This window comes from Oncorhynchus mykiss, chromosome 25 (assembly GCF_013265735.2).
Source record: "Oncorhynchus mykiss isolate Arlee chromosome 25, USDA_OmykA_1.1, whole genome shotgun sequence".
In the NCBI taxonomy this organism is placed as follows: Eukaryota; Metazoa; Chordata; class Actinopteri; order Salmoniformes; family Salmonidae; genus Oncorhynchus; species Oncorhynchus mykiss.
In genome coordinates this window covers 46,409,138-46,535,776 of record NC_048589.1, presented here as the reverse complement: position 1 = coordinate 46,535,776, position 126,639 = coordinate 46,409,138, and the positions used below count along the sequence as shown (strand labels likewise).

Sequence of the window (126,639 nt, the reverse complement as noted above, 5' to 3'; positions counted from 1 at the left end):
ACCATACATCCTGTCACCTCCACTATACCATACATCCTGTCACCTCCACTATACCATATATCCTGTCACCTCCACTATACCATACATCCTGTCACCTCCACTATCCCATACATCCTGTCACCTCCACTATACCATACATCCTGTCACCTCCACTATACCATATATCCTGTCACCTCCACTATACCATACATCCTGTCACCTCCACTATACCATACATCCTGTCACCTCCACTATACCATACATCCTGTCACCTTCACTATACCATACATCCTGTCACCTCCACTATACCATACATCCTGTCACCTCCACTATACCATACATCCTGTCATCTCCACTATACCATACATCCTGTCACCTCCACTATACCATACATCCTGTCACCTCCACTATACCATACATCCTGTCACCTCCACTATACCATACATCCTGTCACCTCCACTATACCATACATCCTGTCACCTCCACTATACCATACATCCTGTCACCTCCACTATACCATACATCCTGTCACCTCCACTATACCATACATCCTGTCACCATACATATAGGGGTGATAAACATAACTGAATCCAGACATTATTATGGTGAGAGAGCACAAGCTTTCTGTCCAGATAAGAGGTTCAACTTTACATTGTCAGTCAGTATCATCCTAGGGAGGTTTCTAATAGGCCAGTAGAATTGGTTCTATTTGTAGCCTGGCTGTTGGCATTATTAAAACACTCCTTTCTCGTCTCCTTTCCTGACCTGTCATACGATGCACAGCCCACCTGTTAGTTAGCTGCTTTCAGTTTCACGCTGTGTAGCTGTTCTCACTGGCTCTACTGTGCTAATAGCTTGTATCAGTGTCAGACTTGGTGAGAGGAAGTGGACGCAGAGCTGTGAACTTTGAATAGACAGCCTGTAGCTGTCAATCCCTGGTGTGGTGATAGAAACTGTCTCCTGTTGTAAATACTAGCTAGACCGTCACCCAGCTCTAGTCAGCATAGCAACGTGGTCCTCAGTAACATAATGTCATGGTGATAAAACATCCACAATAACATTACTCCTCCCCTTTCACACGACCACCTAACATGCTGTGGGTGGGATACTGGTTGGAATGGGGATGGTCTGAAATCAATTAGTCTAGTTTAGGCCAGTTTGGGCTGGTTTAGGCCACTTTGGGTTAGGAGGGTTTGTGCTGATTTAGGCCACTTTGGTCTGGATTAGGAGGGTTTGTGCTGATTTAGGCCACTTTGGTCTGGATTAGGAGGGTTTGTGCTGGTTTAGGCCACTTTGGTCTGGATTAGGAGGGTTTGGGCTGATTTAGGCCACTTTGGTCTGGATTAGGAGGGTTTGGGTTGAGGGTGTTTGAGGGATGGGGAGGATAGGACTGGTGTTGGCCAGATAAGGGCTGAGGAATGAGTTAGTAGTGGTGTATTACAGGGATGGGTAGGGTCAGGGGTCAGAGTTAGTGTTGTTGACCACATGCAGTTCCTTGATGTGGGACTTAAGCTGTGTCCATTACCTGTTAGATAGATGGGTGTTGGAAGTAGCTTACATGTTCTCTCAGGACTACCTGTCGTGACGTTCCTGGAGATGGGACTTAAGCTGTGTCCATTACCTGTTAGATAGATGGGTGTTGGAGGTAGCTTACATGTTCTCTCAGGACTACCTGTCGTGATGTTCCTGGAGATGGGACTTAATCTGTGTCCACTACCTGTTAGATAGATGGGATTTAAGATGCGTCCACTACCTGTTAGATAGATGGGATATAAGATGCGTCCACTACCTGTTAGATAGATGGGATTTAAGATGCGTCCACTACCTGTTAGATAGATGGGATTTAAGATGCGTCCACTACCTGTTAAATAGAACGGATTTAAGATGCGTCCACTACCTGTTAGATAGATGGGATTTAAGATGCGTCCAGTACCTGTTAGGTACATGGGATTTAAGCTACAATACTAGTACTACACTACTACAATACTAGTACCACACTACTACAATACGAGTACTACACTACTACAATACTAGTACCACACTTCTACAATACTAGTACCACACTACTACAATACTAGTACTACACTACCACAATACTAGTACTACACTACTACAATACTAGTACCACACTACTACAAATACTAGTACTACACTACTACAATACTAGTACTACACTACTACAATACTAGTACCACACTACTACAATACTAGTACTACACTACTACAATACTAGTACTACACTACCACAATACTAGTACTACACTACTACAATACTAGTACCACACTACTACAATACGAGTACTACACTACTACAATACTAGTACCACACTACTACAATACTAGTACTACACTACTACAATACTAGTACTACACTACTGCAGTACTAGTACTACACTACTGGTACTGCACTACTAGTACTACACTACTACAGTACTGCAATACTATTACTACAGTACTACAGTACTGCAATACTATTACTACAGTACTGGTACTACAATACTATTACTACAGTACTACAGTACTGCAATACTATTACTACAGTACTACAGTACTGCAATACTATTACTACAGTACTACAGTACTGCAATACTATTACTACAGTACTACAGTACTGCAATACTATTACTACACTACTACAGTACTGCAATACTATTACTACAGTACTGGTACTGCAATACTATTACTACAGTACTACAGTACTGCAATACTATTACTACAGTACTACAGTACTGCAATACTATTACTACAGTACTACAGTACTGCAATACTATTACTACAGTACTGGTACTACAATACTATTACTACAGTACTACAGAACTGCAATACTATTACTACAGTACTACAGTACTGCAATACTATTACTACAGTACTGGTACTACAGCTGCTTTTTCTGATCTGATCTATGCATGTTTCCTCATCTCAATTAACAGCCTTAGAGGCTTAATCAGAAAGGGGGCAGCAGTGTCAACATAATCTAGCTATCTGGGAATATGGTCCAATACTTTGTCTTCATGTGGAATGGACTGGTAATGTTCAGTAGACAACAATGGTGTCTTTGTACACAAATAACTGTGTAGGCTACCTGCTGCTACATCTCTGTACTGAATTTCATATTGGACCAATTCTGGAACAGTGGTTTGTGGCTGAACCTCAACTTTAGAAAATAACAGAATATTTGACAATAACAGTTACGGTCTGCTAATTTAGCTCCACTCACCTGGATAACAGTTACGGTCTGCTAATTTAGCTCCACTCACCTGGAGAACAGTTACGGTCTGCTAATTTAGCTCCACTCACCTGGATAACAGTTACAGTCTGCTAATTTATCTCCACTCACCAGGAGAACAGTTACGGTCTGCTAATTTAGCTCCACTCACCTGGATAACAGTTACAGTCTGCTAATTTAGCTCCACTCACCAGGAGAACAGTTACGGTCTGCTAATTTAGCTCCACTCACCAGGAGAACAGTTACGGTCTGCTAATTTAGCTCCACTCACCAGGAGAACAGTTACGGTCTGCTAATTTAGCTCCACTCACCTGGATAACAGTTACGGTCTGCTAATTTAGCTCCACTCACCTGGAGAACAGTTACGGTCTGCTAATTTAGCTCCACTCACCAGGAGAACAGTTACGGTCTGCTAATTTAGCTCCACTCACCAGGAGAACAGTTACGGTCTGCTAATTTAGCTCCACTCACCAGGAGAACAGTTACGGTCTGCTAATTTAGCTCCACTCACCAGGAGAACAGTTACGGTCTGCTAATTTAGCTCCACTCACCAGGAGAACAGTTACGGTCTGCTAATTTAGCTCCACTCACCAGGAGAACAGTTACGGTCTGCTAATTTAGCTCCACTCACCAGGAGAACAGTTACGGTCTGCTAATTTAGCTCCACTCACCGGGAGAACAGTTACAGTCTGCTAATTTAGCTCCACTCACCAGGAGAACAGTTACGGTCTGCTAATTTAGCTCCACTCACCTGGAGAACAGTTACGGTCTGCTAATTTAGCTCCACTCACCAGGAGAACAGTTACAGTCTGCTAATTTAGCTCCACTCACCAGGAGAACAGTTACGGTCTGCTAATTTAGCTCCACTCACCAGGAGAACAGTTACGGTCTGCTAATTTAGCTCCACTCACCAGGAGAACAGTTACGGTCTGCTAATTTAGCTCCACTCACCAGGAGAACAGTTACGGTCTGCTAATTTAGCTCCACTCACCAGGAGAACAGTTACGGTCTGCTAATTTAGCTCCACTCACCAGGAGAACAGTTACGGTCTGCTAATTTAGCTCCACTCACCAGGAGAACAGTTACGGTCTGCTAATTTAGCTCCACTCACCGGGAGAACAGTTACGGTCTGCTAATTTAGCTCCACTCACCGGGAGAACAGTTACAGTCTGCTAATTTAGCTCCACTCACCAGGAGAACAGTTACGGTCTGCTAATTTAGCTCCACTCACCTGGAGAACAGTTACGGTCTGCTAATTTAGCTCCACTCACCAGGAGAACAGTTACAGTCTGCTAATTTAGCTCCACTCACCAGGAGAACAGTTACGGTCTGCTAATTTAGCTCCACTCACCAGGAGAACAGTTACGGTCTGCTAATTTAGCTCCACTCACCAGGAGAACAGTTACGGTCTGCTAATTTAGCTCCACTCACCTGGAGAACAGTTACGTCTGCTAATTTAGCTCCACTCACCTGGATAACAGTTACGGTCTGCTAATTTAGCTCCACTCACCTGGATAACAGTTACAGTCTGCTAATTTAGCTCCACTCACCTGGAGAACAGTTACGTCTGCTAATTTAGCTCCACTCACCTGGATAACAGTTACGGTCTGCTAATTTAGCTCCACTCACCAGGAGAACAGTTACGGTCTGCTAATTTAGCTCCACTCACCTGGAGAACAGTTACGGTCTGCTAATTTAGCTCCACTCACCTGGAGAACAGTTACGGTCTGCTAATTTAGCTCCACTCACCAGGAGAACAGTTACGGTCTGCTAATTTAGCTCCACTCACCAGTCCATCTATACCAAGCCTGTCATCATACAGTCCATCTATACCAAGCCTGTCCATTCACAGTGCCTCCCATGCTAGACGTGTTACTGTCTGAATAGAGAATGACCCAGTCCTCTGCTAGACGTGTTACTGTCTGAATAGAGAATGATCCCTAGCCAGTAAGTTAGTTTCTTCAGGGTCCAGGCCTGTTCCAGTCAGATACACACCCAGTCAATCAGTCAGCTAGAAAGACTCTATCTAGAAAGGAAGACAGACTACATCACAATCCTCCTGACCCATGTTACTATTCATTCTCTTAGCTTACAATCCCTCCCTCTCCTTAACTTTATCAAGTGCAATTGTACTCTGTTTTTATATGTATTCTAACTACCTTCACAGAACTATTTTAAGGACTAGCTGATTAAATAAGGACCGCGTTCTCAGTCTCAACATTGGAGTGAGTTGAGATTTGCTTAAAGTTTAGTACCATGCTGACCTAATCCACAGCACTGGAGACTAACGCTCTGTGTCTGTCTCCGTATGACTGGAGTCTCTTCTTGTCTGCTTAGAGCAAAAAAATGTTTTCATTCGCAATACCACAGAGACCTGTCTTAGTTGAGTCAGAGACACAGAGCCATAACTGAGGGTGATTGATATCCTACAGCATAAGACTGAAGATGCCATAACTACAGGTCTTAATGGGCGGTGTTTGGAAGCAGACACTGATTGGTCTACGGTGTAGCTATCAGTCCTTAAAGGGTTCTAGAGGGTTATTATTGAACATGTTTGTGATATTAACTTAGTAGCACATAAGATGCCACACTATCTGCATGTGTTAGGATGTCCTTTTAATATATATATATATATATATATATCTATGATATATTCTGATACTATTGCCTTTCACCAAACTGGTATAACCAAGAGAAAATTATCACATTTATTTTACAAAACTGGTGAGAATTGAAGTACCTCAGACACCACTAGAGTATTTTTGTAATGCTGTGAATTGAACAGAGAAAAAGCTAAGAGTCAATCTTTTTCTCACACAATTGAATAAATAAGCAAAACAGAGAAATGTTGTGAGACGTGATGTTTCTCTGGTCCAGCAGTGCCTTGGCCCATTACTATACGGCTAAGAAATAATCCTGTTCAGAGCTCCAGCCCCCTCTAGTCTACATTCTACTGCTACTGTACATGACGGGGCTGGAGGCTGAGGAACCATCCTGAAACGGTATTTGGTGAAAGGAACCGTCCTGAAACAGCCTGGGTACCAGTCTATTTGTGCCATCATGCCACTCCTTGCCGGTTTGGCATGACAAGGAGTTGAGATGATGACAAACAGATCTGGGACCAGCTATTTTAAACAGTGTTGGTGAAAGGACTGAATCAATGGAATTGTTCTTTAAGCAATGTGTTACTCAGCCAAAGGGGGCAGTAAGCCCCGGGGGAAGGGGAGGTCACTCGAGGGCTCACACCGTTTCAACTAGTAAATAAATGATACAAAGCCACAATGATTCTGAATGGAAACCGGGTCCTCGTGGTTCTGGTTTCAAAGCTGTTGTCAAAAATGAGGATGATGAGTTAGTGGTTAAAGTAGAGCAGCCTACCCTGTCCTAATGGTTAACTTAGTGGTTAAAGTAGAGCAGCCTACCCTGTCCTAGTGGTTAACTTAGTGGTTAAAGTAGAGCAGCCTACCCTGTCCTAATGGTTAAAGTAGAGCAGCCTACCCTGTCCTAATGGTTAATTTAGTGGTTAAAGTAGAGCAGCCTACCCTGTCCTAGTGGTTAACTTAGTGGTTAAAGTAGAGCAGCCAACCCTGTCCTAGTGGTTAACTTAGTGGTTAAAGTAGAGCAGCCTACCCTGTCCTAGTGGTTAACTTAGTGGTTAAAGTAGAGCAGCCTACCCTGTCCTAGTGGTTAACTTAGTGGTTAAAGTAGAGCAGCCTACCCTGTCCTAGTGGTTAACTTAGTGGTTAAAGTAGAGCAGCCAACCCTGTCCTAGTGGTTAACTTAGTGGTTAAAGTAGAGCAGCCTACCCTGTCCTAGTGGTTAACTTAGTGGTTAAAGTAGAGCAGCCTACCCTGTCCTAGTGGTTAACTTAGTGGTTAAAGTAGAGCAGCCTACCCTGTCCTAGTGGTTAAAGTAGAGCAGCTTCCCTGTCCTAGTGGTTAACTTAGTTGTTAAAGTAGAGCAGCCTACCCTGTCCTATTTAGGGTATTGGTCAGCTGATTGGTTAGGTGACCCACCTTATTGCTCAGTGGGCCCCAGAGAAAAAGCCCTCTAGAGGTTCTCCCCTGTAACTCAGAGATAAATCTATGCTTCTGATGTAACTCTTCTTACTCAACCCTCTGGCTATGTTGTATTCATGCTGTATGTGGAGGCTAGCGGCTTGTAGCTGAAGTTATAGGACAAAAACAAAGTTTAGTGTTCATTGGTTTTTTAATGAGGGAAATGTGATGAGTATGTTCTAAACTAAATGAAATGTTGTGAAGATTGGCTCCAAGGTTCCAGAGAGCCAACATTTGGAATTCATGCACTTTGATGAAAACTCATATTTGAATTCATTGTATTTTTATGTTTTGTAATGGAGTAATTATCTCACCTGTAGTCAAAGTGACCTTTCACATGCCTACAGTAACCTACCTATACAGTACCCTGACTTCAACAGTCTTTAGGTGTTAAAAGGAATCACAAGTTTCAGTGGGAGTAATAACTCAGGTATATAGGTCTATAGGAAGGTTATAGGTCAGGGCCCAGATTCACAAAACCTTCTTAAGAAGATATTTCTTCTTAACTGCCATCTATTCCTTAACTATAGACTACAGACGAAAGTTCAGCAAAGTTGGTATTCCTCAAAAAGCTTATTGGACATGTTCTTGTGTTATTTCATGTTTCTCTTCAAGTAAAAATATAAGAAGAAATTAGATTTTTGAAAATATAGTTTGTTCCTGGACATTTTCTTAATTCCAAGATAGCTAAACCCTTGTCTTAAACTCAGAGCAGTGAGATAATAAGCTAATTAAATCAATTGAACATATTTCATTCACTCAAACTTCATCTGAAAGTTTCAGGATTGATTATTTGAAACTCCAAAACATGTTTTAGAACAGTCATCTCAGTATGAAATATGCTAACATGATTGTCATTGCTAGCTAGATACTATAGCTAGCTAAAACAGTTTGCCTAGTGACAATCATTTTAAGAAGATAGTTAAGTTTGTAAGAACATTTTTAAAATCTTAACATATTGTTGAATAATTGCACTTGTGAACTATCTTATGAACTTATTCTTTTTTTCTTAAGAAGGTTCTTAAGTTTTTGCGTAAGAATGTTTTATAAATCTGGGCCCAGGTTTCCACACCTGTAACAGTGGGTTACACCCTGTCAAACACTACGGATGGTTCAGTAGTGGTTAGTCTGCCAATCCTAATCAGAAGCTGATAGCCCATAGTTTTTCCCCCCCATACGATCTTATGACAACTACATTTATATGTTTGGAAAAGTATTGATTTAAGTTGGAGGTAGTTTATGGCATGAACATGGAGGTAAACTAAAGACTCTTTTCACCTCTACAACCAAGTTATTACATCTGTAACGTAACTATATTAATACAATTTATTAATATATTGCCTCAAAAAAGGATTTCCGATGTGGAATCCAATAAGCTGAAATAAGGAATTTGGTGAAGTGAACTTAAAGTGCCAAAATGTTTTTGAGGATGATTAATTGAATCGCATTTGCACAAAACTACTGTAACTTGAGTTTTTTCCTGTGACTGATGCTTTTATAATCTTATTGTGTTATTTATTGCACCAAGTAATCCATTAAAATATTGATATGGTTAAATAGTCTCATTATTTTTGTCATTGTCAGATATGAGTGTATTTACTGCACCTTAAAGTATTCAGACCCCTGGATTTCTTCAGAAGTTTCGTTAGTGGTATTATATGGATTTAATTGTCATTTATTCAACAAAATACTCTGTGAAAGTGGAAGAAATGTTTTACTTTTTTAAAGATGAATAACAAATAATTTACTAAAATATAGTCTTTACATAAGCCCCTTTGTTTGGGCAAGCCTACGTTAGTTCAGTAAGATGTGGCTTAACAAGTCACATAAGTTACATGGACTCACTTTGTGTGTAATAATAGTGTTTAGCATGATTTATGACTAACCCTTTATCTGTCCCACATACATACATACATCTATCTGTAAGGTCCCTCTGTCAAGTGTTGAATTCCAGCACAGATTCAACTACAAAGATCAGGGAGCTTTTTGAAAGCCTCAAAGGGCAGTGATTGAATCCTACTGCTCTGATGCTCGTCGGATGTGGCAGGGTTTGCAAACTATTATGGACTACAAAGACAAAAACAACTGCGAGCTGCCCAGTGACACGAGCCTACCAGATGAACTAAATGACTTCTATGCGCGCTTCAAGGCAAGCAACACTGAAGCATGCATGGGAGCTCCAGCTGTTCCGGACGACTGTGTGATCACGCTCTCCGTAGCCGATGTGAGTAAGAACTTTTAACAGGTCACCATTCACACGGGTTACCAGGACGTGTACTCCGAGCATGCGCTGACCAACTGGCAAGTGTCTTCACTGACATTTTCAACCTGTCCCTGACCGAGTCTGTAATACCAACATGTTTCAAGCAGACCACCATAGTTCCTGCGCCCAAGAACACCAAGGTAACCTGCCTAAATGACTACCGACCTGTAGCACACATCTGTAGCCATAAAGTGCTTTGAAAGGCTGGTCATGGCTCACATCAACACCATTATCCCAGAAACACTAGACCCACTCCAATTTGCATACCGCCCCAACAGATCCACGGATTACGCAACCTCTACTGCACTCCACACTGCCCTTTCCCACCTGGACAAGAGGAACACCTATGTGAGAATGCTATACATTGACTACAGCTCAGCGTTCAACACTATAGTGCCCTCAAAGCTCATCACTAAATCAAATCTAATTTTATTGGTCACATGGTTAGCAGATGTTAATAATGCGAGTGTAGCGAAATGCTTGTGCTTCTAGTTCCGACCGTGCAGGATTTTAATGGTGATGGTGTAGAGATGGCAGGATAAAAGCCTGATATAGACAGTGATGGTGTAGAGATGACAGGAGCAGGTTAAAAGCCTGATATAGACAGTGATGGTGTAGAGATGACAGGTTAAAGCCTGATATGGACAGTGATGGTGTAGAGATGACAGGATAAAAGCCTGATATAGACAGTGATGGTGTAGAGATGACAGGAGCAGGTTAAAAGCCTGATATAGACAGTGATGGTGTAGAGATGACAGGTTAAAGCCTGATATGGACAGTGATGGTGTAGAGATGACAGGTTAAAAGCCTGATATAGACAGTGATGGTGTAGAGATGACAGGAGCAGGTTAAAGCCTGATATGGACAGTGATGGTGTAGAGATGACAGGTTAAAAGCCTGATATAGACAGTGATGGTGTAGAGATGACAGGAGCAGGTTAAAAGCCTGATATAGACAGTGATGGTGTAGAGATGGCAGGATAAAAGCCTGATATAGACAGTGATGGTGTAGAGATGACAGGAGCAGGTTAAAAGCGTGATATAGACAGTGATGGTGTAGAGATGACAGGAGCAGGTTAAAGCCTGATATGGACAGTGATGGTGTAGAGATGACAGGTTAAAGCCTGATATAGACAGTGATGGTGTAGAGATGACAGGTTAAAAGCCTGATATAGACAGTGATGGTGTAGAGATGACAGGTTAAAAGCCTGATATAGACAGTGATGGTGTAGAGATGACAGGAGCAGGTTAATAGCCTGATATAGACAGTGATGGTGTAGAGATGACAGGAGCAGGTTAAAAGCCTGATATGGACAGTGATGGTGTAGAGATGACAGGAGCAGGTTAAAGCCTGATATAGACAGTGATGGTGTAGAGATGACAGGTTAAAAGCCTGATATAGACAGTGATGGTGTAGAGATGACAGGTTAAAAGCCTGATATGGACAGTGATGGTGTAGAGATGACAGGTTAATAGCCTGATATAGACAGTGATGGTGTAGAGATGACAGGTTAAAAGCCTGATATAGACAGTGATGGTGTAGAGATGACAGGTTAAAAGCCTGATATAGACAGTGATGGTGTAGAGATGACAGGAGCAGGTTAAAAGCCTGATATAGACAGTGATGGTGTAGAGATGACAGGAGCAGGTTAAAGCCTGATATGGACAGTGATGGTGTAGAGATGACAGGTTAAAGCCTGATATAGACAGTGATGGTGTAGAGATGACAGGTTAAAAGCCTGATATAGACAGTGATGGTGTAGAGATGACAGGTTAAAAGCCTGATATAGACAGTGATGGTGTAGAGATGACAGGTTAAAAGCCTGATATAGACAGTGATGGTGTAGAGATGACAGGTTAAAAGCCTGATATAGACAGTGATGGTGTAGAGATGACAGGTTAAAAGCCTGATATAGACAGTGATGGTGTAGAGATGACAGGAGCAGGTTAAAAGCCTGATATAGACAGTGATGGTGTAGAGATGACAGGAGCAGGTTAAAGCCTGATATGGACAGTGATGGTGTAGAGATGACAGGTTAAAGCCTGATATAGACAGTGATGGTGTAGAGATGACAGGTTAAAGCCTGATATAGACAGTGATGGTGTAGAGATGACAGGTTAAAAGCCTGATATAGACAGTGATGGTGTAGAGATGACAGGAGCAGGTTAATAGCCTGATATAGACAGTGATGGTGTAGAGATGACAGGAGCAGTGGAATAGAGATACTACTCTAGAAGGTGAGACGCGGACCTCCCGGTCGCGGCCGGTTACGACAGAGCCTGGCATTTATTTCAGGTACAGAGGAAAATTGGTGAGCGGAGGACGGCAGGAAGGGACAGAAGAGAGGAGTCTATTTTTACAAGATGAAGGGTGGAACACAGCTGGTTGAATAAGTCCTTAATGTGATAAGAAAGGATCCAACAGGTAAGTGTGATTATTGCCAGGAAACAGAGACCGTGGATCATGTATTGATACTGTGTGGGCAGTATTGTAGAGAAAGAGAGAGGCTGAGATCTAGTATGAGGGGAAGGGGATACAATAAATGAATTTAAAGAGTATATTGAGTAGAACGTAATTTAGATATAGTCTCAATATGTCATCGTTTTAATTAAAGATCAACGGGGCTGGCAGGTAGGATGTCGTTCCTCCATGTCTCTGGCCCACACTCCAGTACAGTAGGTGGCGGTCATGCACCATAACGTTGGATGCCAACCGCCGATAAACCCTACTGAAGTAGAAGTTTTTACCACGTTGGTCAAGTGGCAGAAGACTCCTGCGAAGTCATCAACACACTACGTTTCTTTTACGGCACATTGTGCATTTTCTGAAGGAGGTTGTTTCAGCAGGACAGTTCTGCAGGAGGCTTTAGGATCACAGAGGCGTCATGGCAGAAGAGGCCAAGAAACTAGCAGGCTACGCTGCGGTGGATAACCATGTCCAGGTCATAACATTTGGTATTGCATTGACGATACATTAATATAGCGAGTTACCTACAGGGGTTTGCTTTAGGGTGCATACTATGTTTACAACCTGACTGTCAAGTCATGTGCAAGTTACTGATGCCGAACAACAGCTATAGGATCTGGCTAGTTAGCTACTAGTAGCTAGCAAACATATGAATTGTGTACTTTTTAGCTAGACATATGACTATTTTCCTAATAGTAATGACTGCACAAAGGAAGTTATTTGTTTCTAAGCCAGCCAGGTAGCATGGTCAACTTTGGCACCACGTGGTTAGCTGTGCAACATGAAGTAATACTGTCTCACCTTCTAGAGTTGCAAATTGTTACCAGATAATGTGAATAAACTACATCTTTTTTTATAACCGTTACTGGGGGTTACAGGAGCATAGATCATTTTCGACCATACTTAACTTGGTATCGACTCGACCAAACATCTATCTTCTAACATGTCTGTGTGCAGGTGGCGCTTTTGAATAGAGAAAATACTCCGTTATTAAAACAAAATCAATTCCGAGAGTTAAATCCAGCAATGTGTAAATCGCCATGTTCTCTCATTGATCGAGACACGTGGATTTCTTCTATGGTATGTTGGCGATCCCACAATGTAATGTGCATCCTGCCACCTACTATGCGGGATGGAAACAAGATTTCCCCCCAAACTGAACTTCCAATAAATCAAAACAAACTTACCTGTTAAAATGGATCTGATCCCTATACAGGCTCAAGAGGAACCTGGGAGGGGGGCTCTTCAGGCGCCAGTACCCCTTGCATGTCATCCAATGTAAAATCTTTTGATTCCCCAAAACTTTTCTGCTGCAGCCACCATGTCTACTGGTAATTTCGACTTCTTTGAGACTTGTGCTGTACAGGTTGTAACTGTGGCAATGAATGCAACAAAGTCCACCTTTTCAACACAGAGCGTGTCTTTTGTCTGTCAGCAAACATTTACTACAGAGATGGAATCCACCATCTCTTCACGGGAAACCCTTCTTATTTCTGATCACCTCAATCCCCACCACCCTCACAGGGCACTCCAGGAACTCGGGATCATGATCCCCACCACCCTGACAGGGCACTCCAGGAACTCAGGATCATGATCCCCACCACCCTGACAGGGCACTCCAGGAACTCAGGATCATGATCCCCACCACCCTGACAGGGCACTCCAGGAACTCAGGATCATGATCCCCACCACCCTGACAGGGCACTCCAGGAACTCAGGATCATGATCCCCACCACCCTGACAGGGCACTCCAGGAACTCAGGATCATAATCCCCACCACAATTGCAACACTGTCATCCTTCTACACTGTCGTTCTTCAGTATACTCTGCACACACTTGAAACATGGCCAAATCCTTGACATTTTGTTACACTGCAGTGGTTTGTGGGTGAAAGCTTGTATGGGGTATCTTACACAAACAATGTAATTGCTAAAAACAGGCCCGACAGGCTTCTTTTTCTGCTTTCACCCAGAGGGTCAGACGCCGGGCACCAACCACACCAGGAATTCTCTTCAGGTGTTCAACCTGAACATCCGTCGTCACCCCTGAGATGACTCCTTTGATTGGTGTTCTACTCCGAAGTTCAAAACACAAGACTCCTGTTGTCCGGATTCTTTTGAGGCCTACTGCAATCTTCCTCTGCTCTTCAGAAATGCAATGAATCAAAAATAAGACCACTCCTGGTCTCTCTGACAGACTCCACTTTCCCAAGCGCGTACTTCACCATTTGACACCTCGAACGGGTTTCCCACATGCATCCTTTAGACAAGTCCGTTTTTGTTCCCGTTTTTGAAACTACTGTCCACTCAGAACGCTCAGTACAAAACACTACCACTCAACACCCCCTGCAACTGTTCTGCAGTAAATCCTCCAAATCCCAAGTTCTTCCCGGCCACCACAACCTCTATTTTCTCTGACTTCCGATCCATTTCTGCTGTACAATTGACAACACATACAGTGCCTTCGGGGAAAGTATTCAGACCCCTTGACTTTTTCCACATTTGTTACATTAAAGCCTTATTCTAAAATGGATTGAATAAAAAATCCTCAGCAATCAACACACAACACACCGGAATGACAAAGCGAAAACAGATTTATACATTTTTACAAATTTATAATAACATACATTTTATTTGCATAAGTATTCAGACCCTTTGCTATGAGACTTGAAATTGAGCTTGGGTTCATCATACTATTTCCATTGATCATCCTTTATGTTTCTACAACTTGACGGGAGTCCACCTGTGGTTGGACATGATTTGGGAAGGCACACAGCTGTCTGTATAAGGTCTCACAGTTGACTGTGCATGTCAGAGTAAAAACCAAGCCATGAGGTCGAAGGAATAGAGCTCAAACAGGATTTTGTCGAGCCACAGATTTGGGGAAGGGTACCAAAAAAAGTCTGCAGCATTGAAGGTCCAAGAACACAGTGGCCTCCATCATTCTTAAATGGAAGAAGTTTGGAACCACCAAGACTCTTCCTAGAGCTGGCCGCCCGTCAAAACTGAGCAAACGTGGGAGAAGGGCCTTGGTCAGGGAGGTGACCAAGAACCTGATGGTTACTCTGACAGAGCTCCAGAGTTCCTCTGTGGAGATGGGAGAACCTTCCAGAAGGACAACCATCTCGGCAGCACTCCACCAATCAGGCCTTTATGGTAGAGTGACCAGGCGGCAACCTCTCCTCAGTAAAAGGCACATGACAGCTCGCTTAGTTTGCCAAAAGGTACCTAAAAAGTCTCACCATGAGAAACAAGATTCTCTGGTCTGATGAAACCAAGATTGAACTCTTTGGCCTGAATGTCAAGCGTCACATCTGGAGGTAACCTGGCACCATCCCTACGGTGAAGCATGGTGGCGGCAGCATCATGCTGTGGGGATGTTCTCCGCAGCAGGGACTGGGAGACTAGTCAGGATCGAGGAAATGACGAATGGAGCAAAGTACAGAGCTCCTTGATGACCCGCTCCAGAGCGCTCAGGACCCCCGACTGGGGTGAAGGTTCACCTTCCAACAGAACAACGACCCTAAGCACACAGCCAAGACAACGCAGGAGTGGCTTCGGGACAAGTCTCTGAATGTCCTTGAGTGGTCCAACCAGAGCCCGGACTTGAACCCTATCAAACATCTTTGGAAGGACTTGAAAATAGCTGTGCAGCGACGCTCCCCATCCAACCTGACAACTTGAGAGGATCTGCAGAGAATGGGAGAAACTCCTAAAATACAGATGTGCCGAGCTTGTAGGGTCAGACCCAAGAAGCCTCGAGGCTGTAATCGCTGCCAAAGGTGCTTCAAGTACTGAGTAAAGGGTCTGAATACTTATGTAACTGTGATATTTCTGTTTTTATTTTATTAATTAGCAAACATTTCTAAACCTCTTTTTTTTGTCATTATGGGGTATTGTTTGAGGGGGGGGGGGACAATTTTAATCAATCTACACTGTTAGAATAAGGCTGTAACCTAACAAAATTTTGAAAAAAGTCAAGGGGTCTGAATACTTTCCAAAGGCACTGTATTCTTCCCATCTCTTGGTCTCTGCCTGTCCACGGGAATCCTATCTGTGTCCGTCACCCTGTCCACGGGAATCCTATCTGTGTCCGTCACCCTGTCCACGGGAATCTTATCTGTGTCCGTCACCCTGTCCACGGGAATCCTATCTGTGTCCGTCACCCTGTCCACGGGAATCCTATCTGTGTCCGTCACCCTGTCCACGGGAATCCTATCTGTGTCCGTCACCCTGTCCACGGGAATCCTATCTGTGTCCGTCACCCTGTCCACGGGAATCCTATCTGTGTCCGTCACCCCGTCCACGGGAATCCTATCTGTGTCCGTCACCCCGTCCACGGGAATCCTATCTGTGTCCGTCACCCCGTCCACGGGAATCCTATCGGTGTCCGTCACCCTGTTAGCTACACAATCCTTACTAACCACATAGCATTACAGCACTATGTACCACCGGTATGTTAGCTAGTTACCTAATGTTAGTTGGCTACTAATACATTGAACTAACTACTCAATATTTATTGACTGGATTATTTGCATAATTCTTAGCCATTGACCCACAACTATACTACTTAGCTATCTGCTCTGATTTCAGAGAGCTCTCGCACAGAATAACACAGAATAACTTTACGAAAGCTCAGCACCCGTTAATTAAATTGTTGCCAGCAGCACAGTTAGTCACCAACGCTCTGGATAATGTGGAAACAACCTAACCAGCTCTGACCATTTTAGTTGTCCTGGCAGAGCTGGTATTCTGTCTCATTTGTGTCTGGAAGAAGCTAGCCAACGTTAGCCAGTTAGCTTGGGTGTTTAACTGCCGTTGAACGATTGGCTCAACCCTAATCCTCGTCCAGAGTGCACTCTGAATTTACCAACTCCCAGAGTGCACTCTGAATTTACCAACTCCCAGAGTGCACTCTGAATTTACGACTGGACAGTCTGACAACGCTCTGGATTGACCAACTCCCAGAGTGCACTCTCGCACCTCTGATTGAATTGACGAACACACCCGAAATCATAAAATGTTATTTTTTTTTGTTAACCTCTTGGATCTCTAGGGGCGCTATTTCATTTTTGGATAAAAAACGTTCCCGTTTTAAGCGCAATATTTTGTCACGAAAAGATGCTCGACTATGCATATTTGAAAGAAAACACTCTGAAGTTTCAGAATCTGCAAAGATATTGTCTGTAAGTGCCCCAGAACTCTTTCTACAGGCGAAACCAAGATGATGCGTCAAGCAGGAAATTAGCAGACTCTCTGAAGCTCTGTTTTCCATTGTCTCCTTATATGGCTGTGATTGCGCAAGGAATGAGCCTACACTTTCTGTCGTTCCCCCAAGGTCTTAGCAGCATTGTGACGTATTTGTAGGCATATCATTGGAAGATTGACCATAAGAGACTACATTTTCCAAGTGTCCGCCTGGTGTCCTGCGTGGAATTCGGTGCGCAAACGCCAGCTGCTTGTACTTTTCCATTTGATTGAGGGGAGAAACCATGCTTCCACAAACGATATATCATTGAAGAGATGTGAAAAACACCTTGAGGATTGATTCTAAACAACGTTTGCCATGTTTTCAGTCGATATTATGGAGTTAATTTGGAAAAAAGTTTGCGTTTTGAGGACTGAATTTTCATTTTTTTTTTGGTAGCCAAATGTGATGCAGAAAACGGAGCTATTTCGAATTCACAAAGAATCTTTTTTGGAAAAACTGAGCATCTGCTATCTAACTGAGAGTCTCCTCATTGAAAACATCTGAAGTTCTTCAAAGGTAAATTATTTTATTTGAAGGCTTTTATGTTTTTGTTGAAATCTTGCGTGCTGGATGCTAACGCTAATGCTAACGCTAAATGCTACGCTAGCTAGCCACTTTTACACAAATGATTGTTTTCCTATGGTTGAGAAGCATATTTTCAAAATCTGAGATGACAGTGTTGTTTACAAAAGGCTAAGCTTGAGAGATGGCATATTTATTTAATTTCATTTGCGATTTTCATGAATAGTTAACGTTGCGTTATGGTAATGAGCTTAGGTCTGTAAATAGAAACCCGGATCCGGGTTTGGTAGACGCAACAGGTTAAACTAAGAAGCTAGCAAGAGGTTGCATAGCAAAAGCGTCAAGTTCCGGTAGACAAGCAACGCTCTAGTACGCTCAACTGAAACAATACTGTTCATTTACAGTATACTAAAATTAACTAGTAGTGTATATACTCATTAAGTATGTAGTATGGGTATTCGAACACAGCTGTCTTCTCCGTTTCCCCCCGCTCTCCACCGGATCTCCGTCACACCAAACAGCAGGAGTCACATCAGGATCTCCGTCACACCAAACGGCAGGAGTCACATCAGGATCCTCCGTCACACCAAACGGCAGGAGTCACATCAGGATCTCCGTCACACCAAACGGCAGGAGTCACATCAGGATCTCCGTCACACCAAACGGCAGGAGTCACATCAGGATCCTCCGTCACACCAAACGGCAGGAGTCACATCAGGATCTCCGTCACACCAAACGGCAGGAGTCACATCAGGATCCTCCGTCACACCAAACGGCAGGAGTCACATCAGGATCTCCGTCACACCAAACGGCAGGAGTCACATCAGGATCCTCCGTCACACCAAACGGCAGGAGTCACATCAGGATCCTCCGTCACACCAAACGGCAGGAGTCACATCAGGATCTCCGTCACACCAAACGGCAGGAGTCACATCAGGATCCTCCGTCACACCAAACGGCAGGAGTCACATCAGGATCCTCCGTCACACCAAACGGCAGGAGTCACATCAGGATCGCCGTCACACCAAACTGCAGGAGTCACATCAGGATCCTCCATGCCATCTGATCCTCCTCAACACAATGCCTCCCTTGACGGCAGGAGTCACATCAGGATCCTCCATGCCATCTGATCCTCCTCAACACAATGCCTCCCTTGATGGCAGGAGTCACATCAGGATCCTCCATGCCATCTGATCCTCCTCAACACAATGCCTCCCTTGATGGCAGGAGTCACATCAGGATCCTCCATGCCATCTGATCCTCCTCAACACAAGGCCTCCCTTGTTATCACTCCTTTCAACGGCACCCTGCTCACATCACACTTGTCCCTAATCTCATCCTTCTCTGTAACGAACCTAGAGACCGTAATGGGCTATTAGCTGGAATCAATGCATTCCTAACACAAAGGAAAGATCCATTTTGTGACGGTTTTCCTTTCATTGTACGTTGTAGCCAACCAGGGTACAAGTCATGTTCAAGACCAGCCACTCGTGCTTTGGTGTTTTTTTTTTAGCTAAGGGCAGTTCTTTCATAGTTTAGACATTATCTACCAGCATGTGCCAAGGTAATGTGTTATATTATATAAAATGTGCTGACTGTTGTCTTTCCTTCCATCACAGAACAACCAGGTAGTTGGAGTGGGCAGTGGATCCACCATTGTGTATGCTGTAGACAGACTGGGTGAGGAGACTAGTATCCCAGCGGTTGATTATAGAGCAAGCCAAGCTAGTACTTTATTCATCCACAAACGGGATTCGTGAATAATGTAGGCTGGTCGATGAGCCTTTTTCAAATGTTGTGTTCTCTCTCATTAAGATGCCTTGGAAATGTGATCTAACGTGTGTGTGTGTGTGTGTGTTCCAGCGGAGAGGGTTCGTCAGGAGAAACTCAACATCGTGTGTGTCCCCACCTCCTTCCAGGTGAAGTTGTCACTCTGTGGTGTAACAAAAACATAGACAACATTCCAGCTGAAGTTCCTTTGTGCCTTATCCTCTCCCTCCTCAACTCCAGGCTCGTCAGTTGATTCTGCAGCATGGTCTAACCCTATCGGATCTGGACAGACACCCAGAGGTACAGTCTTACTTCAGCTAGAAACAACTTTACCAGCTTTTCATGTGTTCCAATGCTGTTTTCAATGTTTCCTCTAGTCATTATCAGCAGTAATGTATCAGGGGTCGTGGTGTTCTTATCGGCAGTAATGTATCAGAGGTCATGGTGTTCTTATCGGCAGTAATGTATCAGGGGTCATGGTGTTCTTATCGGCAGTAATGTATCAGGGGTCATGGTGTTCTTATCGGCAGTAATGTATCAGGGGTCATGGTGTTCTTATCGGCAGTAATGTATCAGGGGTCATGGTGTTCTTATCGGCAGTAATGTATCAGGGGTCATGGTGTTATCGGCAGTAATGTATCAGGGGTCATGGTGTTCTTATCGGCAGTAATGTATCAGGGGTCATGGTGTTCTTATCGGCAGTAATGTATCAGGGGTCATGGTGTTCTTATCGGCAGTAATGTATCAGGGGTCATGGTGTTCTTATCGGCAGTAATGTATCAGGGGTCATGGTGTTATCGGCAGTAATGTATCAGGGGTCGTGGTGTTCTTATCGGCAGTAATGTATCAGGGGTCATGGTGTTCTTATCGGCAGTAATGTATCAGGGGTCATGGTCTTATCGGCAGTAATGTATCAGGGGTCATGGTGTTCTTATCGGCAGTAATGTATCAGGGGTCATGTTAATGCAGAATTCTTCCCTTTTCACACAAAAAAAAAGATTAAATGCATAAGAGATCTTGCTGCTTTTTATAAACCCATTTCTAAAATGCTTCTTATTGTAATTTCTGCTCGGCATCAGACTAATTTTGTGCTTCCAGTTGCACTTCTCAATTCAATTCAGGACCAGGCCTTCTATCAGCAGGCAGCGCTCTGACTGATACCTTCTATCGGCAGGCAGCGCTCTGACTGATACCTTCTATCAGCAGGCAGCGCTCTGACTGATACCTTCTATCGGCAGTTAGCGCTCTGAGTGATACCTTCTATCGGCAGGCAGCGCTCTGACTGATACCTTCTATCGGCAGTTAGCGCTCTGAGTGATACCTTCTATCGGCAGGCAGCGCTCTGACTGATACCTTCTATCGGCAGTTAGCGCTCTGAGTGATACCTTCTATCGGCAGGCAGCGCTCTGACTGATACCTTCTATCGGCAGGCAGCGCTCTGACTGATACCTTCTATCAGCAGGCAGCGCTCTGACTGATACCTTCTATCAGCAGGCAGCGCTCTGACTGATACCTTCTATCGGCAGGCAGCGCTCTGACTGATACCTTCTATCAGCAGGCAGCGCTCTGACTGATACCTTCTATCAGCAGGCAGCGCTCTGACTGATACCTTCTATCAGCAGGCAGCGCTCTGACTGATACCTTCTATCAGCAGGCAGCGCTCTGACTGATACCTTCTATCAGCAGGCAGCGCTCTGACTGATACCTTCTATCAGCAGGCAGCGCTCTGACTGATACCTTCTATCGGCAGGCAGCGCTCTGACTGATACCTTCTATCGGCAGGCAGCGCTCTGACTGATATGGAGCTACTTTTCGCTCTACTCTTCTCGGTGTAGCCAGACTATTTTTCTCCTGTTGAATGCAAGTTTAACTTAAAGCAAAACATTAGGAAATGTAGCTGCCTACATTCTTCCTACGGTAGGCCTAAACATTAGAAATATGTTGGCTCGTTTTTGCAAAAAAAAATCCTTGCTCTTGTAAGCTCACTTACATGGCTACCAGCCAAAAAGCTTTCTGTTGTCATCTGATGAACTGAAGCTGTTTCCTGCCTAATGTGTTGCACTAATGTATTTTCTGAAGGAAAAGTGTAGTTGTCCTGATCACTCTATTTGAACCAAAAAACACTCAATATAAAGAGCAGGTTTATAACATATTTCTGAACTGTAACGTGGCCCCTGTTTATGCTGTTTGACCTCTAACCCCTCCCAGCTGGATGTGGCCATCGACGGGGCGGACGAGGTGGATGCAGCTCTCACACTCATCAAGGGAGGAGGGTAAGAAGCTTCTGTCTTATTCACCAGACTAGTCAGGTTACTATCCAATGCTGTCAGGCTCCCAGACTACAGTCAGGTTCTAGGCTAGCCCGTTACTATCCAATGCTGTCAGGCTCCCAGACTACAGTCAGGTTCTAGGCTAGCCCGTTACTATCCAATGCTGTCAGGCTCCCAGACTACAGTCAGGTTCTAGGCTAGCCCGTTACTATCCAATGCTGTCAGGCTCCCAGACTACAGTCAGGTTCTAGGCTAGCCCGTTACTATCCGTGCAGTCAGGTTCTAGGCTAGCCTGTTACTATCCAATGCTGTCAGGCTCCCAGACTACAGTCAGGTTCTAGGCTAGCCTGTTACTATCCAATGCTGTCAGGCTCCCAGACTACAGTCAGGTTCTAGGCTAGCCTGTTACTATCCAATGCTGTCAGGCCCCCAGACTACAGTCAGGTTCTAGGCTAGCCCGTTACTATCCATGCTGTCAGGCTCCCAGACTACAGTCAGGTTCTAGGCTAGCCCGTTACTATCCAATGCTGTCAGGCTCCCAGACTACAGTCAGGTTCTAGGCTAGCCCGTTACTATCCGTGCAGTCAGGTTCTAGGCTAGCCCGTTACTATCCAATGCTGTCAGGCTCCCAGACTACAGTCAGGTTCTAGGCTAGCCCGTTACTATCCGTGCAGTCAGGTTCTAGGCTAGCCTGTTACTATCCAATGCTGTCAGGCTCCCAGACTACAGTCAGGTTCTAGGCTAGCCTGTTACTATCCAATGCTGTCAGGCTCCCAGACTACAGTCAGGTTCTAGGCTAGCCTGTTACTATCCAATGCTGTCAGGCTCCCAGACTACAGTCAGGTTCTAGGCTAGCCTGTTACTATCCAATGCTGTCAGGCTCCCAGACTACAGTCAGGTTCTAGGCTAGCCTGTTACTATCCAATGCTGTCAGGCCCCCAGACTACAGTCAGGTTCTAGGCTAGCCCGTTACTATCCATGCTGTCAGGCTCCCAGACTACAGTCAGGTTCTAGGCTAGCCCGTTACTATCCAATGCTGTCAGGCTCCCAGACTACAGTCAGGTTCTAGGCTAGCCCGTTACTATCCGTGCAGTCAGGTTCTAGGCTAGCCCGTTACTATCCAATGCTGTCAGGCTCCCAGACTACAGTCAGGTTCTAGGCTAGCCTGTTACTATCCAATGCTGTCAGGCTCCCAGACTACAGTCAGGTTCTAGGCTAGCCCGTTACTATCCGTGCTGTCAGGCTCCCAGACTACAGTCAGGTTCTAGGCTAGCCCGTTACTATCCGTGCTGTCAGGTTCTAGGCTAGCCCGTTACTATCCATGCTGTCAGGCTCCCAGACTACAGTCAGGTTCTAGGCTAGCCTGTTACTATCCAATGCTGTCAGGCTCCCAGACTACAGTCAGGTTCTAGGCTAGCCCGTTACTATCCATGCTGTCAGGCTCCCAGACTACAGTCAGGTTCTAGGCTAGCCTGTTACTATCCAATGCTGTCAGGCTCCCAGACTACAGTCAGGTTCTAGGCTAGCCCGTTACTATCCGTGCTGTCAGGCTCCCAGACTACAGTCAGGTTCTAGGCTAGCCCGTTACTATCCGTGCTGTCAGGTTCTAGGCTAGCCCGTTACTATCCATGCTGTCAGGTTCTAGGCTAGCCCGTTACTATCCATGCTGTCAGGCTCCCAGACTACAGTCAGGTTCTAGGCTAGCCTGTTACTATCCAATGCTGTCAGGCTCCCAGACTACAGTCAGGTTCTAGGCTAGCCCGTTACTATCCATGCTGTCAGGCTCCCAGACTACAGTCAGGTTCTAGGCTAGCCCGTTACTATCCGTGCTGTCAGGTTCTAGGCTAGCCCGTTACTATCCATGCTGTCAGGTTCTAGGCTAGCCCGTTACTATCCGTGCAGTCGGGTTCTAGGCTAGCCTGTTACTATCCGTGCTGTCAGGCTCCCAGACTACAGTCAGGTTCTAGGCTAGCCCGTTACTATCCGTGCTGTCAGGTTCTAGGCTAGCCCGTTACTATCCGTGCTGTCAGGTTCTAGGCTAGCCCGTTACTATCCGTGCTGTCAGGTTCTAGGCTAGCCCGTTACTATCCGTGCTGTCAGGTTCTAGGCTAGCCCGTTACTATCCGGGCTGTCAGGTTCTAGGCTAGCCCGTTACTATCCGGGCTGTCAGGTTCTAGGCTAGCCCGTTACTATCCGGGCTGTCAGGTTCTAGGCTAGCCCGTTACTATCCGGGCTGTCAGGTTCTAGGCTAGCCCGTTACTATCCGGGCTGTCAGGTTCTAGGCTAGCCCGTTACTATCCGGGCTGTCAGGTTCTAGGCTAGCCCGTTACTATCCGGGCTGTCAGGTTCTAGGCTAGCCCGTTACTATCTGGGCTGTCAGGTTCTAGGCTAGCCCGTTACTATCCGGGCTGTCAGGTTCTAGGCTAGCCCGTTACTATCCGGGCTGTCAGGTTCTAGGCTAGCCCGTTACTATCCGTGCTGTCAGGTTCTAGGCTAGCCCGTTACTATCCGTGCTGTCAGGTTCTAGGCTAGCCCGTTACTATCCGTGCTGTCAGGTTCTAGGCTAGCCCTTTACTATCCGTGCTGTCAGGTTCTAGGCTAGCCCGTTACTATCCGTGCTGTCAGGTTCTAGGCTAGCCCGTTACTATCCATGCTGTCAGGCTCCCAGACTACAGTCAGGTTCTAGGCTAGCCTGTTACTATCCGTGCTGTCAGGTTCTAGGCTAGCCCGTTACTATCCATGCTACAAGCATACCCATAACATGATGCAGCCATCACTATGGTTGAAAATATAGTGGTACTCAGTATTGTATTGGATTTGCCCCAATGTGTTCAGGACAAAGTGAATTGCTTTGCCACATTTTTTCCAGTGTTACGTTAGTGTCTTGATGCATGTTTTGAATTATTTTTACTCTGTACTGGCTTCCTTTTCTGTCATTTAGGTTAGTATTGTGGAGTAACTACAATGCTGTTGATCCATCCTCAGTTTTCTCCCATTAAACTCTAAATGTTTTAGTCACCGTTGGCCTCATGGTGAAACCCCTCAGTGGTTTCCTTCCTCTCCGGTAACTGAGTTAGGAAGGACGTATGTAGTGACTGGGTGTATTAATACACCATCCAGAGTGTAATAATAGATTCACCCTGCTCAAAGGGATATTGTCTGATTTTATTTTATCCATCAACCAATAGGTGCCCTTTGCGAGGCATTGAAAAGCGTCTTTGTGGTTGAATCTGTGTTTGAGATTCACTGATGGACTGAGGGAACTTAAATGATTGTGCGTGTGTGGGGTACAGAGATGGAGTCATTATTGCACCGTGAGTCTATGCAACCTGTGACTTGTTAAGCACGTTTTTACTCCTGAACTTATTTAGACTTAAAGTAACAAAGAGGTTGAGTACTTATTGAGTCAAGACATTTTAGCTTTTAATTTTTAATAATTTTAATACAACATTATTCCACTTGTCATTTATGGGGTATTGTATGTATGCTAGTGACCCTAAACATCTCAACTGAATCCATGTTAAATTCCGGTGTGAAGGCTCTGCTATCCATTCTCCTCCCTGACTAGTTCTCTCTCTCCGGCTCATAGAGGCTGTCTGACTCAGGAGAAGATCGTAGCCGGCTGTGCCAAACACTTCATCGTCATCGCTGACTTCAGGTGGGTCTGTGTGTTGAAATGAAGTTGTATTTGTCACATGCATCGTAAAGGACGTGTAGACTAACATTGAAATGCTTACTTACGGGCAGAGATAAAGATACAATAGACACAGTGACAAGGAATAAATAGTGAATAACAAAAAATACGTGTCAAAATATCACTGTCAATGACTTATTTTACATGATGATACCTAGCTATGTAGCTAGCTAGCTAACTACAGCTACTGAAACAGGTGTCTCTGGGGAAGAACATACGTAGCGCCGTGGAGCTAGCTGCTTCTCAATGACCAGGTGACGCGCGAGACAACTTTCCCAGCATCATAGCATACATATCGCCGTGGAGCTAGCTGCTTCTTAATGACCAGGTGACGCGCGAGACAACTTTCCCAGCATCGTAGCATACGTATCGCCGTGGAGCTAGCTGCTTCTTAATGACCAGGTGACTTGCGAGACAACTTTCCCAGCATCATAGCATACGTAGCGCCGTGGAGCTAGCTGCTTCTTAATGACCAGGTGACGCGCGAGACAACTTTCCCAGCATCGTAGCGCCGTGGAGCTAGCTGCTTCTTAATGACCAGGTGACGCGCGAGACAACTTTCCCAGCATCGTAGCATACGTATCGCCGTGGAGCTAGCTGCTTCTTAATGACCAGGTGACGCGCGAGACAACTTTCCCAGCATCGTAGCATACGTATCGCCGTGGAGCTAGCTGCTTCTTAATGACCAGGTGACGCGCGAGACAACTTTCCCAGCATCGTAGCATACGTAGCGTTGTGACGTATGAAATACGAGTGACAGTGTAACCAATGTGTAATAACTACGTAAAAAATGTATGAATGCGTTAAATTATGTGACGCACAGTCTTATTCAGGTCCTGATTGGTCAACAAGCTTATTGGACACACGCCAGAGACCCTAAAGGCGTTCCGTAGTCTCCTGTAATTGCGGATGGTCTTTAACATTGTCGATTTATTGACTTGTTTACTTTGGCTAAGTATCATATATATACAGGTTTAAAATACAAAGAAACATGCACTTGCCTAAAAGGTTGAAGTTCACAAGCCCCTGACCCCCCTCCCCCTCTATAGGAAGGACTCCTCGGTCCTGGGCCAGCAGTGGAAGAAGGGTGTTCCTATTGAGGTGATCCCTATGGCCTACGTCCCCGTCTCCAGGACTATAGCCAAGCGCTTCGGAGGGGAGGCAGTACTCCGCATGGCCGTCAGTAAAGCTGTGAGTCACCATACGTCTCACGTTACACCATCTTCCTGTTGTCCTGCTTTCAATAGCGATCGAAACCGAATGCAATTCATTATGGTCTGTTGTAGTTACTGCATGGATTGGTTACATTTCTGGAGTTGACCTAAGTGAACCACTGCACTAACGGAGGTTGAGATGGTTACACTTACTCTATGTAAGTGAGAGGCAGAGGGTTTTGATTGGTCTTCCTGTCCACTAGCAGCTGTTCTGATTCGTCTCTCTCTGAGGATTTAGTGTTGTGGTAGAGCATGGTGCTTGTAACCCCGAGGTTGTGGGTTCGATTCCCAGACCAGCATGTAGAAATACATAAACTTAAGTCTCTCTGGATAAGAGTGTCTGCTAAATGACTGACATGTCATTGTAACTAATGTGATTGGTCCGTCTCCCCATCTCAGGGTCCGGTGGTAACAGACAACAGTAACTTCATTCTGGACTGGAAGTTTGAACATGCTCAGAACTGGAAGGAGGTCAATACCGCTATTAAGATGATACCAGGTACACTGTCTACAAAACACACACAGCTCTGTTTCTATCATAATAGACAGTGTGGCTGGTCAACTTCCTGTTTCTTCAGTGAATATGGTTTTCTCTCTTCCTCCCTCTTCTTCTCTCTAGGTGTGGTAGAGACAGGTCTGTTTGTGGGGATGGCTGAGAGGGTGTACTTTGGGATGGAGGATGGTAGTGTTCGTGTGAGAGACCCTCCAGTCATCTGACCTGTCTGGGAGCTGACACCTTCCACCAAGCTCCCTGTCTGGGAGCCAACACCATCCACCAACCTCCCTGTCTGGAAGCCGACACCTTCCACCAACCTCCCTGTCTGGAAGCCGACACCTTCCACCAACCTCCCTGTCTGGGAGCTGACACCTTCCACCAACCTCCCTGTCTGGGAGCTGACACCTTCCACCAACCTCCCTGTCTGGGAGCCAACACCTTCCACCAACCTCCCTGTCTGGGAGCCGACACCTTCCACCAACCTCCCTGTCTGGGAGCTGACACCTTCCACCAACCTCCCTGTCTGGGACCCGACACCTTCCACCAACCTCCCTTTCTGGGAGCCGACACCTTCCACCAACCTCCCTGTCTGGAAGCCAACACCTTCCACCAACCTCCCTGTCTGGGAGCCGACACCTTCTACCAACCTCCCTGTCTGGGAGCCGACACCTTCCACCAACCTCCCTGTCTGGGAGCTGACACCTTCCACCAACCTCCCTGTCTGGGAGCTGACACCTTCCACCAACCTCCCTGTCTGGGAGCCAACACCATCCACCAACCTCCCTGTCTGGGAGCCAACACCATCCACCAACCTCCCTGTCTGGGAGCCAACACCTTCCACCAACCTCCCTGTCTGGGAGCCAACACCATCCACCAACCTCCCTGTCTGGGACCACCATCTAAACCACAGTGCCTTCTATTCTGGGACCACCATCTAAACCACAGTGCCTTCTATTCTGGGACCACCATCTAAACCACAGTGCCTTCTATTCTGGGACCACCATCTAAACCACAGTACCTTCTATTCTGGGACCACCATCTAAACCACAGTACCTTCTATTCTGGGACCACCATCTAAACCACAGTACCTTCTATTCTGGGACCACCATCTAAACCACAGTGCCTTCTATTCTGGGACCACCATCTAAACCACAGTGCCTTCTATTCTGGGACCACCATCTAAACCACAGTGCCTTCTATTCTGGGACCACCATCTAAACCACAGTGCCTTCTATTCTGGGACCACCATCTAAACCACAGTACCTTCTATTCTGGGACCACCATCTAAACCACAGTACCTTATATATTGGGTCCCAAATGGCACCCTATCCTTTACAAAGTGCACTACTTTTGATCAGCCCTATGGGTTATGATGAGGGTAGGGGTCCTATGTAGCGGATAGGGCGCCATTGGGGAAACCGCCAATATTCTATCACCTATGGACTCTGCCTGATCTGACAGATGGTGTATACAGGTTGTCTGGGAGGTCAACTACAGGTTGACCTCACAACATCTACCATGACATGTGCAGGCTCTACTTGTTGTATATGTTTATAAGTTGAAAAATGCATTAACACATTAAAGTGCACGATGAAAAACGAGGTTATACATTCTTGCCTGCACTGGTGCTTCTAAATAAATGCGAGGTAGAACAGCAATATATTTAGGTGCCTATGTATGGCACACCGTGTTTAAACATATACATGTAGCCTAGTGGTTAGAGTGTAGAGGAGGCAGGGTAGCCTAGTGGTTAGAGTGTAGAGGAGGCAGGGTAGCCTAGTGGTTAGAGTGTAGAGGTGGCAGGGTAGCCTAGTGGTTAGAGTGTAGAGGAGGCAGGGTAGCCTAGTGGTTAGAGTGTAGAGGAGGCAGGGTAGCCTAGTGGTTAGAGTGTAGAGGTGGCAGGGTAGCCTAGTGGTTAGAGTGTAGAGGAGGCAGGGTAGCCTAGTGGTTAGAGTGTAGAGGAGGCAGGGTAGCCTAGTGGTTAGAGTGTAGAGGAGGCAGGGTAGTCTAGTGGTTAGAGTGTAGAGGAGGCAGGGTAGCCTAGTGGTTAGAGTGTAGAGGGTGGCAGGGTAGCCTAGTGGTTAGAGTGTAGAGGAGGCAGGGTAGCCTAGTGGTTAGAGTGTAGAGGAGGCAGGGTAGCCTAGTGGTTAGAGTGTAGAGGCGGCAGGGTAGCCTAGTGGTTAGAGTGTAGAGGCGGCAGGGTAGCCTAGTGGTTAGAGTGTAGAGGAGGCAGGGTATCCTAGTGGTTAGAGTGTAGAGGAGGCAGGGTAGCCTAGTGGTTAGAGTGTAGAGGAGGCAGGGTAGCCTAGTGGTTAGAGCGTTGGACTAGTAACCGGAAGGTTGCAAGTTCAAACCCCCCCCATCTGACAAGGTACAAATCTGTCGTTCTGCTGTTCCTAGGCCGTCATTGAAAATAAGAATTTGTTCTTAACTGACTTGCCTAGTTAAATGGAGGTCAAATAAAAATGTAAAAAATTATAGATGCTGAATGTGCACATTTTAGTTAAGCTCCACCACTACCATCAGTAGTAATGTATTAAAAACAATTGTCTACAAACAAGCACACACCAGCCACTAACGATGTCTTTACAATACCGCGTTGGTAATAAGGCATTATGTTGTTCGACCCAATGGGCCACTAACGATGTCTTTACAATACCGCGTTGGTAATAAGGCATTGTTTTGTTCGACCCAATGGGCCACTAACGATGTCTTTACAATACCGCGTTGGTAATAAGGCATTATTTTGTTCGACCCAATGGGGAAAACGTCCGCGTGAGTATTTTTATTTTATTTGACCTTTATTTAACCAGGCAATTCAGTTAAGAACAAATTCTTATTTTCAATGACGGCCTAGGAACAGTGGGTTAACTGCCTGTTCAGGGGCAGAACGACAGATGCCAATATCGTTAATGTTATTAGCAACTTCTGGGGAAGCTAGCGCCAATACAACCAGCCTGAAACTGCAGTCATTTTCAATATGCTTAGCAAAGATTTAGGAATCCTTGTGAGTAAGTATTAGCTAGGTAGCCACTTGTTGTTCACCTATTGAAGCTGAGCTTCAGTTCATGAAAATAACTAGCTAGCCAGCTACTTAACAGGGCTAACGTTATAAGCAGCCAGCCAGCTTCATCTGGCTAGTGAGGTTGAGTCAATGTGGAGGCTATATACAGGGGGTACCGGTACAGAGTCAATGTGGAGGCTATATACAGGGTATTACGGTACAGAGTCAATGTGGAGGTTATATACAGGGTATTACGGTACAGAGTCAATGTGGAGGTTATATACAGGGTATTACGGTACAGAGTCAATGTGGAGGCTATATACAGGGGGTACCGGTACAGAGTCAATGTGGAGGCTATATACAGGGGGTACCGGTACAGAGTCAATGTGGAGGTTATATACAGGGTATTACGGTACAGAGTCAATGTGGAGGCTATATACAGGGGGTACCGGTACAGAGTCAATGTGGAGGCTATATACAGGGGGTACCGGTACAGAGTCAATGTGGAGGCTATATACAGGGGGTACCGGTACAGAGTCAATGTGGAGGCTATATACAGGGGGTACCGGTACAGAGTCAATGTGGAGGCTATATACAGGGGGTACCAGCACAGAGTCAATGTGGAGGCTATATACAGGGGGTACCAGTACAGAGTCAATGTGGGGGGGGGGTACTGGTACAGAGTCAATGTGGAGGCTATATACAGGGTGTTACGATACAGAGTCAATGTGGAGGCTATATACAGGGTGTTACGGTACGGAGTCGATGTGGAGGCTATATACAGGGTGTTACGGTACAGAGTCAATGTGGAGGCTATATACAGGGTGTTACAGTACGGAGTCAATGTGGAGGCTATATACAGGGTATTACGGTACAGAGTCAATGTGGAGGCTATATACAGGGTGTTAGGGTACGGAGTCAATGTGGAGGCTATATACAGGGTGTTACGGTACAGAGTCAATATAAAGGGGGAACCAGTACAGAGTTAACAGAGAGTAGCAGCGCAAATAGTCCGGGTAGCCATTTGATTAGATGTTCAGGAGTCTTATGGCTTGGGGGTAAAAACTGTTGAGAAGCCTTTTGGTCCTTGACTTGGCACTCCGGTACCGCTTGCCGGGGTTAGGATGCTCTCAATGGTGCAGCTGTAGAAAGTTGAGGACCCATGCCAAACCTTTTCAGTCTCCTGAGGGGGAAATAGGTTTTTGTTGTGCCCTCTTCACAATCAATTAATCAAATGTATTTATAAAGCACTTCTTACACATCAGTTGATGTCACAAAGTGCTGTACAGAAACCCAGCCAAACAGCAAGCGATGCAGTGCTTCTACAGTGCCTTGCGAAAGTATTCGGCCCCCTTGAACTTTGCGACCTTTTGCCACATTTCAGGCTTCAAACATAAAGATATAAAACTGTATTTTTTTGTGAAGAATCAACAAGTGGGACACAATCATGAAGTGGAACGACATTTATTAGATATTTCAAACTTTTTTAACAAATCAAAAACTGAAGAATTGGGCGTGCAAAATTATTCAGCCCCTTTACTTTCAGTGCAGCAAACTCTCTCCAGAAGTTCAGTGAGGATCTCTGAATGATCCAATGTTGACCTATATAGTGCACTAAATTAGACCAGGGATTATAGGGGTGACGTTTATGCACTTTTTATGCACTTTTCTCACTCTGCGAATTCTGACCTTGAACTGAAGCATGAGAATATACACCTGTTATTCACCTGCTATACACCTGTTATACACCTGTTATTCACCTGCTATACACCTATTATACACCTGCTATACACCTGTTATTCACCTGCTATTCACCTGTTATACACCTGTTATTCACCTGTTATTCACCTGCTATACACCTGTTATTCACCTGCTATACACCTGTTATTCACCTGCTATTCACCTGTTATACACCTGTTATTCACCTGCTATACACCTGTTATTCACCTGGTATTCACCTGCTATACACCTGTTATACACCTGTTATTCACCTGCTATACACCTGTTATTCACCTGTTATTCACCTGCTGCTATACACCTGTTATTCACCTGCTATACACCTGTTATACACCTGTTATTCACCTGCTATACACCTGCTATACACCTGTTATTCACCTGGTATTCATCTGCTATACACCTGTTATACACCTGCTATTCACCTGTTATACACCTGCTATTCACCTGTTATACACCTGTTATTCACCTGCTATACACCTGCTATACACCTGTTATTCACCTGGTATACACCTGTTATTCACCTGGTATTCACCTGCTATACACCTGCTATACACCTGCTATTCACCTGTTATACACCTGTTATTCACCTGGTATTCATCTGCAGTGGAGGTAAACCTAGGCATTGAGTGACGATGAGAGAGGTTTTGCCTCTAGAGACATCATTTAGACCAGGTGAGGTCACCGCATGTGTGGGAGGTGGAACTAAAGGGCTAGCTAAGGCATATTGAGCAGAGCTGGAGGCTCTACAGTGAAATAAGACAAATCACTAACCAAAACAGCAATGGACAAGACATATTGACGTTAGGGAGAGGCATGCGTAGCCAAGTGATCATAGGGACCAGTAGGAAGCTCGGCGAGCTGGAGACACGGTGATTCAGACAGCTAGCGGGCTCGGGCTAGCAGAAGGGCCTTAGGGGGACATCGCGACGGAAGAAGGTTCTCCCATCTCCGCAGAGAAACTCTGGAGCTCTGTTAGAGTGACCATCAACTTCTTGGTCACCTCCCTGACCAAGGCCCTTCTCCCTCGATTGTTCAGTTTGGCCAAGCGGCCAGCTTCCAAACTTCTTTCATTTCAGAATGATAGAGGCCTCTGTCTTCTTTGGGAAATTCAAAGCTGCTGAAATGTTTTGGTACCCTTCCCAAGATCTGTGCCTCGACACAATCCTTTTTCAGAGCTCTACGGACAATTCCTTTCGACATCATGGCTTGGGTTTTGCTGTGAAATGCACTGTCAACTATGATACCTTGTGTAGACAGGTGTGTGCCTTTCCAAATCATGTCCAATCAATTGAATTTACCCCAGGTGGACTCCAATTAAGTTGTAGAAACATCTCAAGGATGATCAATGGAAACAGGATGCACCTGAGCTCAATTTCTAGTCTCATAGCAAAGGGTCTGAATACTTATGTAAATGTAAATAAGGTATTTTGTTTTTTTAAATAAAAATAAAAAAAGGTTTTCACTTTGTCATTATTGTGGGTAGATTGACTAGGTTTTTATTTAAGGGGTCTGAATACTTTCCGAATGAACTGTAAATTACACTGAGCAAAAGAGAATGTTTTTGGATTTTCACCCTCCAGACATTATTCCCTAAAGGTCTTGATGAGATAAAATGCCCAAGCATGTTATGTTGTAAATGTGAACATCAATTAATGCCACCACTTCAGCCAACTCTGGTGGTTTTTCCTGTACTGTACCCATTGATTTATGAAAACGTACTTGATAGGTTGATGTCCTCATTGTGTTTTTACAGTCTTTTTTAATACGTTTAGAATACTTATTAAATACATTTGGTAACACTTGGTTATTTTCTTAATAAAGAGCAGCGAAACTAGTAAGAGCAGTGTGTGGGTTTCTTTTTTCTCTGAACAAAATGTGGAATAAGTCAAGGGCTATGAATACTTTCTGAAGGCACTGTACACACTACATAACCACACGCACTACATAACCATACACTACATAACCATACACTACATAACCATACACTACATAACCATACACTACATAACCCCACGCACTACATAACCCCACGCACTACATAACCATACACTACATAACCACACGCAGTACAAAACCACACGCACTACATAACCACACACTACATAACCACACACGCACTACATAACCACATGCACCACATAACCACACGCACTACATAACCATACACTACATAACCACACGCACTACATAACCATACACTACATAACCTACACTACATAACCACGCGCACTACATAACCACACGCACTACAAAACCATACACTACATAACCCCACACGCACTACATAACCGCATGCTACATAACCACACGCACTACATAACCACATGCACCACATAACCACACGCACTACATAACCATACACTACATAACCACACGCACTACATAACCATACACTACATAACCACACGCACTACACAACCACACGCACCACATAACCACACACACTACATAACCATACACTACATAACCCCACACGCACTACAAAACCACACACTACAGAACACCCACACACTACATAACCACACACTACATACGCTCACACACACACATGCATTTTGACTACCTCGTACTCCTGCATATCGACTACCTCGTACCCCTGCATATTGACTACCTCGTACCCCTGCATATTGACTACCTCATACTCCTGCATATCGACTACCTCGTACCCCTGCATATTGGCTACCTCGTACCCCTGCATATTGACTACCTCGTACCCCTGCATATTGACTACCTCATACTCCTGCATATCGACTACCTCGTACCCCTGCATATTGGCTACCTCGTACCCCTGCATATTGACTACCTCGTACCCCTGCATATTGACTACCTCATACTCCTGCATATCGACTACCTCGTACCCCTGCATATTGACTACCTCGTACCCCTGCATATTGACTACCTCATACTCCTGCATATCGACTACCTCGTACCCCTGCATATTGGCTACCTCGTACTCCTGCATATCGACTACCTCGTACCCCTGCATATTGACTACCTCGTACCCCTGCATATTGACTACCTCATACTCCTGCATATCGACTACCTCGTACCCCTGCATATTGACTACCTCGTACCCCTGCATATTGACTACCTCATACTCCTGCATATCGACTACCTCGTACCCCTGCATATTGACTACCTCGTACCCCTGCATATTGACTACCTCGTACCCCTGCATATTGACTACCTCGTACCCCTGCATATTGACTACCTCGTACCCCTGCATATTGGCTACCTCGTACCCCTGCATATCGACTACCTCGTACCCCTGCATGTTGACTACCTCATACCCCTGCATATTGACTTGGTACCGCTACCCATTATATAATCTCCTTATTGTGGTACTATTTCCTTTTTTATTTTTTGCCAAATTGTTTTTACTTTTTAACTCTGCATTGTTGGTTAAGGGCTTGTAAGTAAGTGTTTCACCTGATGTATTCGGCGCATGTGACAAATTACATTTTACTTGAGATTGTTAATCTCTACCAGGTATCTTCATGTAATTGACTGAAATATTGTGAATATTTTCCTCCAGTATTAAATGAGACATTGGGAGTTAATACATCTGTTGTTTGTCTTAAAACAGAGTTACAGTGGGGCAAAAAAGTATTTAGTCAGCCACCAATTGTGCAAGTTCTCCCACTTAAAAAGATGAGAGAGGCCTGTAGTTTTCATCATAGGTACACTTCAACGATGACAGACAAAATGAGGGGAAAAAAATCCAGAAAATCACATTGTAGGATTTTTAATTAATTAATTTGCTAATTATGGTGGAAAATAAGTATTTGGTCACATACAAACAATCAAGATTTCTGGCTCTCATAGACCTGTAACTTCTTCTTTGAGGCTCCTCTGTCCTCCACTCGTTACCTGTATTAATGGCACCTGTTTGAACTTGTTATCAGTATAAAAGACACCTGTCCACAACCTCAAACAGTCACACTCCAAACTCCACTATGGCCAAGACCAATGAGCTGTCAAAGGACACCAGAAACAAAATTGTAGACCTGCACCAGGCTGGGAAGACTGAATCTGCAATAGGTAAGCAGCTTGGTTTGAAGAAATCAACTGTGGGAGCAATTATTAGGAAATGGAAGACATACAAGACCACTGATAATCTCCCTCGATCTGGGGCTCCATGCAAGATCTCACCCCGTGGGGTCAAAATGATCACAAGAACGGTGAGCAAAAATCCCAGGGGGACCTAGTGAATGACCTGCAGAGAGCTGGGACCAAAGTAACAAAGCCTACCATCAGCAAGGGCATTGAAGATTAAACGTGGCTGGGTCTTTCAGCATGACAATGATCCCAAACACAAGAAGTATTTCAAGGTCCTGGAGTGGCCTAGCCAGTCTCCAGATCTCAACCCCATAGAAAATCTTTGGAGGGAGTTGAAAGTCCGTGTTGCCCAGCAACAGCCCCAAAATATCACTGCTCTAGAGGAGATCTGCATTGAGGAATGGGCCAAAATACCAGCAACAGAGTGTGAAAACCTTGTGAAGACTTACAGAAAACATTTGACCTCTGTCATTGCCAACAAAGGGTATATAACAAAGTATTGAGAAACTTTTGTTATTGACCAAATACTTATTTTCCACCATAATTTGCAAATAAATTCATTAAAAATCCTACAATGTGATTTTTATTTATTTTGTCTGTCATAGTTGAAGTGTACCTATAATGAAAATTACAGGCCTCTCTCATATTTTTAAGTGGGAGAACTTGCACAATTGGTGGCTGACTAAATACTTTTTTGCCCCACTGTATGTATTTTCTCCACAAGGGGGTGACAAGTCTGTTAGAAATGTAGAATGTTCACACTTTGTAACAACGATGCATAGGATTTATTTTGTCATTTAACATTTATAGCACATTTGAGCATGACGTTTATGACCCAGGGCTATGACCCATGTATCTGTTTGTTAGATTGCCAATGTATAAACCATCTGTAATAACCATCTGTAATGACCATCTGTATGCGGTTGTCATCTGTTTGTTAGATTGCCACTGTATGAACCATCTGTATTAACCATCTGTATGAGGTTGTCATCTGTTTGTTAGATTGCCACTGTATTAACCATCTGTATGAGGTTGTCATCTGTTTGTTAGATTGCCACTGTATTAACCATCTGTATGAGGTTGTCATTTGTTTGTTTGTTTGTCTTTCCTGGATAAATTGGATCACCTCAAAGATGATGTTGACAAGACAGACATGGGACCCACCCTAACAATGGAAATACACACATGCAGGCATCTCAACCTGACCCTGTGCCAAAGAACTCCAAGGTAACCTGTCTAAATGACTGCCACTCACATCTGCAGCCATGAAATGCTTTGAAAGGCTCAAAAACACCATCATCCCATAAACCCTAGACCCACTCCAATTCATCATCCCGACAACCTATAGGGAGGAGGTCATTGACCGGACAGTGTGGTGCCAGGACAACAACCTCTCCCCCAACGTCAGCAAGACAAAGGAGCTGATCGTGGACTACAGGGTAAAGGAGGGCTGAACACGCCCCCATTCACATCGACGGGGCTGCAGTGGAACTTGTCGAGAGTTTCAAGTTCCTTGGTGTTCACATCACCAACAAACAATCATGGTCCAAACACACCAAGACAGTTGTGAACATGACACGACTAACGCCTCTTCCCCCTCAGGAGACTGAACAGATTTGTCATGGGCCCTCATACCTTCAAAAGGTTATACAGCTGCACCATTGAGAGCATCTTGACTGTCTGCATCACCGCCTGGTATGGCAACTGCTCAGCATCTGACTGACTGTAAGGCGCTACAGGGGGTAGTGCGTACAGTCCACTACATCACTGGGGCCAAGCTTTTTTAATTTTTAATTTTCAAATTGAACCTTTTTTTAACTTGGCAAGTCAGTTAAGGAAAAATTCTTATTTACGACGACGGCCTACCAAAAGTCCTCCTGCGGGGACAGGGCTGGGATTAAAATGTATTAATTTTAATATAGGACAAAACACACATCACGACAAGAGAGACCTAAGACAGCAACATAGCATGGTAGCAACACAACATGACAACAACATGGTAGCAACACAACATGACAACAACATGGTAGCAACACAACATGACAACAACATGGTAGCAACACAACATGACAACAACATGGTAGAAACACAACATGGCAGAAGCACAACATGGTAGCAACACAACATGACAACAACATGGTAGCAGCACAACATGACAACAACATGGTAGCAGCACAACATGACAACAACATGGTAGAAACACAACATGACAACAACATGGTAGAAACACAACATGACAACAACATGGTAGCAGCACAACATGACAACAACATGGTAGAAACACAACATGACAACAACATGGTAGAAACACAACATGACAACAACATGGTAGAAACACAACATGACAACAACATGGTAGAAACACAACATGACAACAACATGGTAGAAACACAACATGACAACAACATGGTAGCAGCACAACATGACAACAACATGGTAGCAACACAACATGACAACAACATGGTAGAAAGACAACATGACAACAACATGGTAGCAGCACAACATGACAACAACATGGTAGAAACACAACATGACAACAACATGGTAGAAACACAACATGACAACAACATGGTAGAAACACAACATGACAACAACATGGTAGAAACACAACATGACAACAACATGGTAGAAACACAACATGACAACAACATGGTAGAAACACAACATGACAACAACATGGTAGCAACACAACATGACAACAACATGGTAGAAAGACAACATGACAACAACATGGTAGCAGCACAACATGACAACAACATGGTAGAAACACAACATGACAACAACATGGTAGAAACACAACATGACAACAACATGGTAGAAACACAACATGACAACAACATGGTAGAAACACAACATGACAACAACATGGTAGAAACACAACATGACAACAACATGGTAGAAACACAACATGACAACAACATGGTAGCAACACAACATGACAACAACATGGTAGTAACACAACATGACAACAACATGGTAGAAACACAACATGACAACAACATGGTAGTAACACAACATGGTAGAAACACAACATGACAACAACATGGTAGCAACACAACATGGCAGAAGCACAACATGGTAGCAACACAACATGACAACAACATGGTAGCAGCAAAACATGACAACAACATGGTAGCAGCACAACATGACAACAACATGGTAGAAACACAACATGACAACAACATGGTAGAAACACAACATGACAACAACATGGTAGCAGCACAACATGACAACAACATGGTAGAAACACAACATGACAACAACATGGTAGAAACACAACATGACAACAACATGGTAGAAACACATGACAACAACATGGTAGAAACACAACATGACAACAACATGGTAGAAACACAACATGACAACAACATGGTAGAAACACAACACACCATGACAACAACATGGTAGAAACACAACATGACAACAACATGGTAGAAACACAACATAACAACAACATGGTAGCAACACAACATGACAACAACATGATAGAAACACAACATGACAACAACATGGTAGCAGCACAACATGACAACAACATGGTAGAAACACAACATGGTAGAAACACAACATGACAACAACATGGTAGCAACACAACATGACAACAACATGTTAGAAACCCAACATGACAACAACATGGTAGCAACACAACATGACAACAACATGGTAGTAACACAACATGGTAGAAACACAACATGACAACAACATGGTAGCAACACAACATGACAACAACATGGTAGTAACACAACATGACAACAACATGGTAGAAACACAACATGGTAGAAACACAACATGACAACAACATGGTAGTAACACAACATGGTAGTAACACAACATGGTAGAAACACAACATGACAACAACATGGTAGAAACACAACATGACAACAACATGGTAGAAACACAACATGACAACAACATGGTAGTAACACAACATGGTAGAAACACAACATGACAACAACATGGTAGCAACACAACATGACAACAACATGGTAGTAACACAACATGACAACAACATGGTAGAAACACAACATGACAACAACATGGTAGAAACACAACATGACAACAACATGGTAGAAACACAACATGACAACAACATGGTAGCAACACAACATGATAGAAACACAACATGGTAGCAACACAACATGGTAGAAACACAACATGACAACAACATGGTAGAAACACAACATGACAACAACATGGTAGAAACACACCATGACAACAACATGGTAGCAACACAACATGACAACAACATGGTAGCAACACAACATGACAACAACATGGTAGAAACACAACATGACAACAACATGATAGAAACACAACATGGCAGCAACACAAAACATGGTACAAACATTATTGGTCACAGACAACAGCACAAAGGCCAAGAAGGTAGAGACAACAATACATCACGCGAAGCAGACACAACTGTCAGTAAGTGTCCATGATTGAGTCTTTGAATGAAGAGATTGGGATAAAATTGTCCAGTTTGAGTGTTTGTTGCAGCTAGTTCCAGGCGCTAGCTGCAGCGAACTGAAAAGACGAGCGACGCAGGGATGTGTGTGCTTTGGGGACCTTTAACAGAATGTGACTGGCAGAACGGGTGTTGTATGTGGAGGATGAGGGCTGCAGTAGGTATCTCAGATAGGGAGGGGCGGGTGACGCCTGACAGGGAGCTTCCTGCCATCCAGGGCCTCTATACCAGGTGGTGTCACAGGGCCCCCATAAAATGTCAAAGACTCCAGTCACCATAGTCGTAGACTGTTCTCTCTGCTACCGCACGGCAAGCGGTACCGGAGCACCAAGTCTGGGTCCAAGAGGCTCCTTAATAATAAAAACAATAAGTTGTACTTTTATTTAACCAGGCAAGTCAATTAAGAACAAATTATATTTACAATGATGGCCTACCCAGGCCAAACCCAGACGACACTGGGCCAATTGTGCGCCACCCAATCACAGCTGGATGTGATGCAGCCTGGATTTGAACCAGGTACTGCAGTGTTTTAGACCACTGCGCCAATCCAGAAGTGAACAGCTTCTACCCCCAAGCCATAAGACTGCTGAACAACGAATCAAATGACGCTCCTCCCCTTTGTTTTTACACTGCTGCTACTCTGTTTATCTATGCACTGTCACTTTAGCCCTACCTACATATTACCTCGACTAACCTGTACATAGCCTCGTTATTGTTATTGCATTTGTTTTTAAATGTAGTTTATTTACTAAATATTTTCTTAACTCTATTTCTTTGACTGTATTGTTTGTTAAGGGCCTGTTAGTAAGCATTACACGGTAAAGTCGACACCTGTTGTTTTCGACGAATGTGACAATTAAAATGTGATTTGATTTATAAAGCGTCACGTAGCAAAATAGCAATTCAAGTTTTTGTTGACCGAATTCGACACTCAATAGCTACGTTTCCATGAAACGTGTCCAGTGATTTTTTTTGTCGAGATTTATAAAGTTTGCATAGAAAATAGACGCGGACAATTGCCCGCTAGGGTGCGTTTCCATTGAACAATCTTGAAAAAATTGCTGGACGTAATGACATACACCTAAAACGGAAAACCAAGCGTGAAGAAAGTGAAGTTAGTGGTTGAAGTGTTTTCATTGCCTATTTAGGAAAATTGCGTAAAAATAAATGCGTGACAGCCTGTATGCCTTCCCACCTACCGGTTTCATGTCTCCGGTAGCCGGTGAAAGACAGCATGGATACAATACAATACTTGACTAATATTTACCATATTCTAATCATTCTCATGTGCCGACGCATCGCCACGGTCCCTGTCATGCTGTAATTTACACTCCAGTAGATCTGATATAATTGGATGGTGAAACTTGCCAGCAACTAGAAATTCAGGCGTTCTTGAAATCGTCAGGACAATCCTTGTCCATCAAATAAAGATGATTTTTATAGTTGTAAAAATGTATTTTGCGGTAGGCATTTAGAATTAAATGTGGAGTGGAGTTTCTAGTTACGTGATAACCTTCATACTGTACTTTCAAACATTTTCGGCAATCATAATTTATTAGAAAAACACCGTTTGTCATTTGTCTCAAAGTTTGACTAAATACAAATCCACTCCTGTCAAATGGATACACATACAGGTCTCCTATCTGCCGTTTCCATTACACATGCCGCAATGTTTATTTAGCGACATTGACCCATATGTATTCGACAAAAACAATGGAAACCTGCCTAATGACCTCCACACAAAAAAAATCCTAACTTAGTGGGTTTATTTTCGCCTCTTCCTCTCTGATCATTTTGTAGAGTTCAGAAGACTGCGGTGGCTGCAGTAACTCGTGATAAAACCGGAAGAGGAAACGTAGCGTTTTACAGTCCGGCCACGTTGATCTTTCCATCTCGTCCCAGTTTCACTGCTCGTTCGCTGCCTTCTAATCCGCCTATTTAAATGCCACCGTAGCAACGACGGTGATTGACAGCTGGACATACCCACTTGGGGACCTCACTATCTTTCGCGGTCGTGTAAACCAACCAATAGCTTTCTCCTGACTTCACAGAGCATTTATATTGGTCCAGCGATTACTATTTTAACCAATGATGTTTTAACCAGAGGACGCGCCACTAGAAACCTTCTGACGTCACCCGGTGCTTTCCCTTGTGGTGGCCGTGACGGCGCATGCGTAGACTCTACCTTGATTTTGACGGATAGGCGCTTGTCCAATCAGGTTCAGTGTTTGGGGGGGGCCGGTCCGGACCACGGAAATGTTTTTTGAGCGACAAAGGTTTCGTGCAATCGGGTTCTGCTTAGTACACGACTTGTGCAGATTGATGGTACAGGTGTGCAATCGGCTTTCTATGCTTGTCATTTTCTGTTTAGTTGCCACTTGTCTGTCCTATTGCTGTGTGGAGACGGGGAGGGAGCAGCGTTACTAAGGCCAGTCTTGTGTCAGGTATAAGGGAATAACAGTATGGTGCCTTAACGGTGGTTTGTTTACCTAGTGAAGGAAATGACTTCGAAGAAAGAACAACTCTTATCTACATTTACTTGTACAAAACCTACTCTGCTATTTTTTTATTTTTACTCTGGGCTTGGCATGTAAATAGTCTATGTACTGATGTGCCATTGTTACAAATGGAAAGGGAGTTTCACTTTGGGAACGTGAGCATATCCCTAGTGCTCATGTTGTTTTTGAGGGCTCTGACTGGGACGTCTCCAACTCTAAGCTTTACCTCCGGGAGAGAGCCTCAAACCGCAGCCGCTCTGGGGTCACACAGAGCCGGGGAAGATGGAAACGAAGGGGTGTTGGTGGAACGGGGCTTGGAAAGTATCGGCGGTCCTCTTCCGGGTGTTATCGGAGACGTGACCGTGGAGGATCATGATGATGAGAGCGGGGCGACCGGGAACGGAGAGGAGTCGTACGGAGAAAGTGACGGAAACAGACCGAAACGGTGAGAACCATGTTTAGTACTTAACAACTTATAGCGGTTTGTGGTGAGACCACTGCAACTGGCAAACTGTTGAAACCACAATGATTTCCCAACGAGGTGGTTCATCAACTCAGACAGTTATTGTCTTGTTCTGTTGCAATGGTCGCCTGCTCCCAGTTTGAGAGGAGGGGGAGACAATTGGTGCGCAAACAATGTAACTAAACAGTTCTTTACTCCCAAGTTTATTTTTCTTTCTTTCTGTTGGATGTAATAGCTACGAACTCGTTCTCAGTAATCTTTGGTACATTGTTCTCTTAATAGTGATCACTCATAACGTTTATGTGGCAAATGTATTTGAAAATGAAGTGATTTGTTGCTTTGCATCTGCTGATTCTGCTGAGTGCAGCATCAGAGCGAGAGCTGTCATCAAACCCAAAGTGTCACATGCTCCGTTATTCTCCAAACCTCTTCCATCATTAAAGTGCATCTGGCTGGCACCCTGACAAACCACTGGGCAAGAACTGGTTGAATCACGTTGTTTCCACGTAATTTCAACCCCTCCAAATCTATGTGAGGACTTTGAATCAATGTGGAAAACTAATTGTATTTACAAAAAGGGCATTTTGTATTGTTTTCACCCCAAAACATTGTTTACCCTTTTTTCTCCCCAATGTCGTGGTATCCAATTGGTAGTTACAGTCTTGTCCCATCGCTGCAACTCCCGTAGGGACTCAGGAGAGGCGAAGGTCGAGAGCCATGCCTCCTCTGAAACACGACCCGGCCAAGGCGCACTGCTTCTTGACACACCAAAAACACCTTCCAGCTGGTGACCGAAGTCAGCTAGCCGGCGCCCGGCCGCCACGTGTCGCTAGAGTGCGATGGGACAAGGAAATCCTGGCCGGCCAAACCCTCCCTTAACCTGAAACGACGCTGGGCCAATTGTGCGCCGCCTCTTGGGTCTCCCAATCATGTGACACAGCCTGGGATCGAACCCGGGTCTGTAGTGATGCCTTAGACCGCTGCGCCACTTGGGAGTTTTCACCCAACTTTTAACCTTAATCCAATGACATAGTGAAATGTTTTGTTGAATGCACGTTAGTTGACAACACAACCCAAATGTAAATCCAAACTAGACATTGAACCTGAATCTGCCCAGTGGGAAGCGACAGTCACTTTACAGAATGGACTGTTCTTTGGTTAATGTATAGCTTGAACCAGTATCTGGGCAGAGGAGAGGATATCATGAGATCTCATCTATACACAGTTAGCTACAATACATTGTCCCATTAGGGCGGCGCACAATTGGCCCAGCTTCGTACATATTAGGGGAGGGTTTGGCCGCAGTAGGTCGTCATTGTGAATTAAGAATTTGTTCTTAACTGACTTGCCTAGAGAAATAAATGAAATAACACTTGCAGTGCTGTCAAATTTTTATGTCAAAATACCTTTGTTAGATTACTCACTAAATATGGAGTTTCGCTGGGCAATAAATAATTTACTGCCCTTACATCCAGTATTTACTACCAAAAAACATCTAAATAAAAATGTACATGTCCACTAGGTCAATATGTCCACTAGGTCAATGTCGTGGACATGGCAGGAGGATTTGGTGAAAAACAATACATACAGTACATTCTTATTTAGATGTTTTTGGGAAGTACAGTACTGATCAAAAGGTACCTCCTCCTACCTCCTCCCTCCTCCTCCTCCCACCTCCTCCTACCTCCTCCCTCCTCCTCCTCCCACCTCCTCCTACCTCCTCCTCCCACCTCCTCCTTCCTCCTCCCTCCTCCTCCCTCCTCCCACCTCCTCCTCCCTCCTCCCACCTCCTCCTTCCTCCTCCCACCTCCTCCTACCTCCTCCCACCTCCTCCTACCTCCTCCTCCCTCCTCCCACCTCCTCCCTCCTCCTCCTCCCACCTCCTCCTCCCACCTCCTCCTTCCTCCTCCTCCCACCTCCTCCTTCCTCCTCCCACCTCCTCCTACCTCCTCATTCCACGGTTCTTTATTTGGACTGTTTTCTACATTGTAGAATAATAGTGAAGACTTCAAAACTATAAAATGACACATATGGAATCATGTAGTAACCCAAAAAAGTGTTAAACAAATCAAAATATATTTCATATTTGAGATTCTTCAAAGTAGCCTTGATGACAGGTTTTGCACTCTTGGTATTCTCTAAACCAGCTTCATGAGGTAGTCACCTGGAATGCATTTCAATTAACAGGTGTGCCTTGTTAAAAGTTAATATGTGGAATTTCTTTCCTTCTTAATTTGTTTGAGCCAATCAGAACACTCTTGGCATATATATATATATATATATATATATATATATATATATATATATATATATATATATATATATATATATATATATATATATACACTGAGTGTATGCATTAGGAACAGCTGCTCTTTCCATGACATAGACTGACCAGGTGAATCCAGGTGAAAGCTATGATCCCATATTGATGTCACTTGTTAAAGCCACATCAATCAGTGTAGATGAAAGGGGAGCAGACAGGTTAAAGAAGGACTTTTAAGCCTTGAGACAAATGAGACATGGATTGTGTATGTGTGTGCCATTCAGAGGGTGAATGGGCAAGACAGAATATTTAAGTGCCTTTGAACGGGGTATGGTAGTAGGTGCCAGGAGCACCGGTTTGAGTGTGTGAATAACTGCAACACTGCTGGGTTTTTCACACTCAACAGTTTCCTGTGTGTATCAAGAATGGTCCACCACCCAAAGGACATCCAGCCAACTTGACAAAACTGCGGGAAGCATTGGAGTCAACATGGGCCAGCATCCTATTGGAACACTTTCGACACCTTGTAGAGTCCATGACCCAATGAATTGAGGCTGTTCTGAGGGCAAAAGGGGGTTTAACCTCAATATTAGGAAGGTGTTCCTAATGTTTTGTGCACTCAGTGTCTAATCTGGACTCTGACATTTCTATTTTAATTTGGGGATTATGTGTCTATTGTTTTGTATTGTTTTCTAGGTATTATTATCACTGTTGGAAACACAAGCATTTCACTGCACCTGTGATAACATCTACAAATCTGTGTGCATCCTAAAGAACACAGTTGATAGGCTATACACCCTAAAGAACACAGTTGATAGGCTACACACCCTAAAGAACACAGTTGATAGGCTACACACCCTAAAGAACACAGTTGATAGGCTATACACCCTAAAGAACACAGTTGATAGGCTATACACCCTAAAGAACACAGTTGATAGGCTACACACCCTAAAGAACACAGTTGATAGGCTATACACCCTAAAGAACACAGTTGATAGGCGCTCACCGTCTGGTCTGTCCGTCTGCTCACCGTCAGGTCTGTCCGTGTGCTCACCGTCAGGTCTGTCCGTCTGCTCACCGTCAGGTCTGTCCGTGTGCTCACCGTCAGGTCTGTCCGTCTGCTCACTGTCAGGTCTGTCCGTGTGCTCACCGTCAGGTCTGTCCGTCTGCTCACCGTCAGGTCTATCCATAGCCTACCAAGGCCTACATAATGTCTACGTGACATCATTGCTTCAGTCCTTGTTTATGCCACAGGGCTAAATAGTTTAAATAGTTTTAATGTTTCCAAATAGTAGGAACCACTTTGTGGGGTAAGCTGTTTCCACTGGGGCAGCTTTCTGTGATGCACCTTTCTTCTCCACAATGGATAATCACTTTTAAAACAAACAACTCTTGGTGTTCCATAAACAACTGGATCTAAAATCCCTTGAAACACTTTACCCATCTCCCTCTTAATAAATATAAATAGTCCCTCTGTTGAGTAAACAACAAGCTACACACCATACTGTAGATGGTGAGTGGACTGAACCTACTGTAGACGCTGAGTGGACTGAACGTACTGTAGACGCTGAGTGGACTGAACGTACTGTAGACGCTGAGTGGACTGAACGTACTGTAGACGCTGAGTGGACTGAACCTACTGTAGACGCTGAGTGGACTGAACCTACTGTAGACGCTGAGTGGACTGAACCTACTGTAGACGCTGAGTGGACTGAACCTACTGTAGACGCTGAGTGGACTGAACCTACTGTAGACGCTGAGTGGACTGAACCTACTGTAGACGCTGAGTGGACTGAACCTACTGTAGACGCTGAGTGGACTGAACCTACTGTAGACGCTGAGTGGACTGAACCTACTGTAGACGCTGAGTGGACTGAACCTACTGTAGACGCTGAGTGGACTGAACCTACTGTAGACGCTGAGTGGACTGAACCTACTGTAGACGCTGAGTGGACTGAACCTACTGTAGACGCTGAGTGGACTGAACCTACTGTAGACGCTGAGTGGACTGAACCTACTGTAGACGCTGAGTGGACTGAACCTACTGTAGACGCTGAGTGGACTGAACCTACTGTAGACGCTGAGTGGACTGAACCTACTGTAGACGCTGAGTGGACTGAACCTACTGTAGACGCTGAGTGGACTGAACCTACTGTAGACGCTGAGTGGACTGAACCTACTGTAGACGCTGAGTGGACTGAACCTACTGTAGACGCTGAGTGGACTGAACCTACTGTAGACGCTGAGTGGACTGAACCTACTGTAGACGCTGAGTGGACTGAACCTACTGTAGACGCTGAGTGGACTGGACGTACTGTAGACGCTGAGTGGACTGAACCCGCTGTAGACGCTGAGTGGACTGAACCCGCTGTAGACGCTGAGTGGACTGAACCCGCTGTAGACGCTGAGTGGACTGAACCCGCTGTAGACGCTGAGTGGACTGAACCCGCTGTAGACGCTGAGTGGACTGAACCCGCTGTAGACGCTGAGTGGACTGAACCCGCTGTAGACGCTGAATGGACTGAACCCGCTGTAGGCGCTGAATGGACTGAACCCGCTGTAGGCGCTGAGTGGACTGAACCCGCTGTAGGCGCTGAGTGGACTGAACCCGCTGTAGGCGCTGAGTGGACTGAACCCGCTGTAGACGCTGAGTGGACTGAACCCGCTGTAGACGCTGAGTGGACTGAACCCGCTGTAGACGCTGAGTGGACTGAACCCGCTGTAGACGCTGAGTGGACTGAACCCGCTGTAGACGCTGAGTGGACTGAACCCGCTGTAGACGCTGAGTGGACTGAACCCGCTGTAGACGCTGAGTGGACTGAACCCGCTGTGGACGCTGAGTGGACTGAACCCGCTGTAGACGCTGAGTGGACTGAACCCGCTGTGGACGCTGAGTGGACTGAACCCGCTGTAGACGCTGAGTGGACTGAACCCGCTGTAGACGCTGAGTGGACTGAACCCGCTGTAGAGGCTGAGTGGACTGAACCTACTGTAGATGCTGAGTGGACTGAACCCGCTGTAGACGCTGAGTGGACTGAACGTACTGTGGACTGAACCTACTGTAGACGCTGAGTGGACTGAACCTACTGTAGACGCTGAGTGGACTGAACCTACTGTAGACGCTGAGTGGACTGAACCTACTGTAGACGCTGAGTGGACTGAACCTACTGTAGACGCTGAGTGGACTGAACCTACTGTAGACGCTGAGTGGACTGAACCTACTGTAGACGCTGAGTGGACTGAACCTACTGTAGACGCTGAGTGGACTAAACCTACTGTAGAAACTGAGTGGACTAAACCTACTGTGGAGTGAACCCACTGTAGACGCTGAGTGGACTGAACCCGCTGTAGACTCCGAGTGGACTGAACCCGCTGTAGACTCCGAGTGGACTGAACCCGCTGTAGACGCTGAGTGGACTGAACCCGCTGTAGATGCCGAGTGGACTGAACCCGCTGTAGACGCCGAGTGGACTGAACCCGCTGTAGACGCCGAGTGGACTGAACCCGCTGTAGACGCCGAGTGGACTGAACCCGCTGTAGACGCCGAGTGGACTGAACCCGCTGTAGACGCCGAGTGGACTGAACCCGCTGTAGACGCCGAGTGGACTGAACCCGCTGTAGACGCCGAGTGGACTGAACCCGCTGTAGACGCCGAGTGGACTGAACCCGCTGTAGACGCCGAGTGGACTGAACCCGCTGTAGACGCCGAGTGGACTGAACCCGCTGTAGACGCCGAGTGGACTGAACCCGCTGTAGACGCCGAGTGGACTGAACCCGCTGTAGACGCCGAGTGGACTGAACCCGCTGTAGACGCCGAGTGGACTGAACCCGCTGTAGACGCCGAGTGGACTGAACCCGCTGTAGACGCCGAGTGGACTGAACCCGCTGTAGACGCCGAGTGGACTGAACCCGCTGTAGACGCCGAGTGGACTGAACCCGCTGTAGACGCCGAGTGGACTGAACCCGCTGTAGACGCCGAGTGGACTGAACCCGCTGTAGACTCCGAGTGGACTGAACCAGCTGTAGACGCTGAGTGGACTGAACCCGCTGTAGACGCTGAGTGGACTGAACCCGCTGTAGACGCTGAGTGGACTGAACCCGCTGTAGACGCTGAGTGGACTGAACCCGCTGTAGACGCTGAGTGGACTGAACCCGCTGTAGACGCTGAGTGGACTGAACCCGCTGTAGACGCTGAGTGGACTGAACCCGCTGTAGACGCTGAGTGGACTGAACCCGCTGTGGACGCTGAGTGGACTGAACCCGCTGTAGACGCTGAGTGGACTGAACCCGCTGTGGACGCTGAGTGGACTGAACCCGCTGTAGACGCTGAGTGGACTGAACCCGCTGTGGACGCTGAGTGGACTGAACCCGCTGTAGACGCTGAGTGGACTGAACCCGCTGTAGACGCTGAGTGGACTGAACCCGCTGTAGAGGCTGAGTGGACTGAACCTACTGTAGATGCTGAGTGGACTGAACCCGCTGTAGACGCTGAGTGGACTGAACGTACTGTGGACTGAACCTACTGTAGACACTGAGTGGACTGAACCTACTGTAGACGCTGAGTGGACTGAACCTACTGTAGACGCTGAGTGGACTGAACCTACTGTAAACGCTGAGTGGACTGAACCTACTGTAAACGCTGAGTGGACTGAACCTACTGTAGACGCTGAGTGGACTGAACCTACTGTAGACGCTGAGTGGACTGAACCTACTGTAGACGCTGAGTGGACTAAACCTACTGTAGAAACTGAGTGGACTAAACCTACTGTGGAGTGAACCCACTGTAGACGCTGAGTGGACTGAACCCGCTGTAGACTCCGAGTGGACTGAACCCGCTGTAGACTCCGAGTGGACTGAACCCGCTGTAGACTCCGAGTGGACTGAACCCGCTGTAGATGCCGAGTGGACTGAACCCGCTGTAGACGCCGAGTGGACTGAACCCGCTGTAGACGCCGAGTGGACTGAACCCGCTGTAGACGCCGAGTGGACTGAACCCGCTGTAGACGCCGAGTGGACTGAACCCGCTGTAGACGCCGAGTGGACTGAACCCGCTGTAGACGCCGAGTGGACTGAACCCGCTGTAGACGCCGAGTGGACTGAACCCGCTGTAGACGCCGAGTGGACTGAACCCGCTGTAGACGCCGAGTGGACTGAACCCGCTGTAGACGCCGAGTGGACTGAACCCGCTGTAGACGCCGAGTGGACTGAACCCGCTGTAGACGCCGAGTGGACTGAACCCGCTGTAGACGCCGAGTGGACTGAACCCGCTGTAGACGCCGAGTGGACTGAACCCGCTGTAGACGCCGAGTGGACTGAACCCGCTGTAGACGCCGAGTGGACTGAACCCGCTGTAGACGCCGAGTGGACTGAACCCGCTGTAGACGCCGAGTGGACTGAACCCGCTGTAGACGCCGAGTGGACTGAACCAGCTGTAGACGCCGAGTGGACTGAACCCGCTGTAGACGCTGAGTGGACTGAACCCGCTGTAGACGCTGAGTGGACTGAACGTACTGTAGACGCTGAGTGGACTGAATGTACTGTAGACGCTGAGTGGACTGAACGTACTGTGGACTGAACCTACTGTAGACGCTGAGTGGACTGAACCTACTGTAGACGCTGAGTGGACTGAACCTACTGTAGAAACTGAGTGGACTAAACCTACTGTGGAGTGAACCCACTGTAGACGCTGAGTGGACTGAACCCGCTGTAGACGCTGAGTGGACTGAACCTACTGTAAACGCTGAGTGGACTGAACCCGCTGTAGACGCTTAGTGGACTGAACCTACTGTAGACGCTGAGTGGACTGAACCTACTGTAGACGCTGAGTGGACTAAACCTACTGTGGAGTGAACCCACTGTAGACGCTGAGTGGATTGAACCTACTGTAGACGCTGAGTGGACTGAACCCGCTGTAGACTCCGAGTGGACTGAACCCGCTGTAGACTCCGAGTGGACTGAACCTACTGTAGACGCTGAGTGGACTGAACCTACTGTAGACGCTGAGTGGACTGAACCTACTGTAGACGCTGAGTGGACTAAACCTACTGTAGAAACTGAGTGGACTAAACCTACTGTGGAGTGAACCCACTGTAGACGCTGAGTGGATTGAACCTACTGTAGACGTTGAGTGGACTGAACCCGCTGTAGACTCCGAGTGGACTGAACCCGCTGTAGACTCCGAGTGGACTGAAACCGCTGTAGACGCTGAGTGGACTGAACCCGCTGTAGATGCCGAGTGGACTGAACCCGCTGTAGACGCCGAGTGGACTGAACCCGCTGTAGACGCCGAGTGGACTGAACCCGCTGTAGACGCCGAGTGGACTGAACCCGCTGTAGACGCCGAGTGGACTGAACCCGCTGTAGACGCCGAGTGGACTGAACCCGCTGTAGACGCCGAGTGGACTGAACCCGCTGTAGACGCCGAGTGGACTGAACCCGCTGTAGACGCCGAGTGGACTGAACCCGCTGTAGACGCCGAGTGGACTGAACCCGCTGTAGACGCCGAGTGGACTGAACCCGCTGTAGACGCCGAGTGGACTGAACCCGCTGTAGACGCCGAGTGGACTGAACCCGCTGTAGACGCCGAGTGGACTGAACCCGCTGTAGACGCCGAGTGGACTGAACCCGCTGTAGACGCCGAGTGGACTGAACCCGCTGTAGACGCCGAGTGGACTGAACCCGCTGTAGACGCCGAGTGGACTGAACCCGCTGTAGACGCTGAGTGGACTGAACCTACTGTAGATGCTGAGTGGACTGAACCCGCTGTAGACGCTGAGTGGACTGAACCCGCTGTAGACGCTGAGTGGACTGAACCCACTGTAGACGCTGAGTGGACTGAACCTACTGTAGACGCTGAGTGGACTGAACCTACTGTAGACGCTGAGTGGACTGAACCTACTGTAGACGCTGAGTGGACTGAACCTACTGTAGACGCTGAGTGGACTGAAGCTACTGTAGACGCTGAGTGGGCTGAACCTACTGTAGACGCTGAGTGGGCTGAACCTACTGTAGACGCTGAGTTGACTAAATCTACTTTAGATGTTGAGTGGACTAAACCTACTGTGGACTGAACCTACTGGAGACGCTGAGTGGACTGAACCTACAGTAGACGCTGAGTGGACTGAACCTACAGTAGACGCTGAGTGGACTGAACCTACAGTAGACGCTGAGTGGACTGAACCTACTGTAGACGCTGAGTGGACTGAACCTACTGTAGACGCTGAGTGGACTGAACCTACTGTAGACGCTGAGTGGACTGAACCTACTGTAGACGCTGAGTGGACTGAAGCTACTGTAGACGCTGAGTGGACTAAATCTACTTTAGATGTTGAGTGGACTAAACCTACTGTGGGCTGAACCTACTGTAGACGCTGAGTGGACTAAATCTACTTTAGATGTTGAGTGGACTAAACCTACTGTGGACTGAACCTACTGTAGACGCTGAGTGGACTGAACCTACAGTAGACGCTGAGTGGACTGAACCTACAGTAGACGCTGAGTGGACTGAACCTACTGTAGACGCTGAGTGGACTGAACCTACTGTAGACGCTGAGTGGACTGAACCTACTGTAGACGCTGAGTGGACTGAACCTACTGTAGACGCTGAGTTTACTGAACGTACTGTAGACGCTGAGTGGACTAAATCTACTTTAGATGTTGAGTGGACTAAACCTACTGTGGACTGAACCTACTGTAGACGCTGAGTGGACTAAATCTACTTTAGATGTTGAGTGGACTAAACCTACTGTGGACTGAACCTACTGTAGACGCTGAGTGGACTGAACGTACTGTAGACGCTGAGTGGACTGAACGTACTGTAGACGCTGAGTGTACTGAACGTACTGTAGACGCTGAGTGGACTGAACGTACTGTAGACGCTGAGTGGACTGAACCTACTGTAGACGCTGAGTGGACTGAACGTACTGTAGACGCTGAGTGGACTGAACGTACTGTAGACGCTGAGTGGACTGAACCTACTGTAGACGCTGAGTGGACTGAACCTACTGTAGATGCTGAGTGGACTGAACCTACTGTAGATGCTGAGTGGACTGAACGTACTGTAGACGCTGAGTGGACTGAACGTACTGTAGACGCTGAGTGGACTGAACGTACTGTAGACGCTGAGTGGACTGAACCTACTGTAGACGCTGAGTGGACTGGACGTACTGTAGACGCTGAGTGGACTGAACCCACTGTAGACGCTGAGTGGACTGAACCTACTGTAGACGCTGAATGGACTGAACCTACTGTAGACGCTGAGTGGACTGAACCTACTGTAGACGCTGAGTGGACTGAACCTACTGTAGACGCTGAGTGGACTGAACCTACTGTAGACGCTGAGTGGACTGAACCTACTGTAGACGCTGAGTGGACTGAACCTACAGTAGACGCTGAGTGGACTGAACCTACTGTAGACGCTGAGTGGACTGAACGTACTGTAGACGCTGAGTGGACTGAACGTACTGTAGACGCTGAGTGGACTGAACGTACTGTAGACGCTGAGTGGACTGAACGTACTGTAGACGCTGAGTGGACTGAACGTACTGTAGACGCTGAGTGGACTGAACGTACTGTAGACGCTGAGTGGACTGAACGTACTGTAGACGCTGAGTGGACTGAACGTACTGTAGACGCTGAGTGGACTGAACGTACTGTAGACGCTGAGTGGACTGAACGTACTGTAGACGCTGAGTGGACTGAACGTACTGTAGACGCTGAGTGGACTGAACGTACTGTAGACGCTGAGTGGACTGAACGTACTGTAGACGCTGAGTGGACTGAACGTACTGTAGACGCTGAGTGGACTGAACCTACAGTAGACGCTGAGTGGACTGAACCTACTGTAGACGCTGAATGGACTGAACCTACTGTAGACGCTGAGTGGACTGAACCTACTGTAGACGCTGAGTGGACTGAACCTACTGTAGACGCTGAGTGGACTGAACCTACTGTAGACGTTGAGTTTACTGAACGTACTGTAGACGCTGAGTGGACTAAATCTACTTTAGATGTTGAGTGGACTAAACCTACTGTGGACTGAACCTACTGTAGACGCTGAGTGGACTGAACGTACTGTAGACGCTGAGTGGACTAAATCTACTTTAGATGTTGAGTGGACTAAACCTACTGTGGACTGAACGTACTGTAGACGCTGAGTGTACTGAACGTACTGTAGACGCTGAGTGGACTGAACGTACTGTAGACGCTGAGTGGACTGAACCTACAGTAGACGCTGAGTGGACTGAACCTACTGTAGACGCTGAGTGTACTGAACGTACTGTAGACGCTGAGTGGACTGAACCTACTGTAGACGCTGAGTGGACTGAACCTACTGTAGATGCTGAGTGGACTGAACGTACTGTAGACGCTGAGTGGACTGAACGTACTGTAGACGCTGAGTGGACTGAACGTACTGTAGACGCTGAGTGGACTGAACCTACTGTAGACGCTGAGTGGACTGAACCTACTGTAGACGCTGAGTGGATTAAATCTACTTGAGATGTTGAGTGGACTAAACCTACTGTGGACTGAACGTACTGTAGACGCTGAGTGGACTAAATCTACTTTAGATGTTGAGTGGACTAAACCTACTGTGGACTGAACGTACTGTAGACGCTGAGTGGACTGAACGTACTGTAGACGCTGAGTGGACTGAACCTACTGTAGACGCTGAGTGGACTGAACCTACTGTAGACGCTGAGTGGACTGAACCTACTGTAGACGCTGAGTGGACTGAACGTACTGTAGACGCTGAGTGGACTGAACCTACTGTAGACGCTGAGTGGACTGAACCTACTGTAGACGCTGAGTGGACTGAACCTACTGTAGACGCTGAGTGGACTGAACCTACAGTAGACGCTGAGTGGGCTGAACCTACTGTAGACGCTGAGTGGACTGAACCTACTGTAGACGCTGAGTGGACTGAACCTACTGTAGACGCTGAGTGGACTGAACGTACTGTAGACGCTGAGTGGACTGAACGTACTGTAGACGCTGAGTGGACTGAACCTACAGTAGACGCTGAGTGGACTGAACCTACTGTAGACGCTGAGTGGACTGAACCTACTGTAGACGCTGAGTGGACTGAACCTACTGTAGACGCTGAGTGGACTGAACCTACTGTAGACGCTGAGTGGACTGAACGTACTGTAGACGCTGAGTGTACTGAACGTACTGTAGACGCTGAGTGGACTGAACGTACTGTAGACGCTGAGTGGACTGAACCTACTGTAGACGCTGAGTGGACTGAACCTACTGTAGACGCTGAGTGGACTGAACCTACTGTAGACGCTGAGTGGACTGAACCTACTGTAGACGCTGAGTGGACTGAACCTACTGTAGACGCTGAGTGGACTGAACCTACAGTAGACGCTGAGTGGACTGAACCTACTGTAGACGCTGAGTGGATTAAATCTACTTGAGATGTTGAGTGGACTAAACCTTACTGTGGACTGAACGTACTGTAGACGCTGAGTGGACTGAACCTACTGTAGACGCTGGGTGGACTGAACCCACTGTAGACGCTGAGTGGACTGAACCCACTGTAGACGCTGATTGGACTGTATTTTACCCCTTTTTTCTCCCCAATTTCGACCTTCTCTCTTCACTGCTACTCCCCAACGGGCTGGGGAGGAAAAGGTCGAAACATGACCCGCCAAATCGCGCCTCACCACCCACTTAACCCGGAAGCCAGCCACACCAATGATGTCGGAGGAAACCAAGTTAAACTGACGACCGAGGTCAGCCTGCAGGCGCCCGGCCCGCCAGAGCATGATGATGATGGCCAAACCCTCCCCTCACCCGGACAAACCCTCCCCTCACCTGGACAAACCCTCCCCTCACCTGGACAAACCCTCCCCTCACCCGGCCAAACTCTCCCCTCACCCGGCCAAACCCTCCCCTCACCCGGCCAAACCCTCCCCTCACCCGGACAAACCCTCCCCTCACCCGGACAAACCCTCCCCTCACCCGGACAACGCTGGGCCAAACCCTCCCCTCACCCGGCCAAACCCTCCCCTCACCCGGCCAAACCCTCCCCTCACCCGGCCAAACCCTCCCCTCACCCGGACAAACCCTCCCCTCACCCGGACAACGCTGGGCCAAACCCTCCCCTCACCCGGACAAACCCTCCCCTCACCCGGCCAAACCCTCCCCTCACCCGGACAAACCCTCCCCTCACCCGGACAACGCTGGGCCAAACCCTCCCCTCACCCGGCCAAACCCTCCCCTCACCCGGACAAACCCTCCCCTCACCCGGACAAAACCTCCCCTCACCCGGACAACGCTGGGCCAAACCCTCCCCTCACCCGGCCAAACCCTCCCATCACCCGGCCAAACCCTCTAAGGTGTGGGCTTGGCTGTATAGTCATACTGGACCGGCTATATAAACAGTTTGACTTGCTAGTAGGTCTACCTGGCAACTGTAGGTCAAACACACCGTGTGGGCAGGAGAGACCGTTGTGGTAGCAACACTGTTCAAAAGGCACTTTTGTAGAAACGTCCTGACAGAATCAGTCTGGCTGGGAGGATTGTTGTTTTTCATTCTGCTTTTTAATATTTGTATTGTCTGATATCTCTTTGCTCTTGAAGTCTCTTTCACAGGCTGTCCTAAGTAGGACCCTATTCCCTATATAGTGCCATTTGGGACCTACACTGTTCTGTCTATCAGATCTATAAATAGCGTCAGCCCTCTATGGCGATCTCACTATGATCTGCAGTTTCTGGGCAGCTTACAGTTCTCAGAAGACTGAGAAAAGAAAGTCACCTCACTGGGCTGTGTTGCCATAGTTAAGGGGGTTGATTAGACTGGGCTGTGTTGCCATAGTTAAGGGGGTTGACTGGGCTGTGTTGCCATAGACTGGGCTGTGTTGCCATAGTTAAGGGGGTTGACTAGACTGGGCTGTGTTGTCATAGTTAAGGGGGTTGATTAGACTGGGCTGTGTTGCCATAGACTGGGCTGTGTTGCCATAGTTAAGGGGGTTGATTAGACTGGGCTGTGTTGCCATAGTTAAGGGGGTTGACTAGACTGGGCTGTGTTGCCATAGTTAAGGGGGTTGACTAGACTGGGCTGTGTTGCCATAGACTGGGCTGTGTTGCCATAGTTAAGGGGGTTGATTAGACTGGGCTGTGTTGCCATAGACTGGGCTGTGTTGCCATAGTTAAGGGGGTTGATTAGACTGGGCTGTGTTGCCATAGACTGGGCTGTGTTGTCATAGTTAAGGGGGTTGACTAGACTGGGCTGTGTTGCCATAGTTAAGGGGGTTGATTAGACTGGGCTGTGTTGCCATAGACTGGGATGTGTTGCCATAGTTAAGGGGGTTGATTAGACTGGGCTGTGTTGCCATAGTTAAGGGGGTTGACTAGACTGGGCTGTGTTGTCATAGTTAAGGGGGTTGATTAGACTGGGCTGTGTTGCCATAGACTGGGCTGTGTTGCCATAGTTAAGGGGGTTGATTAGACTGGGCTGTGTTGCCATAGTTAAGGGGGTTGACTAGACTGGGCTGTGTTGCCATAGTTAAGGGGGTTGACTAGACTGGGCTGTGTTGCCATAGACTGGGCTGTGTTGCCATAGTTAAGGGGGTTGATTAGACTGGGCTGTGTTGCCATAGACTGGGCTGTGTTGCCATAGTTAAGGGGGTTGATTAGACTGGGCTGTGTTGCCATAGACTGGGCTGTGTTGTCATAGTTAAGGGGGTTGACTAGACTGGGCTGTGTTGCCATAGTTAAGGGGGTTGACTAGACTGGGCTGTGTTGTCATAGTTAAGGGGGTTGATTAGACTGGGCTGTGTTGTCATAGTTAAGGGGGTTGATTAGACTGGGCTGTGTTGCCATAGACTGGGATGTGTTGCCATAGTTAAGGGGGTTGATTAGACTGGGCTGTGTTGCCATAGTTAAGGGGGTAGACTAGACTGGGCTGTGTTGTCATAGTTAAGGGGGTTGATTAGCCTGGGCTGTGTTGCCATAGTTAAGGGGGTTGATTAGACTGGGCTGTGTTGCCATAGTTAAGGGGGTTGATTAGACTGGGCTGTGTTGCCATAGACTGGGCTGTGTTGTCATAGTTAAGGGGGTTGATTAGACTGGGCTGTGTTGTCATAGTTAAGGGGGTTGATTAGACTGGGCTGTGTTGTCATAGTTAAGGGGGTTGATTAGACTGGGCTGTGTTGCCATAGTTAAGGGGGTTGATTAGACTGGGCTGTGTTGCCATAGACTGGGCTGTGTTGTCATAGTTAAGGGGGTTGACTAGACTGGGCTGTGTTGTCATAGTTAAGGGGGTTGATTAGACTGGGCTGTGTTGCCATAGTTAAGGGGGTTGATTAGACTGGGCTGTGTTGCCATAGACTGGGCTGTGTTGCCATAGTTAAGGGGGTTGACTAGACTGGGCTGTGTTGCCATAGTTAAGGGGGTTGATTAGACTGAGCTGTTTTAGAGCTGTGGTGGCAGGATGACCCTGCTCCATAGGACTGTCAGGAGGTGTTGTTTTAGAGCTGTGGTGGTAGGATGACCCTGCTCCATAGGACTGTCAGGAGGTGTTGGTTTAGAGTTGTGGTGGCAGGATGACCCTGCTCCATAGGACTGTCAGGAGGTGTTGGTTTAGAGTTGTGGTGGTAGGATGACCCTGCTCCATAGGACTGTCAGGAGGTGTTGTTTTAGAGCTGTGGTGGTAGGATGACCCTGCTCCATAGGACTGTCAGGAGGTGTTGTTTTAGAGCTGTGGTGGTAGGATGACCCTGCTCCATAGGACTGTCAGGAGGTGTTGTTTTAGAGCTGTGGTGGTAGGATGACCCTGCTCCATAGGACTGTCAGGTGTTGTTTTAGAGTTGTGGTGGTAGGATGACCCTGCTCCATAGGACTGTCAGGAGGTGTTGGTTTAGAGGAACTCTGAGCCGCTGCCAGTAGCTGGCCGGCTCCTACAGCTTACTGCTTAGCAACAGCCAATCAGCCGGTCTGAGTTGGGGAAACTTGTTGGCCAATTACGTCGAAGGACGGGGATAGTGCTTGAGTTGAGGAAGAACAGTAGGCAAGTGAAGGGGGTTGAGGAGAGAGGGGAGGAGGTGTGAGAGGAGGGGAGGAGGTTTGAGAGGAGAGGGGGTTTGAGAGGGGAGGAGGAGAGAGGGGGTTTGAGAGGAGAGGGGGTTGAGGAGAGAGGGGAGGAGAGGGAGAGCTGGTTTAAGAGAAGATTGGGAGGAGAAGAGTGGGAAGGAGGTTTGGGAGCAGAGGGGGTAAGGAGTTGAGGAGGGGAGATTTCATGTCATTGTTTTCTTTGTCTCACTAGATTGTTCTGTAACCGGGGAAATTGTTCTGTAACCGGGGAAATTGTTCTGTAACCGGGGAAATAGTTCTGTATCCGGGACGATTGTTGGTGTATAAATACAACTTCTGACCAAAATGAAGGTCCTGTCATTGAGTAAATGTGTGGCTCGCTGTCTTCTCTCTCCCAACTCCTCCGTGAGGAGGCTCGCTGTCTTCTCTCTCCCAACTCCTCCGCGAGGAGGCTCGCTGTCTTCTCTCTCCCAACTCCTCCGTGAGGAGGCTCGCTGTCTTCTCTCTCCCAACTCCTCTGCGAGGAGACTCGCTGTCTTCTCTCTCCCAACTCCTCTGCGAGGAGGCTCGCTGTCTTCTCTCTCCCAACTCCTCCGTGAGGAGGCTCGCTGTCTTCTCTCTCCCAACTCCTCTGCGAGGAGACTCGCTGTCTTCTCTCTCCCAACTCCTCCGCGAGGAGGCTCGCTGTCTTCTCTCTCCCAACTCCTCCGTGAGGAGGCTCGCTGTCTTCTCTCTCCCAACTCCTCTGCGAGGAGGCTCGCTGTCTTCTCTCTCCCAACTCCTCTGCGAGGAGACTCGCTGTCTTCTCTCTCCCAACTCCTCTGCGAGGAGGCTCGCTGTCTTCTCTCTCCCAACTCCTCCACGATGAGGCTTCTCTTAAGAAATAGTAGCATACTCAGCTGAGGAGAAAATATTGTTTTAAGTTGTAACTAAATTGTCATCTATAGTCATTGAATAGTTGTTTTCAGTAGTTTAGTTGTCAAGTTTATACTGTGACACATGAAGTAGCAGTCCTTGACATGGTTCTAAAACACACCCTAAAACAGACTGTTCCAGTAGAACCATCACACCCTAAAACAGACTGTTCCAGTAGAACCATCACACCCTAAAACAGACTGTTCCAGTAGAACCATCACACCCTAAAACAGACTGTTCCAGTAGAACCATCACACCCTAAACAGACTGTTCCAGTAGAACCATCACACCCTAAAACAGACTGTTCCAGTAGAACCATCACACCCTAAAACAGACTGTTCCAGTAGAACCATCACACCCTAAACAGACTGTTCCAGTAGAACCATCACACCCTAAAACAGACTGTTCCAGTAGAACCATCACACCCTAAAACAGACTGTTCCAGTAGAACCATCACACCCTAAAACAGACTACTCCAGTTGAACTAGTGCCAGTAATATCCTTATAACAGGTTGGACTGATGAATAATTCATGATCAATGACGGTGTTATTAAACTCTGCTGTTGAAGTACATTATTTCATTAATATATTAGTCGCTGTGGACCCATCCTGCACCACTGCAGTATTGGGTGGGGTAGAGGGGAAAGGTGGGGTAGGGGGAAAGGTGGGGTAGGCGATGGATGGAGGGAGGGAGGTAGACAACAGGAGGGAGGGAAACAGAGGGAGGGAGGGAGGTAGACAGTCGTTAGGACCATGATGCCATGTTGTTCTGTACATCGCTCCTCACTGCTTAGCAACAACCAATCAGCACCACAGACCAAGACCAGGTACTGACAAATCAGTGGGCTGGAGCATGGTGCTACAGAGTTTGGATTTCACCACATGTGAGGAGAGTAGTGAAGAGAACAGGGGAGGAGAGAGATGGAGAGAGGAGAGGAGAGAGATGGAGAGAGGACAGGAGATGAGAGTGATGGCGAGAAGAGAAGAGAGGAGAGTGATAAAGAGGACAGGGGAGGAGAGTGATGGAGAGGACGGGAGGAGAGTGATGGAGAGGACAGGGGAGGAGAGTGATTGAGAGGACAGGGGAGGAGAGTGATTGAGAGGACAGGGGAGGAGAGTGATGGAGAGGACAGGGGAGGAGAGTGATGGAGAGAGGAGAGGAGAGTTCTCTCCTATCCTCTCTCGATCCCGCAGGTCAAGAAGCCGGATGTGGAGGTTCTGGGCTGGCGTGGTTACACATGGTCTGTGGTTGTGAGGCCGGTTGGACGTTCTACCAAATTATCTAAAACAACTTTGGAGGTGGCTTATGGTAGAGAAATGAACATTATATTATCTGGCAACAGATCCAGTGAACATTCCTGCAGTCAGCATGACAATTGCACACTCCCTCAAAACTTGAGACATCTGTGGTATTGTGTTGTGTGACAAAACTGCACATTTTAGAGTGGCCTTTCATTGCCCCCCGCACAAGGTGCACCTACCTGTGTAATGATCATGCTGTTTACTCGGCAGGTAGCCTAGTGGTTAGAGCGTTGGGCCAGTAACTAAAAGGTTCAGATCAAATCCCCGTTCTGCCCCTGAACAGGCAGTTAACCCACTGTTCCTAGGCCGTCATTGTAAATAAGAATTCTTTAATAACTGACTTGCCTGGTTAAATAAAGGTGAAATAAATCAGCTTCTTGATATGGCACACCTGTCAAGTGGATGGATTATCTTTCGAAGGTGAAATGCTCACTAACAGGGATATAAACACATTTGTGCAAAACATTATAGAGAAATGAGCTTTTTGTGTGTATGGAACATTTCTGGGGTATTTTATTTCAGCTCATGAACATGGGACCAACACTTTACATGTTGCATTTTATATATTTGTTCAGTGTAGTTTTAGTGGAGCTCTTTTTTTCTGCATTCTCTCTCTGTCTCTCTGTCTCTGTCTCTCTCTCTCTCTCTCTCTGTCTCTGTCTCTCTGTCTCTCTGTCTCTCTCTCTGTCTCTCTCTGCAGCCATAACTTTCTCCAGGTGCTCCCCATGTTGCTATATTTTCATTGTGCAGGGCGCGGCTCTCCTCTTCTGCTGTCTGTCTGGTCGGGGAGGGCAGAGGAGGGAATGGAGCAGAACAGCAACACACCAGCATGTAACCAGGGCTACTTGCTGTTGCATGGTTACAACCAGACACTCTCTCTCATTTGCTCAGAACCTGAAGAGGTGCTCCTTGATTGGCTAAGTGAGGAGCGGAGTTGTGGTGTGATTGGTTGTGGCTGGAGGCAGGCTGCTGTGATTGGTCTAGATGAATGATAGGGGCTCCTTGGAGACTGTGCCAGTGTAAACATCCTGGGTACTATTCTTCAATGGAGCTGAAGACTGTTCAGCCCGAGCTCTCATGAACTGCTCTCTCTGCGTTCCTGTTAAACAGCGAGCCCTAGCTCTCATGAACTGCTCTCTCTGTGTGTGTCTCTGTTTACCAGCTCTGGTCTGTCTGTGTGGACACTTGACGTCTCTCTGAGGACCTCTGTTCTGTGTTTCTGTGGAGAGGAGCGTGGCTAATTGGCTGTGTTGGCACAGACGGCACTATTGTGAAACTTGGGAAATAGTACTGTGAGGGGCAGTTCTCATTCAATACTGTATGTAGTGACCAATATTATTAGTTCCTCCTGACGTTGTGCCCCCCCCACGGGCCCTAGTCAAAGGGGCAGTTCTCATTCAATACTGTATGTAGTGACCAATATTATTAGTTCATCCTGACGTTGTGCCCCCCCCACGGGCCCTAGTCAAAGGGGCAGTTCTCATTCAATACTGTATGTAGTGACCAATATTATTAGTTCATCCTGACGTTGTGCCCCCCCCCACGGGCCCTAGTCAAAGGGGCAGTTCTCATTCAATACTGTATGTAGTGACCAATATTATTAGTTCATCCTGACGTTGTGCCCCCCCCACGGGCCCTAGTCAAAGGGGCAGTTCTCATTCAATACTGTATGTAGTGACCAATATTATTAGTTCATCCTGACGTTGTGCCCCCCCCCACGGGCCCTAGTCAAAGGGGCAGTTCTCATTCAATACTGTATGTAGTGACTAATATTATTAGTTCATCCTGATGTTGTGTCCCCCCCCCCACGGGCCCTAGTCAAAGGGGCAGTTCTCATTCAATACTGTATGTAGTGACCAATATTATTAGTTCATCCTGACGTTGTGTCCCCCCCCCCCACGGGCCCTAGTCAAAGGGGCAGTTCTCATTCAATACTGTATGTAGTGACCAATATTATTAGTTCATCCTGATGTTGTGCCCCCCCCCACGGGCCCTAGTCAAAGGGGCAGTAGGTAGGCTAGCTGTTAAGAGCATTGGGACAGTATAGGGCCAGTAGTGGCGCAGCGGTCTAAGGCACTGCATATCAGTGCTAGATGCGTCACTACAGACCCTGGTTCGATTCCAGGCTGTATCACAGCCGGCCGTGAATGGAAGTCCCATAGGGACGTCGTTAGGGTTTGGCCGTTCGTAGGCCGTCATTGTAAATAATTTGTTCCTAACTGACTTGCCTAGTTAAATAAAGGTTCAATAAAATAAATACTAATTTAAAAAAGTAACAGAAAGTTTGCTGGTTCAAATCCCAGAGCCGACAAGGTGAAAAACCTATTGATGTGCCTTTTGAGCAAGACTCTTTTTGAGCGTCTGCTAAATGACTTCCATGTAAATATCAACAGTAGGTCACTCACTATATAGGGACATTTGGGACACGGTCTTCTTCTCTGTTCTATATTCAGTGTCTAAGGGGGGCGTGGCCTGCACAGTCACCCCGTCCAGCTTCCTGTGTCTCAGAATGCCTACTGCTTAGCAACAACCAATCAGCCTAATATTTTTGGCAGCGTTGTGCAGCCAATCGTGCACGTGAAAGCAAGCTTGTTTGGTGCTGGAGCGTTATGATTGGCTGAGAAGAAAACTGTTGATCTGCTGCTCTAGACAGCGTGGTGGTGGTATAAATGAAAACAGATTGTGAGAGTTGATTAAAAAGAAAACATGTGTTAGCCTAATTATGTAAAGCAGTCCTGTGTCAGCTTTGTGGATAATAATGTCTTATCAGCACCAGATTGGTTCAATGTACATGTTCAAGGGGAATCACTGTATGCTGTTGAAAAATGTAAACAGTGTGCTGAGTGGATAGGGCTGTTTCCTACTTCACTTAAATGTCTCCTCTCCTAGCTGTCTGTAGAGCAGGCGTTTGTATACAAATATATATAAATAAAGCAGATCAATAAGAACGGCCACTGGACAGTTGTCCGGGAGAAGAAACAAATCCCATTATGAAATAAATATTTTTTGCCTATTAATTAATAACACCCCAATGGATGGAAATACATTTGACCATGCTTATTGGTCTATAGGTCATTTGCATAATTTAGTGGAATTAAATTGCGTGTGTAGTTTCCTTAGTCATTAAGACTCTTATTGATCACAAGTCACAGGATATACAGCCTAGTTTGAGTGGTTAATCTGTCAGACTGCTACTGCTCCTGCTGCTGAGAGAGAGCTGGCTCTACGGCTCTTCCTGCTGAGAGAGAGCTGGCTCTACGGCTCTTCCTGCTGAGAGAGAGCTGGCTCTACGGCTCTTCCTGCTGACAGAGAGCTGGCTCTACGGCTCTTCCTGCTGAGAGAGAGCTGCTGCTACCGCTCCTCCTGCTGAGAGAGAGCTGACGCTACGGCTCCTCCTGCTGACAGAGAGCTGCTACTACGGCTCCTCCTGCTGACAGAGAGCTGCTACTACGGCTCCTCCTGCTGACAGAGAGCTGCTACTACGGCTCCTCCTGCTGACAGAGAGCTACCTCTACTGCTCCTCCTGCTGACAGAGAGCTGCCTCTACGGCTCCTCCTGCTGACAGAGAGCTGCTACTACGGCTCCTCCTGCTGACAGAGAGCTGCTACTACGGCTCCTCCTGCTGAGAGAGAGCTGCTACTACGGCTCCTCCTGCTGACAGAGAGCTGCTACTACGGCTCCTCCTGCTGACAGAGAGCTGCCTCTACTGCTCCTCCTGCTGACAGAGAGCTGCCTCTACTGATCCTCCTGCTGACAGAGAGCTGCCTCTACTGCTCCTCCTGCTGAGAGAGAGCTGCCTCTACGGCTCCTCCTGCTGAGAGAGAGCTGCCTCTACGGCTCCTCCTGCTGAGAGAGAGCTGCTGCTACGGCTCCTCCAATCATTGCGCAACAATTCTAAATGCAATCTTATATTTAAAACCATTTTGATGGCCACGATTTAAAAATAGCTACTATTTTTATTTCTCAACTGGTTATCGAAGCTTGTTCCCCATTAGCCTTTCAAGTGCCTAGCCTGCCTACCGTTGCCTATCAGCATGGCAAACACCACTTTGAAATGAGCTGAAGGCAGTATGCATTTTGAAAACATGCTTAACTGGTTGAAATCTTAATATGTTACTTCATATTATGACGCATGTCTTAACTTGCTTCAAAGTTGCAAAGCCAAAATGTATTTCTAGAAACGCGGTGGCAATTATTTTATAAAGACTTGCCTTTGAAACCATTTGCTTTTTTCTCTCATTTTCTATTGGTTTTCAACTTTCTTTCATTGTCCAGCAGCCAAAGGCACAATCCTAGTCATATTAGCATCCCATGCTAGTTGTTGATAATTCTAGTCATATTAGCATCCCATGCTAGTTGTTGATAATCCTAGTCATATTAGCATCTCTTGCTAGTTGTTGATAATTCTAGTCATATTAGCATCCCATGCTAGTTGTTGATAATCCTAGTCATATTAGCATATCTTGCTAGTTGTTGATAATCCTAGTCATATTAGCATCCCATGCTAGTTGTTGATAATCCTAGTCATATTAGCATCTCTTGCTAGTTGTTGATAATTCTAGTCATATTAGCATCCCATGCTAGTTGTTGATAATCCTAGTCAAATTAGCATCTCTTGCTAGTTGTTGATAATCCTAGTCATATTAGCATCCCATGCTAGTTGTTGATAATCCTAGTCATATTAGCATCTCTTGCTAGTTGTTGATAATTCTAGTCATATTAGCATCCCATGCTAGTTGTTGATAATCCTAGTCATATTAGCATCTCTTGCTAGTTGTTGATAATCCTAGTCATATTAGCATCCCATGCTAGTTGTTGATAATCCTAGTCATATTAGCATCTCTTGCTAGTTGTTGATAATCCTAGTCATATTAGCATCGCTTGCTAGTTGTTGATAATCCTAGTCATATTAGCATCCCATGCTAGTTGTTGATAATTCTAGTCATATTAGCATCTCTTGCTAGTTGTTGATAATTCTAGTCATATTAGCATCTCTTGCTAGTTGTTGATAATTCTAGTCATATTAGCATCTCTTGCTAGTTGTTGATAATCCTAGTCATATTAGCATCTCTTGCTAGTTGTTGATAATCCTAGTCATATTAGCAACCCATGCTAGTTGATGATAATCCTAGTCATATTAGCATCTCTTGCTAGTTGTTGATAATTCTAGTCATATTAGCATCTCTTGCTAGTTGATGATAATCCTAGTCATATTAGCATCGCTTGCTAGTTGTTGATAATCCTAGTCATATTAGCATCTCTTGCTAGTTAATGATAATCCTAGTCATATCAGCATCCCATGCTAGTTGTTGATAATCCTAGTCATATTAGCATCTCTTGCTAGTTGATGATAATCCTAGTCATATTAGCATCTCTTGCTAGTTGATGATAATCCTAGTCATATTAGCATCTCTTGCTAGTTAATGATAATCCTAGTCATATCAACATCCCATGCTAGTTGTTGATAATCCTAGTCATATTAGCATCTCTTGCTAGTTAATGATAATCCTAGTCATATTAGCATCTCTTGCTAGTTGATGATAATCCTTGTCATATTAGCATGCCATGCTAGTTGATAATAATCCTAGTCATATTAGCAACCCATGCTAGTTGATGATAATCCTAGTCATATTAGCATCTCTTGCTAGTTGATTATAATCCTAGTCATATTAGCATCCCATGCTAGTTGATGATAATCCTAGTCATATCAGCATCCCATGCTAGTTGATGATAATCCTAGTCATATCAGCATCCCATGCTAGTTGTTCCATCTTTCAATCTTCCATCTTTCATCTTTCTAATGGATATTGTCATCTGTCACATGAGACCGCCACCATGTGCCGTGTGCTTTTTATAACTGCGTTGTCCTGCTAATTGCATTATGGAACTAACGTGTTTAAGCTAAACTTTCTGATCTGTTGCATCAGCCTCAATGCTTTTTAAAAGTTATTTTATTGTACTGGTTGTATGAATTTGGGATCTATCGTCTTGTTTGGAATAGGCTATTTCTTAGGTGAACTTTTCTACCATGGTGGGATGGTAATTGACACAGGCTAGTGATGTTGCTGTTCTTTCCTCATCTTGTCGGCTGAGGAAAAGTAAATGCGGACAGTGATTCTAACATCTTCATAGTGCTCATCATAATTCAGTCAGAAGGACGGACGCCGTTGCATCCTCGACTTGGATGTTCTGTTATTCTGAGCACCGTGGGTGGACGCCCTAATCAGGTTATTCTGAGCACCGTGGGTGGACGCCCTAATCAGGTTACTCTGAGCACCGTGGGTGGACGCCCTAATCAGGTTACTCTGAGCACCGTGGGTGGACGCCCTAATCAGGTTACTCTGAGCACTGTGGGTGGACGCCCTAATCAGGTTATTCTGAGCACCGTGGGTGGACGCCCCTAATCAGGTTACTCTGAGCACCGTGGGTGGACACCCTAATCAGGTTACTCTGAGCACCGTGGGTGGACGCCCTAATCAGGTTACTCTGAGCACCGTGGGTGGATGCCCTAATCAGGTTACCCTGAGCACCGTGGGTGGACACCCTAATCAGGTTACTCTGAGCACCATGGGTGGACGCCCTAATCAGGTTACTCTGAGCACCGTGGGTGGACGCCCTAATCAGGTTACTCTGAGCACCGTGGGTGGACGCCCTAATCAGGTTACTCTGAGCACCGTGGGTGGACGCCCTAATCAGGTTATTCTGAGCACCGTGGGTGGACGCCCCTAATCAGGTTACTCTGAGCACCGTGGGTGGACACCCTAATCAGGTTACTCTGAGCACCGTGGGTGGACGCCCTAATCAGGTTACTCTGAGCACCGTGGGTGGATGCCCTAATCAGGTTACCCTGAGCACCGTGGGTGGACACCCTAATCAGGTTACTCTGAGCACCATGGGTGGACGCCCTAATCAGGTTACTCTGAGCACCGTGGGTGGACGCCCTAATCAGGTTACTCTGAGCACCGTGGGTGGACGCCCTAATCAGGTTACTCTGAGCACCGTGGGTGGACGCCCTAATCAGGTTACTCTGAGCACCATGGGTGGACGCCCTAATCAGGTTATTCTGAGCACCGTGGGTGGACGCCCTAATCAGGTTATTCTGAGCACCGTGGGTGGACGCCCTAATCAGGTTACCCTGAGCACCGTGGGTGGACGCCCTAATCAGGTTACCCTGAGCACCGTGGGTGGACGCCCTAATCAGGTTATTCTGAGCACCGTGGGTGGACGCCCTAATCAGGTTATTCTGAGCACCGTGGGTGGACGCCCTAATCAGGTTATTCTGAGCACCGTGGGTGGACGCCCTAATCAGGTTACTCTGAGCACCGTGGGTGGACGCCCTAATCAGGTTACCCTGAGCACCGTGGGTGGACGCCCTAATCAGGTTATTCTGAGCACCGTGGGTGGACGCCCTAATCAGGTTACTCTGAGCACCGTGGGTGGACGCCCTAATCAGGTTACACACCCAATGCATATGGGTCCGGTACATTTTTTTCAAATGTCCGTTAAATGAAAATGCTGCCGGTCAAATGCCCTGTACCACATTTTAATGAACTAATGAAACCCTGCTGTAGAGTACCAGAAGTAGACCAGGGAACTAATGAAACCCTGCTGTGTGTTTTTAAACAGACAGCCTTACCCAGAGGGTGTGTTTTAAACAGACAGCCTTACCCAGAGAGGGTGCACTGGTCTAGCTGCAGGCTACTCTTCATGCTATGTGTGTGTGTGTGTGTGTGTGTGTGTGTGTGTGTGTGTGTGTGTGTGTGTGTGGTAAGGGAGGGCTGTATCTGCAGAGACCCATTGACTCACACTTATCTGACTTATAGGTGGATAAATCCCCTGCTCCGCTGATCTAATAGGTGGATAAATCCCCTGCTCCGCTGATCTAATAGGTGGATAAGCCCCTGCTCCGCTGATCTCTGACTAATAGGTGGATAAATCCCCTGCTCCACTGATCTAATAGGTGGATAAATCCCCTGCTCCGCTGATCTAATAGGTGGATAAGCCCCTGCTCCGCTGATCTCTGACTAATAGGTGGATAAATCCCCTGCTCCACTGATCTAATAGGTGGATAAATCCCCTGCTCCGCTGATCTAATAGGTGGATAAGCCCCTGCTCCGCTGATCTCTGACTAATAGGTGGATAAATCCCCTGCTCCACTGATCTAATAGGTGGATAAATCCCCTGCTTCACTGATCTAATAGGTGGATAAATCCCCTGCTCCACTGATCTAATAGGTGGATAAATCCCCTGCTCCGCTGATCTAATAGGTGGATAAATCCCCTGCTCCGCTGATCTAATAGGTGGATAAATCCCCTGCTCCGCTGATCTAATAGGTGGCTAAATCCCCTGCTCTGTTGATGCTGTGTGACTACAGGCGGCGTAGGTATTAACCCCACGGTCTTCCCTTTTTCCCCAGCTCTCTGGTGATCATCAGTACTCTGGACGGTCGTATCTCAGCTCTAGACCCCTACAACCAGGGACGCAAACAGTGGGACCTAGACGTAGGGTCAGGATGTCTGGTCTCATCCAGCCTCAGCAAACCAGAGGTAACCTATGACATAACATATAACCTATGACATAACCTATAACATATAGCCTATTACATATAACCAATGACAACCTATGACCTAACCTATAGCTTATGACATAACGTATATCCTGTGACATACAACCTATGACATAGGCTATATGCTATAGGTTATGACATAACATATAACCTATGACATAACATATAGCCTATGACATAACATATAGCCTATGACATAACATATAACCTATGACCTAACCTGTGATGTAACCTATGACATAACACCTGTGACACAACATATCACCTGTGTCATAACATATCACCTGTAACCTGTGACATACAGTATAACATGTGGCATAACCTGTGACATAACCTATGACATAACATATGACCTATAACCTGTGATTTAACCTATAACCTGTGACATAACATATGACCTATAACCTGTGACATAACATATGACCTATAACCTGTGACATAACATATGACCTATAACCTGTGACATAACATATGACCTATAACCTGTGACATAACATATAACCTTAGAAAAGATGGCGCCGAAGAACATGGCTGAAGTTTTACATTCTCCCAACTAATTGTGCTATTTTGTTATTTTTCCGTTTTGTGTAACTTACTTTTTTACTCATTGTGTAAATGTTGCTGCTACCGTCTCTTATGACCGAAAATAACTTCTGGACATCAGAACAGTGATTACTCACTGTGGACTGGAAGAAACCTTTTCCTTTAACGAGTCGGACGAGAAGGATATCCTGCTTTCACTGGAACAGGCCCAGGTCCACGCCTTTCACTGGAACAGGCCCAGATCCACGCCTTTCACTGGAACAGGCCCAGATCCACGCCTTTCACTGGAACAGGCCCAGGTCCACGCCTTTCACTGGAACAGGCCCAGATCCACGCCTTTCACTGGAACAGGCCCAGGTCCACGCCTTTCACTGGAACAGGCCCAGGTCCACGCCTTTCACTGGAACAGGCCCAGGTCCACGCCTTTCACTGGAACAGGCCCAGGTCCACGCCTTTCACTGGAACAGGCCCAGGTCCACGCCTTTCACTGGAACAGGCCCAGGTCCACGCCTTTCACTGGAACAGGCCCAGATCCACGCCTTTCACTGGAACAGGCCCAGATACACGCCTTTCACTGGAACAGGCCCAGGTCCACGCCTTTCACTGGAACAGGCCCAGGTCCACGCCTTTCACTGGAACAGGCCCAGGTCCACGCCTTTCACTGGAACAGGCCCAGGTCCACGCCTTTCACTGGAACAGGCCCAGGTCCACGCCTTTCACTGGAACAGGCCCAGGTCCACGCCTTTCACTGGAACAGGCCCAGGTCCACGCCTTTCACTGGAACAGGCCCAGGTCCACGCCTTTCACTGGAACAGGCCCAGGTCCACGCCTTTCACTGGAACAGGCCCATGTCCACGCCTTTCACTGGAACAGGCCCAGGTCCACGCCTTTCACTGGAACAGGCCCAGATCCACGCCTTTCACTGGAACAGGCCCAGATCCACGCCTTTCACTGGAACAGGCCCAGGTCCACGCCTTTCACTGGAACAGGCCCAGGTCCACGCCTTTCACTGGAACAGGCCCAGGTCCACGCCTTTCACTGGAACAGGCCCAGATCCACACCTTTCACTGGAACAGGCCCAGATCCACGCCTTTCACTGGAACAGGCCCAGGTCCACGCCTTTCACTGGAACAGGCCCAGGTCCACGCCTTTCACTGGAACAGGCCCAGGTCCACGCCTTTCACTGGAACAGGCCCAGATCCACGCCTTTCACTGGAACAGGCCCAGGTCCACGCCTTTCACTGGAACAGGCCCAGGTCCACGCCTTTCACTGGAACAGGCCCAGGTCCACGCCTTTCACTGGAACAGGCCCAGGTCCACGCCTTTCACTGGAACAGGCCCAGATCCACGCCTTCTGCGTGAAGAAAAGACGCCAGAAAAGAGGCCGCAGATCAGGCAGCCTTCTGAGAATCCGGAGGCGAGCGAGTAAACTCCCATTGCCTTCCATTCTTCTCACTAACATGCAATCATTGGACAATAAAATGGACAACCTTTGATTTAAGACTATCCTACAAACGGGACGTTTTAAAAACTGTAACATCTTATGTTTCACCAAGACGTGGCTGAACGACGATATGGACAATATAGAGCTAGCAGGATTTTCCATGCACCGGCAGAACAGAGCCGCAACCTCTGGTAAGACGAGGGGTGGGGGTGTGTCTTTTTGGTCAATAACAGCTGGTGCGCGATGTCTAATATTAAAGAAGTCTCAATGTATTGCTCGCCTGAGGTAGAGTACCTTATAATAAACATTTACCCCACACAGAGATGCATACAAAGCTCTCCCCCGTCCTCCATTCAACTGTGAGAGACGGAATCTGAAACAAAAATCCAGAAAATCACTTTGTATGATTATTAAGTAATTCATTTGCATTTTATTGCATGACATAAGTATTTGATACATAAGAAAAGCAGAACTTAATATTTACACTACATAACCCCACGCACTACATAACCCCACACGCACTACATAACCACACGCACTACATAACCACACGCACTACATAACCATAGACTACATAACCATACACTACATAACCCCACACACTACATAACCATACACATGTAATATAACCTATAACATAAACAATATGTACATAATATAACCTATAACATACAAACAGTATGTACACAACATACAGTGCCTTGCGAAAGTATTCGGCCCCCTTGAACTTTGCGACCTTTTGCCACATTTCAGAATTCAAACATAAAGATAAAAACTGTATTTTTTTGTGAAGAATCAACAACAAGTGGGACACAATCATGAAGTGGAACGACATTTATTGGATATTTCAAACTTTTTTAACAAATCAAAAACTGAAAAATTGGGCGTGCAAAATTATTCAGCCCCCTTAAGTTAATACTTTGTAGCGCCACCCTTTGCTGCGATTACAGCTGTAAGTTGCTTGGGGTATGTCTCTATCAGTTTTGCACATCGAGAGACTGACATTTTTTCCCATTCCTCCTTGCAAAACAGCTCGAGCTCAGTGAGGTTGGATGGAGAGCATTTGTGAACAGCAGTTTTCAATTCTTTCCACAGATACTCGATTGGATTCAGGTCTGGACTTTGACTTGGCCATTCTAACACCTGGATATGTTTATTTTTGAACCATTCCATTGTAGATTTTGCTTTATGTTTTGGATCATTGTCTTGTTGGAAGACAAATCTCCGTCCCAGTCTCAGGTCTTTTGCAGACTCCATCAGGTTTTCTTCCAGAATGGTCCTGTATTTGGCTCCATCCATCTTCCCATCAATTTTAACCATCTTCCCTGTCCCTGCTGAAGAAAAGCAGGCCCAAACCATGATGCTGCCACCACCATGTTTGACAGTGGGGATGGTGGGTTCAGCTGTGTTGCTTTTACGCCAAACGTTTTGCATTGTTGCCAAAAGTTTAATTTTGGTTTCATCTGACCAGAGCACTTTCTTCCACATGTTTGGTGTGTCTCCCAGGTGGCTTGTGGCAAACTTTAAACAACACTTTTTATGGATATCTTTAAGAAATGGCTTTCTTCTTGCCACTCTTCCATGAAGGCCAGATTTGTGCAATATACGACTGATTGTTGTCCTATGGACAGAGTCTCCCACCTCAGCTGTAGATCTCTGCAGTTCATCCAGAGTGATCATGGGCCTCTTGGCTGCATCTCTGATCAGTCTTCTCCTTGTACGAGCTGAAAGTTTAGAGGGACGGCCAGGTCTTGGTAGATTTGCAGTGGTCTGATACTCCTTCCATTTCAATATTATCGCTTGCACAGTGCTCCTTGGGATGTTTAAAGCTTGGGAAATCTTTTTGTATCCAAATCCGGCTTTAAACTTCTTCACAACAGTATCTCGGACCTGCCTGGTGTGTTCCTTGTTCTTCATGAGGCTCTCTGCGCTTTTAACTGACCTCTGAGACTATCACAGTGCAGGTGCATTTATACGGAGACTTGATTACACACAGGTGGATTGTATTTATCATCATTAGTCATTTAGGTCAACATTGGATCATTCAGAGATCCTCACTGAACTTCTGGAGAGAGTTTGCTGCACTGAAAGTAAAGGGGCTGAATAATTTTGCACGCCCAATTTTTCAGTTTTTGATTTGTTAAAAAAGTTTGAAATATCCAATAAATGTCGTTCCACTTCATGATTGTGTCCCACTTGTTGTTGATTCTTCACAAAAAAATACAGTTTTATATCTTTATGTTTGAAGCCTGAAATGTGGCAAAAGGTCGCAAAGTTCAAGGGGGCCGAATACTTTCGCAAGGCACTGTATATAATATAACCTATAACATACAAACAGTATGTACATAACATATATAATATAACCTATAACATACAAACAGTGGGACCTAAATGAAGACATAGGGTCAGGATGTCTGGTCTCATCCAGCCTGAGCAAACCACGGAGTGTACAAAGCATTAGGACAGACTGACCAGGTGAATCCAGGTGAAAGCTCCCTTGTTGATGTCATTTGTTAAATCCACTTCAATCAGTGTAGATGAAGGGGAGGAGACAGGTTAAAGAAGGACTGTTAAGCCTTGAGACAACATGTGTGACATTCACCCCCATGTTCAGACATTCACCCCCATGTTCAGACATTCACCCCGATGTTCAGACATTCACCCCCATGTTCAGACATTCACCCCCATGTTCAGACATTCACCCCCATGTTATACTATCTGTTGTGGGGACTTGTGGCTGTTAAGTTCCCAGAAGGATAGAAGAACAGACACAGGCACACACACACACACACGCACACAGGCACGCATAGGCACACACACACACAAAAGACACACACACAGAGACACACAAAAACAGGCTTACGCCTACACAGAAACAGTTGAAAGGCTATAGAGTGAAGAGTAGCCTGCAGCTATACCAGTGGGCTTACCCAGAGGGTGTGTATTTAAGTCTGTTTTAAAAACACACCCTCTGGGTAAGGCTGTCTGTTTAAAACACACCCTCTGGGTAAGGCAGTCTGTTTAAAACACACCCTCTGGGTAAGGCAGTCTGTTTAAAACACACCTTCTCTGGGTAAGGCTGTCTGTTTAAAACACACCCTCTGGGTAAGGCTGTCTGTTTAAAACACACCCTCTGGGTAAGGCTGTCTGTTTAAAACACACCCTCTGGGTAAGGCTGTCTGTTTAAAACACACCCTCTGGGTAAGGCTGTCTGTTTAAAACACACCCTCTGGGTAAGGCTGTCTGTTTAAAAACACACCCTCTGGGTAAGGCTGTCTGTTTAAAAACACACCCTCTGGGTAAGGCTGTCTGTTTAAAAACACACCCTCTGGGTAAGGCTGTCTGTTTAAAACACACCCTCTGGGTAAGGCTGTCTGTTTAAAACACACCCTCTGGGTAAGGCTGTCTGTTTAAAACACACCCTCTGGGTAAGGCTGTCTGTTTAAAAACACACCCTCTGGGTAAGGCTGTCTGTTTAAAACACACCCTCTGGGTAAGGCTGTCTGTTTAAAAACACACCCTCTGGGTAAGGCTGTCTGTTTAAAACACACCCTCTGGGTAAGGCTGTCTGTTTAAAACACACCCTCTGGGTAAGGCTGTCTCTAAGTAGTGGACTGTTTGACAAGGGGCCCGGTGTGACGAGGGGCCCAGTGTGACGAGGGGCCCAGTGTGACGAGGGGCCCGGTGTGACGAGGGGCCCGGTGTGACGAGGGGCCCAGTGTGACGAGGGACCCAGTGTGACGAGGGGCCCGGTGTGACGCCCTAGGAATACCATTGTATCTCATGTTATTGTTCTACATTCAAAAGCCTAAATGTCCACAAGCTGCAGAGGGAGGAGTGTGGTTGTGCATGTCGGTCTGTCAGACAGTCATTGTGAATAAGAATTTGTTCTCAACGGACCTGCCTGGTAAAATAAAGCGACAAAAAAATATGGGTGAGGGGACGTAGAGAATTTGCCAGCGTTAATGTGTTGACACGAGAGCATCTCATACCTTCTCACCCGTTCAATTCCCCAGCTCCCTGGGATGCCCGACTGCAAGGGATCCATCGCTTTGATTGTCTCAGAGCCCCAGCTGGCCCCTCCCCCAGCCCCAAAGCTATGCAACAGTACGGTGTGATAGGCGGTCGGCACAGTGTCCCTCAACAGTACAATGTGATAAGCGGTCGGCACGGTGTCCCTCAGGCACCAGTCTGCTTGGTGATTAGGGGGGTTGCCCCCGCACCATTGGTTGTTAGGGCCGTGCAGGGAGGAGCAGTCACCTATAGGAGCACACAGAATATTGAGGAGAGAGAGATGGGGAGGGTACCAACTAGAATATTGCGGAGAGAGGGACAGGGAGGGGATGAACTAGAATGTTGTGGAGAGAGAGAGACGGGGAGGGGATCAACTAGAATGTTGAGGAGAGACGGGGAGGGGATCAACTAGAATGTTGAGGAGAGAGAGAGACGGGGAGGGGATCAACTAGAATGTTGAGGAGAGAGAGAGAGAGACAGGGAGGGGATCAACTAGAATGTTGAGGAGAGAGACGGGGAGGGGATCAACTAGAATGTTTAGGAGAGACGGGGAGGGGATCAACTAGAATGTTGAGGAGAGAGAGAGACTGGGAGGGGATCAACTAGAATGTTGAGGAGAGAGAGAGACTGGGAGGGGATCTACTAGAATGTTGAGTAGAGAGAGACGGGGATCAACTGGAATGTTGAGGAGAGAGAGAGAGACGGGGAGGGGATCAACTAGAATGTTGAGGAGAGAGAGACAGGGAGGGGATCAACTAGAATGTTGAGGAGAGACGGGAGGGGATCAACTAGAATGTTGGGGAGAGAGAGAGACTGGGAGGGGATCAACTAGAATGTTGGGGAGAGAGCGAGAGATGGGGAGGGGATCAACTAGAATGTTGAGGAGAGAGAGAGAGACGGGGAGGGGATCAACTAGAATGTTGAGGAGAGAGAGAGACGGGGAGGGGATCAACTAGAATGTTGAGGAGAGAGAGACGGGGAGGGGATCAACTAGAATGTTGAGGAGAGAGGGACAGGGAGGGGATCAACTAGAATGTTGAAGAGAGAGAGACGGGGAGGGGATCAACTAGAATGTTAAGGAGAGAGAGAGAGACGGGGAGGGGATCAACTAGAATGTTGAGGAGAGAGAGAGAGACAGGGAGGGGATCAACTAGAATGTTGAGGAGAGACGGGGAGGGGATCAACTAGAATGTTGAGGAGAGAGAGAGTGGGAGGGGATCTACTAGAATGTTGAGTAGAGAGAGACAGGGATCAACTGGAATGTTGAGGAGAGAGAGAGAGACGGGGAGGGGATCAACTAGAATGTTGAGGAGAGAGAGACAGGGAGGGGATCAACTAGAATGTTGAGGAGAGACGGGGAGGGGATCAACTAGAATGTTGAGGAGAGAGAGACAGGGAGGGGATCAACTAGAATGTTGAGAGAGAGACGGGGAGGGGATCAACTAGAATGTTGAGGAGAGAGAGACGGGGAGGGGATCAACTAGAATTTTGGGGAGAGACTGGGAGGGGATCAACTAGAATGTTGAAGAGAGAGAGACTGGGAGGGTATAAACTAGAATGTTGAGGAGAGAGAGAGAGACGGAGGGGATCAACTAGAATGTTGAGGAGAGAGAGAGACGGGGAGGGGATCAACTAGAATGATGAGGAGAGAGAGAGACGGGGAGGGGATCAACTAGAATGTTGAGGAGAGAGAGAGAGACGGGGAGGGGATCAACTAGAATGTTGAGGAGAGAGAGACGGGGAGGGGATCAACTAGAATGTTGAGGAGGGGAGGGGAGGGGAGGGGATCAACTAGAATGTTGAGGAGAGAGAGACGGGGAGTGGATCAACTAGAATGTTGAGGAGAGAGAGAGAGAGGGGATCACCTAGAATGTTGAGGAGAGAGAGAGACGGGGAGGGGATCAACTAGAATGTTGAGGAGAGAGAGAGAGAGGGGATCAACTAGAATGTTGAGGAGAGAGAGACGGGGAGGGGATCAACTAGAATGTTGAGGAGAGAGAGACGGGGAGTGGATCAACTAGAATGTTGAGGAGAGAGAGAGAGAGGGGATCACCTAGAATGTTGAGGAGAGAGAGACGGGGAGGGGATCAACTAGAATGTTGAGGAGAGACGGGGAGGGGATCAACTAGAATGTTGAGGAGAGAGACGGGGAGGGGATCAACTAGAATTTTGAGGAGAGAGAGAGAGACGGGGAGGGGATCAACTCGAATGTTGAGGAGAGAGAGCGAGATGGGGAGGGGGATCAACTAGAATGTTGAGGAGAGAAAGAGACAGGGAGGGGATCAACTAGAATGTTGAGAGAGAGACTGGGAGGGGATCAACTAGAATGTTGAGGAGAGAGAGAGAGAGAGACTTGGAGGGGATCAACTAGAATGTTGAGGAGAGAGACGGGAAGGGGATCAACTAGAATGTTGAGGAGAGAGAGAGAGGGGATCAACTAGAATGTTGAGGAGAGAGAGAGTGACGGGGAGGGGATCAACTAGAATGTTGAGGAGAGATGGGGAGGGGATCAACTAGAATGTTGAGGAGAGAGAGAGAGTGAGACTGGGAGGGGATCAACTAGAATGTTGAGGAGAGATGGGGAGGGGATCAACTAGAATGTTAAGGAGAGAGAGAGAGACTGGGAGGGGATCAACTAGAATGTTGAGGAGAGAGAGAGAGATGGAGGGGATCAAGTAGAATGTTGAGGAGAGAGAGAGAGACGGGGAGGGGATCAACTAGAATGTTGAGGAGAGAGAGAGAGACGGGGAGGGGATCAACTAGAATGTTGAGGAGAGAGAGACGGGGAGGGGATCAACTAGAATGTTGAGGAGAGAGAGAGACGGGGAGGGGATCAACTAGAATGTTGAGGAGAGAGAGAGACGGGGAGGGGATCAACTAGAATGTTGAGGAGAGAGAGACGAGGAGGAGATCAACTAGAATGTTGAGGAGAGAGACGGGGAGGGGATCAACTAGAATGTTGAGGAGAGAGGGCGAGACGGGGAGGGGATCAACTAGAATGTTGAGGAGAGAGAGACGGGGAGGGGATCAAGTAGAATGTTGAGGGGAGAGAGACGGGGAGATGATCAACTAGAATGTTGAGGAGAGAGCGAGAGATGCGGAGGGGATCAACTAGAATGTTGAGGAGAGAGACAGGGAGGGGAGGGGATCAACTAGAATGTTGAGGAGAGAGAGAGAGACGGGGAGATGATCAACTAGAATGTTGAGGAGAGATGCGGAGGGGATCAACTAGAATGTTGAGGAGAGAGAGAGAGATGGAGGGGATCAAGTAGAATGTTGAGGAGAGAGAGAGAGACGGGGAGGGGATCAACTAGAATGTTGAGGAGAGAGAGAGAGACTGGGAGGGGATCAACTAGAATGTTGAGGAGAGAGAGACGGGGAGGGGATCAACTAGAATGTTGAGGAGAGAGAGAGACGGGGAGGGGATCAACTAGAATGTTGAGGAGAGAGAGACGAGGAGGAGATCAACTAGAATGTTGAGGAGAGAGACGGGGAGGGGATCAACTAGAATGTTGAGGAGAGAGGGCGAGACGGGGAGGGGATCAACTAGAATGTTGAGGAGAGAGAGACGGGGAGGGGATCAAGTAGAATGTTGAGGGGAGCGAGACGGGGAGATGATCAACTAGAATGTTGAGGAGAGAGCGAGAGATGCGGAGGGGATCAACTAGAATGTTGAGGAGAGAGACAGGGAGGGGATCAACTAGAATGTTGAGGAGAGAGGGACAGGGAGGGGATCAACTAGAATGTTGAAGAGAGAGAGACGGGGAGGGGATCAACTAGAATGTTAAGGAGAGAGAGAGAGACGGGGAGGGGATCAACTAGAATGTTGAGGAGAGAGAGAGAGACAGGGAGGGGATCAACTAGAATGTTGAGGAGAGACGGGGAGGGGATCAACTAGAATGTTGAGGAGAGAGAGAGTGGGAGGGGATCTACTAGAATGTTGAGTAGAGAGAGACAGGGATCAACTGGAATGTTGAGGAGAGAGAGAGAGACGGGGAGGGGATCAACTAGAATGTTGAGGAGAGAGAGACAGGGAGGGGATCAACTAGAATGTTGAGGAGAGACGGGGAGGGGATCAACTAGAATGTTGAGGAGAGAGAGACAGGGAGGGGATCAACTAGAATGTTGAGAGAGAGACGGGGAGGGGATCAACTAGAATGTTGAGGAGAGAGAGACGGGGAGGGGATCAACTAGAATTTTGGGGAGAGACTGGGAGGGGATCAACTAGAATGTTGAAGAGAGAGAGACTGGGAGGGTATAAACTAGAATGTTGAGGAGAGAGAGAGAGACGGAGGGGATCAACTAGAATGTTGAGGAGAGAGAGAGACGGGGAGGGGATCAACTAGAATGATGAGGAGAGAGAGAGACGGGGAGGGGATCAACTAGAATGTTGAGGAGAGAGAGAGAGACGGGGAGGGGATCAACTAGAATGTTGAGGAGAGAGAGACGGGGAGGGGATCAACTAGAATGTTGAGGAGGGGAGGGGAGGGGATCAACTAGAATGTTGAGGAGAGAGAGACGGGGAGTGGATCAACTAGAATGTTGAGGAGAGAGAGAGAGAGGGGATCACCTAGAATGTTGAGGAGAGAGAGAGACGGGGAGGGGATCAACTAGAATGTTGAGGAGAGCGAGAGAGAGGGGATCAACTAGAATGTTGAGGAGAGAGAGACGGGGAGGGGATCAACTAGAATGTTGAGGAGAGAGAGACGGGGAGTGGATCAACTAGAATGTTGAGGAGAGAGAGAGAGAGGGGATCACCTAGAATGTTGAGGAGAGAGAGACGGGGAGGGGATCAACTAGAATGTTGAGGAGAGACGGGGAGGGGATCAACTAGAATGTTGAGGAGAGAGACGGGGAGGGGATCAACTAGAATTTTGAGGAGAGAGAGAGAGACGGGGAGGGGATCAACTCGAATGTTGAGGAGAGAGAGCGAGATGGGGAGGGGGATCAACTAGAATGTTGAGGAGAGAAAGAGACAGGGAGGGGATCAACTAGAATGTTGAGAGAGAGACTGGGAGGGGATCAACTAGAATGTTGAGGAGAGAGAGAGAGAGAGACTTGGAGGGGATCAACTAGAATGTTGAGGAGAGAGACGGGAAGGGGATCAACTAGAATGTTGAGGAGAGAGAGAGAGGGGATCAACTAGAATGTTGAGGAGAGAGAGAGTGACGGGGAGGGGATCAACTAGAATGTTGAGGAGAGATGGGGAGGGGATCAACTAGAATGTTGAGGAGAGAGAGAGAGTGAGACTGGGAGGGGATCAACTAGAATGTTGAGGAGAGATGGGGAGGGGATCAACTAGAATGTTAAGGAGAGAGAGAGAGACTGGGAGGGGATCAACTAGAATGTTGAGGAGAGAGAGAGAGATGGAGGGGATCAAGTAGAATGTTGAGGAGAGAGAGAGAGACGGGGAGGGGATCAACTAGAATGTTGAGGAGAGAGAGAGAGACGGGGAGGGGATCAACTAGAATGTTGAGGAGAGAGAGACGGGGAGGGGATCAACTAGAATGTTGAGGAGAGAGAGAGACGGGGAGGGGATCAACTAGAATGTTGAGGAGAGAGAGACGAGGAGGAGATCAACTAGAATGTTGAGGAGAGAGACGGGGAGGGGATCAACTAGAATGTTGAGGAGAGAGGGCGAGACGGGGAGGGGATCAACTAGAATGTTGAGGAGAGAGAGACGGGGAGGGGATCAAGTAGAATGTTGAGGGGAGAGAGACGGGGAGATGATCAACTAGAATGTTGAGGAGAGAGCGAGAGATGCGGAGGGGATCAACTAGAATGTTGAGGAGAGAGACAGGGAGGGGAGGGGATCAACTAGAATGTTGAGGAGAGAGAGAGAGACGGGGAGATGATCAACTAGAATGTTGAGGAGAGATGCGGAGGGGATCAACTAGAATGTTGAGGAGAGAGAGAGAGATGGAGGGGATCAAGTAGAATGTTGAGGAGAGAGAGAGAGACGGGGAGGGGATCAACTAGAATGTTGAGGAGAGAGAGAGAGACGGGGAGGGGATCAACTAGAATGTTGAGGAGAGAGAGACGGGGAGGGGATCAACTAGAATGTTGAGGAGAGAGAGAGACGGGGAGGGGATCAACTAGAATGTTGAGGAGAGAGAGACGAGGAGGAGATCAACTAGAATGTTGAGGAGAGAGACGGGGAGGGGATCAACTAGAATGTTGAGGAGAGAGGGCGAGACGGGGAGGGGATCAACTAGAATGTTGAGGAGAGAGAGACGGGGAGGGGATCAAGTAGAATGTTGAGGGGAGAGAGACGGGGAGATGATCAACTAGAATGTTGAGGAGAGAGCGAGAGATGCGGAGGGGATCAACTAGAATGTTGAGGAGAGAGACAGGGAGGGGAGGGGATCAACTAGAATGTTGAGGAGAGAGAGAGACGGGGAGATGATCAACTAGAATGTTGAGGAGAGATGCGGAGGGGATCAACTAGAATGTTGAGGAGAGAGACAGGGAGGGGAGGGGATCAACTAGAATGTTGAGGAGAGAGAGAGAGACGGGGAGGGGATCAACTAGAATGTTGAGGAGAGAGAGAGAGACGGGGAGGGGATCAACTAGAATGTTGAGGAGAGACGGGGAGGGGAGGGGATCAACTAGAATGTTGAGAGAGAGACGGGGAGGGGATCAACTAGAATGTTGAGGAGAGAGAGAGAGAGTGAGACTGGGAGGGGATCAACTAGAATGTTGAGGAGAGAGAGAGAGAGAGAGACGGGGAGGGGATCAACTAGAATGTTGAGGAGAGAGAGACGGGGAGATGATCAAATAGAATGTTGAGGAGAGAGCGAGAGATGTGGAGGGGATCAACTAGAATGTTGAGGAGAGAGACAGGGAGGGGATCAACTAGAATGTTGAGGAGAGAGAGAGAGACGGGGAGATGATCAACTAGAATGTTGAGGAGAGAGCGAGAGATGCGGAGGGGATCAACTAGAATGTTGAGGAGAGAGACAGGGAGAGGCGGGGAGGGGATCAACTAGAATGTTGAGGAGAGAGAGAGACAAAGAGGGGAGGGGATCAACTAGAATGTTGAGGAGAGAGAGACGGGGAGGGGATCAACTAGAATGTTGAGGAGAGAGAGAGAGACAGGGAGGGGATCAACTAGAATGTTGAGGAGAGAGAGACGGGGAGGGGATCAACTAGAATGTTGAGGAGAGACTGGGAGGGGATCAACTAGAATGTTGAGGAGAGAGAGACGGGGAGGGGATCAACTAGAATGTTGAGGAGAGACGGGGAGGGGATCAACTAGATTGTTGAGGAGAGAGAGGCGGGGAGGGGAGGGGATTAACTAGACAGCATTGTCTGTAGAAATGAGCTGTCATTTCAAAAGAGAGCGATGGAAGAAGAGATGGATGTAGGGGGAGGAAGAGGGATGGAGAGATGCCGGTGTGGAGTGAGTCATGCGAGGGGAGTAGGGAGGGAGGGAGGTGGTGAGTGTGATTAGGATGAGGTAATGCTTTAGCCCAGGGATGATGTCATCCCACAGCCCAGACCCCCCCCCCCCCCCCCCCCCCAACATACTTTATGCACCTTGTGGGGACCTAAAATTTATTTCCATTCTAAATCCTATTTTCTCTAACCACTTCACCCTAAACTTAACTCCTAACCCCAATTCTAGCCTTAACCTTAACCCTAATCTAAACCTAACCCTAATATTAACCTAAACCTAACCCTAATTGTGACCCTAAAACTATCCCCATAACTTAAAATAGCCCTTCCACTCATGGGGATGTGGGAAATGTCCCCATCAGGGACCATTTTCCTTGTTTTACTACCCTTGTGGGGAATTTTGGGGATTTCAGGTCCCCAGGAAGATAGTAACACTCACTCTCAGGTCTCCAGGAAGATAGATAGTAACAGTCACTCTCAGGTCTCCAGGAAGATAGATAGTAACACTCACTCTCAGGACCCCAGGAAGATAGATAATAACACTCACTCTCAGGACCCCAGGAAGATGGTAACACTCACTCTCAGGACCCCAGGAAGATAGTAACTCTCACTGTGAAACATGGATGTTTTTGATCTGTAAATAATAGCCTGATGAGATCAGTGAATCATTAACATGTGTTTTCCCTCTGTCTCCTCCAGGTTCTCATGTTGGTTATTAAATGGTGTCCCTGTTTCAACAAGTGTTGAATGAATTAATAGATGATATATTTTCTGTACCTGTCTCCGTCTCCAGGTGTTTGGTAATAAGATGTTCATCCCATCATTGGACGGAGAGTTGTTCCAGTGGAATAGAGACAGAGAGAGCATGGAAGCTGTTCCCTTCAGTGTCGAGTCTCTCCTGGAGTCGTCCTTTCGCATCGGGGAAGACACGGTCCTGGTGGGGGGAAAGAGTCTCACGAGCTACGGTCTGGGAGCCTACAGCGGCAAGGTGAGAGGTCAGAGGTTAGGTCCTGGTGGGGAGGCAAGACCCTGACCACTTACAGTCTAGGAGTCTACAGTGGCAAGGTCAGAGGTTAGGTCCTGGTGGGGAGGCAAGACCCTGACCACTTATAGTCTAGGAGTCTACAGTGGCAAGGTCAGAGGTTAGGTCCTGGTGGGGAGGCAAGACCCTGACCACTTACAGTCTAGGAGTCTACAGTGGCAAGGTCAGAGGTTAGGTCCTGGGAGTTGGCAGATTGGCGGTACCATGACCACATCTTTCCGTAGTGGTCCAACCGTTCAGACGCTACAGATGTTTTCGCGAGACTGATTTGCTGTTTGTCTCCTGGTCTGACAAACACCGCTGTAGCTCGACCACCTTCCACCGCTGTAGCTTGGCCATCTTCCACCCCTGTAGCTCGACCACCTTCCACCCCTGTAGCTCGGCCACCTTCCACCGCTGTAGCTCGGTCACCTTCCACCCCTGTAGCTCGGCCACCTTCCACCCCTGTAGCTCGGTCACCTTCCACCCCTGCAGCTTGGCCACCTTCCACCCCTGTAGCTCGGCCACCTTCCACCCCTGTAGCTAGGCCACCTTCCACCCCTGTAGCTCGGCCACCTTCCACCCCTGTAGCTAGGCCACCTTCCACCCCTGTAGCTCGGCCACCTTCCACCCCTGTAGCTCGGCCACCTTCCACCCATGTAGCTCGGCCACCTTCCACCGCTGTAGCTCGGCCACCTTCCACCCCTGTAGCTCGGCCACCTTCCACCCCTGTAGCTCGGCCACCTTCCACCGCTGCAGCTCGGCCACCTTCCACCGCTGTAGCTCGGCCATCTTCCACCCCTGTAGCTCGGCCACCTTCCGCCCCTGTAGCTCGGCCACCTTCCGCCCCTGTAGCTCGGCCACCTTCCACCCCTGTAGCTCGGCCACCTTCCACCGCTGTAGCTCGGCCACCTTCCACCGCTGTAGCTCGGCCACCTTCCACCGCTGTAGCTCGGCCACCTTCCACCCCTGTAGCTCGGCCACCTTCCACCCCTGTAGCTCGGCCACCTTCCACCCCTGTAGCTCGGCCACCTTCCACCCCTGTAGCTCGGCCACCTTCCACCCCTGTAGCTCGGCCACCTTCCACCCCTGTAGCTCGGCCACCTTCCACCGCTGTAGCTCGGCCACCTTCCACCGCTGTAGCTCGGCCACCTTCCACCGCTGTAGCTCGGCCACCTTCCACCCCTGTAGCTCGGCCACCTTCCACCGCTGTAGCTCGGCCACCTTCCGCCCCTGTAGCTCGGCCACCTTCCGCCCCTGTAGCTCGGCCACCTTCCGCCCCTGTAGCTCGGCCACCTTCCGCCCCTGTAGCTCGGCCACCTTCCGCCCCTGTAGCTCGGCCACCTTCCGCCCCTGTAGCTCGGCCACCTTCCGCCCCTGTAGCTCGGCCACCTTCCGCCGCTGTAGCTCGGCCACCTTCCGCCGCTGTAGCTCGGCCACCTTCCACCGCTGTAGCTCGGCCACCTTCCACCCCTGTAGCTCGGCCACCTTCCACCCCTGTAGCTCGGCCACCTTCCACCCCTGTAGCTCGGCCACCTTCCACCCCTGTAGCTCGGCCACCTTCCACCCCTGTAGCTCGGCCACCTTCCACCCTTGTAGCTCGGCCACCTTCCACCGCTGTAGCTCGGCCACCTTCCACCCCTGTAGCTCGGCCACCTTCCACCCCTGTAGCTCGGCCACCTTCCACCCCTGTAGCTCGGCCACCTTCCACCGCTGTAGCTCGGCCACCTTCCACCGCTGTAGCTCGGCCACCTTCCACCCCTGTAGCTCGGCCACCTTCCACCCCTGTAGCTCGGCCACCTTCCACCCCTGTAGCTCGGCCACCTTCCACCCCTGTAGCTCGGCCACCTTCCACCGCTGTAGCTCGGCCACCTTCCACCGCTGTAGCTCGGCCACCTTCCACCCCTGTAGCTCGGCCACCTTCCACCCCTGTAGCTCGGCCACCTTCCACCGCTGTAGCTCGGCCACCTTCCAGATGCTGAAGGCCGACATTTGCGGATGCAGTGGATTCAGACACAGCCCATGCAAAAAAAAAAACCTGATATTTCTACCTTAAACAAACATATTTTGACAGATTTTTTAAATTATGATATTAAAATATTAAACTCTTCTGTTTAAATCTGCTGGAAAACTCTTCTGTTAAAACATTTGGACATTGCTCCATCTGACTACTGTGTGCCGCCATCTTGACAACGTGTCTTCAATGGCATCACTTGAACGGTTCGTCTGACAGGCTGCCCAAACTACACTGAACAAAATCATAGTGTTGGTCCCACGTTTCATGAGCTGAAATTAAAGATCCCAGAAATGTTCCATACGCAACAAAAATATGATTTCTCTCAAATGTTGGGCACAGATTTGTTTCCAATCCTGTTAGTGAGCGTTTCTACTTTTCCAAGATTAACTATCCACCTGGACAGGTGTGGCATATCAAGAAGCTGATAAAACAGCATGATCATTACACAGGTGCACCTTGTGCTGGGGACAATAAAAGGCCACTCTATAATGTGCTGTTTTGTCATACAACACAATGCCACAGATGTCTCGTGTTTTGAGGGAGCGTGCAATTGGCATGCAGCATAAAAAGACTCCACCAGAGCTGTTGCCAGATAATCTAATGTCATTTTTGTTCAGTGTACAATGCAGGTGTCTTTTTAAAGGCTGTATCCTGTTCGAGACTAGCCAGGTAACATGGCATGAATGAAGCTGTGCAAGGTGGGCTATCACAGCCAGCTAGTCCAAAACCACGGCAAGCTCGGCTATCATTGGTGGATATTGTGCTAGCTAGTGAGGTTAGCGGAACAGCTTGCTACCGTGCAGGGTTTCACTATGGATTATGGATTTCACTACGTAGCATCATTTGGTACATCTCACAACTAGCTGGGATTGATTTAATATGACTGTTAACAGCCCTACATGTCTGGAGCTAACTCTTTCAGAACAGACGGACAGCTTTTTCTAGCCAGCCGTTTCTAGCCCAGCTAGCTAGATAGATTTGAATACTCCTTTTTCTAGCTAGCCGTGTCTAGCCCAGCTAGCTAGCTAGCTAGCCTCTACTATGTTTGGCACATCTGAAGTCCGTCGCTGTAAACCATATTGAATACCGTTCCATGCATAGTGTGCACGATCTGCCTGCAAAAGTGACTATCATTACTGTGGGCATTGCCATGCAGTTAGCTAGCTTACTAACCTTGTCAGCTCGGTGATTCGATCCAGCAACCTTTCGGTTACTGGCTCAACGCACTAACCACTAGGTTACCTGCTGGTTACTAATCCAACGCTCTAACCACTAGGTTACCTGCTGGTTACTGGCCCAACACTCTAACCACTAGGCTACCTGCTGGTTACTGGCCCAACACTCTAACCACTAGGCTACCTGCTGGTTACTGGCCCAACACTCTAACCACTAGGCTACCTGCTGGTTACTGGCCCAACACTCTAACCACTAGGCTACCTGCTGGTTACTGGCCCAACACTCTAACCACTAGGCTACCTGCTGGTTACTGGCCCAACACTCTAACCACTAGACTACCTGCTGGTTACTGGCCCAACACTCTAACCACTAGACTACCTGCTGGTTACTGGCCCAACAATCTAACCACTAGGTTACCTGCTGGTTACTGGCCCAACACTCTAACCACTAGGCTACCTGCTGGTTACTGGCCCAACACTCTAACCACTAGGCTACCTGCTGGTTACTGGCCCAACACTCTAACCACTAGACTACCTGCTGGTTACTGGCCCAACACTAACCACTAGGTTACCTGCTGGTTACTGGCCCAACACTCTAACCACTAGGCTACCTGCTGGTTACTAGTCCAACGCTCTAACCACTAGGCTACCTGCTGGTTACTGGCCCAACACTCTAACCACTAGGCTACCTGCTGGTTACTAGTCCAACGCTCTAACCACTAGACTACCTGCTGGTTACTGGCCCAACACTCTAACCACTAGGCTACCTGCTGGTTACTGGCCCAACACTCTAACCACTAGGCTACCTGCTGGTTACTGGCCCAACACTCTAACCACTAGGCTACCTGCTGGTTACTGGCCCAACACTCTAACCACTAGACTACCTGCTGGTTACTGGCCCAACACTCTAACCACTAGGCTACCTGCTGGTTACTGGCCCAACACTCTAACCAGTAGGCTACCTGCTGGTTACTGGCCCAACACTCTAACCACCGCGGCCACATCTCTCAGCTTGTGCTCGGTGCCGCGGCCACATCTCTCAGCTTGTGCTCGGCGCCGCGGCCACATCTCTCAGCTTGTGCTCGGTGCCGCGGCCACATCTCTCAGCTTGAAAAACGTCAAATATGATGTTCTAAAAGCATTTTCACAACATCACGTTCAACAAGGATACCTAACATTGATATGTAAAACAATGTTGTAGGCTGATTTGAGCATATCACTTTAAACAGGAAAACTTTGTCCTTCTCTCTCTTTCCCTCCTGTCATCTTTGTCTTCTCTCTCTCCTGTCCCCTCTCCTCTTGTCTCTCTCTCTCTCCTGCCCCCTCTCCTCTTGTCTCTCTCTCTCTCCTGCCCCCTCTCCTCTTGTCTCTCTCTCTCTCTCTCCTGTCCCCTCTCCTCTTGTCTCTCTCTCCTGCCCCCTCTCCTCTTCTCTCTCTCTCTCTCCTGTCCCCTCTCCTCTTGTCTCTCTCTCTCCCCCCCTCTCCTCTTGTCTCTCTCTCTCTCCTGCCCCATCTCCTCTTGTCTCTCTCTCTCTCTCCTGCCCCCTCTCCTCTTGTCTCTCTCTCTCTCTCTCCTGCCCCATCTCCTCTTGTCTCTCTCTCTCCTGCCCTCTCTCCTCTTGTCATTCTCTTTCTCTCGCTCCCTCCCTTCCCTCCTGTCCTTCTCTCTCTCTCCCCCCTCTCCTCTTGTCTCTCTCTCTCTCCTGCCCCCTCTCCTCTTGTCCTTCTCTTTCTCTCTCTCCCTCCCTTCCCTCCTGTCCCCTCTCCTCTTGTCCTTCTCTCTCTTTCTCCCCCCCCCTCTCCTCTTGTCTCTCTCTCTTTCTCCCCCCCCCCCTCTCCTCTTGTCTCTCTCTCTCCTGCCCCCTCTCCTCTTGTCCTTCCCTCCTGTCCCCTCTCCTCTTGTCTCTCTCTCTCCTGCCCCCTCTCTTCCTGTCCTTCCCTCCTGCCCCCTCTCCTCTTGTCTCTCTCTCTCCTGCCCCCTCTCCTCTTGTCCTTCCCTCCTGTCCCCTCTCCTCTTGTCTCTCTCTCTCCTGCCCCCTCTCTTCCTGTCCTTCCCTCCTGCCCCCTCTCCTCTTGTCTCTCTCTCTCCTGCCCCCTCTCCTCTTGTCCTTCCCTCCTGTCCCCTCTTGTCCTTCTCTCTCTTTCTCCCCCTTCCTTCCCTCCTGTTCCCTTTCCTCTGTCTTAGCTGAGGTATATCTGCTCAGCAGTTGGCTGTAGCCGCTGGGGGGAGGAGGAAACAGAGCCTGAGGATGTGTTGCTGCTGCAGAGAACCCAGAAGACCGTCAGGGCCGTGCGACCACGCTCCGGCTTGGAGAAGTGAGTCATAACTAACACAAATCCCATCCACCTGACTATCCTACCCCGACCATCTTTATGGCATAACCCCAGTACTTCCTGTCCTATATTAACCTTATATCTGTAGTGCTAGTTAGTTAAGTAGTTAGAGGGATTCTAGTTAACAGTGTTCTGATGTTCTCTCTCTAGGTGGAACGGTAACATTCTGGTTCTCTCTCTCTCTAGGTGGAACGGTAACATTCTGGTTCTCTCTCTCTAGGTGGAACTGTAACATTCTGGTTCTCTCTCTCTAGGTCGAACTGTAACATTCTGGTTCTCTCTCTAGGTGGAACTGTAACATTCTGGTTCTCTCTCTCTAGGTGGAACGGTAACATTCTGGTTCTCTCTCTCTCTCTAGGTGGAACCGTAACATTCTGGTTTTCTCTCTAGGTGGAACGGTAACATTCTGGTTCTCTCTCTCTCTCTAGGTGGAACCGTAACATTCTGGTTTTCTCTCTAGGTGGAACTGTAACATTCTGGTTCTCTCTCTCTAGGTGGAACTGTAACATTCTGGTTCTCTCTCTCTCTCTAGGTCGAACGGTAACATTATGGTTCTCTCTCTCTCTAGGTTGAACTGTAACATTCTGGTTCTCTCTCTCTCTAGGTGGAACTGTAACATTATGGTTCTCTCTCTCTCTAGGTGGAACTGTAACATTCTGGTTCTCTCTCTCTCTAGGTGGAACTGTAACATTCTGGTTCTCTCTCTCTCTCTCTAGCTGGACCTGTAACATTCTGGTTCTCTCTCTAGGTGGAACCGTAACATTCTGGTTCTCTCTCTCTCTCTCTAGGTGGAACTGTAACATTCTGGTTCTCTCTCTCTAGGTGGAACTGTAACATTCTGGTTCTCTCTAGGTGGAACTGTAACATTCTGGTTCTCTCTCTCTCTCTCTAGGTGGAACTGTAACATTCTGGTTCTCTCTCTCTCTCTCTAGGTGGAACTGTAACATTCTGGTTCTCTCTCTCTCTAGGTGGAACTGTAACATTCTGGTTCTCTCTCTCTCTCCCCCTCTCTCTCTCTCTAGGTGGAACTGTAACATTCTGGTTCTCTCTAGGTGGAACTGTAACATTCTGGTTCTCTCTAGGTGGAACTGTGACATTCTGGTTCTCTCTCTCTCTCTAGGTGGAACCGTAACATTCTGGTTCTCTCTCTCTCTCTAGGATGAACGGTAACATTCTGGTTCTCTCTCTCTAGGTGGAACTGTAACATTCTGGTTCTCTCTCTAGGTGGAACGGTAACATTCTGGTTCTCTCTCTCTCTCTAGGTGAAACTGTAACATTCTGGTTCTCTCTCTAGGTGGAACGGTAACATTCTGGTTCTCTCTCTCTAGGTGGAACTGTAATATTCTGGTTCTCTCTCTCTCTCTCTCTAGGTGGAACTGTAACATTCTGGTTCTCTCTCTAGGTGGAACTGTAACATTCTGGTTCTCTCTCTAGGTGGAACCGTAACATTCTGGTTCTCTCTCTCTCTCTCTCTAGGTGGAACGGTAACATTCTGGTTCTCTCTCTCTAGGTGGAACTGTAATATTCTGGTTCTCTCTCTCTCTCTCTCTAGGTGGAACTGTAACATTCTGGTTCTCTCTCTAGGTGGAACTGTAACATTCTGGTTCTCTCTCTAGGTGGAACCGTAACATTCTGGTTCTCTCTCTCTCTCTAGGTGGAACTGTAACATTCTGGTTCTCTCTCTCTCTCTAGGTGGAACTGTAACATTCTGGTTCTCTCTCTCTCTCTAGGTGGAACTGTGACATTCTGGTTCTCTCTCTCTCTCTAGGTGGAACCGTAACATTCTGGTTCTCTCTCTCTCTCTAGGATGAACTGTAACATTCTGGTTCTCTCTCTCTCTCTCTAGGTCGAACGGTAACATTCTGGTTCTCTCTCTCTCTAGGTGGAACTGTAACATTCTGGTTCTCTCTTTCTCTCTCTCTCTCTCTAGGTGGAACGGTAACATTCTAGTTCTCTCTCTCTCTCTCTAGGTGGAACTGTAACATTCTGGTTCTCTCTCTTGGTGGAACTGTAACATTATGGTTCTCTCTCTCTCTAGGTGGAACTGTAACATTCTGGTTCTCTCTCTCTCTCTCTCTCTCTAGGTGGACCTGTAACATTCTGGTTCTCTCTCTAGGTGGAACCGTAACATTCTGGTTCTCTCTCTCTAGGTGGAACTGTAACATTCTGGTTCTCTCTCTCTAGGTGGAACTGTAACATTCTGGTTTTCTCTCTAGGTGGAACTGTAACATTCTGGTTCTCTCTCTCTCTCTCTAGGTGGAACTGTAACATTCTGCTTCTCTCTCTCTCTCTCTAGGTGGAACTGTAACATTCTGGTTCTCTCTCTCTAGGTGGAACTGTAACATTCTGGTTCTCTCTCTCTCTCCCCCTCTCTCTCTCTCTAGGTGGAACTGTAACATTCTGGTTCTCTCTAGGTGGAACTGTAACATTCTGGTTCTCTCTAGGTGGAACTGTAACATTCTGGTTCTCTCTCTAGGTGGAACTGTAACATTCTGGTTCTCTGTCTAGGTGGAACTTCAGTGTGGGGAGCTTTGAGCTGAGGTTTGTTCCCGACAAACAGCTGACCAGCAACTTCCTGGAGGGAGAGATGGCGAGCGGCGAGGCCATGTGGAAGGAGGAGCGGAGGACCAGCGGGCAGAAGGTTATCATGGAGGAGACCACAGACAACCACAGACACACAACCACAGACACGCACACTGACACACCTGGGTCTGGGACTCCAGACCTAGTCATCAAGGTGTCTGTTCCTGACTGGAAGGTGATGGCCTTCAGCACCCAGCCTGGAGGAAAGCTGGTCTGGGAACAGCAGGTACATCTATAACACCTATTAACAGTCCTGGAAGACAGCTAGTCTGGGAACTGGTTTCTGTCTCCCATTCATCCACTGACCACAGAATGTTTTAATTTCAAGCCTGTTATGTTCCTCTTTTTTGCTCATTAGACAACGCTGCCGCGTGATTGGTCATGTGCTGAATGCTTGGACAACATGTTTTGTTTTGTGGAAAAAGTGACATTTGTAAATGGAGTTGAGCCTCTTGAGTTATTTGACAAAGGGAAGTGTCATAGAAACGTCAGATTATGCTCTTTCAGATTCTATATAGAAATCACCATGTTTTACCTGCATGTGACCGAAGGAGGATTTGATAAATCGACGCTCCTTTCCCTGCATCTATCAATTACAATATGCAGTTATCTATTCACGTTCAATTTGACAACTGATAATAGTGTCACTCATCAGATTATTGTCCATTTCATCTGGCCCATAGGCTGACTCTCTTAAAATGTGTGAAATTAGTTTCCTGTATAGTTCAGGTGTAGTTTCAATGTAGTTTCAGTAGTTTCAATGGGCAGGTTGACTAGCATTGTATGTTTCCCGCTCATCAACTTGGATAGAGTCAAGGATATGTTTTGCATTATTCTGAAGGCAACACACAGCATGTTTTCATTTGTCTTACATGTGATTGGAAATAGAGTTTCAGCAGATACAACAGTCCTGTAGCAGCCTCTTTTTACACAGTAAAACGTGAAAGAGAAAAGTAATCAAACCCGCGAGACGTGCTGTCAAATTATTACCCTGAACGCTGAGAAATGGGCGTAGCACCAATTCATCATTACACATATTGTTGTTCTAAATTAAATTGTCTTCTTCACCCTCGTCATTCAGTTCGATCTGATTTACATTGTGGAGTAGCTTGCGCCGTTGTCGTCCATTTGTCATTCAGTGGGCTGACATCGTTTGCCTTCGCTGGACAGAGTGAAGGATATGTTTTGTTATTATTCTAACGGCCTACTGCAACACACAACATGTTTTGATTTTTCTACATTTGATTATTAACTTCTTGATGCACCCACCCAGTTATCGGGATCATTCGATCGTCAACATCCGCTGAATTGCAGAGCGCCAAATTCAAATTAAATTACTAAAAATATTTAATTTTCATGAAATCACAAAAAATCCACCTGGCGAGTCAGATTTCAAAAAAGCTAATTTGGCGAAAGCATACCACGTGTTTATGTAAGGACATCTCTCTCAGCAGACAAAATATTACAAACAGCTAGCAGCCAAGTAGATTGGTCACGAAAGTCAGAAAAGCAATACAATTAATCGCTTACCTTTGATGATCTTCGGATGCTTTCACTCACGAGACTCCCAGTTATACAATAAATGTTCCTTTTGTTCCATAAAGATTATTTTATATCCAAAATACCTCCATTTGTTTGGCGCATTATGTTCAGAAATCCAATGGCTCGAGCAGTCACGACATCGCAGACGAAAATTCCAAATAGTATCCGTAATGTTCACAGAAACATTATCAATCCTCAGGTTGTTTTTAAAATATATAATTGGTAATATATCAACCGGGACTGTAGCTTTTTCAATAGGAGAGGGAGAGTCTATGGCTGCCTCAGTCTGTTGCGCAAGCAAAACTCTGCGAACACCCAGCCATCCAATGACGCGATGTGATCTTTCTCGCTCATTTTTCTAAATAAAAGCCCGAAACTATGTCTAAAGACCGTTGACACCTTGAGGAAGCCATAGGAAAAGGAATCTGGTTGATATCCCTTTAAATGGAGGCAAGGCATCCAATGGAACAGAACGCCTTCAGGAAAAACAGCACTTGTTGGATTTTCCTCAGGTTTTCGCCTGCAATATCAGTTCTGTTATACTCACAGACACTATTTTGACAGTTTTGGAAACTTTAGAGTGTTTTCAATCCTAATCTGACAATTATATGCATATTCTAGATTCTGGGCCTGCGAAATAGACAGTTTAATTTGGTTACGTTTTTCATCCAATCATCAAAATACTGCCCCCTACACTCAACAGGTCAATAGAGCTCTAGTAAATTCAGGGAAAGTCAGGGAAGGAGCAGGACATGGCAGATATTTTCAAACGTCAGTGTTAGTTTTCCAACCTAGCCTGATCCCAGATGTATTTGTTCTGTCTCGAGAACTCCTATGGTCATTGTCAAGACAGCACAAACAGATCTGTGACCAGGCTATCTCCAACCTCTCTATTCGGTGTTCAGCCTAGTTTTGACACATGTTTCCCCCTGTAGTTCTGCACGCCCATAGCCTCTGCCTGGTTGGTTGGAGGGGGGAAGGTAACGCCTATCAGCCTGTTTGATGACACACCCTACAGCAGTCGTCCCGACGCGGAGGAGCAGCAGGAGGAGGAGGACGAGGACATTATGGAGGCGGCTCGGGGAGCTACTGAGTCCAGCGTATACCTGGGTATGTAAAACCCTAACCTCTGACCCCTAAACCGGACGCTAACACCAGACACCATAGGCCTCACAGTCACTACGGGGGAGGCTTTGGGAGCTACTGAGTCAAGCGTATACCTGGGTAACCAAACGCGATCGGTAACAGACTATCACAGACACTGTACTGTCAGTCACTATGGGGGAGCCATTTCATTCATCTGTACCTGCTGTAGATCAGAATACAGTCTCAGGGTAGACATCTTGTTATCAGCTGCCTGGGTAACCAAACACGATCGGTAACAGACTATCACAGACACTGTACTGTCAGTCACTATGGGGGAGCCATTTCATTCATCTGTACCTGCTGTAGATCAGAATACAGTCTCAGGGTAGACATCTTGTTATCAGCTGCTGGCAGATTCACCAGACGGTTCTCAGGGGATTGACTTTCTCACATTGCTGGAGATGTTTTTAAATAATGTTAGTGTCAGTGCCCCAAGTCCTGTGATTGGTTGTCAGTGCTAAGCCTCTCCCTCAGGTCCTGTGATTGGTTGTCAGTATCAGTGCTAACCTTCTCCCTTCCCAGGTATGTATCAGGGCCAGCTGTACCTGCAGTCGTCCGTCAAGATCTCAGAAAGGTTCCCATCTAAAGCCCTAAACGGGCCCGGTCCGGACCCGGACACCGTCCCTACCATCAGATGGAAACCTCTCATACGTACGTACTTCTATGACTGTATCTGCTGTCTGGAGTTACAGTGTGTATCTGCTGTCTGGAGTTACAGTGTGTCCTGTCTGGAGTTACAGTGTGTCCTGTCTGGAGTTACAGTGTGTCCTGTCTGCTGTCTGGAGTTACAGTGTGTCCAGCCTGCTGTCTGGAGTTAGTGTGTCCAGCCTGCTGTCTAGAGTTAGTGTGTCCAGCCTGCTGTCTGGAGTTACAGTGTGTCCAGCCTGCTGTCTGGAGTTACAGTGTGTCCAGCCTGCTGTCTGGAGTTACAGTGTGTCCAGCCTGCTGTCTGGAGTTAGTGTGTCCAGCCTGCTGTCTGGAGTTACAGTGTGTCCAGCCTGCTGTCTGGAGTTACAGTGTGTCCAGCCTGCTGTCTGGAGTTACAGTGTGTCCAGCCTGCTGTCTGGAGTTACAGTGTGTCCAGCCTGCTGTCTGGAGTTAGTGTGTCCAGCCTGCTGTCTGGACTTAGTGTGTCCAGCCTGCTGTCTGGAGTTACAGTGTGTCCAGCCTGCTGTCTGGAGTTACAGTGTGTCCAGCCTGCTGTCTGGAGTTACAGTGTGTCCAGCCTGCTGTCTGGAGTTACAGTGTGTCCAGCCTGCTGTCTGGAGTGACAGTGTGTCCAGCCTGCTGTCTGGAGTGACAGTGTGTCCAGCCTGCTGTCTGGAGTGACAGTGTGTCCAGCCTGCTGTCTGGAGTGACAGTGTGTCCAGCCTGCTGTCTGGAGTGACAGTGTGTCCAGCCTGCTGTCTGGAGTGACAGTGTGTCCAGCCTGCTGTCTGGAGTGACAGTGTGTCCAGCCTGCTGTCTGGAGTGACAGTGTGTCCAGCCTGCTGTCTGGAGTGACAGTGTGTCCAGCCTGCTGTCTGGAGTGACAGTGTGTCCAGCCTGCTGTCTGGAGTGACAGTGTGTCCAGCCTGCTGTCTGGAGTGACAGTGTGTCCAGCCTGCTGTCTGGAGTTACAGTGTGTCCAGCCTGCTGTCTGGAGTTACAGTGTGTCCAGCCTGCTGTCTGGAGTTACAGTGTGTCCAGCCTGCTGTCTGGAGTTACAGTGTGTTCAGCCTGCTGTCTGGAGTTACAGTGTGTTCAGCCTGCTGTCTGGAGTTACAGTGTGTCCAGCCTGCTGTCTGGAGTGACAGTGTGGCCAGCCTGCTGTCTGGAGTGACAGTGTGGCCAGCCTGCTGTCTGGAGTTACAGTGTGTCCAGCCTGCTGTCTGGAGTGACAGTGTGTCCAGCCTGCTGTCTGGAGTGACAGTCAGTGTGGCCAGCCTGCTGTCTGGAGATACAGTGTGTCCAGCCTGCTGTCTGGAGTTACAGTGTGTCCAGCCTGCTGTCTGGAGTTACAGTGTGTCCAGCCTGCTGTCTGGAGTTACAGTGTGTCCAGCCTGCTGTCTGGAGTTAGTGTGTCCAGCCTGCTGTCTGGAGTTAGTGTGTCCAGCCTGCTGTCTGGAGTTACAGTGTGTCCAGCCTGCTGTCTGGAGTTAGTGTGTCCAGCCTGCTGTCTGGAGTTAGTGTGTCCAGCCTGCTGTCTGGAGTTAGTGTGTCCAGCCTGCTGTCTGGAGTTAGTGTGTCCAGCCTGCTGTCTGGAGTGACAGTGTGTCCAGCCTGCTGTCCTGAATTAGTGTGTCCAGCCTGCTGTATGGAGTTACAGTGGGTCCAGCCTGCTGTCTGGAGTTAGTGTGTCCAGCCTGCTGTCTGGAGTGACAGTGTGTCCAGCCTGCTGTCTGGAGTGACAGTGTGTCCAGCCTGCTGTCTGGAGTGACAGTGTGTCCAGCCTGCTGTCTGGAGTGACAGTGTGTCCAGCCTGCTGTCTGGACTTAGTGTGTCCAGCCTGCTGTCTGGAATTAGTGTGTCCAGCCTGCTGTCTGGAATTAGTGTGTCCAGCCTGCTGTCTGGAGTTACAGTGTGTCCAGCCTGCTGTCTGGAGTGATGTCCAGCCTGCTGTCTGGAGTTACAGTGTGTCCAGCCTGCTGTCTGGACTTAGTGTGTCCAGCCTGCTGTCTGGAATTAGTGTGTCCAGCCTGCTGTCTGGAGTGATGTCCAGCCTGCTGTCTGGAGTTACAGTGTGTCCAGCCTGCTGTCTGGAGTGATGTCCAGCCTGCTGTCTGGAGTTACAGTGTGTCCAGCCTGCTGTCTGGAGTGATGTCCAGCCTGCTGTCTGGAGTTACAGTGTGTCCAGCCTGCTGTCTGGACTTAGTGTGTCCAGCCTGCTGTCTGGAATTAGTGTGTCCAGCCTGCTGTCTGGAGTGATGTCCAGCCTGCTGTCTGGAGTTACAGTGTGTCCAGCCTGCTGTCTGGAGTGATGTCCAGCCTGCTGTCTGGAGTTACAGTGTGTCCAGCCTGCTGTCTGGAGTGATTTTTAATGCAGTGTCTCTTTCACGCAGATTCTCCATCTCGGACTCCTGTTCTGGTTGGTTCTGATGAGTTTGACAAATGTCTGATCAACGACAAGTTCTCTCATGAAGAATACAGCAACGGAGCTCTGTCAGTCCTGCAGTACCCGTATGGTAAGAACCTACTGTTATAACCTCCTGTTATAACCTCCTGTTATACTGTCAGTCCTGTAGTACCCGTATGGTAAGAACCTACTGTTATAACCTCCTGTTATACTGTCAGTCCTGCAGTACCCGTATGGTAAGAACCTACTGTTATAACCTCCTGTTATAACCTCCAGTTATACTGTCAGTCCTGCAGTACCCGTATGGTTAGAACCTACTGTTATAACCTCCTGTTATAACCTCCTGTTATACTGTCAGTCCTGCAGTACCCGTATGGTTAGAACCTACTGTTATAACCTCCTGTTATAACCTCGTGTTATACTGTCAGTCCTGCAGTACCCGTATGGTTAGAACCTACTGTTATAACCTCCTGTTATAACCTCGTGTTATACTGTCAGTCCTGCAGTACCCGTATGGTAAGAACCTACTGTTATAACCTCCTGTTATAACCTCCTGTTATACTGTCAGTCCTGCAGTACCCGTATGGTTATAACCTACTGTTATAACCTCCTGTTATAACCTCCTGTTATACTGTCAGTCCTGCAGTACCCAGTTGATTTATAATAGTACAAGTTATTGAGTTTGTTTGATTGATTGACTGGTTCCTCTCTCTGTTCCCCAGACAACGGGTACTACTACCAATACAGTAGGCGTTACCGTGGGCGACGCGGCGTGGCGGAGGTGTCTCTGCTGAAGGATGGTGGTGCAGCGGTGAACAGGAGGAGGAAGGATCCGGTCCTGTTACTGCCCTGGTGGAAAGAGATTCTAGGGACCATGGTGTTCTGTATCGCTGCCACCACCTATATAGTCAGGAAGTTCTTCCAACCCCCCGCCCCGGTGGAGTACATACGGGTACGGACACACACCACCTTCACATGTCAGCCACAGACAGTACGTTTTCTTCCTGTTCTTCATTAGTGCACAACGTAGCAAAATGTTTTCGCAACGGATACGTTCAAGGCGTTTCCAGTTTAGTTTTTCGTCGTCTGTTTGGCGTCTGGTGAATACGACCCTGTACGTAGAAGGGGGTGTTTCTTGTTGTTGTTTCTTGTTGTTGCTGGATCAATGTTAATTAATAATCCCGTCTCTATCCTGATCTCCGTAGCAACGCAAGGAGTCGGAGACTCAGTGTCAGACAGACAGCAAGTATGACCTTGAGGTGGCCGAACCCAAAGAGACGGTTGTCATGGAGACCCGCCCCAGTGAATATGTATCCAGGTATCGTACGGTGTTGACATTAAAACAGACCTGGAAACTGATTCACTAAAGCTACGTCCAAAATGGAACCCTACTCATACTGATGCCCCCCCAGTATTGATACTGTATAGTAGCTGATAGCCCCCCCACAGTATTGATACTGTATAGTAGCTGATAGCCCCCCCCCCAGTATTGATACTGTATAGTAGCTGATAGCCCCCCCCCACAGTATTGATACTGTATAGTAGCTGATAGCCCCCCCACAGTATTGATACTGTATAGTAGCTGATAGCCCCCCCCCCAGTATTGATACTGTATAGTAGCTGATAGCCCCCCCCCAGTATTGATACTGTATAGTAGCTGATAGCCCCCCCCCAGTATTGATACTGTATAGTAGCTGATGCCCCCCCACCCCAGTATTGATACTGTATATTAGCTGATAGCCCCCCCCCCAGTATTGATACTGTATAGTAGCTGATGCCCCCCCCAGTATTGATACTGTATAGTAGCTGATAGCCCCCCCCCCCCCCACAGTATTGATACTGTATAGTAGCTGATAGCCCCCCACAGTATTGATACTGTATAGTAGCTGATAGCCCCCCACAGTATTGATACTGTATAGTAGCTGATAGCCCCCCACAGTATTGATACTGTATAGTAGCTGATAGCCCCCCACAGTATTGATACTGTATAGCAGCTGATAGCCCCCCACAGTATTGATACTGTATAGTAGCTGATAGCCCCCCCCAGTATTGATACTGTATAGTAGCTGATAGCCCCCCCCAGTATTGATACTGTATAGTAGCTGATAGCCCCCCTCCACAGTATTGATACTGTATAGTAGCTGATAGCCCCCCACAGTATTGATACTGTATAGTAGCTGATAGCCCCCCCCACAGTATTGATACTGTATAGTAGCTGATAGCCCCCCCCAGTATTGATACTGTATAGTAGCTGATAGCCCCCCCCCAGTATTGATACTGTATAGTAGCTGATAGCCCCCCCCCAGTATTGATACTGTATAGTAGCTGATAGCCCCCCCCCCCAGTATTGATACTGTATAGTAGCTGATAGCCCCCCCCCCAGTATTGATACTGTATAGTAGCTGATAGCCCCCCACAGTATTGATACTGTATAGTAGCTGATAGCCCCCCCAGTATTGATACTGTATAGTAGCTGATAGCCCCCCACAGTATTGATACTGTATAGTAGCTGATAGCCCCCCCCCCAGTATTGATACTGTATAGTAGCTGATAGCCCCCCCCTAGTATTGATACTGTATAGTAGCTGATAGCCCCCCACAGTATTGATACTGTATAGTAGCTGATAGCCCCCCCCCCCCCCCCAGTATTGATACTGTATAGTAGCTGATAGCCCCCCACAGTATTGATACTGTATAGTAGCTGATAGCCCCCCACAGTATTGATACTTTATAGCAGCTGATAGCCCCCCCCCAGTATTGATACTGTATAGTAGCTGATAGCCCCCCCCCAGTATTGATACTGTATAGTAGCTGATAGCCCCCCCCCCCCAGTATTGATACTATATAGTAGCTGATAGCCCCCCCCACAGTATTGATACTGTATAGTAGCTGATAGCCCCCCCCCACAGTATTGATGCTGTATAGTAGCTGATTGCCCCCCACAGTATTGATACTGTATAGTAGCTGATAGCCCCCCACAGTATTGATACTGTATAGTAGCTGATAGCCCCCCCCCAGTATTGATACTGTATAGTAGCTGATAGCCCCCCCCAGTATTGATACTGTATAGTAGCTGATAGCCCCCCCCAGTATTGATACTGTATAGTAGCTGATAGCCCCCCCACAGTATTGATACTGTATAGTAGCTGATAGCCCCCCACAGTATTGATACTGCATAGTAGCTGATAGCCCCCCCCCCCAGTATTGATACTGTATAGTAGCTGATAGCCCCCCCCAGTATTGATACTGTATAGTAGCTGATAGCCCCCCCCAGTATTGATACTGTATAGTAGCTGATAGCCCCCCCACAGTATTGATACTGTATAGTAGCTGATAGCCCCCCACAGTATTGATACTGTATAGTAGCTGATAGCCCCCCCCCAGTATTGATACTGTATAGTAGCTGATAGACCCCCCCCCCAGTGTTGATACTGTATAGTAGCTGATAGCCCCCCCCCCAGTATTGATACTGTATAGTAGCTGATAGCCCCCCCCACAGTATTGATACTGTATAGTAGCTGATAGCCCCCCACAGTATTGATACTGTATAGTAGCTGATAGCCCCCCACAGTATTGATACTGTATAGTAGCTGATAGCCCCCCCCCCCCCCCCAGTATTGATACTGTATAGTAGCTGATAGCCCCCCCCACAGTATTGATACTGTATAGTAGCTGATAGCCCCCCCCAGAGTATTGATACTGTATAGTAGCTGATAGCCCCCCCCAGTATTGATACTGTATAGTAGCTGATAGCCCCCCCCAGTATTGATACTGTATAGTAGCTGATAGCCCCCCACAGTATTGATACTGCATAGTAGCTGATAGCCCCCCCCAGTATTGATACTGTATAGTAGCTGATGCCCCCCCCCCAGTATTGATACTGTATAGTAGCTGATAGCCCCCCCCAGTATTGATACTGTATAGTAGCTGATAGCCCCCCCACAGTATTGATACTGTATAGTAGCTGATAGCCCCCCACAGTATTGATACTGTATAGTAGCTGATAGCGCCCCCCCAGTATTGATACTGTATAGTAGCTGATAGCCCCCCCCCAGTGTTGATACTGTATAGTAGCTGATAGCCCCCCCCCACCAGTATTGATACTGTATAGTAGCTGATAGCCCCCCCCCCCCAGTATTGATACTCTATAGTAGCTGATAGCCCCCCCAGTGTTGATACTGTATAGTAGCTGATAGCCCCCCCCCAGTATTGATACTGTATAGTAGCTGATAGCCCCCCCCAGTATTGATACTGTATAGTAGCTGATAGCCCCCCCCAGTATTGATACTGTATAGTAGCTGATAGCCCCCCCCCCCCAGTATTGATACTGTATAGTAGCTGATAGCCCCCCCCCAGTATTGATACTGTATAGCAGCTGATAGCCCCCCCCAGTATTGATACTGTATAGTAGCTGATAGCCCCCCCAGTATTGATACTGTATAGTAGCTGATAGCCCCCCCCAGTATTGATACTGTATAGTAGCTGATAGCCCCCCCCCAGTATTGATACTGTATAGTAGCTGATAGCCCCCCACAGTATTGATACTGTATAGTAGCTGATAGCCCCCCACAGTATTGATACTGTATAGTAGCTGATAGCCCCCCCCCAGTATTGATACTGTATAGTAGCTGATAGCCCCCCCCCAGTATTGATACTGTATAGTAGCTGATAGCCCCCCCCAGTATTGATACTGTATAGTAGCTGATAGCCCCCCCCCCCCCAGTATTGATACTGTATAGTAGCTGATAGCCCCCCCAGTGTTGATACTGTATAGTAGCTGATAGCCCCCCCCAAAGTTGATACTGTATAGTAGCTGATAGCCCCCCCCCCAGTGTTGATACTGTATAGTAGCTGATAGCCCCCCCCCAGTGTTGATACTGTATAGTAGCTGATAGCCCCCCCCAGTATTGATACTGTATAGTAGCTGATAGCCCCCCCCAGTATTGATACTGTATAGTAGCTGATAGCCCCCCCACCAGTATTGATACTGTATAGTAGCTGATAGCCCCCCCCCAGTATTGATACTGTATAGTAGCTGATAGCCCCCCCAGTATTGATACTGTATAGTAGCTGATAGCCCCCCCCCAGTATTGATACTGTATAGTAGCTGATAGCCCCTCCAGTGTTGATACTGTATAGTAGCTGATAGCCCCCCCCCCAGTATTGATACTGTATAGTAGCTGATAGCCCCCCCCAGTATTGATACTGTATAGTAGCTGATAGCCCCCCCAGTATTGATACTGTATAGTAGCTGATAGCCCGCCCCCCAGTATTGATACTGTATAGTAGCTGATAGCCCCTCCAGTATTGATACTGTATAGTAGCTGATAGCCCCCCACAGTATTGATACTGTATAGTAGCTGATAGCCCCCCCCAGTATTGATACTGTATAGTAGCTGATAGCCCCCCCACCAGTATTGATACTGTATAGTAGCTGATAGCCCCCCCAGTATTGATACTGTATAGTAGCTGATAGCCCCCCCCAGTATTGATACTGTATAGTAGCTGATAGCCCCCCCCAGTATTGATACTGTATAGTAGCTGATAGCCCCCCCCAGTATTGATACTGTATAGTAGCTGATAGCCCCCCCCAGTATTGATACTGTATAGTAGCTGATAGCCCCCCCCAGTATTGATACTGTATAGTAGCTGATAGCCCCCCCCAGTATTGATACTGTATAGTAGCTGATAGCCCCCCCCAGTATTGATACTGTATAGTAGCTGATAGCCCCCCCCAGTATTGATACTGTATAGTAGCTGATAGCCCCGGGAACGGTGGTTGCCTGTGGCACGAGGCATATGGACAGCTGACCCCCCCCCCACCCCATTCATCTCAAATGACACTAACCACATCCACTTTGTTCATATGTTTGTCAGCAAGAGCAAGGGTCAAATCTCTGTGTCCATTCGACAATAGAGTCCTCCTCTTCTGTCTGTCTCCCAGGTACCTGACAGACTTTGAGCCGGTACAGTGTCTGGGTCGAGGAGGGTTTGGCGTCGTGTTTGAGGCTCGGAACCAGGTGGACGACTGCAACTATGCTATCAAGAGGATCCGGCTTCCCAACAGGTAACGGGCTTCAGCATGGTTACAAACGAAGTACCTGTGTTTACTAAACCCGCCAGCCTGTGTATTGACCAGCTCTTACCCAACAGAGAGCTGGCCAGGGAGAAGGTGATGAGAGAGGTGAAGGCTCTGGCCAAGCTGGAACACCCAGGGATCATCCGTTACTTCAACGCCTGGCAGGAGAGCCCTCCAGAGGGCTGGCAGGAGGGACAGGACCAGCGCTGGCTGGAGGAGAGGTAGGAACCATAATGATGTTACACCAGGTAGGAACTATTGCAGTGTAACACCAGGCAGGAGAGCCCTCCAGAGGGCTGACAGGAGGGACAGGACCAGCGCTGGCTGGAGGAGAGGTAGGAACCATAATGATGTTACACCAGGTAGGAACTATTACAGTGTAACACCAGGCAGGAGAGCCCTCCAGAGGGCTGGCAGGAGGGACAGGACCAGCGCTGGCTGGAGGAGAGGTAGGAACCATAATGATGTTACACCAGGTAGGAACTATTGCAGTGTAACACCAGGCAGGAGAGCCCTCCAGAGGGCTGGCAGGAGGGACAGGACCAGCGCTGGCTGGAGGAGAGTTAGGAACCATAATGATGTTACACCAGGTAGGAACGCCCTCCAGAGGGCTGGCAGGAGGGACAGGACCAGCGCTGGCTGGAGGAGAGGTAGGAACCATAATGATGTTACACCAGGTAGGAACTATTACAGTGTAACACCAGGCAGGAGAGCCCTCCAGAGGGCTGGCAGGAGGGACAGGACCAGCGCTGGCTGGAGGAGAGGTAGGAACCATAATGATGTTACACCAGGTAGGAACTATTACAGTGTAACACCAGGCAGGAGAGCCCTCCAGAGGGCTGGCAGGAGGGACAGGACCAGCGCTGGCTGGAGGAGAGGTAGGAACCATAATGATGTTACACCAGGTAGGAACTATTACAGTGTAACACCAGGCAGGAGAGCCCTCCAGAGGGCTGGCAGGAGGGACAGGACCAGCGCTGGCTGGAGGAGAGGTAGGAACCATAATGATGTTACACCAGGTAGGAACTATTACAGTGTAACACCAGGCAGGAGAGCCCTCCAGAGGGCTGGCAGGAGGGACAGGACCAGCGCTGGCTGGAGGAGAGGTAGGAACCATAATGATGTTACACCAGGTAGGAACTATTACAGTGTAACACCAGGCAGGAGAGCCCTCCAGAGGGCTGGCAGGAGGGACAGGACCAGCGCTGGCTGGAGGAGAGGTAGGAACCATAATGATGTTACACCAGGTAGGAACTATTACAGTGTAACACCAGGCAGGAGAGCCCTCCAGAGGGCTGGCAGGAGGGACAGGACCAGCGCTGGCTGGAGGAGAGGTAGGAACCATAATGATGTTACACCAGGTAGGAACTATTACAGTGTAACACCAGGCAGGAGAGCCCTCCAGAGGGCTGGCAGGAGGGACAGGACCAGCGCTGGCTGGAGGAGAGGTAGGAACCATAATGATGTTACACCAGGTAGGAACTATTACAGTGTAACACCAGGCAGGAGAGCCCTCCAGAGGGCTGGCAGGAGGGACAGGACCAGCGCTGGCTGGAGGAGAGGTAGGAACCATAATGATGTTACACCAGGTAGGAACTATTACAGTGTAACACCAGGCAGGAGAGCCCTCCAGAGGGCTGGCAGGAGGGACAGGATCAGCGCTGGCTGGAGGAGAGGTAGGAACCATAATGATGTTACACCAGGTAGGAACTATTACAGTGTAACACCAGGCAGGAGAGCCCTCCAGAGGGCTGGCAGGAGGGACAGGACCAGCGCTGGCTGGAGGAGAGTTAGGAACCATAATGATGTTACACCAGGTAGGAACGCCCTCCAGAGGGCTGGCAGGAGGGACAGGACCAGCGCTGGCTGGAGGAGAGGTAGGAACTATAATGATGTTACACCAGGTAGGAACTATTACAGTGTAACACCAGGCAGGAGAGCCCTCCAGAGGGCTGGCAGGAGGGACAGGACCAGCGCTGGCTGGAGGAGAGGTAGGAACCATAATGATGTTACACCAGGTAGGAACTATTACAGTGTAACACCAGGCAGGAGAGCCCTCCAGAGGGCTGGCAGGAGGGACAGGACCAGCGCTGGCTGGAGGAGAGGTAGGAACCATAATGATGTTACACCAGGTAGGAACTATTACAGTGTAACACCAGGCAGGAGAGCCCTCCAGAGGGCTGGCAGGAGGGACAGGACCAGCGCTGGCTGGAGGAGAGGTAGGAACCATAATGATGTTACACCAGGTAGGAACTATTACAGTGTAACACCAGGCAGGAGAGCCCTCCAGAGGGCTGGCAGGAGGGACAGGACCAGCGCTGGCTGGAGGAGAGGTAGGAACCATAATGATGTTACACCAGGTAGGAACTATTACAGTGTAACACCAGGCAGGAGAGCCCTCCAGAGGGCTGGCAGGAGGGACAGGACCAGCGCTGGCTGGAGGAGAGTTAGGAACCATAATGATGTTACACCAGGTAGGAACGCCCTCCAGAGGGCTGGCAGGAGGGACAGGACCAGCGCTGGCTGGAGGAGAGGTAGGAACCATAATGATGTTACACCAGGTAGGAACTATTACAGTGTAACACCAGGCAGGAGAGCCCTCCAGAGGGCTGGCAGGAGGGACAGGACCAGCGCTGGCTGGAGGAGAGGTAGGAACCATAATGATGTTACACCAGGTAGGAACTATTACAGTGTAACACCAGGCAGGAGAGCCCTCCAGAGGGCTGGCAGGAGGGACAGGACCAGCGCTGGCTGGAGGAGAGGTAGGAACCATAATGATGTTACACCAGGTAGGAACTATTACAGTGTAACACCAGGCAGGAGAGCCCTCCAGAGGGCTGGCAGGAGGGACAGGACCAGCGCTGGCTGGAGGAGAGGTAGGAACCATAATGATGTTACACCAGGTAGGAACTATTACAGTGTAACACCAGGCAGGAGAGCCCTCCAGAGGGCTGGCAGGAGGGACAGGACCAGCGCTGGCTGGAGGAGAGGTAGGAACCATAATGATGTTACACCAGGTAGGAACTATTACAGTGTAACACCAGGCAGGAGAGCCCTCCAGAGGGCTGGCAGGAGGGACAGGACCAGCGCTGGCTGGAGGAGAGGTAGGAACCATAATGATGTTACACCAGGTAGGAACTATTACAGTGTAACACCAGGCAGGAGAGCCCTCCAGAGGGCTGGCAGGAGGGACAGGACCAGCGCTGGCTGGAGGAGAGGTAGGAACCATAATGATGTTACACCAGGTAGGAACTATTACAGTGTAACACCAGGCAGGAGAGCCCTCCAGAGGGCTGGCAGGAGGGACAGGACCAGCGCTGGCTGGAGGAGAGTTAGGAACCATAATGATGTTACACCAGGTAGGAACGCCCTCCAGAGGGCTGGCAGGAGGGACAGGACCAGCGCTGGCTGGAGGAGAGGTAGGAACCATAATGATGTTACACCAGGTAGGAACTATTACAGTGTAACACCAGGCAGGAGAGCCCTCCAGAGGGCTGGCAGGAGGGACAGGACCAGCGCTGGCTGGAGGAGAGGTAGGAACCATAATGATGTTACACCAGGTAGGAACTATTACAGTGTAACACCAGGCAGGAGAGCCCTCCAGAGGGCTGGCAGGAGGGACAGGACCAGCGCTGGCTGGAGGAGAGGTAGGAACCATAATGATGTTACACCAGGTAGGAACTATTACAGTGTAACACCAGGCAGGAGAGCCCTCCAGAGGGCTGGCAGGAGGGACAGGACCAGCGCTGGCTGGAGGAGAGGTAGGAACCATAATGATGTTACACCAGGTAGGAACTATTACAGTGTAACACCAGGCAGGAGAGCCCTCCAGAGGGCTGGCAGGAGGGACAGGACCAGCGCTGGCTGGAGGAGAGGTAGGAACCATAATGATGTTACACCAGGTAGGAACTATTACAGTGTAACACCATGCAGGAGAGCCCTCCAGAGGGCTGGCAGGAGGGACAGGACCAGCGCTGGCTGGAGGAGAGGTAGGAACCATAATGATGTTACACCAGGTAGGAACTATTACAGTGTAACACCAGGCAGGAGAGCCCTCCAGAGGGCTGGCAGGAGGGACAGGACCAGCGCTGGCTGGAGGAGAGGTAGGAACCATAATGATGTTACACCAGGTAGGAACTATTACAGTGTAACACCAGGCAGGAGAGCCCTCCAGAGGGCTGGCAGGAGGGACAGGACCAGCGCTGGCTGGAGGAGAGGTAGGAACCATAATGATGTTACACCAGGTAGGAACTATTACAGTGTAACACCAGGCAGGAGAGCCCTCCAGAGGGCTGGCAGGAGGGACAGGACCAGCGCTGGCTGGAGGAGAGGTAGGAACCATAATGATGTTACACCAGGTAGGAACTATTACAGTGTAACACCAGGCAGGAGAGCCCTCCAGAGGGCTGGCAGGAGGGACAGGACCAGCGCTGGCTGGAGGAGAGGTAGGAACCATAATGATGTTACACCAGGTAGGAACTATTACAGTGTAACACCAGGCAGGAGAGCCCTCCAGAGGGCTGGCAGGAGGGACAGGACCAGCGCTGGCTGGAGGAGAGGTAGGAACCATAATCTGCATAATCCGTTAATCTGTACAAACAATAGTACGCAAGTATAAAAACCATGGGACCACGCAGCCGTCATACCGCTCAGGAAGGAGACGCGTTCTGTCTCCTAGAGATGAACGTACTTTGGTTCGAAAAGTGCAAATCAATCCCAGAACAACAGCAAAGGACCCTGTTAAGATGCTGGAGGAAATAGGTACAAAAGTACCTATATCCACAGTAAAACGAGTCCTATATCGACATAACCTGAAAGGCCACTCAGCAAGGAAGAAGCCACTGGTCCAAAACCTACATAAAAAAAGCCAGACTACGGTTTGCAACTGCACATGGGAACAAAGATCGTAATTTTTGGAGAAATGTCCTCTGGTCTGATGAAACAAAAATAGAACTGTTTGGCCATAATGACCATCATTATGTTTAGAGGAAAAAGGGGGAGGCTTGCAAGCTGAAGAACACCATCCCAACCGTGAAGCAGGGGGTGGCAGCATCATGTTGTGGGGGTGCTTTGCTGCAGGAGGGACTGGTGCACTTCACAAAATAGATGGCATCATGAAGTAGGAAAATTATGTGGATATATTGAAGCAACATCTCAAGACATCAGTCAGGAAGTTAAAGCTCGGTCGCAAATGGGTCTTCCAAATGGAGAATCACCCCAAGCATACCTCCAAAGTTATGGCAAAATGGCTTAAGGACAACAAAGTCAAGGTATTGGAGTGGCCATCTCAAAGCCCTGACCTCAATCCTATAGAACATTTGTGGGCAGAACTGAAAAAGCGTGTGTGAGCAAGGAGGCCTACAAACCTGACTCAGTTACACCAGCTCTGTCAGGAGGAATGGGCCAAAATGCACCCAACTTATTGTGGGAAGCTTGTGGAAGGCTACCCGAAACGTTTGACCCAAGTTAAACCATTTAAAGGCAATGCTACCAAATACTAATTGAGTGTATGTAAACTTCTGACCCACTGGGAATGTGATGAAAGAAATAAAAGCTTAAATAAATAATTCTCTCAACTATTATTCTGACATTTCATATTCTTAAAATAAAGTAGTGATCCTAACTGACCTAAAACAGGGAATTTTTACTAGGATTAAATGTCAGGAATTGTGAAAAACTGAGTTTAAATGTATTTGGCTGAGGTGTAAACTGAGTTTAAATGTATTTGGCTGAGGTGTCAGTAAACCTCCGACTAGAAACAGTATGTTTCTAGAACCCATTGATCCTTGTCTCCATCGTGTTTAATGACATGTCTAATCTCCATTTGATTGAAGCCATTTCCGTTCCTAAAATGTATGAAGTAGGATGATCGTAATATTCCTCTCCTCTCTCTCAGCACTACCGACTGGCCTCTGAGCTCCCCCGACCACATGGAGGCGCTGTCTGTCAAAGTGCCCATCTCGTCTGTCTCCAGCCCTGTGAGTTCTGCGTCTGGGCTGGGCGGGGCCCTCATGACTGACCACGACCAATCCATGCTCTCCAGATCCGCAGGCGGGGCCATGGGATTTGGCTGTGGGGCTATGGACTTCAGAGTCGGGACTGACATCCCCTTCCCCCTGCTGATTGGTCAGGACAGTATGATGTCAGAGCTGGATAGCCAACCAGATGCAGAGGCCTCGACTTCAGACACTCCCCACTCCTTTGAGCTATGCCCCCCCCGCGGCCCCAGCGACTGCACCTCGTCCTCCTTTGACATTGTGTTCGAGGACTCGGGCTGCGACCGTGACGCCGACCCTGACCCTGAGGTCATGATCCCCTCAGAAGCCTCCGGATTTGCCAGTACCCCGCTCACTGAGAAGGCTAGCTCCTCCTCCTCCCACACCAGAAGAACCGACCCTTTCCCCGTACCCGTCCCACCCTCCTCCCCCTCCATCCCTCCCTCCTCCTCTCCTCCACGCCCCACCTCCCTCTCCCTCTGCCTGGCCCCAAGCCCCTCCCGGATCCCCCCAACTCTGCGGCCCCAACCCTCTCCTAAAGTCTACCTGTACATTCAGATGCAGCTGTGTCGTAAAGACACCTTGAAGGATTGGATGTCTCAGAGATGTCTGCCTGAACACAGGGAACATTCTCAGTGTCTGGGCATATTTCTGCAGATCTCTGAAGCCGTTCACTTCCTCCACAGCAAGGGCCTGATGCACAGAGACCTCAAGGTGAGGACTTCGACACAGATACATTCACACACAGGAATGAAGACGCATGCACAGACAGATGGACACCCACCCACACAATCCCCAGCCCTACCTTCACCAGTATCTAACAATTCTCTCTCTCCCCCTCCTCTCCTCTCTCATCCTTCTTTCTCCTCTCTCCCTCTCCTCTCTCCTCCTTCCCTCTCTCCTTTCTCCTCCTTCCCTCTCTCATTTCTCCTCCTTCCCTCTCTCCTCCTTCCCTTTCTCCTCTCTCCCTCTTCTCTCTCCTCCTTCCCTCTCTCCTCTCTCCTCCTTACCTCTCCTCTCTCCTCCTTCCCTCCTCCTTCCCTTTCTCCTCTCTCCCTCTCCTCCTTCTCCCTTTCTTCTCTCCTCTGTCCTCCTCTCTCCTCTCTCCTCCTTCCCTTTCTCCTCTCTCCCTCTCCTCCTTCCCTCTCTCCTCTCTCCTCCTTCCCTCTCTCCTCTCTCCCTCTCCTCCTTCTCCCTCTCCTCTCTTCTCTCCTCCTCTCTCCTCCTTCTCCCTCTCCTCTTTTCTCTCCTCTCTCCTCTCTCATCCTTCCCTTTCTCCTCTCTCCCTCCTCCTTCCCTCTCTCCTCCTTCCCTCTCTCCTCTCTCCCTCTCCTCCTTCTCCCTCTCCTCTCTTCTCTCCTCCTCTCTCCTCCTTCTCCCTCTCCTCTTTTCTCCCCTCTCTCCTCTCTCATCCTTCCCTCTCTCCTCTCTCCCCCTCCTCTTCTCCTTCTCTCTCCCCCTCCTCGCTCCTCCAGCCCTCCAATATCTTCTTCACAGTAGATGATGTGGTGAAGGTTGGAGACTTTGGTCTGGTGACAGCCATGGACCAGGAAGAGGATGAGGATGATTCAGGACCCCTAACTCCCATGCCCAGCTACGCCCGTCACACTGGACAAGTCGGCACCAAACTATACATGAGCCCAGAGCAGGTAAGACCGAACAGACACTACATGACCAACAGTATGTGGACACGTGCTCGTCGAGCATCTCATTCCAAAATCATGGGCATTAATATGGAGTTGGTCCCCCTTTGCCGCTATAACAGCCTCCACTCTTCTGGGAAGGCTTTCCACTAGATGTTGGAACATTGTTGCTATAACAGCCTCCACTCTTCTGGGAAGGCTTTCCACTAGATGTTGGAACATTGTTGCTATAACAGCCTCCACTCTTCTGGGAAGGCTTTCCACTAGATGTTGGAACATTGCTGCTATAACAGCCTCCACTCTTCTGGGAAGGCTTTCCACTAGATGTTGGAACATTGTTGCTATAACAGCCTCCACTCTTCTGGGAAGGCTTTCCACTAGATGTTGGAACATTGCTGCTATAACAGCCTCCACTCTTCTGGGAAGGCTTTCCACTAGATGTTGGAACATTGCTGCTATAACAGCCTCCACTCTTCTGGGAAGGCTTTCCACTAGATGTTGGAACATTGCTGCTATAACAGCCTCCACTCTTCTGGGAAGGCTTTCCACTAGATGTTGGAACATTGCTGCTATAACAGCCTCCACTCTTCTGGGAAGGCTTTCCACTAGATGTTGGAACATTGCTGCTATAACAGCCTCCACTCTTCTGGGAAGGCTTTCCACTAGATGTTGGAACATTGCTGCTATAACAGCCTCCACTCTTCTGGGAAGGCTTTCCACTAGATGTTGGAACATTGCTACAGGAACTTGCTTCCATTCAGCCACAAGAGCATTAGTGAGGTCGGGCACTGATGTTGGGTGATTAGGTTTGGCTCGCAGTCTGCGTTACAATTCATCCCAAAGGTGTTCGATGGGGTTGAGGTCAGAGCTCTGTTCAGGCCAGTCTTGTTCTTCCACACTGATCTCAACAAACATTTCTGTATGGACCTCACTTTGTGAATGGGGTCATTGTCATGCTGAAACAGGAAAGGGCCTTCTCCAAACTGTTGCCACAATGTTGGAAGCACAGAATATTCTAGAATGTCATTGTGTGCTGTCGTGTTATGATTTCCCTTCACAGGAACTAAGGGGCCCGAACCATGAAAAACATCCCCAGACCATTATTCCTCCTCCACCAAACTTTACAGTTGGCATTATGTATTGGGACAGGTAGCATTCTCCTGGCAGCCACCAAACCCAGATTTGTCCATCGGACTGCCAGATGGTGAAGCGTGATTCATCACTCCATAGAACGCTTTTCTACTGCTCCAGAGGCCAATGCTCTGCCATGGAAACCCATTTCATGAAGCTTGAAATTGAGCTCAGGTGCATCCTGTTTCCATTGATCATCCTTGCGATGTTTCTACAAATTGATTGGAGTCCACCTGTGGTAAATTCAATTGATTGGACATGATTTGGAAAGGCACACGCCTATCTAAACTCAGCAAAAAAAGAAACGTCCTCTCACTGTCAACTGCGTTTATTTTCAGTAAACTTAAATGTGTATGAACATAATATTCAACTACTGAGACTTAAACTGAACAGGTTCCACAGACATGTGACTAACAGAAAGGGAATAATGTGTCCCTGAACAAAGTGGGGGGGTCAAAATCAAAAGCAGCCGTCAGTATCTGGTGTGGCCACCAGCTGCATTAAGTACTGCAATGCATCTCCTCCTCATGGACTGCACCAGATTTGCCAGTTATTGCTGTGAAATGTTACCCCACTCTTCCACCAAGGCACCTGCAAGTTCCCGGACATTTCCGGTGGGAATGGCCCTAGCCCTCACCCTCCTATCCAACAGGTCCCAGACGTGCTCAATGTGATTGAGATCTGGGCTCTTCGCTGGCCTTGGCAGAACACTGACATTCCTGTCTTGCAGAAAATCATGCACAGAACGAGCAGTATGGCTGGTGTCATTGTCATGCTGGAGAGTCATGTCAGGATGAGTCTGCAGGAAGGTTACCACATGAGGGTCGAGGATGTCTTCCCTGTCACGCACAGTGTTGAGACTGCCTGCAATGACAACAAGCTCAGTCCGATGATGCTGTGACACACCGCCCCAGACCATGACGGACCCTCCACCTTCAAATCGATCCCGCTCCAGAGTACAGGCCTCAGTGTAAAGCTCATTCCATCGATGATAAACGCGAATCCGACCATCATCCCTGGTGAGACAAAACCACGACTCATCAGTGAAGAGCACTTTTTGCCAGTCCTGTCTGTGTCCAGCTACGGTGGGTTTGTGCCCATAGGCGACGTTGTTGCCGGTGATGTCTGGTGAGGACCTGCCTCACAACAGGCCTACAAGCCCTGAGTCCAGCCTCTCTCAGCCTATTGCGGACAGTCTGAGCACTGATGGACGGATTGTGCATTCCTGGTGTAACTCGGGCAGTTGTTGTTGCCATCCTGCACCTGTTCCACAGGTGTGATGTTCGGATGTACCGATCTTGTGCAGGTGTTGTTACATGTGGTCTTCACTCGAGGACGATCTGCTGTCCGTCCTGTCTCCCTGTAGCGCTGTCTTAGGCGTCTCGCAGTACACATCTGCAGTCCTCATGCCTCCTTGCAGCATGCCTAAGGCATGTTCACGCAGATGAGCATGGATCCTGGACATCTTTCTTTTGGTGTTTTTCAGAGTCAGTAGAAAGGCCTCTTTAGAGTCCTAAGTTTTCATAACTGTGACCTTAATTGCCTACCGTCTGTAAGTTGTTAGTGTCTTAACGACCGTTCCACAGGTGCATGTTCATTCATTGTTTATGGTTCATTGAACAAGCATGGGAAACAGTGTTTAAACACTTTACAATGAAGATCTGTGAAGTTATTTTGATTTTTACGAATTCACTTTGAAAGACAGGGTCCTGAAAAAGGGACATTTATTAGTTTATATATGGTCCCACTGTTGTCAGAGCAAAAACCAAGCCATGAAATCAAAGGAATTCTCCGTAGAGCTCCGAGACAGGATTGTGTCGAGGAACAGCTCTGGGGAAGGGTACCAAAAAATGTTTGTAGCATTGAAGGTCCCCAAGAACACAGTGGCCTCCATCATTCTTAAATGGAAGAAGTATGGAACCACCAAGACTCTTCCTAGAGCTGGCTGCCCGGCCAAACTGAACAATCAGGGGAGAAGGGCCTTGGTCAGTGAGGTGACCAAGAACCTGATAGTCATTCTGACAGAGCTCCAGAGTTCCTCTGTGGAGATGGGAGAACCTTCCAGAAGAATAACCATCTCTTCAGCACTCCACCAATCAGGCCTTTATGGTAGAGAGGCCAGACGGAAGCTGCTCCTCAGTAAAAGGCACATGACAGCCCGCTTGGAGTTTGCCAAAAGGCACCTAAAGGACTCTTAGACCATGAGAAACAAGATTCTCTGGTCTGATGAAACCAAGATTGAACTCTTTGGCCTGAATGCCAAGTGTCATGTCTGAAGGAAACCTGGCACCATCCCTATGGTGAATCATGGTGGTGCCAGCGTCATGCTGTGGGGATGTTTTTTAACGGCAGGGACTGAGAGACGAGTCATTATCGAGGGAAAGACGAATGGAGCAAAGTACAGAGTCAATGTGGAGGCTATATACAGGGGGTACCAGTACAGAGTCAATGTGGAGGCTATATACAGGGGGTACCAGTACAGAGTCAATGTGGAGGCTATATACAGGGGGTACCGGTACAGAGTCAATGTGGAGGCTATATACAGGGGGTACCGGTACAGAGTCAATGTGGAGGCTATATACAGGGGGGACCGGCACAGAGTCAATGTGGAGGCTATATACAGGTGGTACCAGTACAGAGTCAATGTGGAGGCTATATACAGGGGGTACCGGTACAGAGTCAATGTGGAGGCTATATACAGGGGGTACCGGCACAGAGTCAATGTGGAGGCTATATACAGGGGGTACCGGTACAGAGTCAATGTGGAGGCTATATACAGGGGGTACCGGTACAGAGTCAATGTGGAGGCTAAATACAGGGGGTACTAGTACAGAGTCAATGTGGAGGCTATATACAGGGGGTACCGGTACAGAGTCAATGTGGAGGCTATATACAGGGGGTACCAGTACAGAGTCAATGTGGAGGCTATATACAGGGGGTACCAGTACAGAGTCAATGTGGAGGCTATATACAGGGGGTACCGGTACAGAGTCAATGTGGAGGCTATATACAGGGGGTACCGGTACAGAGTCAATGTGGAGGCTATATACAGGGGGTACCGGTACAGAGTCAATGTGGAGGCTATATACAGGGGGTACCGGTACAGAGTCAATGTGGACTCTATATACAGGGGGTACCGGTACAGAGTCAATGTGGAGGCTATATACAGGGGGTACCGGTACAGAGTCAATGTGGAGGCTATATACAGGGGGTACTGGTACAGAGTCAATGTGGAGGCTATATACAGGGGGTACCAGTACAGAGTCAAGGTGGAGGCTATATACAGGGGGGTACCGGTACAGAGTCAATGTGGAGGCTATATACAGGGGGTACCGGTACAGAGTCAATGTGGAGGCTATATACAGGGGGTACCGGTACAGAGTCAATGTGGAGGCTATATACAGGGTGTTACGGTACAGAGTCAATGTGGAGGCTATATACAGGGGGTACCAGTACAGAGTCAATGTGGAGGTTATATACAGGGTGTTATGGTACAGAGTCAATGTGTGTCGAGGTAATTGAGGCAATATGTACATATAGGTAGAGTTATTAAAGTGAATATGCATAGATAACAACAGAGTAGCAACAGCGTGGGGGGGGGGGGGGGGGGGGGGGGCAATGAAAATAGTCTGGATAGCTGTTTGATTAGATGTTCAGGAGTCTTATGGCTTGGGGGTAGAAGCTGTTTAGAAGCCTCTTGGACCTAGACTTGGCACTCCTAGCTAAAAATGCCAACATCGGCATCACCCTGTCCTGGTTAATCTTGGTTCACCCTGTCCTGGTTCACCCTGTCCTGGTTAATCTTGGTTCACCCTGTCCTGGTTCACCCTGTCCTAGTTAATCCTGGTTCACCCTGTCCTGGTTCATCCTGGTTCACCCTGTCCTGGTTCATCCTGTCTTGGTTCACCCTGGTTCATCCTGTCCTGGTTTAACCTGTCCTGGTTCACCCTGGTTCATCCTGTTCTGGTTCACCCTGGTTCATCCTGTCCTGGTTTACCCTGTCCTGGTTCATCTTGGTTCACCCTGCCCTGGTTCACCCTGTCCTGGTTCATCCTGGTTCACCCTGGTTCATCCTGTCCTGGTTCATCCTGGTTAATCCTGGTTCACCCTGTCCTGGTTCATCCTGGTTCACCCTGTCCTGGTTCATCCTGGTTCACCCTGTCCTGGCTCACCCTGTCTTGGTTCACCCTGTCTTGGTTCACCCTGTCTTGGTTCACCCTGTCTTGGTTCACCCTGTCCTGGCTCACCCTGTCCTGGTTCATCCTGGTTCGTCCTGTCCCTGTTCATCCTGGTTCACCCTGTCCTGGTTCACCCTGTCCTGGTTCACCCTGTCCTGGTTCACCCTGTCCTGGTTCATCCTGTCCTGGTTCATCATGTCTTGGTTCATCCTGGTTCACCCTGGTCTGGTTAAACTTGGTTCACCCTGTCCTGGTTCATCCTGTCCTGGTTCATCCTTGTTTATCCTGTCCCTGTTCATCCTGGATCACCCTGTCCTGGATCACCCTGTCCTGGTTCACCCTGTCCTAGTTCATCCTGTCCTGGTTCATCCTGTCCTGGTTCATCCTGTCCTGGTTCATCCTGGTTCACCCGGGTCTGGTTAAACTTCGTTCACCCTGTCCTGGTTCATCATGTCCTGGTTCACCCTGGTCTGATTAAACTTGGTTCACCCTGTCCTGGTTCATCCTGTCCTGGTTCATCCTGGTTCACCCTGGTCTGGTTAAACTTGGTTCACCCTGTCCTTGTTCATCCTGGTTCATCATGTCCTGGCTCATCCTGGTTCACCCTGTTCTGGTTCATCCTGTCCTGGTTCATCCTGTCCTGGTTCATCCTGTCCTGGTTCACCCTGTCCTGGTTCATCCTGTCCTGGTTCACCCTGTCCTGGTTCATCCTGGTTCACCCTGTCCTGGCTCACCCTGTCCTGGTTCATCCTGGTTCATCCTGTCCCTGTTCATCCTGGTTCACCCTGTCCTGGTTCACCCTGTCCTGGTTCATCCTGGTTCACCCTGTCCTGGTTCATCCTGTCCTGGTTCATCCTGGTTCACCCTGTCCTGGTTCCCCCTGTCCTGGTTCATGTAATAGATATTTTAGACTGGTAAATTGTCTGTCTGGTAACTCCTCCTGTTAGACTCGTAGAGCAGTATAATAGAGATGTAACCAAGATGTCTATCCGTGTCTTAACCTTTACTCTCACAAAGTGGATATCTACTCTCTTGTTACCCTGAACTCTGTAGTCTTCTAGATTAGAGATGTTTATCTATCTAACTGTAACCATAACCTTGCTCTCTCTCCTCTCCAGTTGTCTGGTGACTTGTACTCTCACAAAGTGGATATCTACTCTCTGGGTCTGATCCTGTTTGAGCTGCTCTGTCCCTTCAGGACACAGATGGAGAGAGTCAGGGTGAGTACCATACAATGGTGAATAGTACGAAATAAAAACTCACCGGGGTGTGTAGTACTATATAAAAACTCACCGGGGTGTGTAGTACTAAATAAAAACTCACCGGGGTGTGTAGTACTATATAAAAACTCACCGGGGTGTGTAGTACTAAATAAAAACTCACCGGGGTGTGTAGTACTATATAAAAACTCACCAGGGTGTGTAGTACTATATAAAAACTCACCGGGGTGTGTAGTACTATATAAAAACTCACCGGGGTGTGTAGTACTATATAAAAACTCACCGGGGTGTGTAGTACTATATAAAAACTCACCGGGGTGTGTAGTACTATATAAAAACTCACTGGGGTGTGTAGTACTATATAAAAACTCACCGGGGTGTGTAGTACTATATAAAAACTCACCGGGGTGTGTAGTACTATATAAAAACTCACCAGGGTGAATAGTACTAGTACTAGTACAGTATTGTCCATGATACCATGTTTATCTCCAGACTCTGACTGAAGTCCGAGGGCTGCAGTTTCCTGCTGTCTTCTCCAAGAACAACGTCCAGGAGGTAAGTAGTGTATATCTGCTGTCTGTCTGGCGCCTCCTACTGTCTCTGCTGGCTCTCTGGCGCCTCCTACTGTCTCTGCTGGCTCTCTGGCGCCTCCTACTGTCTCTGCTGGCTCTCTGGCGCCTCCTACTGTCTCTGCTGTCTCTCTGGCGCCTCCTACTGCCTCTGCTGTCTGTCTGGCACCTCCTGCTGTCTGTCTGGCGCCTCCTACTGTCTCTGCTGTCTGTCTGGCGCCTCCTACTGTCTCTGCTGGCTCTCTGGCGCCTCCTACGGTCTCTGCTGTCTGACGCCTCCTACTGTCTCTGCTGGCTCTCTGGCGCCTCCTACTGTCTCTGCTGTCTCTCTGGCGCCTCCTACTGCCTCTGCTGTCTATCTGGCACCTCCTGCTGTCTGTCTGGCGCCTCCTACTGTCTCTGCTGGCTCTCTGGCACCTCCTACTGTCTCTGCTGGCTCTCTGGCGCCTCCTAATGTCTCTCTGGCGCCCCCTGCTGTCTCTGCTGGCTCTCTGGCACCGCCTACTGTCTCTGCTGGCTCTCTGGCGCCTCCTACTGTCTCTGCTGGCTCTCTGGCACCTCCTACTGTCTCTGCTGGCTCTCTGGCGCCTCCTAATGTCTCTCTGGCGCCCCCTGCTGTCTCTGCTGGCTCTCTGGCACCTCCTACTGTCTCTGCTGGCTCTCTGGCGCCTCCTACTGTCTCTGCTGGCTCTCTGGCGCCTCCTACTGTCTCTGCTGTCTCTCTGGCGCCTCCTACTGTCTCTGCTGTCTGTCTGGCGCCTCCTACTGTCTCTGCTCTCTGTCTGACGCCTCCTACCGTCTCTGCTGGCTCCCTGGCGCCTCCTACTGTCTCTGCTGGCTCTCTGGCGCCTCCTACTGTCTCTGCTGTCTGTCTGGCGCCTCCTACTGTCTCTGCTGGCTCTCTGGCGCCTCCTACTGTCTCTGCTGGCTCTCTGGCGCCTCCTACTGTCTCTGCTGGCTCTCTGGCGCCTCCTACTGTCTCTGCTGGCTCTCTGGCGCCTCCTACTGTCTCTGCTGTCTGTCTGGTGCCTCCTACTGTCTCTGCTGGCTCTCTGGCGCCTCCTACTGTCTCTGCTGGCTCTCTGGCGCCTCCTACTGTCTCTGCTGGCTCTCTGGCGCCTCCTACTGTCTCTGCTGGCTCTCTGGCAGCTCCTACTGTCTCTGCTGGCTCTCGTGTGCCTCCTACTGTCTCTGCTGGCTCTCTGGCACCTCCTACTGTCTCTGCTGGCTCTCTGGTGCCTCCTACTGTCTCTGCTGGCTCTCTGGCGCCTCCTACTGTCTCTGCTGGCTCTCTGGCGCCTCCTACTGTCTCTGCTGGCTCTCTGGCGCCTCCTACTGTCTCTGCTGTCTGTCTGCTTCTATCTCCTGGTCCAAATGGAGAATTAAATAACAGGCGAAAACACTGTTACAAAGCTTGATACAATAATATCATAGATGGAATAAAATACAATCATGGCCTGAAATGTACTACTCTTAGGAAATGAATCAGTATTGTATCTGATCAGTTGGGTATGTTTTGATATTGATCAGATCGTAGTGATCAGATCGTAGTGATCAGATCGTAGTGATCAGATGGTAGTGTGTGGTGTCGTGTACCCTGATGTGTCTCTCCTGTGTACTCTAGCTGGGCATGGTCCGTAGTATGTTGTCCCTTAACCCGGCGGAGCGTCCTGAGGCTGCTGACATCACGGAGGAGCCTCTGTTTCAGGAACTGGAAGTCCCGTGTCGCCTGGCGGTCCGACAACGATCCCGGACATACAGCGCCTCGTCAGCCGGATGGCCTGCACGCACCTCTATAACCTCTTCCTGAACACACACACACACACACACACACACACACGAACGCAACACACACACGCAACGCACACACACACACACACGCACACAACACACACGCAACACACACGCTACACACACACAACACACACGCTACACACACACAACACACACGCAACACGCACACACACACACACGATACACACACACATGCCAGTCACCCCTGTTCCCACATTCTCAGTCTAATGCCAGACAGAACCTCCTCCCTCTTACACAGCACCAAAGAGACCCTGTTGGACATCTCTCTCACATTGTTCCCATCAGTAACCCTACTACAGTAACCGTACTCTCCCACAGTGTTTGTTCATTCAATCTCTCCCTCCTGCTGAGCCCTGCTGAACCCTGTACCTTATCAACCATATCTAGATGACACCTTGTTCTAACATGAACTGTCCTTAACAACTGGTAACTAGTACTGACAACTAGTACTGAACTAGTGCTGAGAACTGGAGGCTGAGACAGACATGCCTGACTTGGGAGAAAAACATTTTTCCTGCTAGTTCTGTTTAAGATGATTTAAATGTATTGCTTTAGGCCTTAGGAGGTTTGTTGGGTGTTAACTGCCTTGGTGTTTGTGCATCTGATATCTGACCTGCCTTGGACCAGGAGACCTGCTCTGCCCTCCACTGGAATGAATTAATGAATGGTGCTGGGGAATGTTTCTACAGCATGATGGGGATCACAGGGCTAAGAATTCCTCAAGCTTTCTTTTTTGTTTGTTTGTTGTAAATGCAGAAAGTCAACTCCGTTTAAGTTGCTAGCCAGAGCAGGACAACGATTTTCCAAAATGTTCTCCCTGCCAATGTTGTAAATAAGTAAACAAAACAATTCAAATGATTGTATGTTGTGAAAAGATGCGGTGTGGTCACACCTGTGTATATATACTGACTGAGACTGTAATACGGTTCCATCGCTTTGTAAATGGCACTGACAGAGTGAAGCATTATGATATCCGATGAAGGGAGAGAGAGGATAGCTGCACTTGGATCGCTAGCTGAATGTGATCTGGTCTCCCGGAGGATACTGTGTCATAGACATGGTTCTTTCTATCTAAGAAATAGAAGTGAGAGTGGTTGTATTTCTAAGTTGACTGTCACCTATAGGGGCCAGATTCAGTCCGATCACGTTTGGGTCCTCTCTGCACGTTTTAAAGGCAATATTCCCATGTTTGCGTAGACCACATTCACGGAAAACGCTCCGTATGTTTGGTTTTCCCACCTTATATTTAACGGCCAGTTGAGAACAGGTTCTCATCTACATGTCATCTCATGTTGGCTTGATTAGAACTTGCCTTTAAATGTCAATTGCTCTATAAGGTGGCTCTTCCTCGGTCTGTGTTTCATTTAGGCCCTGAACAAGAATGAACTGATTCTAAGTTGAGGAGGACCTCCCAATAACATGTTGGACCTTTCATTATGTGATAAACACCATGTTTTCTCCTCTGGACAGGAGAGCAGTGCTTTAGAAAAGTCTTATCAAGTCCTTGTTACTCTTATCACTGATAATTGTAATGTACTATAATTATTGTTTTATCAATTGTACTTTTTCTAATGATTTTTGAAAGGCTTTTTTCATATAATCCTGCAATCTTTTTTGATTACTGTAAAGTTTTTGATTACTGTAAAGTTTTTGACTGGATAAGCTGATAAATTTACAGCAGATATCTGGTTCTGTTGAGTAGAGATGAGAGAAGAGAGTCTGCTGAGGTAGAGCTGGTTCTGTTGAGTAGAGATGAGAGAGGAGAGTCTGCTGAGGTAGAGCTGGTTCTGTTGAGCAGAGATGAGAGAGGAGAGTCTGCTGAGGTAGAGCTGGTTCTGTTGAGTAGAGATGACAGAGTCTTCTGTTGAGTAGAGAGGAGAGTCTGCTGAGGTTTGGTCAAAATAAAATCACTTATTTTTGATTTTTTTTTATAACCCAAACTGGGTTGAACCAAATGGAACCAATAAGGCTGAAACAACAGGGAGGGACCTCGCTGAATTTGTCCAATAAAAAAACCTCTGGTTTTCCATTGCAAAATGTTTTGCTACGGTGTGCACTAATGAATACACCCCTGGTTTAAATGTTCAGACTAGATCTTACAGTTTATAATCTTTTTCCTTTGACCTACTGTATCCGAGTCCCAGCAAAGAGGGTTGTTTTATTTGTATTCATGTTTTATGGACTATATGAAGGATTTACCGTTCTCTGACTTTGCCTTCAAACTCTGAGAACATCTGCAGCAAGTACCTAAATTGTATTTCTGTCTGTCTGCAATCAAGAGTATCTAAGACCTTTAGATAATACTGTCATCTCTGCTTTTAGTTCTAGAAGTAGTGTTATAAATGACAACTATAGTTGAATTAGTTTATAAGATAGTTATCTAACGGATATTACGTTTTTCTGTCTCCTCCTCCCTTCTTCTCTCCTCCCTTCTTCTCTCCTCCCTTCTTCTCTCCTCCCTCCTTCTCTCCTCCCTCCTTCTCTCCTCCCTCCTTCTCTCCTCTCTTCTTCTCTCCTCTCTTCTTCTCTCCTCTCTTCTTCTCTCCTCTCTTCTTCTCTCCTCTCTTCTTCTCTCCTCTCTCCTTCTCTCCTCTCTTCTTCTCTCCTCTCTTCTTCTCTCCTCTCTTCTTCTCTCCTCTCTCCTTCTCTCCTCTCTTCTTCTCCTCTTTTCTTCTCTCCTCTCTTCTTCTCTCCTCTCTCCTTCTCTCCTCTCTCCTTCTCTCCTCTCTCTTTCTCTCCTCTCTTTCTCTCCTCTCTTCTTCTCTCCTCTCTTCTTCTCTCCTCTCTTCTTCTCTCCTCTCTTCTTCTCTCCTCTCTCCTTCTCTCCTCTCTTCTTCTCTCCTCTCTTCTTCTCTCCTCTCTTCTTCTCTCCTCTCTCTTTCTCTCCTCTCTCCTTCTCTCCTCTCTCCTTCTCTCCTCTCTCTTTCTCTCCTCTCTCTTTCTCTCCTCTCTTCTTCTCTCCTCTCTTCTTCTCTCCTCTCTTCTTCTCTCCTCTCTTCTTCTCTCCTCTCTTCTTCTCTCCTCTCTTCTTCTCTCCTCTCTTCTTCTCTCCTCTCTTCTTCTCTCCTCTCTCCTTCTCTCCTCTCTTCTTCTCTCCTCTCTTCTTCTCTCCTCTCTTCTTCTCTCCTCTCCTCTCTTCTTCTCTTCTCTCTTCTTTCCCTGGATGTCTGGTTCTGCACCTCTGACCTCTCCCTTGACCCCTAACCTTTGACCTGTAGTTAAATCTATCTGTTCATATGATCTGGTAATGATGTAAATATGTTTATTTTGTTTTATTTATGTTTAATGCCGAAATCAATCAGTTTTGGGTTGGTGGTACATATATATATATAAATATATGATGAATGCACTTCGTCCCATGAAGTGCATTGAAATATGGTGACTTCTTCCAAGTCTTACATTTAATAAACACTTCTATTACATTTGTAAAGTTTAGTGTGCTTTGGTGTGTTTTTGTGTGTGTGTGTGTGTGTGTGTGTGTGTGTGTTCCTGTGTGTGTGTGTGTGTTGGTCACTGTTTCAGACACCCTGAGCCGGCGGCCAGGCATCGGTCTCACGCTGTGGGTACTTGCTACCATCTCACAGGTGAAGACCTGGAAGGCCAGACGTAACCTTCGTGGACATCTGTTGAGACCCTGGCCTCAGAACAGAGGACCTACCAGCTGTCATGAACAACAGAGCGCTATGGACTGTTGTCCAGCGCATTGTGGCACCATAAGCAAGTGGTCCAGCCCCAAACCTTCTCATGGTCCAGCCCAGAACCTTCTCATGGTCCAGCCCTGAACCTTCTCATGGTCCAGCCCTGAACCTTCTCATGGTCCAGCCCTGAACCTTCTCATGGTCCAGCCCAGAACCTTCTCATGGTCCAGCCCCAAACCTTCTCATGGTCCAGCCCCGAACCTTCTCATGGTCCAGCCCCGAACCTTCTCATGGTCCAGCCCCGAACCTTCTCATGGTCCAGCCCCGAACCTTCTCATGGTCCAGCCCTGAACCTTCTCATGGTCCAGCCCTGAACCTTCTTATGGTCCAGCCCTGAACCTTCTCATGGTCCAGCCCAGAACCTTCTCATGGTCCAGCCCCAAACCTTTTGATGTGTGTTGTTTCAGTCTGATATGAGTTTCCATAACATCATTTGCTATGCAGTATTTAAAATAAAATACTGTATACTGCACCAGGCAGTAGTGGGGATGTCACTAGTTAACACAACCACAGTCATAATTGTGGCTAAACCCCTCTTCTTAAAATCAGATTTTAAACCTTAAACCTAACAACACTGCTAGCCTTATGCCTAACCTTGCAAAACCTACCTTTTTCAATTTTTACTTTGCGGCTGTGTTATCTAGTGGAAAGCCAGAACTAGGCACTGCAGGGAAGCCCCTGAACGGATGCGGCAGCTGCTGCGATTGGTCAATACTTCACAACGCAGTGGCCCATGTCCCTTGGCCCCTCCCCCCCAACCCTACAGGACGGTTCGATGTGGACGTCATCATTCAGCGAAACGCCCTGGTGGAAGCTACCTAGCTATTCTGCCTCAGTATAAGGGTTGGCTAATGCTAATAAGGTACCGTTAGCACTTAGCATCCTTAAGCTATTTGGTGTCAGTCAGTTATTTATCAGTATTATTTAGTGAATGGGCAAGCTAAGGATATTGATTTAAGTCATAAAGTGTTTATTTCGAGCGAGAGTGCATTTGATGAGTTTCGTTTCTGTAGCTGGCTTGGCTGGATAGCTGCTTCCGATAGCTACTGGCTGGCTAGCTAGCTGAGACCGAAGAGATTCGAGTTTTTCTGACTGAAACATGTCTTCTGACAGTGACACAGTGCCCCCCGGTGGACTGAAGCTGAACTGTGATATTCATATTAACCCTGTATTAAACTGGGCAATGTTGAAGAGGTGGAACTGACCAAATTAATCATAAAGGTCCTATAATCAATAACATTCGACAAGTAAACATTCTTGGGTCATGTGTGTTATAAACCATATAGACTATGTAACTATTTGTAAAAAAAAAAAAACATTTTAAAAACGGGCCATTATTAAATTGGTAAAATTTCATAGAGATTTTATTTGTTATTACTCTTTTTATTTACTTAGCTACTGACTTGTTCTATTGTTGCGTTGTCGACAGGTTAACCTGCAAGGAAGCATTTCAGTACACTGTGTATACGCCATGTATTTCATGTGTATATGACAAATAAATGGGAAGTGGGGAGGG

The 126,639-nt window shown here is 47.9% G+C and overlaps 2 protein-coding genes across 5 annotated transcripts; both read left to right on the top strand.

Moving 5' to 3' along the window:
- Nucleotides 1-12,241: 12,241 nt before the first annotated feature.
- rpia (ribose 5-phosphate isomerase A (ribose 5-phosphate epimerase)) lies at nt 12,242-28,806 on the top strand. Of its 2 annotated transcripts, XM_036962801.1 has the most exons (10): nt 12,242-12,467; nt 19,384-19,444; nt 19,628-19,683; nt 19,775-19,834; nt 21,743-21,807; nt 25,394-25,462; nt 26,548-26,689; nt 27,112-27,211; nt 27,332-27,429; nt 27,562-28,806. In XM_036962801.1, exons 1-9 carry the CDS (start codon nt 12,411-12,413, stop codon nt 27,427-27,429), a joined length of 708 nt encoding a protein of 235 aa, XP_036818696.1. In that variant the 5' UTR covers nt 12,242-12,410; the 3' UTR covers nt 27,562-28,806. The 2 variants fall into 2 exon arrangements, with proteins under 2 accessions (XP_036818696.1, XP_036818695.1); XM_036962800.1 differs by having other exon boundaries at nt 12,243-12,467; nt 27,332-28,806.
- A 13,795-nt stretch (nt 28,807-42,601) lies between these two features.
- On the top strand, nt 42,602-123,946 carry eif2ak3 (eukaryotic translation initiation factor 2-alpha kinase 3). Of its 3 annotated transcripts, none has more exons than XR_005039514.1 (18): nt 42,602-43,416; nt 70,374-70,503; nt 84,716-84,910; nt 90,321-90,451; nt 92,978-93,278; nt 95,530-95,704; nt 96,263-96,391; nt 98,782-98,904; nt 99,518-99,747; nt 100,001-100,113; nt 104,739-104,861; nt 104,948-105,094; nt 110,770-111,583; nt 112,345-112,518; nt 118,940-119,041; nt 119,534-119,596; nt 121,235-123,200; nt 123,316-123,946. XR_005039514.1 is itself a non-coding variant. In XM_036962473.1 (17 exons), the coding sequence occupies exons 1-17, from the start codon at nt 43,100-43,102 to the stop codon at nt 121,418-121,420; spliced, it is 3,453 nt and encodes a 1,150-aa protein (XP_036818368.1). In that variant the 5' UTR covers nt 42,602-43,099; the 3' UTR covers nt 121,421-123,946. The 3 variants fall into 3 exon arrangements, 1 of the variants encoding a protein (XP_036818368.1); XR_005039513.1 differs by having other exon boundaries at nt 121,235-123,248; XM_036962473.1 differs by having other exon boundaries at nt 121,235-123,946.
- The last annotated feature ends 2,693 nt before the right edge of the window (nt 123,947-126,639 follow it).

Bases quoted from the DNA above. Each gene is read 5' to 3' on its own strand.
- eif2ak3 (XM_036962473.1), top strand. From the start codon at position 43,100: ATGGAAAGGGAGTTTCACTTTGGGAACGTGAGCATATCCCTAGTGCTC. The intron at 104,862-104,947 runs GTAACGGGCTTC...CTTACCCAACAG, and splicing joins AGGATCCGGCTTCCCAACAG to AGAGCTGGCCAGGGAGAAGG. The intron at 105,095-110,769 runs GTAGGAACCATA...CCTCTCTCTCAG, and splicing joins CAGCGCTGGCTGGAGGAGAG to CACTACCGACTGGCCTCTGA.
- rpia (XM_036962801.1), top strand. From the start codon at position 12,411: ATGGCAGAAGAGGCCAAGAAACTAGCAGGCTACGCTGCGGTGGATAAC. The intron at 19,445-19,627 runs GTGAGGAGACTA...TGTGTGTTCCAG, and splicing joins GTATGCTGTAGACAGACTGG to CGGAGAGGGTTCGTCAGGAG. The intron at 27,212-27,331 runs GTACACTGTCTA...TCTTCTCTCTAG, and splicing joins CGCTATTAAGATGATACCAG to GTGTGGTAGAGACAGGTCTG.